This window comes from Diadema setosum, chromosome 10 (assembly GCF_964275005.1).
Source record: "Diadema setosum chromosome 10, eeDiaSeto1, whole genome shotgun sequence".
In the NCBI taxonomy this organism is placed as follows: Eukaryota; Metazoa; Echinodermata; class Echinoidea; order Diadematoida; family Diadematidae; genus Diadema; species Diadema setosum.
The window spans coordinates 26,688,448-26,797,937 of NC_092694.1; the positions used below are offsets into that span (position 1 = coordinate 26,688,448).

Genomic DNA, 109,490 nt, shown 5'->3' on the forward strand with positions numbered 1-109,490 from the left:
TGATCAGCTATTCCTATATCGGGAGGGGTGTGAATGGGGATTGAATATTGGGAGTCGGGAAGTGAAGGGAAGGAGAACATTATAACTGGCTTCTTGTAATATCGTTTTTGTTGATGAACTGATGTATCATTAGCCGGGTTCACACGTACAAATTAGCGGGATGACGATCGCGATGCAAATCTCGAGATTTGTATCCCGCTAATTGATGTACGTGTGAACCCGGCTATTGATTTCGTGGTACGGAATTTCAAATGTGATTGTTCATGTCAAACCGGACGCCTCGGAAAACCCGCATGACCACGAAGGTCGGGCTGAGCAGAGCAATCTTCAAATTTTCTATTCCAGTTGTATTTTGACAGTCTTACTCTTTGTGATTTTACGTTGAATAAACAATCAAACAAACAAGCCATCACAGTGCCAGCAATATTAAATCCTAGCTCACGGTAACGAGTTTATGGAGGCTGCTTTCACAATATTGAGCTGCCCAATTTAACAACTGGCAAAAGTTATAATGCTCATAACATACATAATCCTTACACAAAGTGTGCTACGAGGCATGTAACTTCAAAATACTTCTAGCGATCTGTCTCTCTTTGGACATAAAGAGCAGAATTATACTTTAGAAGCCTTTCAGGGTTACTCTCACGGATGAAAAGATTGAAATGCAATCAAAATATGTCTGTTTTCAGTGAAATCTTTGACGTATAGTTTTCATATCATAACCTAGCGACATGCAAATTTTCTGCAATTTATGTGCTATTTATTAGGCCCTACATAGGCACAGGAGGTCATCAATATGCTATTGCAAACATAAAGTAGAGCGATTTCCTACTTTGTGACTTTTCCACACACAAAAAAAGAAACGATCTTATTTTTTTTTCCTGGACTATCAATGATAATAATGATATCAACCTCCACTAATAATAGCACCATTCTCTGTATCTACATTCCTTCGCATGAAAAAAATTGTTTTCAGCTTAAAAGCCGCTGTTTACCATTTTGAGCAGTGATTTTAAAGAAAACAAAATGTTCAAAGGTCGATCAGCAGTATACTTTTCGCCTTGAATCCTAAAATATAAGGAGATATCACTATTTTTCTCTGTAAACCACATAGACGGTTTATTCTAGAAATAATTTGAGTAATTCTGTTGTTCACAATTTGTATAATTAACTAGTTTATGTAACATTGATTATGCTGAGTAACATTTTTGGCTTGGTTGTTTCTATCCCTAGCTCACATTTTAACACTATTTTGAAGCACTAAACTGGCTTTTTGTTTCATCCGCAAATAGTTAATAGAGCCTTTAAAGTGGAATGACGATTTTGAAGGGTTTTTTTTTTCCCATAGCGCCGCCATTATAGTAGTGGAAGAAACTCGAAATGCTAATTCAATATTACTTAGAGGAAAAAAATGAAAAAGGCTATTTTTTCACTAGTTTAATGCTGCTTCTTGTAATAGGTATCTGATTTTAAGTAATGCTTAAATCATTATCTATATAGAATGGATAGCTTAATTATTAATGAAGACGAAACATAAGTATGTGGGTCTTTTAACATTAATAAGTTACCTTATATACGCACTTTTATTTCTTTGATCATTAGCGTGATTGAAAGCTTAACACGTAAGACTCACTGCTGGTTAACTTTTTTAACATCACCATAGACTACACAATAATAACACTGGCCGCCATTTCCAGCCCTCATTCTCAGTAATGTTCAGACACTATAGGCTTTCCAACCCAGTTTTATCACATTTGCATTCGAATTAACGAGAAGGCGTTAAAATTCAAGCAATTTTCGTCAGTGTTTTTAGTTTACAGTCTACGGTCCTCACTGTGAGGAGTGTTTATCGTTCTACTATATGCAAATATCAATTAGGCTGACACATTATGCGTTAGAATTTAGCCTCGGGGTCGTTGTTACACTTACACGCCATTTTTTTTTTCTATTGGTTCAGTCCGGTCTATAAAAAAAGGGTCCAAAAGTACTAACAAAAAAGCAACAAAACAAACAAACACGTATTTGCAACCACCTAAGAAAGTCACAGGTGAGTTTTTTTTTTTCTTTCTGTCCTTTCCTGGTGTAATGATTTATTTTTTTTTTTGTGGATGCCTATTTACTAGCAATTATCAAGGATGTAGAAAACCAAGTGTCTCAACAGCTCAAGAAAGACTTGTCAGACATCAACGGAGGCACTAGAAATGCAGTACAGTCGCTGAAATTGTTCGAGGTTCCATGGGCATAAACGAGGCTCAAGAAGAAAACACGGATAAGTTGGAAAGGATCGGAAGATCTTCGCAGTAACATCACAAGATAGGAAGAAAGTTGTCATCCAATCACTGCACGACGTCGAGCTCCTTTGCTATTCCACATGTTTAAGTGATATTATGATATTTGATTATGTATGTCTTTATTACAATTGGATTTCAATGTGTTATATTTCAGCATTCAAGATATGACCTGTATGACTTTCTGGTTCCGTACATGACTTACGAAATAATTGCAATTTTTATATTAGCTCGATTTAAAAAAAAAAAAAGGGATAATAATAATTTGAGTTATCACGGGCAAAGACTATAGAATGATTTACGAAATGACCTTAAGCTGAAACCCACTTACGAAAGTTTTAAAAAATAATGTAAATCCTTGTCTTATTATACACATTTGGTGGCAATAGTGGCATTAAGTAATACATAAGTGAATAACGTTTTGTTTTGCAAACTTACTGTAACCACTATTTGAATGGATTTTTTTTAATGATTGTATTTTATATTTCGCTATTTATCTTTTGTGCCATGCAGTCTTTAATTGTTCACTTGTTTGATTTTGTTCCTGTTTTCTTGTGTTTTATTGAAATTATTTTGTTTTCTTCATTTATTGCAAATTTCATTATGTCTCTAAGAGCACATGATTTGACTAAAAGTTGCTGTCGTCCTTAAATCAATCATCGAAACAACACGAAAAAAAAAATACTTCGGTCTGAAGAAAAATAATAGAAACATCCGAGCAAAATACAGGCGCCGCGGAGAACAATAGAGATCAGTAGAGAAGGGTAGAGGCTGACGTAATAGAGCAGTCATCATAGTTGATGAATATGCAAGGCCATTAACATTGTCCTTTCTTGGTCTTATTTTATCTCTTCTGGATGCTTATTTACTCATAGTATTCATCAAGGAAACCGATTGCACAAGATTTAAACTGTCTTGCATGGCATAATTCGTTGTGCTCGGTAGTTTGGAACACTGGGAAGTATTGGTAAATGTACTAGATAATCCCCTGTCTTTACTCATTGAGTCGAGTCTTCACATGCTAGTAGTCTACTTGAGAGATTAAGTACTTTCTCGATTGAACGAAGGAAGCCGAATACATCTCACTGTGATAGTAAAAATTTGTTGATACTATTAGTTACATTGTATGTATCAAGCGTAAAGCACGTCATTCCCCGGAGGAGGCAACTGTGAATTTGGTGTAATGCCTTGCCATATAAAATACCGCATTGTCCCTTCACCCGACGAAAAAAAAATTATCAGTGACAAAATTCTTTGTTGTTGTTGCTTTTATTTGTTTTTTGTTAAAAAATATAATGTTTTACGAAATTACCTTGTAAAAATAATGTAAATACTTGTCTTATAATAGATATTCGGTGGTAATATAGTGCCATTAAGTAATATAAGTGAATAACGTTTTGTTTTGCAAAATTACTGTAACCACTATTTGAATGGATTTTTCAATGATTGTATCTAATATTTCCCTAATTATCTTTTGAGCCATACAGTCTCTATTTATTCACTCGTTTGATTTTGTTGCTGTTTTCTTGTGTTTTATTTCAAACTTCATTGTTGATGAATATGCAAGGCCACTAATTGTCCTTTCTTAGTCTTATTTTATCTCTTCTGGATGCTTATTTACTCATAGTATTCATCAAGGAAACCGATTGCACAAGATTTAAACTGTCTTGCATGGCATAATTCGTTGTGCTCGGTAGTTTGGAACACAGGGACGTTTTGGCAAATGTAATGGATAATCTCCTGTCTGTACTCATTGAGTCGAGTCTTCACATGCTAGTAGTCTACTTGAGAGATTAAGTACTTTCTCGATTGAACGAAGGAAGCCGAATACATCTTACTGTGATAGTAAACATTTGTTAATACTATTAGTTAAATTGTATGTATCAAGCGTAAAACACGTCATTCCACGGAGGAGGCAAACTTTGAATTTGGTGTAATACCTTGCCATAGAATACCGCATTGTCCCTTCACCGGACGAAAAACAAATCATCGGTGACAAAATTCTTTGTTGTTGTTGTTATTTGTTGTTGTTTTTTGCTTAAAAAAAATATAATGTTTTACGAAATGAAAAAAAAAATATCGGTGATGAAATTCTTTATTGTTGTTGTTGTTATTTGTTTGTTTGGTTTTTTTTTGTTAAAAAAACACAGTCCAGGGCAGTATATTGATGCCAGAGGTTATAACGTTGACCATGGCAAAAAAACTTATAAGGATTAGTCAAACGGTTTGATTTGGTCTTATAAGGATTAGTGAAACGGTTTGATTTGGTCTCTCTTTTTTGGATAACGTTTGGAAAACGGTTTGATTTGGTCTCTCTTTTTTGGATAACGTATATTTGTAACACAACTGTGATATTGGAAAGTACAGAAACACTTGTACGCAGCAAGATTAAGCACTTTAAGGGAGAAAAGTCCTTTGTTTTTGAAAGCGTATTCCAGGAAAGGTATGATAATAACCTAGACCATTAGACCAATTTGAAAGGAGAGCTTACATCCTTACAATTTTTATTACTTTTTTTTTATCCAGTCTATCCAAAGTTACACATCACGCCTGTTTGCGGCGATTGGTTAGAAGAAGCACGAGTGACAATTTACGGAATTTTATTAAGAAGATTAGAATATGTCTCACGCATCATTCTCTCAGCCAACCTTCATATTCATTTGTAGCAGGATAGGTAGCAGGGACACTAATAAAAGAGCAGAGAAGATACACAGGCAGAATCAAGTTACGGTATTAAATTCCGTTTTTGCAAATATCTATATTTTGTGAAAGGTAATATTAGCTATATCTCATGAAGAATCCTTATCATTCATCTATGGGACCAAAAAAAAAAGTTTTTTCCTTTTTCTCCGTGGTATTTTATCCATCAGTATCCAAAATCCCAGAATTATGTACCCGTCATCCTTGCTGTAATTTTCAAGCAAAGTTTCGTCCCTAAAAGGAAATAAAATCCATTTACGATGAATAACTTTGAATCTTAAATAATTTCCCCAACATATCAATGTTCCCACTACCAAATAAACATGGACGAAAATGAATGTGCGGTCCATAGCTGGGACTAAAATCTAGTTACATCTCAGTTTTACTTCCATTGTCGTTTGGACAATATGATTCCGTCACAGTGCGATCTCGTCAATACTTCCGGTGATCGTCAAGTCAGTTTGTTCTTCAGAAGACAGAGTAGGGAAAGGGAAAAGACATGAAAGAGGTTATTGAAACTTGGTTGCTGCTTATTCCGACGTATGTATGAAAAAAAAAATGTAATTTCAGATTACTTTCCAGAGTTGGGATTTTTACTGTACGATTGCAAGAGCCTTGTTTATGTAATCATAATCCGTCCCTTTTCTAATAACCAAACCCATTACCCAACAAACAAAAATCATATCAGAACTCAAGTGGGAGGGGGGAGAGATTGCTCCCCCCCCCCCAAAAAAAAGAAGAAAACAACAACAACAACAACAAGGTATTGATCAAATCGGCTTTTGAAGATAGAAGGTTAATGCACGCAAGCGCACGAAAGAATTAACACAATAGATGCATTATTACAATCAATATTTAGATTTCTTTCAAGGTTAAAATGCACGGTTTTAGCAGACTAGACGAGTGACCAATATCACTCATCATTGTTTGTTTCTTTTTATCAGTTCTTTAAGTTCTGCGTTTTCTTCTTTCGGAGAACATTAAAACGATTGTTGATAATACATAGCATACAAAGTACACTAGAAAATCATAAGGCAATGCCTTGATATACCCCCATCTCACTAGGCGGCGATTCCACTACGATCATCAAAAATCGACAAAGCGCCACGCGGCGGATCGTGGCTTGATCGCTTTAAATCTTCTCCATCGTATCTTGAGCGGTACACACTAAGAAAAAAAGGTTCAATAAGGGAGCTAGAAGGGTTCGAAGTCGCGAAAATGGGTGCAAACTACACGATTTGAGAAAATGGTGGAACTTTGCTTCTTATATGGTTCATTTTGGGTTCGATCTTGCCACGGTCATTGACGGTGCAATATTACGCCCCAAACTAGTCTCAAAACAAAGGCCATCCTATGGTGTTGCTCGGCACTAAAATGCAATATTACATATCCTTGTGCTGATATTACGAACATATATTTTTTGATATCAGGAAACTTAAATTTCTTTCATATTCTATAATCATTCATGGAGAGTATATTTTCAAATTAAGTTGAGTCCATGATGAAAGGGGTCTACAAAAAAAAACAAAAGTAGAATACCTGATTGCTTGTCTGGTATTGACCAATCACATTGTACACATAACCTAGGAGGTTTAACAGATGAAGTTCCAACTGGATGTAATTATTCAAATAGTCGTCAGATTTCTATTGCTGTACAAAACAATTCCACAGGTGCATTTGTGCCTTCGCTGATCGGGATTCGATGCCGCCGTCTCACTGAGCAATCTGAAGATTCATTGTGGACGTTTACGTAATTTTGGCTATATTTTGCTTCAAATGAAATCCTATACTTTAAGATAAAAACATATAAAACAAAAGTCAATTCTGAACAGAAATATTATTGTGCAAAAGTGTTAATCAAAGCTGTTTCATGTGAAAGTGTTTAAACTGTACCCTGGATAGCCGGTTTATTTTATCACTTTTCCTCATGATTCTGACAAAGCAAACTGATATGAATCTTCAAATAGAATTCTCTATCAATAGAAACATCAGATTACTGCCCAGGCATGCCTATTAGAATAATGTTCGTTTTATTTCATTTTTTTGAGCAATTTCTATTCGTGTATCTCCGTGTCTTTAACATTCTCCTAACCTATCTCTTATTGGTTGGGATGTCGAAACGTAATTACCATTACAAAGACATATCTTCCTGTTTGTGGTTCATTCTTGCTAAGGTGCAATATTGAGCCCATAACAAGTCTCAAAGAAAGACCCATATGGTGTTGATCGACACTTGAATACAATATTGCATACCGTCGTGGTGCTACTATGTACATGTTTTTTTTTTAAAGACATCATAAAACTTGATGTTCTCCCATAATTTCATAATCATTCATCGGAGCATTTTTAAATGAAGTTGAGTCTTTGATGGAAGGGTCTGCGAACAAGCTAACGAAGAATACTTGACTGCTCGTCTGGTATTGACCAATCGAAATGGAATATGTCACAGCATTCCCTGCATGCTTACTGTGCGATGATGGAATCAAACCCTACTACACGCTAAAGGTTTTCGTTGCGACTCGATCTCGGGATAGAAAAAAAAAAGTCAATATTTTTTCAAGGCCCTCAAATCTGGAATTCCATCCACTCTGATGTGAAATGTAAGAAAACGGTACAAAGTTTTAAGGAAGCTTTAAAACGTATTTTACTTGAAAGGTTTTCTGGAAGTTACCAATATCATTTTACGAATTTATAAGAGACTAGCAAGATAGGGTGTGTTTGTGAAAATGACATCTTGTGTATTGCTAATATGCGCTGGTCCATGTTTTTGTCTGTGTATGCATGTGTGTGTATGTGTGAGTGTGTGTGTGTTTGTGTGTGTGTGTGCCAATGTTTTTCTCTGTATATACAATGTATTTACTTTTCCGGGATTAGTTTTGAATAAGGCCAGTTGCCTTCTCACTCACCCCTTCACTTGATATCTTTTGCTGTTTGTTTGCTTTGTTTTTTTGTTTGTCACATTGTCATTTTATTCATACCATTGTCACATTTTATGTATGCATATTTTATTAAATGAACGTAAAGGAAATGATAAACTAAAATCATTTAGAGAGCAAACTCGCGGATATATAAGGGTGCAAACTACACGATTTATTTGTAAGGGTTGATTTTTTCCCCCTTTTTTTTCATGGATTCATGCACGGTAAAGCCTAAGGGTAAAATGCATGCACATGAAAAATGTAAGCACATGTTTCCGTGTGCTTGCAAACACCACATTTTAGAATGAATAAAGACTAGCTGTGATAGTGGAATTTCTCATGAATAAATAATAAAGCATTAAAACCCTGGCTATTGTTCAACACCATTGTCAGGGTGTTAACCACATACTCCCATACACACCCATTGACCCCTGTGCAAAGTGAAAATTTTGTACAGAGGGTTGGAAATAGAGCAAAATCTGTAACCTAACTGTGAAATTAATCATGGATTTCATGAAACTGATTTGTGTTTTAAACCGCCTCCAACGAAGTTGTACACTATACAACTATCTCCCATATCAATGATAGTGTTATCTGATATATAGTTACTGAATTATTAAGAATCAAAAGTGGATTTTTTTTTTAACGCCTATTAATCCATAGAATACATTCGATGCAAAATAATGACATGGATGTTTCCTAGAGTGTCAATTCACGGACCCAGTAGTTTGGTCACCTGGTGTGGGCATGTTCATTCTTTTCTTGAACATGATTAATGAATTCAATGAATTGTTGAGTCGTGCAAACTTATGTGCGCATAAGTTGACTCCCAGATGGCTCAATGTACAGCTCGTTCATGCGTGTTTGAGCTGAGCATCTAGCGCAAATTCCATTTCCATAGCAGATCAGCTCTTCTGAGGCTTTTCGTAGCGGCTTACTGCAACTCTGACTTCAAAATTATTTTGTCCACTTCATAATATCAAGACCCCGCAGATTCCTACCACGTGGAAAATGGTGAGTTAAAACATCATCGTGAAGCATGATTTGAAATATCCACAATGTTCTCGACCAAGGCCTTACTCTCGATATTACCCTTCATCAAATTTCTTGTATCTGTTATGTTTTTGGTTGTATAGCCATGTCTTATAATGTAGGCTTGCAGGCAGTAATATTAAAATGTTCATTTTAGAATTCTGAAAACTGGCTAGTTTTATGCGTGCTGTTTTCTGTTCTATTTTGTTTTGTTTCGTAACCATTCTGTGGAATTAGAGCAGCTTTAGCGATAAAATGTCTTGCTAAAGACGTCATGGCATTCCGATTTCAGATTTCAGATTCATTTATTGTTCATTTAGGAAATTCTTTTTGTTGGTACATGGGCGTGCACATAGGAATATCTACATACATGCATAAACTCACATATATTCATGTACATGTACACATTATAAATGGTACAATTTTCACTACATACACAATTATACAAGCATAATTTATACTCACAATACAGTGAACACATACATAATCACAATTTCAAGTAATTCTTTATATTTACCGATCAACAACAAAACAAAATAGTTAAGAAAACGTAGAATCGGATATTCCTATAGGAAGTGTATCCTTAACATAACCTTTACGCCACCTCCCCCCCCCCACACACACACAAACACACATCCCCAAGGATAATACATCGCGTCGTGCCATACCACTATTTTGATTAATAACGAATAAAAGGAAGGGAACTGAAGTTGATGAATAATTGTTGATAAACTTATGGATAAATAGACTAGTGTACTAACTAAACTTATAATGGCAAACATTGCACGCTTATCTTTATGCTGGGATAATTCTCTGTAGTCAGGTAGTGTTAGTGGTAGACTTAAGTTCACCCTGTATGCAGCAAGGCAGTGCATAAGAATTGAACTATATATTAAGCTGCCATGGAGTGAGTTATGTAGTCACATTTACATAAGTTAGCTCTTCTGCAAAATTATTACACACGCATGAACAGTGGCCTTGAACTCATGACACTTGATTTTCCTTTTCAGGTATTCAAGCAAGATACAATATGATGAAGTTGCGCGCATTCTCCTGATCACGTAAACTTATATGCAATTCTGAAGGAAAGAGTGATTCCTCAACAGAATATGTAAGTTTCATTAATGGATTAATCCGTAATACATGTATTTTCAGGTTATTGATTCATCTAGATTTTCAGCATGTGATATCCGTGAAGTATATTATATTAAAGCGTATTATTACACATGAACGCAGTTTTATCGATTACTATAACGTAGCCAACGTTTAGTGGGTTGCGGAAAATTTGATAAGACTATAGTGCAATATTTGATACCATCTATAATCGAGAGATATGTTACTCAAGTGGACCATTGCGATCATTCATTCTTGCCTTTTCCGTTCTACGTCTTCTCAGTTTTTTTTTTTGACTTTTTCCTGAAAACTCCATGATGGATTGTAACTCATACAGGCAGCATCTCTACCCCGCAAGAATCTTCATTTTTTTTTTTTTACATTTATTTATTTATATATTATTTATTCTATTTTATTTTATTTTATTTATTATTATTATTTTTTTTTTTTTGGGGGGGGTAATCTTCTTTTCTGTAACCAGTATTATCAAAGTAAATCAAATCAATGTTATGAATAAGTAGAGGGGCTATATTTTCTCTTTTTTGTGTGTGTGGTAGCAGGATTAGAGGTGTCAACCATAATGGGCATCATTACACCCATTGCCATGGCCAGCACCCGGACCATCATCTGTGGCAAGCTCAGCAACGGCTGAATGGCTGAGGTCTATAAGTCTTACTCCTTTCCTAACTGTGTAAAATATACAGCAAACTGATGTTAAATTTGCATGTAATTTGATGTTGTCTTACTTTGTTATTTTATGTTATGAAGACTTTGAGTTGGTCAGGAAAAATGTGGGAATATTTGAATATGCCCTATGTCATAAATGTATGCAGGCCTACATAAAAGGTGTGTATTTTCATCTCAGTCCAAATTCGCCAGATTTTTCTTTTCAACATGACTTTCCTCAGGCTATTCCACATTTATTCTTTTTTTTTCAGCTCTAACTTAGTGATGTCGGCATGCTGTCTCCTAATTCCCCGTCTGCCTGGAGAGGACATGCTGTATGTCTGTGACAAAGTAAGTGCTGCACTTTTATTTTTTTATGGGAGACGGGAATTCCATCTGCTTTCTGACTAGAAATATAAGAGGAATATTTCTTTGCAACATTATCATGTTTTACTTATATGACAAAGAGCTGAAATAAATCTATCCGACCGGATTTGTTTAGAAACCAATATCAAAGCTTAAAGGGATGATATAGTATTGGTGGAGGTGAGGATTTGGGCTTTTAACTTTTTGTGATATACCAAGAACCTACTTATGAAATAATAGAGAGTATGCCATTCTAAGAGGAATTCTAAAGATTATTTGATGAAAATTGGTTTTGAAATGGATGAGCCATCCAAAAACAAAATAAAACGCAGCGATCGTGATAAACAGTGAGTCCTATGTTATATCATTATTGCTCTGTTTTGGATATCGCAGCTATTTCAAAACCATTTCTCATTATTTCAGCAAAAGTCGTTAGAAACCTGAAGTAGATCTATGCAATCAATTTAATTTTCCATTTTCTGGTCAATGATCATAGTTGCAACCTGTTAGTTTATGTAAGCAACAAAACCGCCTATAGTGTAAACGACCTATTTCCTTCGAAATTTTATTCAGTCATTATTTATTCATGCCAAAATCTCTTTCAGAACCTGGCAGGACTAAATCCCACAATCTTCACTGTGAATGCTGCGCACTATTTGGCTGGATGGTTGTGAAATCTGCCCGAATTCCTGTATACAATCGTGTCTTCCTTCGCTACAATGTTTCCGGCCTTCTGTGCTCTGTGGCTTTCAGTATCCCAGACAAGGCAGAAACACCCGATGCATACTTCAGCAGTACATTGCAAGCCTTGATCTGAACAGGCAACTATCACGAAGAAAAACCTACTGCATTTCATTAACAATATTGTTCAATAATTGTCTTGATATAGTTTACCAGCCTAAAGTTTTCATGGTGTATACTTTTACAAGGAATTGTCACCAGAGAAATGATGTTGTTCAGCTTGTCCCTCCGTTCGTACATCAGTCTGTTATCGATTATGGCAACGTTGTATCACGAAGGGAAATGAAACGAAAAGTACAAGTGGACAAGTTAATGCAGGGAGATTACTTTAGCAGTTGAACACATCGTCACAAATTGAGGAATATCGGAAAATCCGTTGAAGAGCTATATATACACATATATTTAGAGTTTCAGTGCCGCCATTACGAGATGAGAAAGCTACATCTTTGACGTCAACCATGGAAAATTATATAAAGAAATGTAAAGAAAATAGGCATAGTTTCACGTTTCTAGCATTACAAAAGGAGCACTTGATTAACTTCTTCCAGAAGGGGGTGGGGGTAATATTACCCTTAACATTATGGCAACGACAAATAAGTGGAGGCAATTTGTACTTTTCATTTAGAATCAGATTTTATGGAATTCCCTTGATATTTTCTTCATAGGCCTATACGTTTCCATACATGAAAGTGACACTGAAACTTTAAAAAATGCATAACTTCCACTGGATCATACGATTTTCCATGTTCACATATGTGTTCTTATGATATTGCTCCAATCCACGGGTACATTTGGGTTTCATTCCCCTTTAAGTACTGTTTATGGTATCCAAATGAAACTTTGCATATGTATATATGATTGGATGAAGTTACTTCTACCACCTTGTGGGTGCCAGCGTTCAAGGTCAAATATTTTAGGTCATTGTCAAATTCTACAATGTCATTTCGTGCTCTTTCTTTGCATCTCACCTTGTAAGCACTGTCGACATAGTATTGTGGTGTTCTTTTAGTAACTTTCCACACTTTTGAGCTATATGACCACCAAATTCACTCCCCAGAACATCTAAAGATGGCTATCAAGCATGGGCGTAAATCCCGGGGGGGGGGGGGATGGGGGGATATATCCCCCCCTGAAATGGAGGAGGGGGGGATGGCCTGTACAATCATCCCCCCCTGAATTTTGAAAAAAAAAATGGAGGAAGCAGAAATGTGATTGTATCAATTTTGGCATATTGCATGACGTTTGTACGCCGGCCTTCAGACAGGTAACAGAGCTGAACAGTATTCTATCTTGTAGGAAAATGTATACATAATTTTCTCAAGCGCTCGCTCGCTTCACTCGCTCGCGAAGAAAGTAACATCGACATACACTGTAAGGTATGGCTCAGACGTTGACAACGTCAAATAGTATAGGCCTATGTAAACATGCTATGACGCGAGTAACTGGGGACCATCTGCAAGATTTTATGTACGAAAACAAACAATCAAACAAACAAACAATAACAAAAACTATATTGCCATAATTGAACCCCCTCCATTTCCTGAATCATTCCTGAGAAACGACAGTGACTGGTGACTCAGTCAGGATACATCTATGAGCACACCCAGGGAAGATCAGGGGCGTCGAATCTATCTCGGGGGGGGGGGGGCAAAGGGGCATTTGCCCCGCCCCTACGGAAGTGTTTAGGCAGACAAATCATATATCCCTCAAGCAATTCCCGAGATGAGGACAAATCTCGAACTTTCTTAATGGAAAATTGTCCAAATATCGCCAGAACTACGCACCAGATCGTTGTATTGCAATCATAAACATGCAAAAGCTCCGCTATACAGGATCCCTTTCGATAGACTTTGTACACTTTTGAGATTGACGTATATTTCCCTAATTTATCAAAGAGTGTGCAGCAGATCTTTCACTTAACAAAAGCACCCTCATATGCAGAGGCGTCGATGGGGGGGGGATGGTTCCCCCATAAAAGTGGGACAAACAAAAGCGAAAAATATAGCTACAAACGGCAGTGTTTGGAGTGTAAAATGTCAAAATTTTAAAGCTCGCTCGCTCCGCTCGCTCGCATTTAATCGCTATGCCATTCTCCTGATGCTGCTGCCAGTGAATGGCAGCAGTTGCGCCCGATGCGCCCCGGCCCCTTAATTTCCAAACCAAAAAAAATATAGCTACAAACGGCAGTTTTTGGACTGTAAAATGTCAAAATTTTGAAGCTCGCTCGCATTTAATAATTATGCCATTCTCCTGATGTTGCAGCTAGTAATTGCCAGCAGTTTTCGCCCGATGCGCCCCCCCCCCCCTTAATTTCCAAAGCGAAAAATATAGCTACAAACGGCAGTTTTGGGACTGTAAAATGTCAACATTTTGAAGCTCGCTCACTTCGCTCGCTCGCATTTAATCATTATGCCATTCTCCTGATGTTGCTGCTAGTAATTGCCAGTAGTTTTCGCCCGGTGCGCCTCCTTAATTTCCAAAGCGAAAAAATACAGCCACAAACGACAGTTTGGGGGACTGTAAAATGTCAAAATTTTCAAGCTCACTCGCTTCGCTCGCTCGCATTTGATCATTATGCCATTCTCCTGATGTTGCTGCCAGTAACTGCCGGCAATTTTCGCCCGGTGCGCCCCCCTTAATTTCCAAAGCGAAAAAATACAGCCACAAAGGACAGTTTTTGGGACTGTAAAATATCACAATTTTCAAGCTCACTCGCTTCGCTCGCTCGCATTTAATCGTTATGCCATTCTCCTGATGTTACTGCCAGTAATTGCCGACAGTTGCGCCCGGTGTGTCTCCCCCCCCCCCCCCCTTGATTTCCAAAGCGAAAAAATACAGCCACAAACGACAGTATGGGGACTGTAAAGTGTCAAAATTTTCAAACTCGCTCGCTTTCATTTAATCGTTATGCCATTCTCCTGATGTTGCATGCTGCCAGTAATTGCCAGCATTTGTGCCCGGTGCGCCCCCCCCCCCCATTAATTTCCAAAGCGAAAAATATAGCTACAAACGACAGTTTTGGGACTGTAAAAAGTCAAAATTTTCAAGCTCACTCGCTTCGCTCGCTCGTATTCAATCGTTATGCCATTCCCCTGATGTTGCTGCCAGTAACTGCCAGTAGTTGCGCCCGGTGCGCCCCCCTTAATTTCCAAAGCGAAGAAATACAGCCAAAAGCGGCAGTTTTGGGACTGTAAAATGTCAAAATTTTCAAGCTCACTCGCTTCACTCGCTCGCATTATGCCATTCTCCTGATGTTGCTGCCAGTAATTGCCAGCAGTTGCACCCGGTGCGCCCCCTTAATTTCCAAAGCAAAAAAATACAGCCACAAACGGCAGTTTTGGGACTGTAAAATGTCAAAATTTTCAAGCTCACTCGCTTCGCTCGCTCGCATTTAATCGCTATAACATTCTCGTGATGTTGCTGCCAGTGATTGACAACAGTTGCGCCCGGTGCGGCCCCCCTTGATTTCCAATTAAGCAAAGAAGTATAGCTACAAACGGCAGTTTTTACCATGTAAAAGCATTAGGGCCTATGTCAAAATTTTTAAAGCTCGCTCGCTCCGCTCGCTCGCATTTAATCGCTATGCCATTCTCCTGATGTTGCTGCCAGTGATTGACAGCAGTTGCGCACTGTGTGCCTCCCCCTTTAATTTCCAAGGCGAAGAATATAGCTACAAACGGCAGTTTTTGGACTGTAAAATGTCAAAATTTTCAATGTAAAAAGATTTCACCGTGGGAGGGAGAAACCCCCCTACCATACCCTCCCCCCCCCCCCCCCCTCGCTTGCTTCGCTCCCTCACGATCTCATAACCGCTCCCCCAATCCTGTCTACGCCGGTGATAGGCCCCACTTTTTAGTAGGCCTTCACAGTGATATCGCACAGCCGGAGCAAGAGCTGAAATACCACGATTTAGTCATTCAATAATACATTGTGAATATTTCATTTTCTATTGGTTTTTTAAAGAAAAAAACAAACAAAAATTTCACCAAAAGTGTGCACCAGATCGCTGAATTTCAGGTCTGAAAATGCAAAATCTTCCTCGTGTGGGAGAGGGACAACCCCCCCCCCCCCATACACACCCTCCCCCCGTTAACCCGGTCGCTCCACTCTCTATCACAGATATTTCAAAAACAAAAAATGTCTTCATACTTTTAAGGTCTGATTTTCCGCCGCAAGTCATCTGACAGGCAAAAAAAAAGCAACAACAAGAAAAAAAATTCTTCATATTTTTGCTGCCACTTTCCTCTCACTTTATATTTCATGCAAAAGAGTAGGACATCCGATCCCTGTAAAGTGTGCGTGTGTGTGTGTGGGGGGGGGGGCACCAAGCTTCTCCCCCCCCCCCCCCCCCCCCCAAGGCTGCGCCGGTCCGGTTATGGGCTTGTAATCGTGGTGATGGTGACCATCCCCCCCACTCCTCAGTACGGATTTACGCCGTTGCTATCAAGTGTTGATATTGGTGAAGTCCGACTCCGTCAACAGTCAAAAGGTCAATGAGCTTACATTTGAAAATCAGTGTAATCACAAATTCGATATGTGGGCAAGACCTCACTTCGCTTTTACCTTGTTAGATGGTGAATATTTGTGAAGCTTCCGTTTCTAATTCATACAGCATCAGCATACCTTATGTCTGAGAATAGTGGTAAAGAAGATTAGATACTTTGGCAACAGCGTGTAAAATTCGCAAAATTTTATTTTGTGCCTTATTTGCTGAACAAACGTCGTAGGAGGACTACAACCTGCCAGGCAGTATGGCGGAACAATTACTTTATTATTAGCGTCATAGAATAAATGACAATGATGTAGTTCTGAAGCATGCTATTCATTAGATACTTTTGCAATGACTCCATGTATACTTTTAATCGAACTAGGTATATAATCACCAATGTCTTGTACTTGAATAACGACAGAATGATTTCGGTGAGGAAAGTTTTCTGTCACGTCATTTAGGAATAAGGGAACGTGTCAATATTATGCTATTTGTTCCATAGTTATTTCTGAAGTGGTTAAATGTATTTTCCTTTAAAAAAAAATCATTTTATATATACCTACGTTGCATCCAGATGCCTATTCGTTGAAAAATATGGGCAATGTATTCAAAGGACAAAGATCATACACTAATGGGCCTAGGGTATACAACATTTCACTCGTTGTTGTTGTTTTGCTTTGTTTTGTTTTGTGTTTTTTTTTGGGGGGGGGAGGGGGGGAGGGGGGGGGGGACACGGTTCAAAGTGTCCTGAAACCTTGTATAATACATGCATTTAGTCATGTATGATGCCAAACTGTTCCCGCTCATAGCCGTTTCAAGGAAATGACTTAAGATTATTCTTATACTCCATGATTTGGTAATGCTTAAGTGGTTCATAAGAGTCCAGTGAAACTGTGTACAGAACAAAAAGTGGATTTGACAATGGTATACGATATCCGCAATTTACTCTTTGACGGGGTCTATCATCCGATTAATTGTATAAGCACGGTAGTCCCCTATTCGGAAACTACAAGTTAGATAAGCTGCAATCATTTTGCACGCGACCATGGCGTTATAGCCAAAGGTGATCTGCAAATCCCTGTGTGCCTACAGAGGATTGGAAAACGTAACAACTTTCTATGTATAGAACAACGAAACAGAAACTGGTGCATGTATTATTCTCAGTCACTTTGTTAGTCATTATGATGATTTGCTCATTGCAGTTCCGGAATCTCAGCTCGAGGGACTCGAATTGATCACCCAAAACAAAATCTGAATACATAACCATGATAACTGCGATTCTGCCTAGTCTCCATTGGTAGCCCATAAGGGCTGGTATCAAGTTTGATTTTCATATTATAATTATACCTTGTATTTAGATGTTTTCATCGAAATGCCCGTATACCTGAATATGGTATGCGTATGTCAGTTAAGTATCTAAACCATAATGAATTGTAGTCGTAATCTAAGTGCCAAGAATCTCATGTTTTAAATAAATGTGAACCCCAAGACATGTCGTGATAAGGACTTTAAGACAATTGGCGTCGTCATTATAAAACAAACTCCTAATTGTAAGACATGTTTTAAATTTTAGATAAATTCATGTCTATGCTGGAAACATATCTTTTTGATGATTCATGATGACGTCACTGTTACATGAATATTGTACGCATGGAAATATGTAGGCCTATTCGTTTGAATGCATACAAACAACTTGTTAAATCCTCTTACATTTTTTTTTTAGATATGGTGCATACTTTAGAAATGTACGTAGCATGCTTTTGTTTTTTGAGGCTTTGTGTACTGGCAAAAAGCATATCTTATTCTTATAGATTATGTGAATAAGTACGTATTCAAGTACGTTTTGAATAAAACGTATCCAGACAAATGTATATCATATTTTTACCTCTTCCTTCATGCAGATGTATGCTCTTGCTTAGAGGGTTTGTTTGATAGATAGTGATAGTGCTCACCTCATTGGAAAGGTAATTGGGTAAATATTTGGTTTTAGTATGTCATTCAAACACAACTCTAAGTTAACTTCTACATTAACATTTCAAAACTCACAAATTCCACGCACACATTTCATGATTCACAGGATCCAAATTACACCAATCTTATTTACTTTGCAGAGTGCAACAACAGCATAAGTTTGATATACTGAGCAAACAGGCTTGCATTAGTTCGCACTATTCAAGGTTTAAAGTAGTTAAGTAACCAAATTGTACCTTGTTATGTATATTAAGTATATTTACCTTATAGGTATAATGTTGCAAATATGTGGTGCTTATTTCATCCATAACTGCTGCAAAATTGCTTCTTTAAAGGAGCCAATCAGTGTCACTGCCTGTTCCTCTAGAGACGCAATATTGCCCAGTAATCTCAAGGTTCACTTGAGGTTATACTGGGCAACATTGCGCCTCTAAAGGCGTAGACAGTGACACTGACTGGCTCCTTTAAAGAAGCAATTTTGCTGCAGTCATGGATCAAATAAGCACCACATAGGTGCAACATTATACCTATATATATGGCACAAAATCGCACCCTCAAAAGAGGCTACAATCTTGGAACTTAGGGTGCTTCTTTGCACCCTCACGAAAGGTGTAAAGTTGCACCAAAAGTAGAGGCAAGAGAGGGTGCAAAGTTGCGTCGAAAATTAAAGGGAGAAAGATCGCACCCTCAAGAAAGGTGCATCTCAGCACCAATTAGTGTGGGTGGAAAGATGCACCCTCAAGAAAAGGGTGCAACTTAGCACCACTTAGTGTGGGTGGAAATATGCACCCAAGGGAACCACTTCGCACCCTCAATAAAGGGTGCAATTTTGCACCTTCTTTGGCGGTGCAAAGGTGCACCCACAGGTTGCAAGGTTATACCCTTGCGCAAGGTACCACTTTTGCACCCATTTCTCAAGGGTGCAAGATAACACCCATAGGGAGCCACCAGTGTGACATCACTTTGCACCCTTAAAAGGTGCAAGAATGAATCATTTTTTCTTAGTGTGTATAGAAGCGCGGAGGGTCGCCACCATCGCCATGATTCGGCTACGGAAGTTTTGAACATGTCCAAAACTTCCGTAGCGAGGTTCCCGTGGTTTTAGAGCGTATCACAATCGCCTCACGAGCGTATTAAAAGCACCACATTCGTAGCTCTGACGGGATACCAACGCGAAAACCGTAACTCATGCGCAACGAAAGCGGCCCTGTTAAACCCACAAATGTAAAAACGCCCACAAATGTAAAAACGCCCATAAATGTAAAAATACATCGCCCACAAATGTAGAAAATTGACCACAAATGTAAAAATTTAACATCGCCCACAAATGTAGAAAACGCCCACTAATGTAGAAATGATTTCAAACGTCACCCACAAATGTAAAAACGACAAGTACTACAGTACGTTGATATAAATAGACTCACTTCTCTAGGGAGGATAGCAGTGCACTTCTTGTAAAATACTTAGTAATGTGTACGTTTGTACGGAGACGGGTGCGTGTGTGTGGGTATAGTAGTGGAGAGTTCGGCGGGGGAGATGTGTGTGCGTGTGTCTGTCTGTGTGTTACGGTGTGCTGCGTGTCACACCTTTCCGGCGGGCAGCTGCGCCTCCGGGCAAGTTACGCGGGCTTGTTGCGAGTACGAGCAGTACTATTTCTGCGGGTGGACAAAGATGTTAAAGAGTTCCGTACTTGCGTTTTACCTGCTAGACGCGTGCCACTTACCTGCTATTTGCATGCCGACCTGCCATGGAGTATCATTGCATGTACTACTGTGATAACATGCTTGTCTTCTCTCTGTTTGTGTGTGTGTGTGTGTGTGCACATGTAAGGGTGAAACCATATTCTGCATATCCATGTTGGTTTGACACTGACATCTGACCGAAGAAATTCAATCTTGACATTTTATGCCCGATCGCTTGAGATCGTAGCATGAGCCCGGCGTAAACGTATCACTGTCTCTTCGATCGTATCACTGTTGCAGTGAGGTCTTGATAAGCGTACGAATATCGCAATTTATAAAATGGGTTCAAGAATGTAGCCAATAGGAAGCGCTGAAATGAGTCACGTGTGCTTTGGCTATTCTAGTCCCATTGCACTGCGTGTTAAATCCTATTGCCGATCGTCTGTGCGCGCGGCGGCTCCTTTGAATTGCATGCATACAGAACGCGCTGTCAATCCTGTAAACAACTTCTAGTTCGGGCTGCCGGCCGGCCGGCCTTTCTTCCCTTGTACATGCATAACATGTGTGGCGTGGCGTATCTAGGGGGGGGGGGGCAAGGGGGGCACGTGCCCCGGGCGCCACTCCTTGGGGGCGCAAAAAAAAACGAAAAAAACGAAGAAAAAAAAAGGAAAAAAAAAGAAAGAAAAAGAAGAAGAAGAAGAAGAAGAAGAAGGAAAAAAAAAAAACTCGCCCGGACCCCGGGGGGGGGGGGGGGGGGCGCAGAAAACCAAATCAAACAAGATAAAAACAAAACATGATGATGACGCGGACAAATAACAATGTTTATTGTGTTCACACAAGAATTAACAAAAAAGAAAGATGAGAACAAAACGTGATGATGACGCAGAAATATACAAATTTCGGCTCATCACTCGCGCATACTAATTTAGAGTATTTTTCAAGTCTTCAGTTTGTTGGTATGAATCGTTATCTATAAGGCCGCCACTATATCTTGATTAGAATTGTAAGATTTAATAAGCAAAAAAGACAAGAATTCCATGTTTTGTAAGCTAAAATGCAAAAATTTTCGGCTCGCTCGCTGCGCTCGCTCGCCAAAAATTAACCAAAAAAAAAAAAAAAAAAGAGAAGAAGATAAGAACGAAACGTGATGATGACACAGAAATATACAAATTTCGGCTCATCACTCGCGCATACTCATTTAGAGTATTTTTCAAGTCCTCAGTTTGTTGGTATGAATCGCTATCTATAATGCCGTCACTATATCTTGATTAGAACTGTAAGATTTAATAAGCCAAAAAAGACAAGAATTTCATGTTTTGTAAGCTGAAATACAAAAATTTTCAAAAAAAAAAGATAAGAACGAAACGTGATGATGACGCAGAAATACATCGTATACAAATTTCGGCTCACTCGCGCATATAGAGTATTTTTTCAAGTCCTTAGTTTGTTGGTGTAAATCGTTATCTCTAAAGCCGTCACTATTATCTTGATTAGAATTGTAAGATTTAATCAGCAAAAACGACAAGAATTCCATGTTTTGTAAGCTGAAATACAAGTTTTCGGCTCTCTCGCTGCGCTCGCTCGCCAAAATTTATCAAAAAAAGAAAGAAAGATAAGAACAGAACGTGATGATGACGCAGAAATATACAAATTTCGGCTCACTCGCGCATGTGATTATACTAATTTAGAGTATTTTTTCAAGTCCTTAGTTTGTTGGTATAAAATATCGTTATCTATAAGGCCATCACTATATCTAGATTAGAATTTTAAGATTTAATAAGAAAAAATGACATGAATTCCATGCAGTGGCGTATCTAAGGGGGGGCAAGGGGGGCACGTGCCCCGGGCGCCACTCCTTGGGGGCGCAAAAAAAAAACGAAAAAAAAACGAAGAAGAAGAAGAAAAAAAAGGAAAAAAAAGAAGAAGAAGAAGAAGAAAAAAGGAAAAAACGAAGAAGAAGAAAAAACAAAGAAAAGAAAAGGAGAAGAAGAAGAAGAAGAAAAAAAAAAACTCGCCCGGAAGGGGGGAGGGAGAATGGTGGGGGGGGGGGGCAGAAAACCAAATCAAACAAGATAAAAACAAAACATGATGATGACGCGGACAAAATGACAATGTTTATTGTGTTCACACAAAAATTCCATGTTCTGTGAGCTGAAATACAAAAATTTTCGGCTCGCTCGCTGCGCTCGCTCGCCAAAATTTATATAAAAAAGAAGGTAAGAACAAAACGTGATGATGACAAAATGACAGTGTCTATTGTGTTCACATATGTCATTTTATATTTAGCAGGCAAAATGTTTCACGGAGCAGCGGCTGCAATTTCGTTCTGAAGCGATCGCCAATTGGATCAAAAGAAGGCGCCAACGGTTTCGAACACGGGGGGGGGGGCGCAAAAAAACCCGAATCAAACAAGATAACAACAAAACGTAATGATGACGCGGAAATATACAAATTTCGGCTCACTCGCTCGCACTAATTTAGAGTATTTTTTTCACTGAAGTCCTCATTTTGTTGGTATAAATCGTTATCTATAAGGCCGTCGCTATATCTTGATTAGAATTGTAAGATTTAATAAGCAAAAAATGACAAGAGTTTCATGATTTGTAAGCTGAAATACAAAAATTTTCGGCTCGCTCGCTGCGCTCGCTCGCCAAAATTTGTATTAAAAAACAGAGAAGAAGATAAGAACAAAACGTGACGATGACGCGGACAAAATGATAATGTCTATTGTGTTCACTCATGTCATTTTATATTTAGCAGGAAAAATGTTACACGGAGCAGCGACTGCAATTTCATTAGTTCTGAAGCGATCGCCGGTTGGATCAAAAGAGGACGCCAACGGTTTCGAACATACGGGGGAAGGGGGCGCAAAAAAAAGAAGAAAAGATAAGAAAAAAAAACCGTAATGACGCAGAAATATACAAATTTCGGCTCACTCGCTCGTACTAATTTAGAGTATTTTTTCAAGTCCTCAGTTTGTTGGTATAAATCGTTATCTATAAGGTCGTCACTATAATTGTGAGATTTCATAAGCAAAAAATGACAAGAATTCCATGTTTTGTAAGCTGAAATACAACAATTTTCGGTTCGCTCGCTGCGCTCGCTCGCCAAAATTTATATAAAAAAAGATAAGAACAATACGTGATGATGACGAGGACATAATGTATATACAAATTTCAGCTCACTCGCGCGCACTAATTTAGAGTTTTTTAAAGTCCTCAGTTTTTTGGTATATATCGTTATCTATAAGGCCGTCACTATATCTTGATTAGAATTGTAAGATTTGGCAAGCAAAAAATGACAAGAATTCCATGTTTTGTAAGCTGAAATACAAAAATTTCCGGCTCGCTCGCTGCGCTCGCTCGCCAAAATCTATCAAAATTCATTACATTTAAATCACCCTCAAAAGATCCCTTGTAAGTGCTTGAAAAAGCATCATGTGGACTTTGTTTAAAGTCCCTACCGGTATGGTGTTGGGGTTGAACACTTTTTCAGAAATTAGGGGCGCAATTTTCGTGCTTGCCCCGGGCGCCGTTTTCCCTAGATACGCCACTGATTCCATGTTTTGTAAGCTGAAATACAAAAATTTTCGGCTCGCTCGCTACGCTCGCTCGCCAAAATTTATCAAAATTTATTTCATTTAAATCACCCTCAAAAGACCCCTCTTAGGTGCTTGAAAAAGCATATCATGTGGACCTGGATGGGGTTGGGGTTGAACACTTTTTTTAGAAATTAGGGGCGCAATTTTCCCGCTTGCCCCGGGCGCCGTTTTCCCTAGATACGCCACTGTGTGGCGTACGTATACTCGTACTCTTATACGTACACTTTGTACAGTACAGTAGACCAAGCGTTGTGGGACCGGACGCGTACATGGAGTCACTTTGAAGGGCAAATCCAACGATTTTAATAGCAGGTTAATTCTCACGCCGTTTTTAGAGTATGTTGTCTAGTAGGCCTATATGAGGAATCTATATCAAGTCTTTAAGGTAAAGGGTGCATATTCTATGTAAAAAAAAAGGTTAGTTTTCATGCGGGAACTTAAGTGTCCGGAAACCCCACCCCCATCATACTTACACTGTATGTGCGGGATTTCCGAGTTCGACGTGCGTAAATGTTTGGGACGAACATCTTCGGACGTCTTGACCCACAAAGGTACGTGAAAAACGCTGAAAATGCTGTTAGTTTTCGAATTTTCGACCCATTTTATAAAACAAATAATGCACAGGATTATTTCGTGGCGTTAGTGGAGGCGTATAGTGCACTCGAGGGTATTTACCATTGTGAAACATGCACGAGGCGAAGCCGAGTGCATGTTGCACTACATTTTCACTAACGCACTCTATCCTGTGCATCATTTGTATAACTGCATAACGGTCTATTCGTTCGCTGAAGTAGCGCGTCTCGTCGACCTGGAAATGCAGCAACAGCATGGCAGAGTCGTATTATCATCTCGGCATTATCGCGTACAGCGCAGGTTGAGCGTGGAGAAACCGTAGTCTAATCGCCTCGGAGGCCAAAAATGGAGCCGCACAGCGATCGCGCCACGATTTGTAATGTTTTCACAGATCCCTATGGTCGCCATGATCGTCTTCCTAGTGAGATGGGGGCCTCATATTCACCTTTTAGTGGTTACTGCATTGATTTTACACAAGATCCCATCACTGATTCTGATAATAAATTTTGACTATGCATATCTATCTAGTTCGAGTGATTCATCGTGTGCATGACAAAATATGTGCGTGTGTTTGACTGTGTGTTTGACTGTGTGTTTGTTGTTGTTGTTGATGTTGTTTCTATCTAGATAGGGTCATTTATTGCACTAAAAAAAACAGAGTAAAAAGTGCATGCCCCTTGTGTCCATCCTTCACATAAGGGTTTATATCATACTACAAACCATTTACAAACACAGTCCATAACAAACCTTTCTTATCGCTTTTTGTGATTTCCGAGAACCTCGAATCGCATGCTGACGAAGCCGTGCCAAGTTATAGGGAGAATGCGGACGTAGCGGGCGTCTACAGAGGCCGGCAGAAGATTGGTGACCTCGGTGTTCTTGTCAGTGTTTCCTTGGAATATCTGATACAGACGAAATAGTGTACAGTAACTGTTTATTGACATCTACAGTGCTGAATTTCTTTCGGATGCTAAGTAGTATGCACATTTAGTAATACTCACATAGTAATAATGTCACTAAGATTCCAAGGAATAATCAGGGATGTATAGTCGAACGTCGAAAATCAGCGAGATGTTTCTTTGTTCTTGTCGGAGCATGCCGATAATAGGGCAACTATTTATTTGACAGGTTCTTCCGGGCTTCCTGCAAAATTAGGGAGATGGGCCAGACTCTGGCTATGTGAAGACATAGTGACATCAAGTGTTTAATTCTCTCTTTCCCCTCAGAGTCTGTTTAACTTTCTATATCAGATATCCCTTATATTTCCACGTATTTTCATTGTTCTCTTCCCCGGCGCTACCAACTATCTGTCTTCGAATAGTTTGTTACGCATTTGATCATTTTGATGGAGGCGCAGAGACGGCATTATCTATGTCATGCAGCTCAACTCCTTTGTAGTCTGTATCAAGTTGAACCGAAAAGGTTTCGATTTTTTTTTCAACTCATAGTATAACGGACATTCCTATAGTAGAAATATCTAACAGCTGAAAACAAAAACATCAGAATATACAAAGTTCAGTGACTCTTGGCTTTTAAACTTGAAAAATTCATTTACCAAAGATCTCATTATTACTCTTGCAACTCAAAAAAAAAAAAAAAAATCCATTCATTTGTTTTGATGGGTTTTCTTTTTGTTATAACACGGCTTAATAAAATGCTGGACGGACGGACGTCAGACAGTTGGACAACTCAAATTGTGCATTCCTTTGAATATATTGTTACGCCCTCTTTGGTGGAGTAATAATCATTCACGTAAACCTAACATACCATGGGCTGACCGTCATCGCCAACAACGTCTTCGAAATCCGATGCACCGTCTTCCTTGTACTGGACGCTGTAAGTCGTCACCCACTGGTTGTACCTGGGGTATCGTCCCTGTGTGATAACCCCCGCAACACGATATTCGATCCCGAGATCAGCTTGTATCCAAGGCGCCGTATCGCTGGCTGCTGCGCACCATGCGCCTCTGCGTCCACCACCTTTAAAGAGGCATTCCAGACGATTTTTTTTTTTAATTTCACATCATGTTGTATTACATATACATAAATCGACAGCTCCATGTATAGATTTGTGAAATTTATTGTGGTCCTTGAAAAGAGGAACCAATACTCTGAAAAATCTTAAACAAATTACACTAAACAGTGTTGATGACATAGGAGCTTCACATAATTAGATTAACAAAGTCACCTGTGTAAAATCTGTGAATACTTTCTTCTTTTCTTCCTCTTCCTTGAGCCCAAACTCATGCATTCTTATGGCGATGCTTCCATGTCATCATCCATGTTCATTGCAATTTGTTATAAATTTTGAAAACATTCTTACTCCTCATCCAAATCAATAAAACGTCTGAAACCCTGTACTAAGTTTAACTAATTTATAGTTGTTTAAATGTAAAAGTCTGAAAATCATCCGGAGGTCTCCTTTAACAGTAAAAATTGATTGTTAGAGGTCTTTAGTAACATCTCAGTCAAGACGTTTAACTTCCCTGACTTCAAATATCATTGACGAATCCCCTGTAAAACTGAAAAAAGAACGAAATACTGAAAACAACGACCAAGGACATCGGGTATGAAAAAATGGGAATTAGTCAACTGGCGATTGGGAATTTTCCTTCTGCTTTCATATGTGACGCTATTATGAAGTAATTAGTGCAGAAGGGACAAATTTTCTGTGTACTTTCAGGAAGGGCTCTGAATAATCATCGTTTGATTACCTTCTACAAGTTTTACAAGTACAGTGCATTAAAACGCAATTTTGATATTACACATAATCTATAATATTATATGTCATACTAAACAAATGTTGTAATTCTTCACTTACTGGCTGGCTGATTCAGTCGACCTCGGGTCGCGCAGTCTGTGTACTGGTAACAGGAACTGGCGGATAATTGGTCATCTGGAATACTTCCGTCCTCCACCCCCAGTCTTCTTAGAGATTCTCCTGGCTTTTCCACTTTTTGTGGAGTGACCGTATTGCCTACAGCAGGCATTCATATAGATTGCAAAGAATCGAAACAATCACACATAACAGCGTTTCGAGAGAAATAATCATGTCCTTGATCATTCTTGCTTTTCTTCACTCTTTCTGCTCTCTCTAAACACACTGTACATTCTTTGTCTCCACCTTTTTATTCTGTTGACAGTTGTTATTTCACGGAGTCTGCAGAAAAGTTTACATAAGAAGACAGAGTAACAAAATCGTCATATGTTTAGATAGCGATTTCTGTTAAAAACTAACTATAAAACGTGGAGCGTTAGCCCATGTGCATGCAAAGCACTCTGCAAATGTTTTGTTTTGTTTTGTTTTTGTTTTTTTCATATAATTTCGTAACGAATTCTCATTTCATAATATACCGGAGCATATTTTCTTTGGTTTCTTCTTTATCAGTGGCGCTCGGAGATGCCTTGATTATAACAGAAATTTCGCTATGGCCACGTTCGTTGTAAGCGAATTTTTCACCATACAGACTTTAAGGATAATATTACATGAATATTTGGAGGGTATTTAACTAATGGATAACTACTAACCGTCTCCCAGCAACTCGAATCGCATGCTAACATGACTGTTCCATGTGAGGGGCAAAATACGCACGGCGCATGCAGTGACAGGCTTCGGGAACTTGTTGGTAACTTCGGTGTTCATGTCCGTGTTTCCCTGGAATGTCTACAAAGTACACATGAAAAAAAAAGAAGGAATAGATAACTACAACAATGAAAACTACAAACCAACAATAACGAGCGCACACGAACACACACACACACACACATAAGCATAAACACAGTGCACACACTCATACTCAAAAACTCATGTGCACTTAGTCTGTCATAATTTGTATAAAATTATTCATATCATAAGCTTAATCAAAATGTTGTCTCTCATTTCATTGAATTTGGAAGAAATAAATAGAATGCACGGGAAGAAAAATACGAGCAACGTCTTAGCAAATTCGCACCTTCTTGAAATTGAAGAATCGATTATAGAAATTCAATCACAGCAAAGTCTCTCTCTTCAGATATCAAACATTTATTCAATATAATCATATACACAATACTTTGATACCAAATGGAATATTTCTGTTGTGATAGTGTGGATGGATTCAAAATTTATTTGGATTTATATTTACATTCTGTCAAACAGAATACTTCAACGGATAGGACCGGAAAATGCTGGCTGATTGTAGTGTTTCGTTACAGTTTACTGTTGTGTGTAAAGGATGGAAGAATGAATGAAGTTATTAATTATTATAGTACCTTGCAACGGCATTCAACTCACACTTCTAACACCAGTGAGATTCTTCTCTTTGACCTCTTCTGACGCTTATACATTACTGACGGCAAGGACTATAACATGGCAGTTAACTTATTAGACATGACATATAGATTTGATTGGTTAGAATCTTTGCGGTAATGCTCTTGGGATTGGATTTGTATTGTACACATTTTTATTCCTGTAGTTGTTGTGCTTGTGTTTTTGTGTATTGTAGAAAATAACGTAGACATTGATCTTTGATCAACGAGTAACAATTATTCGTGTAAACGTCATTGTGAATTGGTTAATGCTTAAAACCGTGGGGGAGGGGGTGATACCACTGTCTTCAGAAACAAGTGCTTGATCATGTTTGAACATCCATTTGAAGCATTTGTAAGTCAGTCCATTCTCACACAGAGCAAAATTGAACATAAATACAAGGACACCTCTTCTATTGCTTAACAAGGAATATTCTTAAAGCTACGATTAAGAAAATATGTCATTTCGTTAATATTTTCTTTGTTTTGGGGAGCTTTAGTCTCAAATATCTCAGATAATCAAGAACGGAGTCAACTATTAAATCTCTTCATCTGTTACTTAAAGTATATACCTTTGCATGCCCCTTGCCATCCTCGACGTCCAGAAAGATGTCGTCACTATCGCTCTTGTACTGAACTTTATAGGTTTTCACCCACTGCCTGTAGATGTCGGCCCGGCCTTGTGTAATGACCCCTGACACCACATGCTTTCTTCCAAAGTCAACCTGTATCCATGGTGACGCATCGTTGCTTGCTGCACACCACGCCCCTCGACGCCCGTTTCCTTGGAAATGGAAGTTTTACAACAAATAAGCAGTCAAGATTAAGTTATTTTTATTCAACTGCCGGTCCAGGCGCTGTCAACTAGAACCTTCGCCTTCCCAAGCAATTACCAAAATCATAGTCAAATGTTTGGCCCTCAATTTCTATTTATACAGTTATAGGTTGACCACAGACCCCGAAGACCATAGAATATATAGACCTATGTACATGTATAATATGCATTTTTATAAAGCGACTCTTGCACAAAACAAACAAAACTTCTTCGCAATGTGTACCTCGAATATCAATCTAGCTCAATAGTTCACTTTCATATCAAAGAAACGGCATGTTCATGCTTTGCTTTTCTTAAAGTTATTAAGTCTTATAGGATAAAAGCACAAATTCTTAGGTAAAGCCATTTTTTGTACGTTACTATGACTACAGCTCAAAACTACTTAACGCTGTCACTTTACCTTAAACTTTTTACATTTCAGGTATCTCCTACTAAAATCTCCTCCCATTCCGATCATACATTTTAAGTGATAAGCTCCTTAGCCTAATGTCCTTGTTTGTATAATATTTGACATTTTATTAGTGACTCTTTTTCCGTGCGTGTGTGTGTTTGTTTATTCTCCTTCATTTAAAAAGGAAATAAAGAATAACATAGAGATTTCAGAAATAATTATGATATTAATCAGAGGCCGTTATCCCAGAGAAGCAAACGCCGTAGGCCTACACATTTTGTATGCAGGCAACTTTTTCGTGGCATAGAATTAATTTCTATCAGTCTGTAACGACGCAGTAGTGTGCTCTTTTTTTTTCTCCCGAAACATAGTTTCCCGCCCTAATCTACACACACACACACACACACCTATATCTTTCACTGTGGCCCTAAACAAGCTAAACAAACAAACCAAACAAGGTCAAAAGAAAATATTCGCACTCCAGATGACCTTACCTGCCCCATGGTTAAGCCGTCCTCTGTCGGCACAGTCCGTATACTGGTAGCAGGAGCTTGCTGAGAGCTGATCCGCAGTTATGTTCCCGCTCTCCATACCCATGTGATTATTCAGAATCAGATCAATCAACTCTGTTTATGCAGAAAATGTTAAAAAAAAAAAAAAAAACTTGTCCACATTTTCAGTTGCAACGATTACATTCATGAGAGGAAGTTTCAATTTTCAAACTCAAACAAAGAACAATGGATAGTTTCTTCTTCTTTTTTTCTTTGCTTTCTCTTGTTATCTATGGTTATTTACTATATAATTATGCGTTGTTACTATTTCATTAAGAAAGAGAAAAATAAAAACAACACCATATTTTCATCAGGCCTTTGCTTTTCTTCTGTAATTATTGTTTCCCATACAGAAATTCTAAAAGCCCCGTGATCATTATGTAACAACTGTAATTGCAAACTAGAAAATGTCGCTATGGCGACTTTGATACCTCGCCGATGTCGCACTTATTCACCCATACATTCTGCTGCACATCTTGACAGTGTGAGACGAGAGTTTTCTGCCACTAAGACACTGAAGAAGTGCAACATTACTCTACTCGGAAACCTACCGACGTTAATGATTTGTTTAATCATTGCTACTTCTGAACTTTTACTGCTTGTGAATAAACATGTTATTCCCATCCTGTAAATGCATATGGATAACACTGTAGTAAGGGTAATGGTGTTTGTTGTCACATACACTGACATAGTCTAGCTGTGGTGAGTGATATTACTTTGTTAAATGGAAGTTTTGTAATGTCAGGGTTAAAAAAAAAGAACATCGACCACGAAGTACTTACCTTGACGAACCCTCAGCAGTTCCAAGATCTTGTCCACCAGTTTTTGTACATACTCCTTGTTATATGTCTCGCCTTCAACCACCAGTTCGCGAACCAACTCATCAACAAACGTGTCAGCTGGAAACATATGGACTGAAGGAATTCGAGGTGTACAACATTTAACTTTTCTGCATTTTGATAATCCATTTCCAACTATACACGATCAATTTGATCGGATTCCGATCATCAGACTGTGGATTTAGAACATGCTGGTAATATTCTAGTAGAGAGTAATTTCCCGGGAATATTTTTGAATCATCCATGAATTCTGTTTAGTCTTTACTCTTCAGTTACACCATATGGATATATTGTATTGAGCAACATATTGGCCCACCCTTTGCGTATCTCAATTTATTCTGTATATTTTACATGAAGCTGGACTTTCACCAATCTTAATAATCAGAGATCCACTGAAAAAAAAAGTACATGTATATCAGAACTTCAGGCTGGTCGTTAATTGGCCATTACACCCATTACCGATTGGTCCAGTGACTTGTGCAGAACTTTGCGTTGATAATGAAAGTTATTGTTTTAAAAAAATAGAATACAATGATTTTGACAACAAATAGCATAAGATTTGGCATATGAATAGACTAGGACCACTTCTTCAAGGTAGGAAGCAAAAGACACATGCATACCAGATGTCAGAGAAAAGAGCAGAAGAACACCGACAATGATTCTTCTGGCCATGATGATGAGCACAGCTTGGGCAGCGAGCCGTTCTAAGGATGGAGAACTCGAAGACTGTAAGACACGAAATGACCTTCTCGTCCTATCGGTCCTAAGAACCGTAAACTCTACACTTGCCTTGGCGCCGCTTCAGACTATGTCACACAGCAACTCCTCGGAAGAAGATAAGTAGCCTATACATCCTTGATTTACCTATTATTCTAATAGTACATACGCATGCGCGTGCATCATCATGAACACACACACACATGCACACACACACATGCACACACACACACACACACACGCACACACACACACACACACACAAACACACAAACACATACAAACACACACACACAAACAAAAACAACAACAACAAACGTGTACACAGACACAACCTGACAACGTCATACACGACATTATAGACACCAGCTAAGACAAATTCACAAGGTTGAATGCACTTTTCATCGGGGTTGGGGGGGGGGGAACGGTATGATTATGTAGGCCTAAGCCCTATAGGTGAAGGTAGTTTCTGAACTATCATCACAACTTACTTGGAAATAGATTTAGGACAAGAATGTTTATATGTAAACAAGTAATTAAAAGCTTGTATATACAATATCCACTGGGTTAATAGCAATGTTTCTGTTGTTAATGTCAAGAATATTATATACATCACTGTGTGGTATACTTCTGTATATCATTTTGGTTTCGTTTTATTCCATGTTCCATCTAATCTTCTTCTTTCTACTTTTTTCGAAAGGTTTATATATTTATATAACATAAAGACCCCTATATATTCTGTTTAGACGGTTGAGAACTCATATTGCTGTAGGTTTTGAACTTAAAAAGACATGTCATTGATAAAGTTCTCATGTTTTATTAAAACAACGTGAAATTCTTTTTGTGGTCCACTGATTCCGAATGGCATTTTTATGTCCATTGCTTTAGATGAGTGGTACATTTATGTCAGTGTTCTGGGATGTACGAAGTAGTGCTGTAGAGAGCTATTCGAAGGTTCCACTTGTTGTTTTAAGAAAGAATGTGATGCTCGTCACAATCAAAAGAGCAAACTAGGTGAAATATTTTTTTCTGATTATATTTGTCGATAAGATCCTAGCATTAATCTCTCTGCATTTAGAGTCATACACGTTTTCTTATTCCACCGTAAATCGGTGGCGTGCTTGCTGCGCCAATTGATACAGATAAGTGGACCCTTTTGTCAAATAGAGATTATCTCATTCCCTCAATCCCTATTTTGTCATCACGAACTTCTTGTTGACCGGAGGTACAATGTTGCATGTCAGTGGAATGGCTTATCCACGAGTTAACATAGACCACTGGCTACTGATGAAAAAAATCCAAACAATACTGGCAAGTTAAGATTAGTGCGTGCATGCATGAGCACATAAAAACAGTTTCAGGAAATTGGAGCTACATTTGCATTGAAGCAAAACTTGTAGACATGTGTGAAAGTATTCTTGTCGCCATTGTCCTTTTCTCGAATTGATACTGGTTTGGGAGATCATCGTGACGAACATAATAGATTAATTTCTCTCTCAGGGATGAAGGTACATGCCTTTCCAACTAGAATACCTAAAGACGATCGTTCATCTTTACTGCTGTTGCACAAATTGATATCATGTTGTCGAAAAAGGTGAACCAGACCCCGAAAAAAAAAAAAAAAACCTCTGAGCAGAATAGAAAGCATTTGTGTGTGCATGTTCGTATGTAAATAATATAGTTTGACAATCATATAACACACCATGGGCTAGACACTAACCTTTTCCTCCGGTGGTCAGAAAGAGAAATGTAATTCTCTTAAAGTAATGGAAATAATAATAACAATCAATTTTGAATCACACGTGCCCGATCGGGCCACTAGAATAATAGCCTTGTGGGACATCTGATTGGTCGAAATCAATCTGTAGTGGCCGCCAAGCTCAAAACCTACAAAACGTCGCAGATTAGGATGCTCTGTAATGGACCAGGATATGTTGGTTGTTTCATAAAGCTAGTACCTCACCAATGGAGACGTCTCCGCGACGTCTCCAACTTATCAGTCGCAGCAGTCGCAGGGACGTCTCCAACATAAAAATGTCTTGCGGTCTCAACAAGGAGACGTCTCTGAGACGAGTTATGGCAGGTGCCAAAAAATTTCAAATATGAGGGTGCCGCTGCAGGATCACCTGACTTGATCTAGGCAGGATGTCAGCACGCAGATAGGTCACGTGGTTTTTAAGTAGGTCAAACAGCGTCAAGTAGAGTCGCGGAGATGTCTCCGCGACCTCTCACTAGTTTTTCTGGTCTCCAGCACGTCTCGGCGATGTCTCTGAGACGTCTCTGAGACATTGCGGAGACGTCGCGGATTGCTGATTGGCACATTTTCGCACAAGGATAAGACCTTGCCTAATGACAAGATATACCTATCCTCTACTATAACCATCCTTGTTTGCTCCGGAATAAGCTGCGAAAAAGTGAAATATTGGGATCACAAATGAAAATCATTCTGCCAAAATGTTAGCTTTCTTTTAAAAACTGCCTGCTTCTACCAAGCGAAATTGTTTGAGGCATGATTTCCTATCATACACCACACCTGCACATTCACTTTACTCGATATTTGTGAGTTATTTTCTTCTGCGCATTATAGTTTTAGATTTATCGAATCTCCGTCTTGTTCCTCTCCTGGCTTGCTGACGGTGACGATGATGGGATCAATTAAAGCAGTAAAGCATTTTAAACTGTCTTTGTGGCGCTTTTGAGATGTACAGGTGCATGAATTAATCAACAATACGATGAATGTCCTTTTATATTAGGTCCATGGTTTTACCATCTAGAGAGTTATTATGTCTTTAGCACCACTCAAAAATTTACGGCTTACAAGAAAGCAACAATCGAGATATGGGGAGTTTGTTTGTTTGTTTGTTTGTTTGTTTGTTTGTTTGTTTGTTTGTTTTTCTAGAACATATTCTTGCGGACGGGCGCTGTTTTCACCGCAAAATAAAAAATGTTTCCAATCATACACAGCACACCTGAGTGACCTTAATCTTTTAATCCTCTTTTCTCTCTTTTTAATGAGACTGTACCTCCTAACTCTCCCCCTCTCTCTCGCTCTCTCTCTCTCTCTCTCTCTCTCTCTCTCATGTCAATCACATTTTAAATGGATGGTACAGTATTGGTGGAGATGAGAATTAGGCTTTTAACTTTTTGCGAGATACCAAGCAAACGCCTATGATAATATAGGTTTTCCCGGTCAATTTCATACTTTTGTCATTCAAGTTCCTATTCCGAGCATTCGATTTCACGCATTCTACGCTCGCAGCACTGAATCAGCAATCAAATTCAAAATCCGGTCATTCGAATTCACTATCCGAGCATTCAAATTCACTATCGGAGCATTCAAATTCACTATCGGAGCATTCAAATTTAAGAGAGGAGCACGCATTTCATCAATGAGCATTCAAATTCATGTCAAGCTGGCAACGGAATCCTGTCTGTCATTCAAATTCGTGAATAGGCAACCATGTTCCAAATAACTGCATTCAATTTAAAAGAAATCCTGAATTTAGTTAGTTTGGGGCCGTGTATGCATGTGTTTCTCACTTGGCTTTGAATATATTGGGATTTCGTTTTTATTTTGCAGTAGAGGTCCACCTGTTAATTGACAATTCTGAACTCGCGCTTAGCAAATATGAATATACAGGCACATGTCCCTGGGATTGGACATAAAGTGGAGGTCGCATGTGTGAAAGAGTCACAACTCATGCAGGTAAAAGATCCTACTTCATTTATTCATCGCAAAGAGCAAAACATCTAACTGGACCCCATATGGAAGACCAGCTTTTGCAGCTGAATATGGGTTATCCAGTCATCTTCTTTGATAGAAAATGAAGCAAACAAAAATTAGACACTGTATAGGCCTATACAGACGAGCATAATACGGAGGGTTGGTTGACACTTTCGAGGAAAAAAAAACCACAATTTCGACTATTTTGAAACTGATACATGAGCATTTTATACTTGTTGTTTGTTGTGTATTGCTGTCTTATTGATTTAATTTTGCGGGACTATGTGAGATCATTGTGTGTCAGTTTGTCTTAAATTGATGAATTGTCATTATGTGGTTGGTGTTGAGGCGTTGCAGTATCATCAAGAAATATGATTACTAGTCGTTGTGTTGTTTGGATGCACTGCTGATTGGACATTGCAATTTCAAATTTATTGAGACGAATAACAAAAATGCATGAACAGAGAACAATGTAGAACATGTAAACAATCCTAATTACACTATATGCAAGCATTCATTGGTTGTTTTGGCCCTTTTTCCTTTCTTAAAAGTCTCCTCCATTTTCCTCGTTAAATTGATTGCACGAAGTAGGAACTTGATCGCCTAAAAATGAATTTGAACGCTCCAAACATGCTCATTGGGACTATCACGTGACTATCGCATGAATTTGAATGCACGAGTAGGAAAGTCGGTGCTCGCATTTTGAAAATGAATGCCCAATCGTGAATTTGATTTCACGAAAACGAAATAGAACGCTCATAAATGAAATTGATCGCTCGGATTCTGAATTTGAATGCCCCAATATTTTAGCGTACGTGCGCTTCGTGAATTTGAATGCACATTAATGAATTTGAGTGACAAAAGTATGAAATTGACCGGGAAAACCTAATAGTACAGAGCATACCATTATAAGAGGAATTCAATGTTTATTTGATGAAAATCGGGTTTGGAATGACTGAAACATCCAAAAACAAAGTAAAACAAAGTGATCGTAATAAAGTGTGGGTACCACACTTATTAGATTCGCTCTTTGGGGGGATATCTCAGCCATTTCATAACCAATTTTCATCAAATAAACGTTAAATTCCTCATAGAATTACATGCTCTTTCATATTTCATAACAGGTTTCTCATTATCTCACCCCCCAAAAAAAATGTTAGAAACCTGAAATTAGGTCTCAACCAAAACTATACAATCCCTTTAAATGGGATAGAATGGTCCAATTTTACCAAGTTATATATCACTTTCAGGCGTAGACCTTACTCTTTCAAAAAGGTAGAAAAGTGGAAACTCATTTTTGCTCACTTCTTGTGAGTTTTAAGCTGGGCGGTCGTGTATAATAATGATATGTGTAATATCTTGATTTTCATTGTCGAGGCAGGAAAGGCACGATTCTACACAATGTACATGCATAAACCTACATGAAGTTATTTCAATGAAGTAATATAAGAAAATAACGACCACTGCGACTTCACCTAATTTCCTATTTAAGGGCTTTTTACACTTGTAAATTTTTACTTAGTCCCGTATCAACGGTGGGGCTAAGGGGGGGGGGGGGGGCTTAGCCCCACCGTTGGTGCGGGACTATCCTTAGCCCACTTTCTGTTTACACTCGTTTTTGCCAAAGTGGGCTAGCCCCACCGATAATCCCGTACTATCTGGCCCTGCAAAATAGCAGGGTTAGCACCGCAATTGCGGTGCCAAACAAGGGAGTGTAAAAAGAACGAAAAAATAATCCGGGGCTAAGCGACGGAGACGAAGTCCGACCCAAACTGACCAATCAGAAACGAGGTAATCAAGTGCTGCCGGTGCGTGCGTGTACGTGTACAGTGCACAGCGTAATCATGAATATTCATGTGGTTTGGAAAGTACCGGACTAAGAAATACGAGTGTAAAAAGGTCAATTTTCTCCTTAGCCATGTTAGCCCCGGACAAGAGCTTAGTACGGGACTAATTGGCGAGTGTTAAAAGCCGAAAAAATTGGTACGGGACTAACGATAGTCCTGGGTCAGAGAAAGTACGGGGTTCAGAAACACAAGTGTAAAAAGGGTTATATGTATTATATAGATGTCCTTTAATATATTTACATCAAACCTATACCATCCCAGCAAGAAGCATGTTTTAACATAGTTGTATGTAATGGATAATATTGACATAATATAATCGACTAAGTGCATGTCATAATTTTGCTTAAGGTTACTATTTTATTTTCATTCCAGTTTGATGGACTTTTCCTTGTATTACGTGTATATTTCAATGTCCCTCTTTATCATCTTCGAATTGGTGACGAAGGATCGTAACGAGACATAGAAACAATAAGGTCTTATCTAGCCAGGGTAGCCTCTTCAATGTTGCCATAATCATGTACTGCTCTACCAGAGGGTCCCGCCATTATTATTACGCAGCGTTGTCAGGTACCCATTTATACACCTGGGTCGAAAGAGACGTAGTGGGTGAAAATATCTTGTCCAAGGATGTAAGCACTATAGGCGGGAATCGAACTCGGGGTCCTCCGATTGGGAGTCGGGAGTCTTATCCACTATGGCACAGCGCCCCCGCATCATGGGACGTTCGTCGCTCGGTGTCATGTGAGCCATAAAATATGGCCCTTGGATTTCACTGAAACGAAAGTTGTCGTTGGTGTTAAATCGCCCAGAAAGGGCTGTTGCGCTTTAAAGACCAATGACAAAGGACGTTTTGCACTGTTTAGGGTGCACATTGATGAAAGGGATATTTGGCTTGACTATCTAACGCTCTCTTTGAATACAAGATAAAAAAACATAAAAACGCTGTGTAGTCGGTCGAGCTGACACGAAGTTCCTACTGTGTGGTTGTCGTGTACCCTTTTGTGAAGCCCATGCAGCGGAAACCAAATCGGTGGTTGCTGTTCATGTTTAGGCAGGTGGTTCAATGCTATGTACAGTTTCTAAAATAGATGTATTTTTTCTCTCTGCGTCGGATGGCCATGTGGTCAGTGTGGGCATATCTATTGTCCTCACCAGCGAGTTGTTGGCGAATAGCTTTGCAGGTATTAAAAATAGTAGACATTTTGTATGTTACATACCACGATGCTTCATGAGGGGGTTTATACTTTTATACATCATCAAATGTAGGCTTACCAACCGAGGCAAGAATCGTGATTTATTTGGCATCGATTCTTGTTTAATATGCGGACACCGTTAACATATCATTGACTTGTGTGAATAATGACCTTTACTATACGCCACGCTGTCATATTTCATTTCGTTTAGATTGGTTTCTTGTCTGTTACCCAGAGTCTTTTTTGTTATATATAAGTTAGAATCGGTGACGCTGGATTAACTTTATCAATACGACGAGACACCACGAGATGCGTCTCACTTAGTGTCACATGAGCCATAAGATTAGGGCCGTTGGATTTGCTAACACTGAAACAAAAGGGTCGTTGGTGTTTAATGGCCCCTGAAAAGGGCTGCTGGGGTTAAAAAGGGGTAGGGGTAGGAAGCTGTAAAATGCTTGGTGTCTGTGTGTGTTTGTGTGTGTTTTTTTTTTTCATTTTTCATTTCATTTGTTTGTTGTTTGTTTGTGTGTTTTTTTGTTTTGTTTTTTTTTTTTTTGGGGGGGGGGTTTGCTGTCTAGGAACAACAGCATGTACATGCACACACACATCACATGCACAAACGCTCACACACACACACACACACACACACATACAAACATGTCGTCCTCTTTTAAAAAAAAAAAAAAGAAACAGACAAAGAAAACAAAAGCCGGAAACATAATTGATGTAAACACCTAAAAGCTTCCGAGGGTACCGTCCCAGGATTTTCCCCGTCGATGGGGATGGGGGATTGAGGAGATATCATATCTTTGACCCTTAACTCAACCATTAGTACTACCCTTGCCCCCCCCCCCCTTGCGTTTACTCGATGAATGGTCAGCCTTCTCGGTCAGAGCACTGGACAACAGTAAATTTCATGTAAATGTGATTGAACAGCCATCGTGATGATAAGAAAATATGACGCCTTCTGCTAAGTATGTTTGTGTGTTGACGATGCGAAAGAGATGAATCAATGATTGAATACATAAATTGGTTTGGCGTGCAGTTTATTTGATATAATACTTCTCTCTCGCTTAATATTACATAATTATAATGTTGGAAAAAAAGAAAATTGTCACTTTCAATATAGATTTGATATTCCTCATATATGGTACAAAATACAACAATAGGGTCGGTCCTTCTACAACACAGTAAGTCTCATCAATTTGCATATATTAGTTCCATCTACAAAAATACACACATAAATTTCTACCGCAACAGACCCTAGGATATCACTGGTTGGCGCCCTCCACGGCCATCCTGAAATAGGCATTGCACTGACATTCATGGTTACCTCCATCCACTATACGATAAGAGACGAGCAATTCAGAAGAAAAAAAAAAAATCATATTTACAAACATCATCATACAGTTTTTACAGCATTGAAAAATAGCACACAACTGCATACACTGTACGTGTACACAATAATAGTATATACATGTGTATTCTTGTTTGTATTTTCCTATAGGAATTCTTTCCGTTAGGAGGCACTAAGGTGTAGAGATTATCTATTACAAACGCTCCAATATCGTACATTATCAGGAACTAGCACAAATAGACTTGTCATATCCAGCCACGAGTCAGTTAACACCTTCTCTTTGTCGTGGCATAGTGAAATTTTACGCGAGTCTTGTTGTATGCTATCAGTTCTCTATCACTCGATTGCAGCGTTGAAATAGTATCTCTGACTTCACAAACTTTATTACATTAACCTATCTCTCTTTTTTTTTCTTTTATTAACCTGTTTGCGCTACGTCCGTACAACTATTTCTTGACTGGAAAAACACAAACAAGAAAAACATTTTACATTCAGCCATATCTTCTGAAACAGAAATGGTTAAACAATAAAGATTCTGTAATGAAACGACAGATATTTGTTATGAAGACTTTTGACGCACTTGCGCTACGAATGGTGATAGAGTTTGCATATTTTGTGTAAGTTCGTTCAAATTGACCCCTCAAACTGACACGTCAGCCCTTTAGATTGGCACTTTACAGCCTATAGTGTCGTATTTAGCGATTTGCTAATTAATTGAAATAATTTTAAATTGTAAAGCTTTTATAGTCAACCTTGCATAAGGAGTTACTGATATTGTGTATTGTAAGTTGCTATTATAGGTTGTACGCTCCTTCATGCGTTAAGCAATAACTCAACAATTGATCAAATGACATTTTCTCCCGAAATCTGCTAAATCAGCTTCAACCGTCAAAAGCTGCAGTTTCCTTTCAAACGAATCAAATAATCCTAATTACTGCTAACTTCTTAATACTTTTGATTGTGATTTTGATTAGATTTCAGGTTGGGCAGATGTTTAAGAGGATCAATACTACAGTAGTCACAACAAGGCAAAAATAAAAATGTAAGCCCTTTTTATATTATTTAGTCCCCTGTATGGATGTGTTTCATATCTAATTCTAAGGTTGTTGCACTAACGTCATAAATACACAGGGTTCATACTTTAATTGGAACATGATTTACTTTTAGGAAGTTATTCATGAAAAACATAATTCTCAATGATTTGTCAGTTTTTAATGTGAAAGTTTCAAGGCACTTCAAGATTACGTCAATGGATAATACTTTCAACAAATTGATGATTATCTGCTGATATTAACATAATCACACAGTAAACATACTTGTTGGTATTGCAAGACTCATTTGAGTGTACATTAAGCAAGAAAATGAGGTCGGGAAACACATTGCACTGCTGTCCTGGTAAGGTTGTTTGCAATCTCGTGGCTGGAACGTTGAACCTCAGGACATGCAAATTGTAGTACATGTAATTAGGAAATTAATCACGTTTCTTCTAGGGTCGAATCTTTAAACTGTTCGATATGCTAGGCAACTTCAGCACGGACGATGTTCCCCAAGATTTACCATGAAATATCACGGGGATTTTTTCCCCTGTATTCGTGATTTACACGGGTGATATAGAAGGTTGTACGAAATTGTCCTTCCAGTTTTTACATGAGCATAAACATCGGTTTATGTTTAAACATATTGCAACAGGCAGTATATCGTCATTACTTTTTGTGAACTGTCCTCCGAGAACCAGCACTCGCTCAGTGCTCTCCTATACCCACTGCTAGTGGAAGACGTGGTTGTTCCAAGGGGAGAAAGCCATGTTAGGAGCAAGGGCTTGGCTGGTACGCGTGGAAAAGGCCAGTGGAGAGAGCAAGGTTACGCTCATATTGCGATTGATGCGCGTCGAGAATTCACGGTAATGCGCGTCGAGAATCCATGGTATTGCGCAATCTTGATTTATCCGGCGTCGACGCTAACTTACTGGTATTGTATCTCCGATGCGTGGTAGAAGTCGTCCAGGAAAGAGTGGAGAAAGTCGAACGTCGGGCGCTTCTCCGGCTGTGCGTCCCAGCACTGCCGCATAATGTCGTAGAGCTGGTCGGGACACTCCACGGGCTTGGACATGCGGTAACCGCGGGAAACCTGGTCAAGCACCTCTCTGTTGACCATGCCTAGATGGAGACAATAGAAAGTGGACATGATAATGGTTGAATTATTGGCTTGAGATATCACAGTCCTCTTCTACGGAAAGCATTACCGAGGTTCATCCAGAGTCTTTCTACATCCGATGACGGGAAAGCTGTTTGGGTTGCCATCCCCTCTTTCTTTCGACAACTTGACCACACGTGATCGTCTAGTTTAGAAACTAAGTCTTTAGAAAAAACATTATATTCCTCCAACCCCCACCCACCCACATCTCCCATCCCCTCAAGGACAACTAGACAATTAATAAATATAAGAAATGTGAATTACTCATGTGTGGTTAACAACGGTAATAGTCGTAACGAATAACCGTAATGCCCCAGTCACACAGTTGCTCAAACAATGCTCTGCGTCTGGCGTTGCATCGCAAAAAGTGTAATTTTTAAATGGACTTTTGGGACGCAACAATGGAGGCAGAGGATTGTCTTAGCGACCGTGTGACTGGGGCTTAACGATATTCTTTTATCATACTTAAATACCAATACGTAAAGTATTTCAAAAAAGTCATTAGGCATAAGAATCATACATATTTGTCAATCAACAATTTGATGATTGCTGTTGTTTTTGTTATGGTTGTTTTTATGGAAGAGGGCATTCAATGCTGTTTCCATGACAACTACACTCCTTACCGGGGTAGGGGACACGTCCTTTAGTGATGACTTCGTAAATGAGGATACCGAAAGACCAGACGTCTGACTTGATGGTGAATTTGCCAAAGTTGATGGCTTCCGGGGCCGTCCATTTGATGGGCATTTTGGCACCTGCGTGAAGATTTGTAGAAAGAAAAGGGTATCATTTCTATCTGATTCTTTTTCTAAAGGGCTTACTTTTATTGTTAGCTGTCATATTTCATAGAAATTGGCCAGATTCGTTAAATGTGAAAGCAATTAGGCCTACATAACACGTGAAGATCTATATAGTCCTTCCTACATAACTGATCAGTTCCGTCCTCGGTCCTTCCATAATGCGAATGTTATAGTGTGAAATGCAACACAGAGGGCGCTCTTTAGAGCAGAGGAATCGACGAGTTCAGGTTACATTTTCGTTGGTATGGAATCTAAAATACCACATGACTCTCGACTCTTGATGAAGGAAACCCCCGTTGCAGCTATCCACAGCAAGCTATACGTAGGCAATGAGTGCTTTGTTAACTCGATTTCATGACAATCATGTCACATGTTTACACTGTTAGTGCTTAAAAAATCATACTTGTGATATGGTTGTTGTTGATGTTGTTGTTATGACACAAATCCCACGTGTTTCGTTGATGTGTCTCTCTGTATAGGAATAAAACTTGAACAACCTCATCTTGATAACGCTGTATCAAATCATAGGAAACAAAGTTTTTCGAAAGCATTAGTACACATAATATTTCCTACACATACGTAATCTCCTCGTGTCCTCGAAATGCCATGTTAGAGTGACACTCAAACACGGTTCACCTATCCAATGATTCAAACTCACCTTCTCTTGCAATGTATTCATCTTCGATGATACGGGACAGTCCAAAGTCGGCCACCTTGCAATTTCTGTGATCCCCGACCAAGATGTTTCTGGCGGCCAGGTCCCTGTGAACGAACCGTTGCGATTCCAGATACGCCATTCCATCCGAAACCTAATATTTGAGGGGATGGAGAGGTGGGGGAGAATAAGCGCGCTCGTATTATCATCATAGTCAGTGAGAATTTGTGGTGAAAGGACATTCAATGAGCTCGGGGTTTGTTTTTGTATTTTATAAAACTGTGAACAGCGAAAAACGCAGACGTAGTTACTTTCTGAACCCTATACATTCATAATGGTTGTATTGACAAGAGACCCTCGTGGGTTACAGGAACATAATGTATCGGAAGTGTCCAATAGAAAATATCTTTACACAACAATAATTTACATAATGCAACTGATTGACAAATTGCCCTTCATCAACGTAGATAAGCATTGACTTGATCAGTGGTGGGGAGTATCTTTCTTCTAAATAGTAGCCATGATAGATAGATAGAATCAAAGAGAAATTAGGGTTTTTGTAGAGCATGCAGGAATCCATTCCCTCCAAACTCTGTCCATTGTGTTCACACATTAATATGCAGTTCCAAGTGCATCCAAGTGCTACACCTGGAAGAATCAGACTCAAGACATGCATGCTTTACAACGATCCTTATTTCTCTGTAACCACTTAACCAAACTGAATGGGGTTTCTGCAAAATATAGCCAAGATGTTATATTTTAAGACTCTGAAATAACATTCAGATAGTTTAATTATATTGGAAGTCATCAATGCGAAAATCCATTGTATCTTTTGGAGGGGGGCTGGGGGAGACATACTGTATAATAATTCTATGTCTAGACATTGTTTCTCGCAATAACGATTCAAGATAACATTCGACAAAGATAGGAACAAAATACTGTAAGGGCACACTAATCTAGGATGCATGCTCCGTCACTCTCTTGGAGTTTTCATTATTTTTTCGTCGAAAATTTCTCGACTCTGGGTGCCTACCTGTGCGGTGATGTCGATGAGCTCTGGTTCCTTAAGATGCCTGCCCTCGCCGTCGTGCAAGTACTGCAGCAGACAGCCGTGCGTCATCAACTCCGTCACAATGTAGATCGGTTCCTGGGCCAGAGGGGGTTGGGAAAGCAACGATAGACAAACTTACATTTGGTGCTCAGAGGCGACACGACATTTGTTCCTGCGACAACTGCATCGGTCATATTTGCTCCAAGAACTTTAGGGTTGGAGTTAGGTTTGAGAGAGGGTTTTAGGTTTAGTTTGATATGAGGATGAGGAATGGGGTTAGGATTAGGACTAGGGTTATGTTTGTGGGTAGATGTCTGCCTTCCTTTAACGTGCACATTATTTCATACTGAGCAAAATGTCATTAAACCGGTGCTTACAATCTCTTTGACTTTCTACTCCTCCTATCCTTTTTTTTTCTCTTTTTTTTTTGGGGGGGGGGGAGGGGGGGGAGGGGATACTTCCAGGACAATAGTCGACACTGGAGTAGCGTAAAAAGTTCAAGCGTTGTTGTGATTATTTCTTTCACTTTTTATCAGCTTTTACTTAATTGTTTCATTTCATTCTATTTTTATCAGCTTTTGCTAAGGGAAAAGTTGAATGAATAGTTTGTTTTTCTTTTAAGCAATAGTCAGCCAAGAAATAATTCGGTCAACAGTAAAAGCACAGCAAAAGTAAATTTCGACCGTTATAACATAAAGAGATAGTGCACACTTAATAGCAAAGCAGGCCTACTGTTAAGAAGCAGTCTTTTCGCACATTATATCAATAGCTGAGAATAACTCCGGATAATGATTATCCTCTAGTTTTGTTCGCTTCGCAATTAATTTGGATTCTGCAGAGCCCAGAAGGTAACATTTAATGTTCATTATTATAGGTTTTCCCGGTCAATTTCATACTTTTGTCACTCAAATTCATTAATGTGCATTCAAATTCACGCAGCGCACGCACGCGAAAATATTGGGGCATTCAAATTCAGAATCCGAGCGATCAATTTCATTTATGAGCGTTCTATTTCGTTTTCGTGCAATCAAATTCACGATTGGGCATTCAATTTCAAAATGCGAGCACCGACTTTCCTACTCGTGCATTCAAATTCATACGATAGTCACGTGATAGTCCCAATGAGCTTGTTTGGAGCGTTCAAATTCATTTTTAGGCGATCAAGTTCCTACTTCGTGCAATCAATTTAACGAGGAAAATGGAGGAGACTTTTAAGAAAGGAAAAAGGGCCAACACAACCAATGAATGCTTGCATATAGTGTAATTAGGATTGTTTACGTGTTCTACATTGTTCTCTGTTCATGTATTCTTTGTTTTTCATCTCAATAAATTTCAAATTGCAATGTCCAATCAGCAGTGCATCCAAACAACACAACGACTAGTAATCATATTTTTTGATGATACTGCATGCTGACAAGGCCCTAACACCAACCATATAATGACAATTCATCAATTTAAGACAAATTGACACACAATGATCTCATATAGTCCCGCAAAATTTAATCAATAAGACAGCAATACACAGCAAACAACACGTATAAAATGCTCATGTATCAGTTTCAATATAGTCGAAATTGTGTTTTTTTCCTCGAAAGTGTCACTCAACCCTCCGTATTATGCTCGTCTGTAGGCCTATACAGTGCCTAATTTTTTTTTTATCAAAGAAGATGGCTGGATAACCCATATTCAGCTGCAAAAGCTGGTCCTTTATGGGGTCCAGTTATGTTTTGCTCTTTGCGATGAATAAATGAAGTGGGATCTTTTACGTGCATGAGTTGTGACTCTTTAATTTACACGTGGGACCTCCATTCCATGTCCAATCCCAGGGAAATGTGCCTGTATATTCCTATTTGCTAAGCGCGAGTTCAAAGTTGTCATTTAACAGGTGGACCTCTACTGAAAAAAAAATGAATAATCATCATAAATCCCAATATATTCAAAGCCAAGTGAAAAACACATGCATACACGGCCCCAAAGTAACTAAATTCAGGACTTCTGTTAAATTGAATGCAGTTATTTGGAACATGGTTGCCTATTCACGAATTTGAATGACCGACGACATTCTGTCGCCAGCTTGACATGAATTTGAATGCTCTTTGATGAAATGCGTGCTCCTCTCTTAAATTTGAATGCTCCGATAGTGAATTTGAATGTTCCGATAGTGAATTTGAATGCTCCGAGAGTGAATTTGAATGCTCGGATAGTGAATTCGAATGACCGGATTTTGAATTTGATTGCTGATTCAGTGCCGCGAGCGTGGAATGCGTGAAATCGAATGCTCGGAATAGGAACTTGAATGACAAAAGTATGAAATTGACCGGGAAAACCTATATTTGTATTATTACAGCAGTTTTCTTTCCTCCTCCAGACTTTCTCGAGCGATTTGCCTATTGCATCTAATCTTTTCTACGCCCAAAGTCGGTGTGTCGTGTTGTTCATAGTCACCGTTGCTATTCCTTCACCCAATCTGTAAGTTGCACCAGGGAGGTATTAGGCAAGTGCGTTTATTTCCTTGACAACACTACACGTTTAGAATGGAAATAAGACGTTAAACGAGGGGTGCTGCTGGTAACATCCTAAAACAATATGCTTCACTATGTCCCTCTTGATCAATGATAAATGTTAAATTGGGTCATACGACTTGGTTTAGAATGATAGCAAGCCCCACTCAGACAAGTCTGGCTTCCACCCATCTTCATGACTGACTATAAGGGAGTTCATGTTAGCGCATGTCTCATTTGAGCCCTACACCACAGACTTTCAAATAACATGGAAAGGACCTGTGACAGAGCATTTTTTTTTTTGAAGCATGCCACCTTTGTAATCAATGTCAATGAAATGCGTGTGCAGCTTTTGTTAAACATTATTGATGAATAATACTTTCACCTGTGCGTTCTAACAAGGTGAAACGCACAACTTAACATTCCAAATCCTCATTTCCCTGATGATTCTTTTGGTTTGAAAGTCAATGACAAATACACAAACATTCTCATTTGACCTTTATTTTGCACATGCGCAAATCGCAACCGTGAACTCCCTTATTGCTTTACAGAATATTAACGCCCTCTAACGACAAAAGCAGTAGCAGGTTGAGCTGGACGGACAAGCAGGAGCCTGCGGCAAAGGCGGCGACTTCGTTGCCGCGGAGGGAATTTTTTTTTAGAAGGGCCTTAAAGGGATCGAATAGTTTTGGTTGAGACCTAATTTCAGGTTTCTAACATTTTTTTTGTGTGTGTAAGATAATGAGAAACCTCTTATGAAATATGAAAAATCATGTAATTCTACGAGGAATTCAACGTTTATTTGATGAAAATTGGTTTTGAAATGGCTGAGATATCCAAAAAAGAGGGATTCTAATAAAGTGTGGGACCCACACTTTATTACGATCGCTTTGGTTTACTTTGTTTTTGGATGTTTCAGTCATTCCAAACCCGATTTTCATCAAATAAACTTAGAATTCCTCTTAAAATGGTATGCTCTGTACTATATGATAAGTGTTGGTATCTTGCAAAAACTTATAAAAGCCCAATTCTCATCTCCACCAACACTGTACCATCCCTTTAAGTTGGCAGAAGATAGGGAAGTTCCAAAAGTGAGTAGGCTACCCTGTTTAAATGATTTAGTTTTAGTTTTAGTCATCGTCACTAGGCATTATGCTAATCTCATCTTTAGCATCACCTGCCCTCCTCCCTCTCCGCAGCCGCATCTCCCCAATTCCATCTAGATATGCACCTCCCTCCTCCCTCACCCGTCTCCCTTACTCCAAGATCTCGACTCCTTTCCTTACCCCCCCCCCCCCCCTCCACATCATTCCCGGTTGTTCTTCTTCACAGGTCCTCTGCCTAGGAAAGGCCACGACAGTGTATTTCACATGTGTTTAAATCAGACAGATGAATACCCTTGCTCGGTTTGGCCCGCTGGTTTCCTGCTTGCCCTTGCTGCGGTGACTAAGCCATTCTTCCCGTTCACTTGAGCGTTTGCACACATCAACACATGGGGCTCATTTGCTTGCACGCTATTTTTAGGCTTGCTAGTCCACATTCGATCGGTATTACTAAACTACTATGTATAGACCGCTCAATTGGTGTCGAGCCAATTCCAATGCATGTAAGGTGTGAGAAAAAATGGGGTCCAGGCTTTTAAGGATTCGTTCGTCTTAAATCTGATACGCTGAAGTGCAGTCAACGTCGCAATATTGCAAGTTTTCTGAACAATAGTGATCCGACTTCAAAATGTAATCCCAAGGCTTTCTCAGACACAATGCATTTAGTAAGCTGTAACTTAATGATCGTCTTCTGTGATTGAAATATCTTTCAGCTATTAACAAAGATCTCGCCTTGATTAATATAAAATAGCAGACATTACATCATTGTTTCGGCTGCATAAAAAAGGGGGGCCTCTTGGCCGGCCTCTTGGTTGATCAACGTGCTCAACACACTCGGTACTTTACTGTGCCGAAATGGTGAAAATGTTTTTGACTCTAAAAGTGGAAATTTTCATCAAATTGTAATTTCGCAGTAGTCTGTTTTAAGATTAAATCTACATGTGTAATTAATTCCAATGAAGTAATAACACGCTTCTAGCTCTTTTGAAAATTTGCGTGAATATAATATGAAAGAGTTGTTGTTGTTGTTGTTGTTGTTTTATTACACCACTTGGAAATCTCTCCTGCGTTTAATAACAATCTATTGTCCGTGGGTTGATTGAAATAAAACATCTAAAAAGGATCAGTCTTTTCAGATGTTACATTTTTAGATGATGATGTTGTTGTTGTTTCCCTTTTTGCTACTGATAATACCGTTGTTGTTGTTGTTTTTGTAGAAAGTTAAATCAAACTCCACTTACTCCCTCGGAGCAGATGGCAAGAAGCGCGACGAGCTTCGGATGCCTGAGTTTCTTCATGATGTTCGCCTCCTGGAGGAAGGCCGTTGGGTCCATAGCGCCCTCTTTCAGCGTCTTCACTGCAACCATCACCGTGTCGTTCCACAGTCCTGCATACGTGAATAAGAGGTAGAGAACTCTTCTTACAGATAGCAATGTCAGTAAGGATGGCACAAAACACCCCAGCCAAATGAGAAGAGTTTGTCATTTCACCAGTTTTTGGTCGGCGTAACAGATGATAGGGTTTGATCACAACAGGAGTAACTACATTCTTGCTAAGTTGAGAAAAATTGTACGAAAATATGGGATATTTTAAATCATAACATAAAGTCTATTCCTGTTTATATCGTAAGTAAGGTATCACCAAAAAGATTCTATATTGCTCTATCAGCTATTGGATTTTACTTTAAAATGTTTTAAAATGACGTCTAGAACATTTTACGATCAAATTCTTATTCACAAAAAAATTATATTATTTTTAGTACTTGAAGGGTTTGTTCGCAAAAACCGATAAGTCCATTTTTGAAGATTTTGAAGTACGGTCTCTGTAATAAAGTACAAAATAATACCTTTTAAATGATATATTGTTTACTACATATAAAGGTACATTTTTGAAGTTATGGTAAAAAGAAGCACAAATTCTCTTATTATTCTCTTTATTTTTCTTGACCTTTAATCGCAAATATCTCCACTTGGCAAATATGGACTTATCGGTTTTTGCAAACAAACTCTTCACTTATTTGTCTACACATGTTGCAGCTTCTTATATCACGGTTCTGATAAGTTTAATACAAATAGATTTAGGGGCGTCCACAACTTTTTTTTCGTCAAGTTACATTTGTTACACTTCCGAAAATCTGTGGCCAAAAGAATTACCAAACGACACAACATACAACATTTCGACCTAGAACAATTCCTATTTGTGCTTTCTTGTTGTTGTTTCTTATCTCTTCTAACATTTTAATCAGCACCATCTCCGATCATTCAAACAAAATTAATGAAAAATGGTATGAGGACGTCCTCTATTGTTGAAGCGAGCGCTCGTTTCTTCTGGTACTCCCAAAAAGTACTTCGAGTGTACATTGTCGCTATTATGAAGAATGTTATCGTAAAGCGGGTTAATTTACATTTTTTAAATATTTTAGTAAGCTCGCACGTCAACACGCACCTTCCCACACCTCTCCAAACTGGCCGTTGCCTAGTCTTCTGACCAGCTTTATCGATCGTCGCGGAATCTCCCACACGTCCTTGCTGATCTCAAACATGTCAGGCTTCTGCCTTGGGCAGGCTGTCATGAGTCTACACACCAGTCCATCGGCTTGTGCTGCGCAGAAGTACATTATGTGAATTAAGAGAGAGGGAGAGACGGGGGGGGGGGGGGTAAGTCAGTAAGTACCCGCGACATGTACATTGAGGAGATATACATGCAGGCCTACATACTTAAACACTATGAGATCTCATGACTACTTTTTTTTTTACGCAAGTTAAGCATACTCACTTAAGTTTTACTCTTTTTTTTTTTTAGATAATGTGGAAGTCATGTCCTATTTTGCAAATATCTGATAAATGTGATTTTCCCACAATCTATTCATTCATAGCCTGCATGATGCAAATAGTGAATGTAAAAAATCATTAGTGATAATAGGGGCTCCACGGTGGTACTGCAAAATTAGTTCTGCTTATCTGACACACACTTCACCAGGACAGACCAGTGACTCATTTCCTATTCGTGTCTCTCTGTCTATCTATCTATCCATGCCTATCTTTCACTCTCTATCATATCAATGTCTGTTCTATCTCTCCCTTCATCTCTTTCTGTTCACCATTCTAACCAGCTAACTAGGCGAAATGCCTGCCATTGACTTTATTTACACTCTGTCCTGTCTAATCTGAAACTGCGTGCCATTCCTATACCGTTTATAAAACTTCTCTCTCTGTCCTTATGGAAATACACAAAGAACTCGGTTGGTGATGCATCATATCTGTACCGGAAGTACTTCACCTCTCAAACATCCGGGTGATTCCAAATGGAAGGCCATGCCCTTACATGACGCGAGTGCCGAGTCTAGCTGCGTTTGTAAACAGTGACCTCGCCGTGAAACAACACGCAACTTCCACATGATTTTTATGTCCTCCACAAAGTCTCATATTGCAATGTAGGCCTATATTATTCTAATGTCTATTATCAATCGATACACTGAATTCCCATGTGTATACCTAATGTATCTAATGGTAATTAGTTTGTCAGATAAGACAACGAATTACACTATCAAAACGGGTCTGGTCCTGAAAATCAAAGAGAGCACATTTTTCCGATAAAAGCTGGATTTTTCCGATAAAAGCTGGGAGAATATAAGTAAGAGAATACAGGGTATATAACAATGTCAGATTTATCAATACAGTTACGGAAATACCATATTCGTTATGCATCGTATTCGTTCAGCTTCCTTCATTTAATACTCACTTGACAGCCACTTGTTCTACAAGAAGCTTTCTGATGAGTATCAGTAACAATAATAATACTTATAATGGTAATAAAAAATGATTTCACGGCGCCAAAATAAGTCACTACGGCAAACCTTGTGTGATTGCACTTTGACGTTAGATTACATATTTTTTCTCATTTATTCTATGGATTGTCTAACGACCAAATTACGCTATTCCAAAAGTAGATTTTCTTTGAGTTTACACCAAGTACAATGACTGCCAGAATGAACAGGCACACATTATGTTATTAATCCATCCCTCTAGAATACCTATATTAAAGAGAGAAACAATTGAAGGTCGAATGTATAACTCTGGAAGGTTGAATGGATATGATACAAGTACAATGTATTCATCAAGTCGTTACTGAACGGAAAAGGATGTCATAAAAATGAAATAAATGAATATGGGCTAGTCATCATTGCAAAATACCTTGGCGCGTACATTGAAAGGAAAATAAGAGGAAAAGAAAGACCGAGGGTAACTGCGAACACCTTTTCTAATTTCCTGGCTACAAATTAACACAAAAACCTCACAAATTTTCTCTTTCTTTCAATAATTGCGTTCTGTTTTTTTCTCTCTCTCTTTTCTCTCCAACGCATGAATCGCATCATGCAAACTGAATGAATGCATAAACGCTTAGAGTCACTGGGAACTTCAACTATTAGCTGTTTCAAGTTAAAAAGAAATGGATATTATGATATAATAAAGTAGCAATAATCGTGTTTATTTCTCAACCGTTCTCAACAGTTATTGTTACTAGGCATTCACAAACATAAACTACAAACTTTCTTCTGTTTCTTAATACTTTTCAACTTGTAACGATATCCATCATCTGGCAAAAATGAAATAATGAAACTAAAGTGCGGCAATATATGACTTACACATGTAATGTTCGACCAGATCTCTGAGAGTCTTGAATGTGATTCGCGTGCTGATGTAGTAGCCTCCGTTGTCCAGGGTTCTGATTCGGTAGTGCTTAACGTTGTATCCTCGTGTGTCGTCATGGTCAAGCACTGAGAGCGAATAAGCGCCTGGTAAAGCAAGACAATATCCATGTTATCAGAGGACAATGATCAAGCGTCTGTTTTTCATTTACAGTGGAAATTCAATTGAAAAACACAAACAAACAAACAACTTAGCACAAACAATATGCTGTGTTTATGCTAGAATCTTGGAGATGACAAAATGTAAGACTTTTGCTCATTCCACAAGTTGGTGACCACAACGGGGAATACAACAAGTGCAAAAAGAAAATTCATGTTTGCGGCAATGAAAGCACTTCGGATGAATTCGGAAAAATTCCGCGAAGTTTTTACTGACGTAATAAAATGGACCAATCTACCAGCAGCAGACTATATACACGTGTCATAGCTAAAACAAATATCATAATGCATTCATTGCTGCTAGAGAAGAGGTTAAATAACTTCGAATTAGGCTAATTGTGATCATCACCCTCTCAAAAGTCTTTCGTTGACGTGTACAAATATCTTCACAAAATTTCCTTTCCTTGACATGAAAATAATAGGAATTAGTTGTATTATTCGTTTCATCATACCAAACACGACATATTACATTAAGAAAAAAAATGATGCCGTTTGCTAAATTACACGCTTTGAAAAAAAAAAATCACTTAATTTCATTTCAGAACAGAATGAGACAGTAATGAAATGACATTTTCACATGCGTAGTTGCTTCCAATACCACGTACTAATCCGTGAAAACACGCCAAAGTTAAAAAAAAAAAAACCGCTCTTATTTAAAGATCGATTTTGACACATTTTCTACCATTCTGTTCGTCTGACTTTACTCTATTCAAGATAGTTGATGTGAATATAAGTTTGAATTGCACCTTAATGAACTTATGAAACATAACACTTTTCGACAAGTTGTTCTTGCGTATACCGATGGGGTGAGTTACATAAAAAGTGCAGGACTTCGAGAGGAAAACAAAAATATCCTAATTTGTGAATAATGCGGATTTGTTTCTGCATTTATAAGTGGATATCTATAGAAAATGATGACAGAAAAGAATGCTCTCTATGATTCTGGGCAAATTGGAAACACTTGATGGCACTTTTAGCGCTTAGGATGAAACATGAGTATTTTACCTGGACTGGTCTCACTGCCTCGGACGAGGAAAGTCCCCCTGGAATTGCTCGTCAGCTGGAGTTGCTTCTCTGCGTCCTTCCGCGTCATCTTCTCGAAAAACCAACTGGAGAATAAATGGAAAAGTGAGTTAATCATCAATATTGCTGTTTTAGAAAAACTACTTGTCTGATTCAACCTTTACTCAAACATGGAATATGTACCAACATCTGTGGACTCCTTACTAAAAGGTTGAGTCTTTAGACTACACACGTCTGCTGGCTGCGTAGTCCTGTAAATTACGCATTTGTGCCGTTCGTTTTGATTTTTATGTAATATGTAGATATCAATGCTATTACGTCATGCATGTTGTTGTTAGGTATCACCTCCTTGATAGCGATTACTCAAAAACAAAATAGATGAATAAGTAAATGAACGGAATATACATTGCAATAATAAACAAATAATTACACAAATGATATAAATAAGAAGGCTCATATTTTGTCAACTGAACACCGCGGCTAGTCTTGTCGGCAAAATGTCTTGACGTGTGATTAAGAAACACCCCGTTTTGCCATCATATTCAACATATGCCCCTATTCCATAGTCATCAAAAGTCATTTTTTTTTTTTTTTTTTGTTCCATGTGGACATCAAGGTATGTAGTTGCTAATAACCACGTCGGCATCCCTGCAAACTATTCTAAAAATATCGTAAGCTACCATAGGAGATTCACTAGTTGATGCATCCAGACTCTGTTCCCGAATATAGAGTGATAGATTGTTCACATTATTAAGGCAAAGCCTTTTGCTAACCCTTCCTACAGGAAGGTCCGAAAGACGTGCAACAATCACTTCTCAGTTATAAGATTACATCGCGAGCTGTCCTCCAGCCACCACAGTGGCTAGTGGTACAAACATTGAGCTACAGTTGTAGTTTCATGCTGGCACACAGTTACCTCAAACAAGAGCCCTATATCTGACCTCGATCTCTGTCCGAGATAGATATCCTTAGTCCCACATGTGTCAAGTTTGATATTCGCACCTGTAGCACGCGCTTGCCACTTATTAGTCCACTAAATTAGTGTCTTAGAGTCAGACGTCTCACGAAGATTGGCGCCTGACTCTTTGAAATTGAGCTTAATTGTAACTTTAAATGTCGCACAGAAGGTTAGAGATAGTTGTTAGTAAAGAATGACTAGCAACCAAAGGAGTGCAGCTTTAAACAAAGTGGAATATAGGTGTTTTTATATGTTCTTCTGAAGCAATATATTTCAAGTTTTATCTTTTAAAAAAGAATATCATGTCGCAATTCAATATTCATGTTATGTAACCCAAGGTATAATCATGGATTATCAAAATAGTAATATTTCTACGACAACAGAGTAAATAAAACTTTCGCGTTCGTTTGCTTTATTTCGTTCAAAATGTAATTTATGTAAAAGTACAATCACTCAACTGTTCTTTCTCTTTGCTGTATAGTTTCGAGAAATTATAATCATCTGTGTTCGCAATATCACTCTTGTTGCTTTGTAATCTCTAGTCCTTGACATACACTATGTGTTTGAAGTTGTGGTGCAGAGTTCGGGAGCGAGGAGCCTGTCTTCACGATCTTACGTAAACAACTTTTTGCCTAGTTCATAAATCAAACCAGAATTAGGTCAGGTTTTCCTCTAGACGTGTTTTTAAAATAAATATCATACAAGATATTCGGCAAGTAACAAACGAAATTATCAGCATTCTCGCACAGAGGATAACCTGTCTATTTTCTGATATACCAGTCAAATTTGAAAAGGTCGTAATCTGTCAAACTTTTTACGGAAATAAACCAAACTTTCTATCTAAAACAGAATAAGGCTCTTTACATTGTCAGCTCAGTTCAAAACTTATATCTTTAATAAAGAAAAACATCCTAAAATAACGTGTAAAATGAATGCATTCTTTCTACACACACGTAACGTATCTTCTCCTTCATGAAGACTTTTCTCAATTCTTCAAGGTCAAAGTGTTCAAAGAAGGAGGATGGGAGCTAACAACGACAGGACATGGATGGCTGATGATTGCGATCGGTCTTAGCTCTTAAAGTGTCACCAGGGATGATTCTTCGAAATCCTTCGATGCCTGCCGAGACACACCCTCTCCATCCAAGAGCTTAACCTGTTGCCTCCGGAGCTCCGTGAAACACCCTCCCCCCCCCCCCCCCCCCCCAACAGATTTCATACGATAGACACACCCGGTTCTGGCAAGCCATGGGTTAAGATACACGCGCATCCCTGAAACCATTATCACTCGGCGACGCATCCCGTTAAAGCTCCATGCTCTCATCACCGGCTAAGCCACCTGCTATCTCATTCCCCACATGGTGACTGCTGAGCAGAGAGAACGATTTACGAAAATGTACGAACGAAAATATTTGATTAAAGTGCTACTTTCCTTTGATATCGCAAGCGTTCGTTATCAGCTCCTAACCATCTGCGGGTCGCCAGATTCATACTTGAAGTGATGAATAAAAAATGAATTGTATTATTTTCTTTACAAGCATGATATAAGCATGACGCAATTTTGTGGTCAATGAAATTGTTCACTGTATGCTCCATTCGTTGTTGTTGTTGTTTTTTTCTTTCAGGTTTAGAACACTTTATTAACGTTATTCGTACTTATTCTGATGGAATCACGATGAATGTTTGGTGTTGTGGTAACAGCTGCAGTGCTGCAGCATCGAACACGTAATGTAAATGTTATCATTGTCATCCGTCTACAGAACCAATTTGTTTATTGATTTCTTTTGGAATAGTCCTTGCATAATTTTGCATCCCAGAGGTGTTTAATCGCAGATACATATCTTCCTTTATTTTGTGTATTTACTACAAGAGCAAAGCAATTCATCTAAATCAGCAGTTTATTCAAACAAGGCTCTCCGAGTCTATAAAGGAACCAATTTTCACCACAAAATTTTCTTTTCGGTCATTTTTTGTCTGTCTGTTAAGATGTGACGGGAATGCTCACGTCTGCGTGTTGCAAATGTTTAGTGTACGAGTGCGTACGCAAGAACACATTAGACACTGTTAGAAAAACTCCTTGACTACTCCCATTTTGTGGCATTGAATGCCATCATTTTCTGCGTAGTTCTGTCACGCTCAGGAGAAAGACACCTGCGTGAAACGCAAGTTGATATTCCTGCTGGCAGAGAACGGAACGGACAAAAAAAAGAATAACCAACCACTTTCCCATTCGCTGCACGGGATCAACCGTTCATGACTCACATCCGTTAAGGCGGATTTTAGAAGGATTACACTACACTGCGTTACTTGCTTTTATCATAACCTCACTCTCATGCTTGCCTACCAATGCATCGAGAGTTCACTAGTTCAAACGTTGCAATCACCCACCTAGACAGCAGCAGAACTACAGACAATTCGAATGCAAGCTATCACACGGTTAAAGCGACTCATTTGATAACGAGATTTACTTCTTAGACTCGGCCTATGTACGTGATATACTTTGCACGAGCTATTTCCCCACTCAACTTGTCGATTAAACTTATAACTAAATCCAATCCATGTGAGATTTGCATGAGTGTTGTTATGCTCGTGTCTGCACGTCCACAGGACATCGAAGCCCAAGGCATGACGTGTATGGCTCTTTTTGGAGCCCTACAATGCCTCTATCAAATTCTCTGTAGACAACATGATGATAGTATTGTCAATCATTAGAAATAATGACTACCAACGGCTCTTGAAACGTTAGATAAAATTTTTTCATGATATGACTAGATACAGTATGTACTATCAAAAAAGGAAACAAAAACTTCATGCTGTCTGTTAATAAAGTCGATTGATTTGTTATCTTCTGAACCACATAAATTATGGGTCGCTGGTCAAGCATGGTAAGAGCACTGTGGCATAGTCGATAATGCTCTAGACTCTATTGTTGGGGCTCCTCTAACTCACTATGTCCCTTTTGACCCGGATGCGAAAGTGATCCGTGGTAACGCTCTAGTATGCTATAATCATCAGAGAGAGTCTTAGGAAAACAGAACCCTCATCATGAGGCTACCTGGATAGGTATGACACTTAACTCGCTCGGTGCCAAGGACTATAATAGACTGCGTGCACAGTGCTATTGGGTTTTTATCTCAATCGGCACTCAACGCACATAAAAAGTTAATGTTAGTGGCAGTAATATCATAACTCATATAGAAGTAGTACCTGTACTAGGAGTAGAGGTAGTAATAGTAGTAGTGTAGTAGTTGTAGTAGTAGCAGTAGTAGAAGTAGTAGTAGTAGTAGTAGTAGTAGGAGTAGAAGTAGTAGTAGTAGTAGTAGTAGTAGTAGTGGTAGTAGTAGTAGTAGTAGTAGTAGTAGTAGTAGTAGTGTAGTAGTAGTAGTAGTAGTAGTAGTAGTGGTAGTAGTAGTAGTAGTAGTAGTAGTAGTAGTAGTAGTGGTAGTAGTAGTAGTAGAAGTAGTAGTAGTAGTAGTAGTAGTAGTAGTAGTAGAAGTAGAAGTAGTAGTAGTAGTGGCAGTAGTAGTAGTAGTAGTAGTAATAGTGATAGTAGTAGGAGGAGGAGTAGAAGTAGAAGCAGTGGTAGAAGTAGTAACTTCATAATTGCTATTATATTTTGGATCCAAAACTCTCTCTCTATTGATTGGTTGAAAGAGCTTCACGTGATTTATATGTATTTTCAACTATTTCAGAATGTTGGCACGTTGTAATTTATGTTCTAATTTATGACGACATTTTCCAAATAGTACACTAGTTATGAAAATGATGGCGCAAAACAATAGTGACTTCCCAAAGAAATTCTGACATCGCGCGCTGCCTTGTAATGTCAATCTTGTAAATTGCCATATTATTACAAAGAAATCGTGACATAGCACCCTGCCAGGCACGGTCACCATTAGGATCCCTTCACAATATCGCATCTACCACACGATTTCTCGCCTCATTTTCCCCCTTTCTTTCGTTTAAGTTTTTATCCATTACAAAACAAACATACTCTACCTAATTTCAAGTTTCTTGTTAATAAAACTATGGGCTTCGGTGCCCCCAATAGTACATTCACTTCGGGGTTGCCCCCTCAGAGAGTGAACAGCATATTATTTTAGGCCTACTATTTTGGATTCACCTCTGTCCATGGTTTAACAACCAGAAACTCTCAAGGCAAAGTATATGTGAATACTATCATAACTATAACTACCTCTAAAACTACTATTGTTACAATCGACATAAATATTTGTATATTTCTGACTTTGTATTTTGTTTTTAGTCTGTTCTTACTCTTCTGACTGCAGGAGGTCGGCTGGCTCGATGTAGTTCCGGGGCACGTATCCTTCCCTCTTCGACACGACCGAGGATGCCAGCCACCAGTTCGGATCACTGCGCATGATCACAGGGAAAATAAAAGAAAACAAGAAAAAAGTAAGTCAGAGGTCAAGGTAAGGTAAAAAAAAAAAATATAATCATGACAATGGAAATGATATGACAAAATACGGTTATTATACAAACCATAAAGAGGAAGATAATTATGGTAATAATAAGAGAAGTTAGATTAAAAGAATTATATGTTTGTTGCCACACCAAAGAACAGAAAAAAAGCAAAAATACTGACGATGATTCGATGACAAGGTTTGTTTTTAGAAAATATTACAACTTGATGGACCCAGGGTCTCGCGCTCACCTCAGCAATCCATGTTCACCTTCCACACATTCTTGCAAACTTACCCAGTTATAGAGGAACACAACTCTTGGGGAGCTCTGAGGAACTTCCATGAGGGCAAGTTGTTCACTTGACAATGTTGTATATTCTATATCGCACTGGCAGTGACACCTTCCAAGCTTTTAGAAGATTTGACAATGCACTGTCTACAAGATCAGAAAGTGGAAAATGGCCCCCATTTTTATTTTGGTTCCGGCCCCAAGGGGCCAGCCCTGGATCTTCAATAAACTTGAAAGTACACTTACCAATGTGCATTACATTTACTCGAGAGTATTTTTGGTTGTATAGGAGATTGTTTTGAAAGATTCCTTGAATTTGGGGGTTATGGGACCCTGGCGGCCCCAACTGGGGCGTTATCCTCTTTTGAACTAATTAAGATCCTATCACTCTACTCAAGTGATGTTTTACCCGCCTGTTAAAGGGACCGTACAGTTTTGGTTGAGACCTAATTTCAGGTTTCTAACATTTTTTGGTGAGATAATGAGAAACCTCTTATGAAATATGAAAGAGCATGTAATTCTATGAGGAATTCAACGTTTATTTGATGAAAATTGGTTTTGAAATGGCTGAGATATCCAAAAAAGAGCGATTCTAATAAAGTGTGGGACCCACACTTTATTACGATCGCTTTGCTTTACTTTGTTTTTGGATGTTTCAATCATTCCAAAACCGATTTTCATCAAATAAACTTTGAATTCCTCTTAAAATGGTAAGTGTTTTCTTGGTATCTCGCAAAAAGTTAAAAGCCCAATTCTCATCTCCACCAATACTGTATACATCCCTTTAAATCTGGTGAATATTAGTCATGAAGTTTTCAAGAAGAAGCTGAAAATGTGAAATAGAGCCTCAATTTGCCCCCCCCCCCCCCCCCCGCGGGTCCTGAGGGGGCACCCCGGATCCACCATGAGCAAACTTGAAGCTATAGTCACCGATGTACTTAATCATATCACTAACTTAGCTCTATCACTTCTGGTGCTAGATAATATTTTGGGGCGCCAGGAGGGGAGGAATTGGCGCCCATTTGAACAACAACAACAACAACGACAACAACAAAGATTCCACACCCTAGGGCTACTACTAGTAGCTGCTAAGTTTGTTGAAATTCAGTCATGGGGTTTTCAAGAAGAAGCTCAAAGTGTGAAAATTGGGCCACAAATTGGACCCCCGCTCCACTCTCAGGGCTCTTTGGGGAGGGGTGGTGCACCTCTGGGTCCACCATGAACAAACTTGAAACTACACTTACCACGGACGATAATGATCGTAATATCTCATTTGAACATTTGGCTCGGGTGAGTTAAACAGAGGAAAATGATACTGCGTGTGGCGACGATAAAGAAGATGATCCAGAAGAATTACAAGAGTGAACAATGATCTATCTTCACAACCATGAATTACCTTTTGTTTGTGATGATGAGAATCTCCCCCTTTCTGAAAGTCAGATCGTCTGTTGTTCTGGCTTCGTAATCGTAAAGCGCCTTGTAACGCTCCCCGGCAGCTGTGTGGTGTGATAAGCAAAATACGCATGCTCAGATTTACAGTAAGAGATAACAATAATTATTACAAAAAAATTTATTTTAGTAACTTACAAAGCGTCCACATTCTTTGGCGTTGTGGAGTCATGCGTTAGTAAAATTCCCCACAAAAAAAAAAAGAATGACCCCAATCAAAATATTTGCACGTCCATGTGTCAATTATTTCACAGTCGTATGCGCTAACATTATTTTCTTCTGGCAAACGTTTGCAATTGATGCATGGCTCAAGTGATATAGGTCACATTGTGACAAAAACAGGGTTAAAATTTGCCACACAAGTGGTTTAATCACCGCTTTTATAAAATGATCGATGCACGAATCATTCCAAAGTTTACTCGCATTTTCACGCATCATCTCACTAAGCTGTTCTTCAAGTGTATTCCACCACATCACATTACGTTAACAGAGCAAGAAAAAAGGTTAAAGCTTTACGTGTTTTTGGACGTCTGAATAGCATTGTGATCATATCAAACCGAAAAAAATGAGCGATAAATTCCTGAATGAAATCTAAAATATCCCAATATGAGGTAAGAAGTAAGGACAGTTAAACAAGGGTTGTAATGTTAGAGTTTCGGTGTGTTTTCTTGTTTATGTTATACTAACACGACTAATATCTCAAGTACCTGAATAGGTAACTGCTGGCTGATGATTTTAGCAGATGGTGGCTCAGTACGATATGCTTGCAACAAAAAAAAAAAGAGTTAGACCACATTCCTTACCATCATTATGGTCTTCACATGGTCGAGAGTACATTTGTAAGATATAATGCTTGTATGGAAAAGGAACAATCATCTTCAATCGACATTCGACAATATTAAATTGCAAATATTACTAAAATATATTTGCAAAACGTTGGCCTAAAATGATAATGACTAATTGCCAATGTTCAACTTAAGCTTGGATTCACAAGTCAATTTAAACCTTGATTTAAGTTCCAATGAGTTGTTTTGTTTTCTTTTTATTTACTATTCTACATTTGTTGCAATAGTACATTGTGAGGTAACATGGTACAGATCCTTCGCAAAATATTATAATGAAAAATGTTTCAACGGACATTCTTTGTTTTGTGAACATGGTGAACAGTCCACTTGTGAATTTCAGCCACTCTTATACGTATTGTAGACAATGCTATTATGTTGTGGCCTGCATTCATAAAATCAAGCCAGGATTTTGTCTTCTTGTTAATTCATAAAAATGTGACGAACGAAATCGTTCAGATGCGAAATGCGAGTTCTGATATAAGTTTTCGAAACCAAGCTGGCTTTATGTGTAATTATCATGACAAAAGGGAACTGCATTTTAATAGTTTATTCAACGTTACAATTTTAAGGTGTTATCTTCTCGCTGGTCAATGCTGGTTATTAAATGCGATATATTCTCTTCTGTGGTTGAACAATAATCTTGCCATTTCATTTAAAAAGGGAAAAAGAAGAATGTTTGTCCATTAGGCCCGTATGTTTCTAAATACTGCTAGCGATGTTGTGTTATCAAATAAAATATCACTAATTCTACGACAGTACTTTCACAGTATAACTAACTTCCGACACTGTTCGAATAAAAATGTATGTAGTTTATCCTGTACAAACAAGAACTCTACTTGATGATGTAATTCACGAAAAGGTGTATCAGCTTTTTTTTTCTTTCTTTTTTATCCTTGAAATCATCATTTTGTTGCTTTTTTTTCTGTTTTGCTGTGATTTGTAGCATTTGGAAATTCATTTTGGTAGCCAGAGAATCCCCTCGTTATCTCCCAAGCTGTATGGTATCTAAACGGCTCCATAGCACAGCACCGGTGACCCTACTAAGTATGTGATTAGCCTGACGACAAGCCTCTAAGCTATTTAATCGAGACAAGTCCTCTGTTAATAATACCCTACTTCCTACGTTTGTTGTCCACTACGCGTTAGCCCGTGAAGGCACTCCAAAAGCGGGGCTTCCGAAAATATCCCGAAACGATTAAAACCGTGATGAACTGCAAATCGTAAAATCCACATCTCCCCCGCTTCTAATATTACGCCATTGCTGGGATGCATTGCGCCAATTCCAGTCAACACACGCCCTTCTATGGAGCATTATACGTTTTGTAAGAACTTGGCAAAAAGTTTTCGACTAGAATGAACACACGTCATATTTAGAGTACGTGAAATAATACATGTTGGCAGAATCCAGGAAAGCAAAGCTTGAATACATTTTATGGGTACAGGGTGTATACACCATCACAACTTGACACCGCGCAGAATCGCGACAAAAATAACAGAAGAATCTATACAGTTGAGGTCCAGTATAATAAGGAACACTAAACATTAATTTTGATCACTCGAATTTCTGACAAGACATCACTGCTGCTTCCAAGTCTTTGAGATTAATCGTTCTCTCAATTGCTTATGTCAAGTTGTGTGAGTGTGTATGGCTGTCTGTGGGTGTATTAATTGCTTTTTATCCCACTGTGTGACATCATAAAATCCACGGAGTAAAGGACTCCTTGTGATGATTTTCTCGGTGGTCTTCAAAGATAATGCGTATCAAAATGTTTCAGGGGTGCAATCTTCCAACAGGCAAGAGCTTAGTAATGTATTTAAAGAGTGAGTGAAATCCAAGATTTATAAGGAACCTGACAATAGTAGAAATTTCACGAAACCCAATATTTGTTTTTGTTAAAAGTTTGTTTCATTGAAATTGATTGATTCATTGATTCTCAGAGCAGTGCATGAGTTCGTTTAATTGCATTAAAGACGACAATTCAATCTGTAAAGGCTACTCGTGGTTTGATTCATATATAGCATTATGTTACTACACAGAAAAAAGTCTGATTGAGTAGCCAGATAATTTGATTAAGAATATCACGTCGTCTAAAACTACAACAAAACCCACCTTCTAAAGTGTTCGCTAAAAAGATGCTACTGGATACGTATATCTTTTTCATATAAATATCGTAATTTTGATGGAAATTAGGCAAGAACATGTATACACTGAGGTTCAGTTTTAAAGTCGCATAGTATCTTAAATTACATGAAAACAAAGAAAGGAAATTGTAAACTCGGTGCATGAAACTCGTCGAATTTTAAAAATTGCGCAGGAGGTGGTTCGGATATAAAATTTTCGGTTTTCGAAAAAAAAAAAGAACAATAAGATTTTCATTTTTAGCCAAATTAATTGTGTTATTTTTGTAGATTTTGTGGATGGCTTTAACTTTTTCTTTATCATGGCACTATGGTGACGAGTCACCCTTGCTCTACTTTGAAGAGAGCAACGATTCCTTTAAAACAAGATAATGTGATGCAGCTAGAGTAAAAACAAAAAGAACACTCCCCCTGCGGGGAATGCTGCACTTTGCGGTAAACTGAATCACGAACTGTTCCGTCTCATGTGACGTTGAAAGCTCCACTGCTTTTTGTCTCGATCGCTTGCAAAAAAACAAAAAAAAAATCCCTCGCAGAGAATTAATCACTATTTCCCAGGTATTTCACAAACCCGAATGATCTTCTCTAAGGCTTTGTTTTTTTAGTCATGCACTAACCCACCATCACGCGTACATCTCAGTCTTAGAGTCGAACGTTGAATGTATTCGCTCTTGTCCAGAAGAGTATTTGAAATAATGCTTTTTTTTTTTGTGGAACATAGTGGGCAGTAACAGTACTATTGTATTCTCTCTCTCTCTCTCTCTCTCTCTCTCTCTCTGTGTCTGTGTCTGTGTCTGTGTCTGTGTCTGTGTCTGTGTCTGTGTCTGTATGTATGTATCAGTATATAATTATGTATACATGTAGAGCAAGTTCTTTGACACACTGTATGGCGAGAATGTATGTCATAAGCCAATAACAGGATATGAATTACTCTCAAAAATCACGGGAACTTGCTGTTCATTTGTCTTGGGTGAGGAGGGCAGAAAGGCACAGGAATTTTCTTTCGTCATGTCAAACCTGTTCTGCGCATTACATTGTATAATCAACTAGTTTCCTCGAAACAGAAGTTTGTTTTTGTCTTTGTTTTCTTTTCATGATGATAATTACATTGGCAGGATTTATATCAACAATAGTTTGGTCCCGGACGTGAAATGTCATCCAGACAAAAAGTGGGGGAAAAAATCTCATATTCTTTACTTCGACACAGTTCTTTGCCCGCATCTTCATACCCACATATCCAAACTCACCATGTTTAAACGATATCGACGGCGATATCCCTCCTCCCGTATCGATACCCGCGGAGCCCATCGCCCCGCCACTCATCCCGTTGTCATGGAAACCGTGGTCATCCTGTATGTGATCCTTCTTCTTGGGTGTGGCCTTCTTGTTCTTCCGTTTGTCCTTCATGACCTTCGACGACGAGTTCACGGTGATCGTTGACTGACCAGCGTGATCTATTCCGTCTCCCATCTCTCCCGATTCTCGATTGCCCATGTTGGGGTGATGGTGTTTGTGTACGATTCGGGAAAAGTGGGAACTGACCTGATGTGAAAATAAATACAGGTATGAATAGACACAGTGATTTCAAGTGAGAGATTGCAAGACTGGAAAACTCTTGTACGAAGATAAAACTTCTTACTTATGACACGAAATTGCCCTAGCATCTATAGCATCTTTTTCATTCTCTTAAGTTTGTTTTTAATCAAGCTAAAGAAATGAGCATACAAAGAACGCAATGTCGCCGTGCTCTATATCAATAGTAATAGTGCTAAGAATATTGAAAAAAAAAAAGTATTTCCAGATTTCACAAGAAGAACAAAGAAAATTATAAAAACATATAGAAGACTGGTAATGATTATATTATGATTATAAGATCTTGACACTACGTATAACCGGTTCTCATGTCTCGTAATAGTGATCAACAAACAAATGTAATTCGAGAATTTGTCTAATCAGAGCATCGCACTGGCACCACTAATTATTCCGAAGGAAAAATATTTTGACATCTAAAAACAAACATAAGAACCGCCCTCGTGCTACAGCCAATCTTTCAATGCGCGGTTAAGGGCCGAAGTGGATCCCTGATGTCACGTGTTTCCTTATCGTTAAGGAACTCCCATCCCGTCCCACCGACTTGAACTCAATTTTAATCCCTGGCAAAGCCTTGCGAGTTTCAACAGAAATCTTCACACACACACAAAAAAAAAAAGAAGAAGAGAAAACCGAAGTAGGGATATTGCTAGTCTTTTGTCAAGACCTTCTCGCTGTAACGGGTGAGCGAAGAGAGCCCAGCCGAGCGCGACACCATACAGCGAGAGGGCATTGACAAAAGGCTATCACAAGGATATTGCTTGAGCCATCCCATGACAATAAATTTCTTCACAAAATATTTCATTACAATGTATAAGGACACATTCACGCATACAATACACGTAGCTAAATGCATGTTCTACTCCCAAAAGTTGATTTATGTGTGTGATTGTTGGTTATGGGATACTGCGCTGAATATATCATAGACATTCGGAATGTGTAGCTCATATCACAGGATTTAAATCGGGAACTTGTACTGGGATGAATGTCCCCGGAGGCAATCAAGCAACTTATTAGGCGGAAAATTCCATAACCAGAAACAACGCATACTCATATTTCGTCTGTAAAAAGAAAGGATATTATTTTGAATCAAATGTTGATCTTTTTCACTTGGTAATCGTATACACGAACACCCATAAATAGGCATACACACACACCTAAACACACACATACATTATAGACATGTGTGTACACAGAAATGCACACGCACACTTCTCACCATTTATTTTTTTCTCTCTCTCTTTCTTTCTCTTTATTCCCTATGTATGTGTCTCTATAATCACATGTTTACGAACAAATACTTTATTGTATAGAAATGTTAACTTCAACACGAAAAGTTTGAAACTTTGTAGCAGAACAATGACAAAAAAGAGAAACATGAAATAATGTATTGACATTATAGGACCATAATTTCTCATCGTTCTTGAGGTCACATAATACCTAATAATTCCTGTACAAATGCGAAACTGATGAGAGAAATACGCCACCTAGAATAATGTTCGAGTTTATGACTTTCCTTCTCAGACCATTGATGTCCAATAACCCGGAATGATAAAGAGGAGAACTCGGAGCACCCAACGCGCACAGCAATGGATACCTCGCACACATTCGCTAAACACTTCAGCAGACGATAGCATGAATGGCTTGGCGCGAAACACCGTGAGTGAATTCTCGGCTTACATCCAAGAGTATCGCAAGATAGGGTTTTGGAAATAGTCTGAAACAATGACTGTGAGTAATGAGTATCTCAAGCACAATCTGAAAACCCATACAGGGCTGAAACAACTGACGTGGGACTGAAATCTGTGGTATTTTTTTTTTTTACAGCATGCCTGTGCAACGATAATTTTAACTACTAAGCAAAGCGCTCTCCCTCCTCCTGTCTCTATAGCAACGTGCAATTCTGACATGAATCTGTTTTGACCCTCCCTAAATGCACTTCAATACATATTGCCGTTATCCATTGATAGAAAGAGCTAGAGCATAGAATACTGACTGAAGAGCCATGTCGTTTTCAGAAAAGGATGTCACTTACTTAATTTTCTCTATAATTATGCTAATTATGTTTATGCCTAAACGTTCTGAGAGACGAGCTCTAGACTACGGTATAATGGCTCTGTTTCCTCCAGAAATAACGCGTGTAGGTATAAACGTAACCAACAAACAACAATGCATTTTGTACACTTCTCTGTTACACTGTATGCATGGACTTGCAGAATAACAGCCACTGGCTGAGCAAGTTCCTTTTACCACCGTAATGAAATAAATGAAGAGTTTGTTCGCAAAAACCGATAAGTCCATTTTTGAAGATTTTGAAGTAGGGTCTCTATCATAATGTACAAAATAATACCTTTAAAATGATAAATTGGTCACTACATGTAAAGGTACATTTTTTAAGTTATGGTCAAAAGAAGCAAAACATTTCTTATTATTCTCTTTATTTTTCTTGACCTTTAATCGCAAATGTCTCCATTTGGCAAATATGGACTTATCGGTTTTTGCAAACAAACTCTTCAAATTGAAAATGAAAATGAAATGAAAGCACCGTCGCGCATCATTATACGGAGACACACATGCAAGTTGATGATTATAATGAAATATAATTATTATGATAATATCAACCACAGTTACAAGCACACACATGCTTGAACTATACTTAGTATATGTAATAATTATATCATAATATTATATGATATAAAAACATAAGCCTACATATCTATCTATGTATCTATATCTACATATTTGTTAATCACGCAATCATTGTGCCCATCGTTCCCTGGTGAGAGACATCATGACTTTGACATTTTACGACAATATTCCCATCTATTTCGTCGGTGAAATTTGGCCATGACGACGCAGATCTCAAGAACAGAACTCCTCGTCAAATCACCGTGAGTATGATCAAAGTAAATTTTACTGTGTGAAAAGCTGAGATGACGGAATTCCTGTCAAAGGAGTGATTCGACATTGTACTCTTGAAATACGATGTTCTACCTCAGCATGATTGAAATACAGAGTAGTAAAGGGCAACTCGGTGAAAGGGGACAGCAGTAATCTGTAGATAAGTTTTGGCCAAATTTCCTATAGCCAATGCCTTATCGTCCATCATGCACGGGGATATCACATTAGCTGCCGCAGAGCTGATGGAAGAATGCACTACAGATATTTCTATGTTTTACGATTATGTGGCGACATGACTTTCTGTATTTCCATTTGATTTCCCTTTGTGATGTTAAATGGAAATTTTGCGAACTTAATCGTTCAAAAGCAAAAACAACAACAACAACAAACCTCAAAGTTTTTTTTTTTTTTTTAAACACATGATATACATGGAGACTTGCTTGCTAAAGATGCACGGCACGGTGATGTCGGGTTGTTGTTTTTTTTTTCTCTCTCTTATTTTTCGTATAACCATAATTTATCATGGTCATGAGGTGCCTAAGACATTCATCTATCTTCCTGGGATGTGAAACTCACAAAGGAAACAGGATATTTCGGAGTGTCCCAGGGACTTCGCGGAGAGGATTAACAAAAACCCAGCATAACAAATTCTCTCTAAACCGTTATTTCATCAGAAACAGACAACCAAAATACGTTCTATATAGCCCAAGAAGTCCTTCAAAAAAGTATTTTTGATAGTTGAATCCGTGAATGATACATGTGTGAAATGGTAGAGTCTTGACGATCCCTTTAATCATTTTTTTTCTCTCTCTCTCTCTGAACTTTTTTTTTTCTTAATCTCACCGCAAAATCTTCGTCTGCACACACCAGACTCAGCTGATGCCTGCCGTTGTTATGACGCTATCATGAATAGACTTGGCCATGTCGCCGCAGACATTAGAAGGCGGGGAGTGTGGAAATATATCGCGGTTTTGCTGCAGAAGAATGAACATCCCTAGCAAAAGGAGGCATCTGACTTTATAACACGACATCTCAGTTCAGATGGGAATGATGCTCTTTTAGAAAGACGATATTCTAATGATTCTTATATTGAATTTATCTTTATGTAGTAGGCGGGATAATGGACATGGGGAAATATAATACAAATTCTAAAAATGACAGATTGAGACAGACTGAGGCTTATTTTTACATCATCTTTGGCAACTTCTCCTTTCTGTCAACATGATTACTTGACACGTCAAATCAGTGTGTTGTTTTCCCTAGACTATAATGATAAAAGAAAATCAAATACAATACACATGCATGGCACACACCCACACCCACACACACATCCCACATGATCTACTCAGTCGTACGCTGTTTATTATGATATCTGTATTGATATTCTGTTAACGAATGGGCTCGTCTGCTATTCATGGGAAGTCGTTCCGTTTCGATATTCGATCATATTACTCTGCGAAAACACAATTTGTAGACATAATGGTGTACTACTTTCGACATTGATTTCCGAACCAAGGTGAATTATTGGAGTGTTATGTGCAAAGCTAATATTTTGAAATGATTTTTTTGAGGAAAGGCATACGGAAAGGAAACGGGATGCTCTTGAAATATTGCTTTCTTCTATAACATTCTACACAGTTTACACTTTCGATAGGTAATATACCATTAGTTAGTACAAATTTATTAATAATTAAAATATGAAACGTATCTGTATAAGAGACTATACATACTATTTCCAATGATTTTGCTTGCTTATACGTAAAGTGTAATGTAAGTTGACTTTAGTAATTTCAAATTGTCTTCCCAGTAGAAATCAAGTGGCTCTAATCATGAAATGTCATCGGGTCACGCACACGCACACACACGCACACGCACAGACAGCCACACTGGGTCACACATAAACAATTACACATTATAGCACAAAATACATGATATTCAGAGCACAAACATGCACAATGTTAACACTCTCATGGCACATAAGTATTAAAAACTCGTGATAGCTCCGACTTCGATTTACCTTCCTGAACGAAAACATGATTGGTCCTTCCACAGATTTCACGAATTAATGTATTCCTCGATATTCCACACGTGCTTTTTCTCGCATAATATTGGCCCGAAAACAATCCCAGGTGTCTTGAACTCGAGTGAGAGGTGTGTGTTAGGTCCCTGACAAATTAGGCGAGTAATAGGAGGTGAAATAAAGATAGGAGCACCTCACTCCGAGGCATTGGAAACCTGGTTGCAAAAATGAACCAAAAAATAGTGCATATAGACGGCGTCGCTGTGCGAAGGAAGTGCGGAATAACGCAGATTTCAGATCGGCTGGCGGTTTTTATACGTGGACTTCGCACGACGGGCCGCGGGTATCAAGGGGGATGACGGGCTGGCGCGAGAGATGCGGAGCAGGAGAGGGAAAACCACAGGTGACAGATTACTCGTCAGAATTGGCGATACAGATTACAGGGGGAAATTATCAAAATTTGTTCCCATTTCATTTCACACTGACAAAATTACCCAGCCGGTTGGGGAGCGGGGGGGGGGGGGGGATTATACATGCAAAAAGGGGTGAGGGAAGAGTGTGTGAATTCATATTTTCAACATTTTTAAATCAACTCATAAAATTACCTCAGTTATTCCCACAAGAAAGATGTGTCTTGATTGAACGATCAGACGTGGATATCTTTTATTGTATATTTATCATCTTCTATCATCATATATTTGGTATTAGTCATTTCTTGTGATGTATTTTTTTTTTTTCAGTGGGATATGATACACGGCACACGCCCTTCCTGGCACCTTATGTACTTATAAACGTATTATGTTAAGAAGTTATAAAACTTTCAAAGACAAAGAATCAAAATATAAAAGGTATACAGTTAGTTCTACAGCCTGTTTCTTAAATACTACAGAGGACATGGCTAGAAAAAAAAAAAATCAGTCGAAGGAATAAGAATGTAGATCGCTGAACAAAAACATCTTCCAATGCGAATTACGAAAATTCCATTCTATCAGCCCAGAATAAACATCATGAATAAGACGAATTACACCAAAAAAAAAAAAAAAAAAAAATTACTAAAGAGCATCGAGTTATGTATCCTTGGTTCACCATCATTCATTATCTCTAAACTATAAAATGTGTTTGCGTGTGCCTGTTTGCGTGGAAAGCGCGTTGAATGGAACTAATTTTGGAGACGAAATAATCTGATTTTCCATGTGAGCATTGTTCGCGATAGTTTAGCAGGGATTAGCTTTCTCTCTTGTTCGCCCCTCGGCATTTGAAATTAGCAACGTGATGAGCCTCACACACACACACACACACACACACACACACACACACACACACAGTGCACATATTGACCATCAAAATAAAGAATGTGAATATCACACACAGCAAGTGTTACAAGTAATACAAGCATTATGAAAACAATGATCAAGTCTTGTCTTGTCTTGTCTAGATTCAAAGATCAGCCATTAAAATATTAAGCGATTAAAACGATGAAACTTACGTGACTGGCCTTGTCAGCACAACATTGTGTTTCTGAAGCACCTGTGGGAATATGTATTATTTTCACCACTTACTTGAGCGCGTCAGAGCATTTCAGCCAATCGTGTAACGCCAGTCATCCTGCCTGACCTACCCATAGTAAACTACCGCCAAAAGAAACAAACTAATGAATAGTCAGATACCAATGTGTTGCTACTTACTATAGACGTCATACTGCATGTACATTGACAATGAATTTCACTTCCCCTGCATGTGCTAGCTTGTTGAGTGAAATTATTGTAATCCTCATAATGAGGACTTGGCCCACTTTGGGATGAAAAGTAAAAAGAGGAATACATTCAAAGAACTGAAAAAAATACCATCCCTTATCCAGCAGTTAAAAACTAACGCTTAAAAAAAATCCAAATGACAAGATTGATAAAAACAATGCAAAATTTAACAATTTACTTACGATCAGGATTTATATTTTCGAAAAGGCTTGCGTTTTTGTTCTTTATTTTGGTTCCATCTTTTGGTTTACTTTTATAACTCTATTAATAAGACTATTTTAGTCCTTGACTCACACTTTGGTGAAGAATCACTGGCACCAAGTATTAGTATAGTGGATCGGGGTCTACTTTTTTTAATCTCAAATTACGTATTATGTTGAAGCTTTTGAATAGACGTTATAAGATGGTGCTAAACGATAACAATATCTTTAATGTTAAGACCGGATGTGGATTGCGAGCAAAAAAAACTCTCCTCAGAAACTTTTTGTAGGATTGAGATTTAAGAAGTGAATTCACTCGGTGACAAACCACTTAGTCCATGGGCCAAGAGGCGAAAAATTGGTTATTGGTACCATCTCAGGTGGCAATACCTTTTTGGTGTCATTTTGTTTGTTGGGAATAGATATGCTTATCAAGCTATGATAGCATTTCCAAATGAGTAGCTTAGTCCTAATAAATGAATTTTTAACCAATTTGGTCTCGTTTTTATATCCCTATACTTCTGAATCGAGGCTAACCGCTATAGAAACAAGAGCACGGTCTTCTGTATGTCCATGGAGCTCATGGTATGTCTACAGGTGTTCTGTTGTAAACGCGGTGCGCTTAGTATTTATTCAAGGCGGCGAAGGGAATATCCAAAGGGTGATGCTGTCCAGAGCTAAACGCGGTGCGTTTAGTCTTTATTCAAGACGGCGAAGGGAATATCCAAAGCCTATGATACAGTGTATATCACTTTATCTAAAAAACAAACAAAAAAGCAATTCTTCGTGGATTTTGCCGTATTTTTGATTATTCATCATTTTCCGGTGAAAACGCTGAGGTGAAAACACTAATGCCACGCCAATGTAGCTTTATTTCCATCAAACAATGAACCGGTACAATACAATACGTAATAACAAATACTATTGTAAATGAGCAGAGTGATTTTTGTTTAAAACTGATGTATTTGTTGAGAGGGTAGTATAAAAACAGTATAGATAATTCCTTTTATTAGTAACTTTAGATATGATAACGGTACATTGTTTTGTTTTGTTGTTGTTGTTTTTTGCAGTGTTTACCAGAAGTGATATTGTTGTTAATCAGACAAACACACACACACACACACACACACACACACAGACACGGAAACAATTGTCACACAATTAGTCCATGGGCCAAGACCCGAAAAAAAAAGGTTACTGGTACCACCTGAGGTGGCAAGTTCTAGTTGTGCATTTTGAAATGGCATATATATAAGGAATATTATGTTGCTATAAAAGTATAATAGCATTTCCAGAGTAGTAGCTTAGTCATAGATTTCAGCCATCAACCCGACCAATGCCAAATATTTTTGACGCTCTTTGACCAAAGACAGGCAGAGTGTGACCTTTGAAAATTTCCACTAGGAATTGTTTTTTGTTTTGTTGTGTTTTGTTTTTGTTTTTTTGCTTTTTAGATAAAGGGATATACACTGTATCATTAGCTTTGGATATTCCCTTCGCCGTCTTGAATAAAGACTAAGCGCTGTGGACATCATAACCCTTGGCTTATGATGTCCAGAACTTATTTGCCCCAACCGTATAACAGCAGACACATAGCTCGCATAAAAATGATTGTAAAGAGTTATTTTTTATTTTTTTATTTATTATATGTAAAATAATCATATTATAAAGATAAAGGCGTAAATATTCATATTTGAATGACGCGCCTCAAATACAAAAACAACAAAAAACAACAACATAACCCTTGGCTATTCCCTTCGCTGCCTTGAATAAAGACTAAGCGCACCGCGTTTACAACAGAACACCTGTGGACATACAGAAGACAGTGCTCTTCTTTCTATAGCGGTTAGTTTCGATTCAGAAGTAAAGGAATATAACAGCGAAACCAAACGGGTTAAAAATTCATTTATTAGGACTAAGCTACTCATTTGGAAATGCTATCATAGCTTGATAAGCATATCTATGCCCGACAAACAAAATGACACCAAAAAGGTTTTGCCACCTCAGATGGTACCAATATCTGGCCTGGCCCATGGACTAACTAGAGCTAAGATATAGTGTATGGGTAGTCTACTTTGCAGGCGTTGCTGTTTCTTTTAAACACCGTGTGCCTAACACAAAATTTTATCTCACCCACACTACGGAGGTAGAGTCCCTCTCCCACTTGCATGGCTGTAACAAACTGTGTATGATAAGTGATTACTGTGACTGACTGCCCGGACGGGCATATACAAGACTCAACTTCGTAAACTTGAACATCGCGGAGGGCGCTCTTTTAAAACAGGCATCCAAGGAACTGCGCGCTTGAAGCGGACATCCGATTCAAAATCTAGCCAGAGATGCCAGGAAATTATACAATTCATTGCTTCATATCATTATAGCGTTATAGAGTCCAATGTTATCTCATAAACAGCTATATCTATCAAAAAAATAAACAGAGTAAAATTCAAAAGATAAAGAGGAGCTGTAGGCAAATGCAGGCAATGCAGAAAAATAATTTGCCTTTGTGTCAGCTCGGCTATTTTGTTGTCGGTATTTCAATTGAATTTCCATTTCAATTTATTTCATTTCATACTTCTCGTATATATCAATATTACATCAAAAGTAATAGCACAACTTCTCATTTTCATTTTAATGGCAGTAGGACGTGATTATGCAAAAGAAGTGGAAAAAGTTTTACAAACACCCCTGCTGTTTACTGATGAGTGGAACGATCAGGATCTTGACCCTCGTAATGAAAAGGTTGCACTCAAGGGTAGATGATGTAGGCTAAGAACGATAAAAATTGACGATGCTGAAGACACTCAACGTTTAATTGCACTCCGCAGTGGTATAAGACATATTGTACTTTCAAGTGTTTGTATGTATGTAGGCCTACTATGTATGTATGTCTTGAGTTTGTATAATCCAATGAGCATATCTGTCGTTTGCATATATACGTATGTCATGTACGTGGATAACGCATGTATGTTTGTATGTATGTCGAATGCATGTAGGTTAATATGCATTATACGTATGTGTGTATGTATAGGCCCTACATAATTATGGACGAATAGACTGCAAACTGTTGAATATGTGTATCCATGCAGGTGAAATTAATTAACCTTTTCTTTAAAACAAAAAGAAAAGAAAGAAACCACTGCCGTATAATTTTCTGTGCAGTTACAAGTCCGCACACGAATGTTTGTATTGATTATCGTTCCATCTACCAAACTCTGATCTTATAGACTAAAAGTAGTGAAAGTCTTGTGGCGTGTGCCAATACCAGTTCATTAAGATTTCTTTTTCCGTCCGCCATTCATTTTCGGCATGACCTAATTTCTGTAATGGCTTAACTGCTAATGAATTCATCTTAAGTATAATCGTAGAATATGTGGAAAGACAATAAAATAAAAGATAGAAAAGTGACTCGACTATTGCAGACTTGACAGACGAAATGCATTGTCTGAGGGTGACTAACTGCAGTGACTAATCCCATTGGGGAAGACGTGAACTTTACACGACCAGAATGACTCCTTCCCTCCTAAGCCTCCGTCTGTGTGTTTTTTTCGCTGATCAGTCTTCTCAAACGACTCTATAACATAGTCCGTGTGATGAGCGAATTGCCGCCCATCTTTACTAACCTGACAGGTTGCTTTAAAGAAGCAGTCTTCATTTCAATAGCCCCCTCCTTTATTTCAAATTGTTATTAATGTAACTATCTTGATATCACTAATGCGTGTGTACATGCAATTTGTTAGCTGTAACCTCTCATGCGATTTAAACTTTAAGTTTGAAATTACAACCAGAATCTGTCTTGATTTTGTTACATCTATTTGGCCTTTAAATCATCCAAACACAAGGCGCACTGAGGACCATTCTTGTGTGATTAGAAATTGTGGCCTTCGAGATTTCAGACCTCCAGCGATGTTTGTATACCTCTGGACGGCCTTAGCCCTCATATACAAGAAACTCTAATTTACACAGTTCATATTACACTTCAAGCTGCACTGCAAAATATCATGGTTTTGCCACATCTTGAACTTTCACTGTATAGTCGTATTACCATTGATCATGTTACATCGAGTGCTCCCGTACACTATAGTATCCTTTAGTATCTGTGTCCCAACAACTGTCACCACTTTAGTACTGCTGGATTCTTTTCATGTTTTTTTTTCAGTTACTATTTGGTAAGCGTTTAATTCTGTATTGATATGCAAATCATATAAATCTGGACTTCTGAGCAGAGTCAATGCAAAAGTGACTCTCTATAATAGAAAAAGAATAAAATGAGACGTGAATAAACGTGATCGATATACAGATGGGAAAAACTGAAATGCAACGTTTTTTAAATACCACTCAAATCTGAACTCCCTCATGCACTCAGAGCACTATAGGAGACAAAAGGTGTGCATAAGGATGCTTTATCAATAGCAATCAGGATCAGCCTATTGTAAAGATCGTAATCAACCTCGTCTTTTAGTCATTTTGCGTGAATTTGATATTCTAAATATAACCATCATCACGTTTTGCTTTGGTGCAGTATGGGTTTTTACCGGTCTTATTGAATTACACGGTAATGTTCCTTAATAATCTGAATAGTCACTGATGACAATTATTAAAACACAAAGCGAACGTGTCCTACAGGACGTATGTCTTACGTGAAGAACCCAGCAGGAAATAAGGCATTTCCGAAATCGGCTTTACAAGCTCTTCCAGTTATTTCTATAAAATATGTCAATTGCGTTTACTGGACGGTCCTTGATATCCACATACAATCATTTGTCAATGACATAATACGAGAAAGACTTTTTTTTTCTTTTAGGGACAGAATTATAAGACTGGTTAGTCTATCATTTTATCTTCTCTTAATTGTTCTATTCTTTTTTCATTGATGAGTAATACAATTATTTTAGCTGATGGAGAAAATAATCTACTTTGTGAGGAAAATGAAACATTCCCAATCACCATGTTGCACTGTTACTGGTAGAGCTAACTTCTTTAATCGTAAATGGGTCACTTTTGCATTTCCGACAATAAGGAAAGCTAACGGTAAGGTAACATATTATATCTAAGTTTTGCGAATAGTAACTCACATTTTAAATATCTGAATTCATTCGCTTTTTATAAGCTTACTTCTTTTGCTTTGAGGTTTTGTTTTCATTCTCAAACGAAGTTCCTATATACATCAAAACTAACTACATACGCCAGTTCCCATTTGATAAATTTTGTGCCATAAAACTCCATAAAAAAGAGATGATATCTTCTGTTTAGCATGTAAGTGGCGTATATGAAAAGGATAGCAATGGTAGAAAGGATCTTTGCAATGCTTGTATGCATTTTATGTTACATACAGTGATCTAATCTTTTTCTGAAGTAGGACAATAGCTAGTATCACTGCAAGATGCACCAAAACGTAATTATTACAAACAAGAGTAGAGAGAGAGAAAAAAAAAATGTTGTCATTGTAATCTAACGTAATTGGTTCACTTTGACATTAGAAGCGCTATACACTTCCGGTACAGCATGTTCGGGTATAACCCTTTATTGTTGTAGCCCTTTTCAAACAATGATACCCTAAATCATGATGATTCATACTTGTACATTGAGCCTGACGAGATTCTGTAACTCTATACGAGGTCGTGCGCCTCACGTTGTTGTTCAGTATAGTCTTTACGGAAAAGTGTATGCATACGAACGGGACAAACACACAGATACACACATTATTATGGAAGTTCCAGTTGTTTTATAGGGAATAAGAGAAAAATATGTCACCGCCGCTTTCAATAAACCCTGCACATCACATGCCAACAGTATATCCACACACAAAAAAAGAGAGCGAAGAGAAGAAAATGCACGAATTAGGAACATGGTAAAGTATAACTGAACGAACAAGTAATCGTGGTTTGCAAAATTACAATATACCACACGTGATTTATTGCGTTAGCAACAGTGGAATACATCTTCCTGTCATTAGAAACAAAATCTAACGAAAGCGGAAATGAATAATGAATGGATAAGATTATAGAGGGGACAGTGCTGTGGCAATTTCAGTCCAAAATCCTCTGTACCCTATGCTGACCGGCACTGTATTATACCAGCAAACTCAATTTGTTGGCATCATGAATTAAGTTGGCAACAAACGTCATCATAATGACATCATTGGGGATTGACTTCATTCTGAAGAACGGATTAACCCTTTGTGCGCAGACAATATATAGATATGCTGCTCTACACACAATGTTTATGTATTGCTCGAACAAACGTTCCTCAATGTGCCCCCCCCCCAAAAAAAAAAAAAAAACCGACAACAAACAAACTAGGATATAGCAAGACATAATCATTTGACGGAAAAAAAAAAGATAGAAAAAATTAAGAATGTCAAACATGGTCCCATAAGATCAAACAGGCCGAAGTATAACGAGAACACACACACGTAGGCCTATAATATATGCATACATATGCACATGCAATGTGCAACATCATTGATTAGGTACATGACGTATACATGATATACGAGTATATACACATACACACACATGATAGCGTGTGATGTTTGTATGCCCAACTCAGTCAGAGAGTAAAAAATGTCGCCCAGATCACTCGTATTCGTACTTTAGAGGATGTTTGTGGTATCTGAACAAGGATGTACAGCTGTAAGGGATACCCCGAAACATATACGTAGGATAAAACAAGCACCTGCACGTTTAAACAGTCTTAGCTATAGCTCCACTGGAACACGCAGCTACAAAGCTCGTAAAAACATTCTACAATATCACAACAAAGACACCAACCGATAGGGACTGTGGAACGTACGCCAAGAGTCTATACCGCTATTGTAATTTCTCTTTCGAGTGTGAGTGTGACATATAATCACAACAATAACAGATTCACTCTGTCAAGCGCGAATAAACATAATAAGATGAATATGTTTTAATTCTTCGGGCCATAGAATTAAGGAATTCCCATGAAGTCGTGAACTTGGCATTCCATACAAGTGGCAGACTACTCTTGCAAAGATCGAGGTTTATTGGATAACTAGGATAGGCGGCAGTCGAGTGCATGTACCATTGTCCCTTAATATGTGATAATGAAATAAGAATTGTCATTTGGGAAAGATATGGTAATCGTTTCAGTAGCAGATGTTTAGGGCCTATACAAAAAAGGTTTTATCAAATCTAAGCCTTAAGTACGCCCGAAGCAATAAAAATCTAGACCTTATAACAAATAAAGGTGGGGGTCAGGGATCATCTCCTTATATATTGTTTGAAATAATGATTATTGAACAAAAGAAAATCTTTGGCATATGTTTGACGTGTCGTTACATCAGAAAGTACTTCATGCATGATAATGACTGTACTGTCTGCATGGCCGTCGAGATAAAGCACTGACGTACTTTTTACACAAATCCTGCCCTTTGTCGAGAGCACAAGACAACATTAATAAAAGACGTTGTCTGGCGATGAAGTTACCAAAACATCCTGTCCAACTGAAATTGTTATCGAATGCCATCTGATTAATCATCACATGAATGTGTGCACGATTGTCCCTCAGTCATAGCGCTTGCACTGATCAGATTGTCCGAAAATTCTTAGTCAGTTTGAGGTTCCTGCGATTGGGTTTGTTGGCATAGACTTGTATTGTCTTTTTCTTCAGAACGGTGCGAGTTTCTTTAAAATTGTACAATTGAAAGAAAAATAAAACAGAACGGTATGGATTTTTAAGTTTACTACAGTCATGTCGATTGAATGAAATGATAATCACAAAGCCTCAAAGGTTTTTCACTAGCTCCGCTGATCCGCAACCAAAGAATTAAAAAGTAAAAAATAATCTTCATTAAATTACAAAGTATTCTAAGGAGAAGTTATAATTCGTCCCTTCTGAAGTTTTGGGGAGTTGTTTAGTTGTCAAATTATTGACAACAAGAAATGTTTTATAATACATACATGTGTATTAATGTACAACCCAATGAGATTGTTATTAATAAATTCTAATTTCACATAGGACTGTAACAGATATCACTCCTTGCTCTAAGCCTGGTAATATCCAAAACTCCGTAATTTTCAATTTTAATGAGCATTTTACTGTTCTGTTTGCTGCACGTTACTCTTTTTATTACATTCAACTAGAATCTAAGGAGGCATGTTTGCTTCATAGTAGGTAGAGGAATTATTCTATCTGCATGATTATGACAAATTTGATAATTGATTAAATGATGACGATTAGCTCCAAGCATGATTTATTAAGTCCTTTGTCACTTTATCTATAGTAAGTCACTTTGTACCAATCCCACAAAAGCATGTCGGGGAAATTTTTACGGCATCTCCATGGCACGAACAAAATTAACAACCCTCTTCTAATATAATCGCTGCCTCTTACTCTCTCCGGGGGGATATTTTAGTGAACGGAAGTTGAGGTTAGGGGCAATTAGAAGGGATGGACAAGTGATTCAGCGCTGCGTATCCTTCGTCGCATTTTGTGACAGTGTTTTTGCAATGTATCACTCTCGCTAGTAGGGTGTAAAGATAATCTTCTGTAGATCGGGCACGCTCAGGTGAATTCTATGGCAGCATTTACCATTGTACTGCACGCTCGCCAAAAGGGGACTAGAGTTTCCTATGTAGATTCTATACGTGTGTAATACTCCATAGTATACGTTTTAACGCGACGAAATGCGGATATTTGTGAATGAAGTATATGGGAACAACAAAACTGTTTATCGTGTATGTAAATAACTGTCTGGATAGACGCTCTTATGAGTTCACCACCTTATGTTTCACCTCCCTGGTTTGATGGCGTGTAGCAATAGAAAACGCACGACTCCTTCCATAGAAAGCAAGTGCAAACAACGCTGCTTCAATAGAACACACAATGGAAATTAGCTGAATTTGCGAAAGCGAGAAAAGATATTCCATTCGTCTATTTTGAAAGACAATGATTCCCTCGGATGAAAACCACTTACTTTAAGTACCCTGCGTATACAAAGCACCTCTATATAATTCACTTAATTATCACAGGTCTACGTAAGTTTTGTTCCTCTTGAGTTCACACTAATAGGCAAATTATTACTTTGTTCGACATTTCTGATTCGATATAGATTGAGCTCAAATGTTGAATATATTGTGCAACTATAATCACAATGTCATATTGTTAGATGAAGCCTATAATTGCGATAGCTACGTTTTAGTATAAATGTTCAAAGATTCGTAAAATGATAAATTATTCATTATGATTTAGTTTCAGAGCAGTTTCATTTTCGATTCTACTCATTACAAGCAATTGACTTCGGTCAATGTTCCATAATTCTCTTGGAATAACACACTGTGACAAATGCACTTCAATCACACACTTGCTTCTTTACATCAAGAGGAGAAGTTTACTGCAGCACTATATTGTTTCAATTCCAGGAATGGCAAAAGGGCAAGTAGTCTCCAAAGTAGTCATGAGGTTGGCAACTTTAACACTCACCAATCCACACTGAAATATTAGAGACTTTGCCAGTGTTTGCTGCAGGGTAAATTCATTCCTGTGATTGTTGCCACTGTATGTAGCAGGTTATAAAGATACCCAGTGTTGATCATGAAGGCCAATAAGATACATGAGCCGGTCAAAGACACAGAACTCTAAGACCGTCTCTGTATCAAAGCTGGCATTAATGCACATATTGAGGGCGCCTTACAAATTGCATCCCTCCCCAGACATGGGTCATAATTCTCCTTAACCACCTCCTTGCTCCTTGCCTTAACTTCTTACACTTACCCCTACGCACTGACCCTTTCACTGCGTGTAGACAAACTCCCCCGTGGGGAGGAAGCGGCAAAAATATCCAGCTGATCAGACCTGGCAGGTACCTCGGACGGGTACTTCCTAGTCCGCGTGACTCGGCTAAAGAGAGAGGAGTGGCCCAGCTACGGGTCTCGACTTCAAGGAAGGAACAACATGCCCCCTGACACCAAAGTTTCCCCCTCTACCCCTCTCTACCCCCCCCCCCCCCACTCCTCCAGTCCCCCCCCCCCCTTTTTTTTGTCTTTGCTCTTTGCTCCATTGTCTTAAAGGCTATGATTAGCGTCTTTCAAATCTCTGTGACACTGTATATACAGTATATGAGTGATCCTCAAAATGTAAAACCTTCAGTTAGTCATTGCACACCAAGCGACAGACTGTCGGTGCTATATGAAGCTTGATCTGATCACCAGCATCTGATTCACGCATAGATTTAATCCCTCAGTGACCCTCTACAATTTCACGATACAAAAAGTATCAGAACGCAGTTATAGCCGCAGGTATCAGAGCCGGCCGAATGATATATCTCCTTTTTTATGCAGAGTTGCTATAACAAAATAATAGGGCTTACGTTGCTTCATGTGTGCCCGTGTGTTTGACGATAGTATTTTTTAAAGAGTGTATACAATCATGATAATGTATAATATACGTAGCTGAATCATAAACGCTAAACAATATCAGTGTATACCACATTTTTTCTTAGCTTTAAATTGCGTCCCTTCCTCTAAGGTCGGATCAATGATGTTGACACATCTGTATGATGTCTTTGCTTGCGTTTATACAGGTGATATACAGAGATAAAATAGATAGAGAGTGTATGTGCGTGATTTTTTGTGTTTGTGCGTTTGTGTGAATATCAAATGCCAACGAGTATCCAGTGATTGAAAACCTATTTTCAATAGCTTTTGAGATATTATGTACATCTATTTGCTTTTCTTTGTAATTACCATATTGCCTCTTTTCGTTTCAAACCAGGTGCAAATAGAAAATATTTTCACGAGCGCGTTGATTGTGGCGCTATCTATACCAAAAGAAGGAAGGAGTGGTTGCAAGGCGCAAGGGGTGTAGTAAGTAACAGGCTACAGGGAGGAAGACGAAAACGAATGGAGAAGGAGAACGATCGAAATACAGGATGAACATTAACCGACTTTTTTTTTTAATTATATCCTGGCCAAGACGAAGAGAATATATATTTATATATTTATATATTTATATATTTATATATTTATATATTTATATATTTATATATTTATATATTTATATATTTATATATTTATATATTTATATATTCATATATCTATATATTTACATATTTATATATTTATACATAAATATATTTATATAATATATATTTATATATTTATATAAATATATTTACAGTAAATATGAAAACGCATCTCATGAAAATCCCATTCAAGTTAAGTCGTATAGGCATAAGTCAGCTGGAGATCACGAGTGGTGTTCGATTCTTCCTCGCAACCTGCACATACGCTCGTTATCTTATCGTTTCAGATTTTCCCTGCAGTGTTCTGAAACCTATCCATGAGAGCACACTATCAAAGGTGGAGTAAGCGCTGCTCCAACCTCCTTTTTATTCCTACTTTCAATTCATTTCTTCTTGGTTTTTTTATTTCTGGTTTATTTCTAGAAACTTATTCAACTGATTTAGTCGGCACTATTGATGTGCTGATGTAAGAATGACAGTTTGACATTATTCAATCCATAGTCATCATGAAACATGAACCGTAATGAATAATTCGAAAGTTTCATCTGCAAAGCTGCTTCAAAAGGCTAAAATAATTCTTAATTAATTATCATAGTTACATCAGATGAAAGCGAAATGTATTATAGCTAGACGAATGGTGCAAACATTAAAAGAAAACCCCGATCCACATTCTAGTTAACTGTAAATAATATAATGTAACGTTAGGAAAAGAAAGTATAATAATAGCTTCACTACTGTAACAGCTAGTTAGAGAAATGAACAATGTTATAAAAATGACAAAAAAAGCAGAAACAGTTTCATTACAGTCGGAGCGAGTTATTAAATGTTTAAGTCTGCCATGATTCTGCAAGACAGGGATATCAGAAACATCCATAATTATAGGTATATAAGAAAGGTGACAACTTATGCCATTGTGTCAAACAGTCAAAACTGTTCAATTCGTTGGTGCCTTATAAGGTATGGCATAAATCACTCTCCTTGGCACTAAACCTCTAAACTCGGCACGCTGACGCGTTGGATCGTGATATTCAAGCAAACGTGAGTCCTAGAAGGCCATTTCATCATTACCTCAGCTAATTTTGCATTTGAAAAACACGTGAATTTTCGGAACGAATTTGTAAAACTTTCATTGCCCTATGCTGTTGGCATTAGCTGGTTTGATTAACTTTATATAATAATTTTGCACTTTAACATGGAAAAACTGTCCCTCCAGGAATAGCCTGTAATCGAAATTGTGTATATCTGTCACTGAATATGGATCAAAATGATGGTACAAATCAGTTTGAACATAGAATGGATCTGTTCATGGTAATCGTAAAAAATAAACGAATATAGGGGCCGGAATCGGAGGGAACAAAAATAATCTTAAGCAATATCCAATAAGTTCACAATCACCACACGTTGCCATCGCTGCAAAAAAAAAAAAAAAAAATGAAATAAGATAATAATAATAATAATAATAATAATAATAATAATAATAATAATAATAATAATAATAGAATGGAAAATAAGTTGATAAATAGATAAAAAAACACAGGATTATCAGATGTGAGAACTGTACTTTTTTACCCTTCTTCAGATAAACAACATTTACAATCACCCTATTTCCCGAAATATGCAAAACTTAAACAATCACGGAAATCAAGTCAATCCCAGGATATTTGGTTTTGGCTAACCGCAACCACGCTTAGGCAGTGGGCAGTACTTTCATCGGATAGAAGCGGACGGGTAGAGCATACACTCCGATGACTTCATGTCTTGAGCGTCACTGATGCCTTCTTTGGTGAGCTTTCTTTGATATCAAGAAAGCAAATTTTGCTTCTATTTTTGTTTCCAAGAAAAACTTTTTGCATCCTTGATTGCCTGACAATTGGCAAAAGCTTCTGCATGGTAATAATGCCAAGAAAACGGCAAACACGGTTTGGTTTTAAAAATATTCAACATTTTTCATATTTGTGTAGACTTGAACTATAGTATATCTCGGCTTCCTGCTTTTCTGCTGCCACTTCCGGGATTCATCAGCTCACGAGAAAAAAAAAAGAAAGAAAAAAAAGGCCTTACCAACACTTTTCTGCCTTTTCTGCTGCCACTTCCGGGCTCATTTTTTTTTCCGTGAGACAAGAGAAAGATAGATACTCACATCATTGATTGTAGTGGACAACACACACTACCCTGACAATTTGCAAAATAATCTGCATGGTACTAATGCCCGGGACTAATGCCAAGAAAACTGGAAACACGATTTGGTTTTAAAACATTAGAAATTTTTCATACTTGTGTAGATTCGTATCTGGGCTTTCTGCTTTTCTGCTGCCACTTCCAGGTCAGCTCACAAGCAAAAACAAACAAACAAACAAACAAATAAAAAAAAAAACAGAGCAAATAAGGCCTCTATCGCAATTGTCTGGTACCACCAAAAAACGTTTCTTCTGGTGCCACTTCTGGGGTTAAAAAAAAAAAAAAGTGAGGGAGTCCCGACTGGTTAGACCCTATGGCCCGAATTCACGAAGGTGGTACAATCTTTGTCCATTGTTTAAACCATGGACAAAGAGCGTAGTTTTGTATGGGGCGCAAAGTGTCGCATGGCCTATTTCATTAAGAAAACCGTCATTTCGTCACAAATTAGGCCATGCGACACTTGGCGCCTCATACGTTTGTCCATGGTTCGTGAATTCGGGCAAAAGCATTCCTACGTATTATGCAAAAAAAAAAAAAAAATAGGAGAAACAAATGGGGTTGGGCTGGAGCCACCCTCCCCCCACCCCCCCCCCCCCCCCGTTTGCGTTTTAGCAAAGTGTTGGGTTTACTGCAGAGATGATGAGAGATTAATACGTTATGTCTGTGAAAAACACAATAGAAATCACTCATAGAAGCGTTTTGTATTTCGTTTCAAAATGATCAAAGATTAAAAAAAAAAAAAACACGTTCTAGTGACGGCACTTGTTAGCAGTTGGTGAATAGTTTGACATTCACGTTATACAGTCAACACTGATTTCAAATTCGCAAAGCTACAACATCCCCCTTTATCTTTTAAGCAGACTCGTCGTGGCAAGATCATGATCCGGAAACGGAAACTAGACCTGATGTCTTCCCAATCACTGGAGGCGAAGCCGGGTCTTGCCATTTCGGTTGCTCGAACGGAACCGCGTCACCCTATACTATGTACTAGTATATCAAGGAGATTGTCAGGAAAGGGGTGGCAAGGGAGGACGGTCCGCACAACCAATAACTCGCATCAATCCGTGTAACAACTCGATCAGCTGCTATAGGACATAAGCGATACCTAAACCCAAATCATCCCCTTTGTAAGTTCGTTTTGTGTGCATTGAAGTCACGGGCACCTGTTTGAGCATACAAAATGTCAGCACGATGCTCTATAATAAGTTAAAAACTTACGCTATATACACACGCTATAATTGTACAAAACTAACGTAAATTAGATTTTAAATCGCCGCTATTTTTGAATAACACCTTTGACAATGTTTGAGTAAGGCATTGGTCATTCACCATCATACTGTAGGTATATATTCACGGAAAATAGATAAACTTTAACAACTATACAGTGTACTCTCATTACACCATATCGCATCACCAATATCGCAAATTCCGGCTGAACACAATGATGCAGTATTGGCTGTAGATTGAGAATCGCGCATGAAATCTCAGAGGAAATTTATGATGCATTTAGAAAGGCTGTCGTTTTATAAAGTGAATTTGACAACCCGATACGAAAGAGCCGATATATAAATGATAAATGAATGAATAAATTATTACATTATCTTAAATGACATCATGTTATTGAATCTATAGAAAGTGGTAAAGGAGGGTTAAAATTTGAGCCATCAATGTGACAGGTCAACCCTATTGAGTTATGTTTATAACAATAATGATAATGATAATAGTAATAATAATAATAAGAAGAAGAAGAAGAAGAATGATAATAATAATAATGATAATAATAAGAAGAAGAATGATAATAATAATAATGATAATAATAATAATAATAATAATAATAATAACAATAATGATAATAATACAATTACTATAATTACTATTATTATCATATTACTACTACTACTACTACTACTACTACTATACTACTATTAATAGCATTATTTTACATTCGAGATAACCTTCGATTAGAGACGAAAAGTATTATAAAGTATCATACATATGGGTATCTATACAGAATGCAGAAATAATCTACTGACATGATCACCATATAGCTTAAACAGAGTCCTGAGAAAGTAATCACGGATTTCAGAAAAATGCATGAGAATATGGTTGAGGTAAAAATTTTGATGTATCCCTAGATTAGAGTCCGGAACACCGTCGACATATCAACCCAAAAATGATTTACACAAATCTATAAAAAAAAAAAGAAGGAATTTATCATCTTTTTCCAAATAGCATCCAAAAGCAATGTAATTCCCTGACTATCTGACAATTAACAGAGACCAAGCAGCGTATTAAAATGAAGGAGACTTAGCAACCAACGAATTATATAATGTCATGCAATTATGACACTGTATGATGCCCTCGCAGTATATGCATTATTTTAAGATTCCGTAGGACTGGTTAAAAAAGAAAAAAAAAGAAAAAATAAAAAACCTGGTTAATGATTTGTTCTGTCTTTGCATAGGGGATTGTGTTTTGTGTGTATGTTCGTGTGAACACGCGCTGTGGAATAGTGGATAAGACTCTCGACTCCCAGTCGGAGGACACGAGTTCGATTCCCGCCCAGTGCTTACGTCCTTGGACAAGATGTTTTTACCCACAATGTCCCTCTTGACCCAGGTGTATAAATGGGTACCTGGCAACGCTGGGGTAATAATAATGGCAGGGCCCTCTGGTAGAGCAGTGGCAACACTGAAGAAGCTACCCTGGATAAATAAGACCTTATTATAAATATTATTATTATTATTATTATTATTATTATTATTATTATTATTATTATTATTATTACTATTATTGTTATTATAATGTGTCTGTGAATGTGAGTATAATGTTTATCTTATCTCACAGTCCACGCGTTCCAGACCATAACTCGACCGACAAGTTCCGCTTGACAATGATGACCACTGGTCAACACACACACATCCCCATCGGAAGTTTCGATTCCCGTAAGAAGCAACAAGCATGAATCATCCCCATCAAAGGTCTGTTTGCATAGGCATTTCCTTCAACATGTTGCAATGTTACGATGTCCTTACAGTGAACCTCTACTCACACATTCACACACACACACACACACACACACACACACACGCACACACACACACACACATACATGTTGCCGTCAGTTAGCTTTATCGTGTATTGCCCCATGAGGTACAGGTGTCCTGATGGGTAAGTATATAATGCTGCTGGAGTGTATGAAATTATACTTAATGCGCTAGATAGGACGATGGTACATGTATTTACATGAGTGGGACTAACACATAATCTAGGCAATTGTTCAGACGAAATCTCAACTATATAAACCCTTCTCTGCTAGCTCAGTAGATAGGGACTATATGTATTTGATAGCACCTCAAGAGTGGATCATTTTCACGACACAATTTGGATGTTAATGAGATATCGATGGTGACGTTCATACCAGTTTTTCTATTAGTCTTATTACTGCTTATCAACGGCAGATACCATTTTGTCCTTTCATATACAGCTGCGACATATGCATTTATATAAACAAACAAACACAAACCTCACTCTTATTTTGCTTATCTGTGGCTGTATACATATCAGTTGGAGATAATTACTATTGGGCACTCTATGCAGAGTTCGTTGCTAGTGAATTATGGCTGCCAATGTGAAATCAAACATAACAAGAATCTTGTGTGTACATCTGTATTGTGATATAAAAAATTAGCAGTAGATAGAAAGGGATATGAAACATTATTCATATTTCTGCATTTGTGTTTTTCGCAGTATTTTCGAAAGATTGGGGCAATATATGTGAGAAATGCCTAAACTGAAACTTGATATGGAAACATGGCCTACATTTCTGTCATGCTACGCCCATTATACGACACGTCTTAATAATCTCATTAATCTCTGAATAATGATGCTTGTAAAGTAATCTTTAAAAGTGTAATCTCATGAGCATCGTAACATTCGACAGTTGTTTGATAATGAGACTATCAAGCAAGATAAACCAAAAGCTTTATTTCCTTTTCTTTTTTGTTGTTGTTTCTTGCAAAATTATGTTCAAATGTTCAACAGACGTGCAATTCCATTGCAGGTTTTGTCAACAAACTGATAGCATGCTTCTCGTTTGAAAAAGAAAAGTGAAAATGAAAACTTACTGAAGTCAATCCATTGTAAATATAATTCTATTCAAATCATTTTTCATTTCAAAATCGTTCAACGCAACATATTTCTTTGCAATTGCTACGCTTTTCCTTCGATAAGCAAGTATATAAAAAATGAAAACTGAATGAAATCGATCAAAATGAGACACTTGTCAAATCATTTTTTTCTTCAATATCGTTCAATGAACAACCAGACCACTGAGGCACATGAGTCAATTCTGCACACTATACTGACTTGCACGGTATAACCTAGATATAATACGTGGAGAGTAATTACATCATACGTGTAGTGTTCCCGCTTAGATGATCAATACGGTCTGCATATTAAAACTATGTATTTTATTGGGAACTTCCGCGGACACATTTCAAGCGAACGGCAGTGGGCGAAGTGTAGGAAACCGGCCGTTAATGCGTGTTTCCGTGTAGTTATATGTCATATATGCGGAGCGCTAATTATAACAACTGTTGGGCAACAGCTAACAACGGAATAATCTCCTACATTGGTCTACGTAAAGTTTGTGGCAGCTTTTTAACGTCTCTATGAGTGCGTATGGTTCGGAATGTTTGCGGTTTCCTTTAAAATACAAAGAGAGAGACAGTTCCTTGACAATGATCAGTGATTACACACAAGAAAAAAAAATAAGAATATATAAAAGTTGTAATCAAAACAAGTTGCTTATTTTAGTCAAGGGTCGTCTTTCACTGTCCTGCCATACACGGAAGAGAATGAATAGTTCTCTCCTTGTATGACAGATATTAAATAAATGAATTTTTGGGTTTGACTGAAAAAAGGAGAAAAGTTACCGGGGCTTCCGCTACTTTTTCAGTTACATACAAAAAAAAAAAAAAAAAAAAAAAATCCCGGGGAAACAATAGTTTAGAATAGTTCAATGCATTTTCTATGAAATTCTGCCTTATTCATGGCGAAGAGATCTTTATCTTTGAAGATCTATGACATTACCATGCATTGCTACAGGCATTATTTTATTCATAAGGTATTGTACACGGAGGGTATGTTTCTCTCATAGTTGTCTTCATTAAACCTCTCACCTTTTCACGTTTTAAATTATGTTTGTTTATACAATTTTCATCTTCAAGATCATGCAGTACCCAAACCATGTTCAAAAGAGAAAGACAAAAGATTTTTTCTAAATTTCCACAACGGCATTGCTTCGCTTACAGCAATACTTGCTTGGTTAACAGTGGAGTTTGTGACATTTACCAAGTCGCAATTTACCATTATACAATTCACATCTTCTGCTTCGAGGGTTGTTGCATTTTTCTTTGTGCGTGTGTGTGTGTGTGTGTGTGTGTGTGTGTGTGTGTGTATGTGTGTGTGTTAGAAAAAGACAAGACATATTCTATAATGTTATCATGCAATTAAGAGCTTGTAATACAGAATCAATTCATTAACTAAAAGGGGGTTCAATAAGTATTGGATAAAGTATAGCATTCGTTGTGTCAAATCAAATATTTGAAAATACAACCTGACAATAATGGCCAATCACAACTAGTGACTTGGAAATTTTTGCTTCTGCTTGTTTGTTTCTATGTGTGCTTGCTTGTTCTTCCTTTTAATTTGACACCAGCAATATAGTCAATTGAGAATTGATTTTCAAACGAATGTGTCACATTCTGCCGAATCGTCGCATACGCAGTGAACAATAGATTCCGAATGTTCCGAATGTTTTCCACGTTATCATGAAATACATTCCCGCATAGATTAGGCCGGGCTTAATGTCATGTAATAGTATACTACACATCTTCATGACTCAGGATGTATCACGTCACGAAATAATGTTACAACGAAAGATGTATGTGTATCAATTAAAGAGCTAACAATGCTCCAACTATGCCTTTTCATTGATGTAAATTGAGCGTGTTGTACACTGTATAATCGGCTTTTTACAAACACACGTATGTGTAAGAGAAGCACAAGAAGAGACAAATGACGATCTCTCTGTATGATTCAATTAAAATCAAATTCTATTTCCAATATCACTTTTTGTTGTCGATGCATGTCGATCAAGGTAAGCAAAACTTTTGGATGGGTATGGGGTTGGAGAATGTAATGTTTTGTGCGTGTGTTTATGTCAGTTTCACAGGTCAGTCAACTTCACAGCAAGCATTACTTGAAAGCCGAACCCTGACGAGGATAATTCTTGCAGATGCATCCCATGGCAACCGAAAAAGAGTTTCCCTTAAGGGGGATAAAGGACGGAAATGTAAAATGTCAGGGGAAATTTTGATGGACATCTGTAACCCCATAATTTCTGACGCTATAAGTTCTAGACTGAAAATGAATTACTCGCAGATTCAATTCTCCCAAAAAGGGCTGAAAGCAACAGGACGATTATTATTCAAACATATGAATTTATTGCTTTATTTCTGTATCTATAGGCCTATAATTGACGGTTTCTTCCTTTAAGAAATAGTTGTAAATGTACTTTTTTTTTTCCTTTTGCAGAAGCCAGGCAGTTTGAGCAAAACAGGAACACAAAATGGCCTTGTATTGGTCTGCGGAGAGACATGGCATGACTTGTTGTGGGGTGGGGAAGCCGATGAAAATGCTTCGTAATGATTACTAGTCATGTTCTCTGCAACCAAACAGCCGCTCTCGACTTCCATGCAAAAATTCTGTCCTGATTTAACCTAGATGGATCATGAAGAAAAGGGGTGTGTCTCACTGTTTTCTATATCAATCTTGCTCTGAATCGATAGCGAAAGCACACACAAACTTTTCCGATTTCACATTGTTTGATAACAATCATGACAAACCAAAATGTATCATAATTACTCGTGACAATAACAGTCCACTTAAACAAATGGCATGTAGATATTTTTGTCAGTGCTAGAATCCGTGTCCGTAATTTTCCGAAGATATTTGTTAGTCAAAAGGAGAATCGTATACTCGGTTCGTGTTAGCTACTTTTTACCCATAGATATTATATTCTTTCAAGGTGTCTTGGTTATAAGGTCTTCATAACAATTTTCTTCTCAAGTAAATACACATTTATAGGTAGTGATACGATGTGTGTGTATGTATGTACTCTATGCATCTGTGTATTTGTATATGGCTGTGCGTATTCAAATTCCCCAATGTATACGTTTATCTGATAGCTACGTTTCAATGTGTATTATTATTTTCCTTGTCGATGCAGGACTGCCAAAAATTCACACTTTCAACGAAAATGTTTTTCATGTGCTTCACTGATTATGATTTAGACCAAACAAATAAACAAATTTGATAACGTAATTTCATGCTTCTAAAAGCTGTTCAATCGGACTAATATTGGAAAGTTACTTGCAAAATTAAACGTTCAGGATTTCCCCCACAGTATTTGTGTATGTTAGACAGTGTTAGAGAAAGTGCATGTAGGGGAGGTGCAGTCTGCACTGTGTCTATACCGTGTATACCCTTGTGCACGCTCTTGCCCACACACTGTGAAATGGAGCAAGTGTCTTATGTTTCGGAAATGGGGCCCATAATAGGCAAACTTCTACAGCACCAGTTCGAATCCATCGTGATCTACCGAAGCTGCATGTCATGTTGAGACACATTGGACCTACTTTCCACAAATTATGCAATTTCATCTGAGGCGCTTCACCTTCTTTAAATTTAGCGCTGTCATCCACTTTGCAGAAATGTTTGAGTGTTGTTTTTTTTACACTTTATCTTTTCGATATATTAAAAGAGAACACCATGTCATTCGCGTTCAGCTTGAACGCAAAAAGAGAGAATGTTCTGTTGATGGATATCATGTTTCATATCCGTTCTGAGTCAGACTGCAAGGATGATCTTGTTTATAATCACATAATGTGTTTCTGGGCCAAGGCGGGCATTTTCGGTCTTTTCACTCATCGATTCGGTAACATCTCTGCCCGATAACTTCAGAAACTTTAACTCGCTGACAAAGCAATACAGTTGTGTGTGTGAGTGTGTGTGTGTGTGTGTGTGTGTGTGTGTGTGTATGTTTTATCTAACTGGGACCGAAATGAGAAAACTGTTAATAACAGTAAATTTTAGTCTTCCTCGTTTGCCGTATCGAACTTCAAATTTCAGAACATTCTTCAGTAACAGGAAACCAGTGACTTTGAAAATGATAACCAAGCTATTAACTTTTAAAGTCAACGAGCCTTACATACTGAGTAATGATTGGCCATAATTATCTTTCTTTGTTGTGGCGGACTTTAATCAGGAGAGATTTTAAACATGTTCCTGTGTTGTTGTTGTTGTTGTTGTTTGCAAATCTTTGTTTTCTTGACGGTATTGTTTCAAAAGCGCAGTGATTCGGTGCATATTGATTATTCTTGTTTTACTTTGTCGACTTTAAACTCTAAACTTAGTGTCAGGCCCATTGTAAGCAATAGATGCATTCTACGCTGACATTCACAGCCAAGTAATACAATGGCCATGTCATCTGTTCTTCACGTGTACTTATCAAAAGACGACACCTGTGACTAACTTTCGAGTTATTCCCAATCCATTGTTGTCACTCGTTAATTTTGCTTGTTTATCGTGCCCTTTGTCTCTAGATCTCCGTGTTAAAGTGACAAACGGCTTGTAGAATACTCGATACACTAATCTGACTTTATAGTGACTGAGCAGCGTTACTGAAGAATGGAAGGAATTACTTTTACCCTCACTTCACTCCAGTGAACTCTTGAGAACGGTTTCAAACGTGTTCTTTTGTCTGTGAGTTTAGGATTTTGACTTTTAAAGCCGTTGACTTCCCACGGTTTCAAAACAGCGGATAGGAGCAAAGGATATAATAGAAAGGATAGCACGTTGATATATCTGCAGAAGTTAATATCAACATCATGCCCCCCAGTCTTTCAATAGACAATGATTTGGCTCTTATGAATCATTTTGTACACGGGTTTTACCTATAGCAGGCGCTAAGGTGAGCTTTCTTTTATGCTGTTGTAGTGATTTATGAGCTGCCCAGGTATTCATGTGGCTTATTTGCGATACCACAGAAGTCCCATGCCGTTGCACACACTGCCCAAAGTCCCCGGCACAGAAGGGATTAAATCGCACGATATCTGTAGGCATATCCGCCCCATATATATATATATATATATATATATATATATATATATATATAGGCTTTAATGTGGCAAATGAAGAACGACACAAAACTGTATGATGTTGGCACATTTAGGAAGCATTACAATCTCACCGTCCAACTTATGACAAATTGCACCTATCGTGTCTCGGCATTGAAATTTGTTCTTTTCCAAATGCATGTGCTATCTGTAGACCTTTATGATAATTCAGATTCATGGTTCTTGCTTTTCAAACTAGTGTGAAGATAAACAACGCAGAGGCATATAATAACAAAAGAAAATCGAAAACGCATGGCGAAGAAAAGGGGCATCGGGTTAGGTATGGCAGTTTCCGCGACTTCGGCGCGATAGCTCCTGATACGAAAGGAGAAGCTTGGGCAACAAAGACAGCTAGATTTCATCGACTGAAACAGGCCACTTACCTTCAATAAAGGTGGTGATAATGCGGTCTTAATTCACTTTCCGCCAGAGCCCGTGGGCATTCCTTCCCCCGGTTTCCACCGAGCGCCTTCCCTGTATAGATTGCGAAGTCAACGCATGGAAAGCTGGATAAAGCAAGCTGATCCAAGCGCGATGAATGGACGATGCGAAAGGGACCCGAGCAGTAATGACCACTAAATCCTCTCTGAAAGATTGCAGAAAGATCTATCAACAAATTCATGAACTTCGTATTCACATGTGCCCTCCTATAGCTCCTTGAAAACCGCGTGTCAAACACGATTTTAGAATGACGTGTAAGGATCAGGTCTGTATGGAAGTTGACAGCAAAATATCCCAATGTCTTGTTTCTTATTATTCTAAATTGCGACGGGCTCGGCGGCGGATTTTCGTCAGCAATCGGTATCGTCTGCGCTCTTTGATTCCCGTAATTGGCGCGGATTTGCCTGTGAGTCGTCCCAAACAGGTTCAAGCCGTTCTTGCGTACTCCTCAAGACCCAATACGTGCTACGGGAGGAGCTGGCTAGTAGCTGTGTATTGGGGGCCCAACCCAATAAATCCAACAAGCCCAAGTCCCTGGTTAGCTGCAGCTAGGGACACAAGAGAAGAAATAACCACTGCGCTTTAAACCTCCGTGTCGCCTGTTCTAAACGCGGTGGGGAAATTCGCAACTTCCTTCGGAGGCCTCTGACGTCTATGGGCCAGCCATGCCACATAACAGTAGGCGCAGTCAAAGGCGCAATCCAGCAATAGAGACAGGTTGAAATCCTATTCAACCTTTGCAGCTTTGAAAGATAGGCCAACGCCGTGAGCGCCGTAGATGTGTTATGTGTACACGATACGTGTGAGAGGGTAACATGGACAGGTGTATAACTTTGTTACGTACACTGTCAGCGGAAAGTTAATGAAAAGTAAAAACAACAGTTCAGTACTTAGTTACGCAGTAGTATCGATACTAACACCCCCCCCCCTCTCTCTCTCTCTCTCCCTCTCTCTCTCTCTCTGCAGTTTTTGACATCATAGGTCATTCCCAGCCAACCGGAAGAGCCAAAACGAAAGAAGAAAAGAAAAAAAAAAAGGTAATTAGGCACTTCTCAATCAACGTGACGTGCTGTATATTTTGATTAGTTGCCAATTGGGCACAAACAGTATAACGTAGGATAGAGATGACGTCACACACAACAAACACGCTCCAAATGCTGCTATCCCATATTACACTGCATAAATTTCAGTTTCGTTTGCCAGTGCTTATAGTGCCTGTCTATGTGTTTGTTCATTATTTCACCATGGTAGCTCATAACGCAGACTTAAGTTCACCTTGGACATTGCCAAAATTGAATCCAATATTGTGAAATTACATGTAATATGTTAAGTATAATAGGTCCTGATAACTGTCACTATAAGGCCCTATATTCTGCCGAAGCAAATCTGGAGTCCGATGATAAAGTAAATTGGAGTCAGAACAGATCGAAATGAAAACAGAGTGTGATGTCTGTTTCTCTCCAGGAAAACAAACAAACAAAAAATCCCTTTGACATTTCATCGTTGTTGGTCGGCTTTTTATTTGTATGTATGTATGTTTGTTTGTGTGTTTGTTTGTTTGTTTGTTTGTATGTTTGTGTTTTTTGTTGTTCGGCAAAAGCACAATCATTTTTCATAATTACATGACTTTCTAGGAACAGATTAAAAAATGTGGCCTGCAAGTGTCCGGCCCGTAAACTGTGCTGCGATAATGGATGATTGTTGCAACGATGCGGTTACCAACATTGAATCATATCCGCTCGCGTTTCTGGTAGCAGCACTGCAGGCAGCTCAAAGTCCAGTTTATTTAATTATATTTGCAACGATTGTTGGGGTTAGCATTGACATGAAAACACACCAGCTCCCCCCCCCCCCCAAAAAAAAAAAGCACGCACACACACACACACACACACACACACACTCAGGAAAATACACTCACAAAAGCATACACATAACATACAGACGGAAATCAAAAGAATATGAAACTAATAGTTTGGTAAAACCATACGCTCGGCATTTTCCTTTCAATACTAAAACACAGTTTAAAGTTTGACACTGATTTCTAGGTGGTTGTTATTGCTGTTGCTGTTCTTGTTGTTGATGTTGTTGTTGTTGCTAGTTGCTGTTTTCATATTATTCATCCTCTAAAAGCATTCTGGATATGATTGTAATACATACGTATATGTGAATCATTTTGTGCGACTTCACGAATTATGACTGTATGAGAACCACTGATGGTCAGGAAAAATGAAGACCTACTCGAGTCGTGCATTTAACTCCTCTGAAGAAAAAAAAAAATATTACTTCTCGGAATAAAAGGATATCACGAAATTACGTTGTCTACACGCAGATGCACGTATTGGAAACTTACTCTGGCATGTCTAGGGGGAAAGACATCCGTTTTCAGTCCTCTAGTCTTAGTGCAGAGACAAAGTAAATCAATTAAAAAAAAAAGAGGGAGGGAGCCCTTTTATTCTCGTGATAAAATGGGGTCGGGACACGTCTCGCGAGAAAATGGATATAAGGAGTCGCGAGGGATCACGAACTGGCGAGGAAGCATCATCTCAGAATGTTAATATGCGGCTGCTTCGGTATTCATAAAATAGCTTGATATGGTAAATTCATACATAAGAGTAACTGCTTGGAGTCGGGGGGGGGGGGATTCCTGCAGGAATCATCAGAATACCGTGTATATCATTACTACATTGGCATCACTCGACTTCAAGTGACATTTTTATTGTAAAGGATTAGAAGGGACTTATTTAAAGCATATAACTGCTCCTAGGTCAATTACCCCCTGGACAATTACCCCGGACTCTTCTCCTCCTGACACCTACCACAATCCTGAACCTAATCCTTAACCCTAGCCCAAACTATAACACTAAACCTATAACCCTAACTCTAATCTTTATACTCCAAACTTATCACTAACCAGTGTCAGGCCGGGGGAGGGGGGGTATAATTGTCCTCGGGGGGTAATTGCCCTGATACGCATATAACTGTGTAATGTAAACAGAATAAGAGAGAAATTTACGAATATTTGTACATGAGATAATAAATGAAAACATTTAACAAACAAAAAGCATTTGAAAATTCTGCAACAAAAACAAGCAGTGACATAAACAAACAAAAAGGACTCTACTTTATGAAACAATAACATTGATTAGAAAATTAGATTATAGACAGACAGCTCTAAACCACGGAAATGTGGGGTTTTGGACTTGATTGATTCAAGTGAGGTGCGGGTGTGTGTGTGCGTGTGTGTGTGTGTGCGTGTGTGCGTGTGTGCGTGTGCGCGCTTGTGCGTGTGTGTGTGTATGCCAATGTGTGCGTACAATTGTGCTTCGCAGTACCATTGCGGTTTTCTCTCTTGTACTTCAATTATCAATTTGATGACTGGAATGCCTGGAGTTAAATATCAAGTTTTAATGTCTGTTTTTATGAAAATAAGCACACACGCAGAAAAGTTATATCCACGCTCTTTTGTTATTTGTGCGATGTAAAAAAATGTGTGACTTGTGTGTTACATGTACTTTGTACAGCGGCATCAGCTTATTGTATTTGCATTGTTTGAATGTTAATGAATAAAGATTATTGATAAAAAATGTATATGTTTTCGTGTATGTGTGTTGAACGCAGGCGAAAACAATATAAATTGTTATAAATTAAATGTGTTGCAATGTCCCTTGTGTGATGACAGCTTGGAAGTGGTAGTCTAATACATAGACTGGGTTCTATGTACATGTACATCGAAACCAGAGCTTAATAGTACCAGTACTTAAATTTGGGTTTCAATAATAGGAAACCTTTCACAAGATATTATATAGAGCTGCTGTCATGTTCTTTTTTTTTCGTACTTCGTCAGCTTTTAAAACACTTTGACTGACTTATACCTCCCCCCCCCCCTCTCTCTCTCTTTCTTTACTTGTGTTCTAGGAATGTCAAACGATTTTAACTTCTTAATCAATGATAAATAAACCTTTCGAGGTGGAGCTTTGAAGAAGCCGGGCAAGTAGACCTTTATCGGTTTGGTAACGTAAATACACAACAGCAAAGGTACGAGTGTTTCTTTACTCCCTCCTTTAAAGAGGACGATAAAGACGTAATTTCAGAAAGAGATTCCGAAGGAGAGGAGGAAAGCACTGGATATCTTTGGAGCCTGAGCGGGAAGAAGTGAATCGACTCAATCGCCTTACTCAGGTTATTTATGCAACAGGCCTTGTCAACATAATTGCAAGAAGTTGTGTCAAAATGATGAGCGAACAGATTTGGGTTTGTTTGTTGTTGTTGTTCCTTTTTCTTAACAACAAAAGAACTCTAGTCTTCTTTCCTACTGTAGCACAGATGCAGACTATGTATACGGATGTGTCGAGTAATGTCACATATTCATAGCGTACTTTGGGAACGCACAATGTGCGTTGTGAATCACTGACGCACCTTTCCGTGAAAGATATTCTTTGTGCGACATTTTGGCACGAATGTCGACAAATTGTCATTTGCCCAAGTAGCTGTCAAAGGCTCCTCTAAAAAGCAAAAACAATGCCATGGTGATGTTTTTTGGTTTTTTTTTTCATTGTGCTGTTATAACGCGATACGCGTATGTGTGTGTGTCTGTGTCTGTGTATGTGTCTGTGATTGGCTGTATACAAGCACAATAGATTTTTCAGTCACTGGTTGTTCCCTGACGCCAGCGCATTTTGCCAAAAATACAGTAAATGCTTCACTAGCAACGAACACACCACACACACATACATACACACACACACACACACACACGTATATATATATATATATATATATATATATATAATTCGAACTTCAAATATGTCAAATAAAATGCATTATTCCCGAGAATTAAAGAAGGCAATAGGGTATGAACTTAGCTTTGTATGTTACCTGGAAATTGATTGAGATTACCAAATAAAGGTGTGGTAATAATATTGATTCTAATAATATCAATACACGTCAAATTGTAGATCTAAACTATTTATTTTCTAAGGTTAATATCGGACCCAATTCAGAAAACATTCTGAAAATAACGACTAATAGTTCAATAACGAACTAATAGTTCAATAATAAATTAATGAGCTCCTACATACTCTTTTACTTTTACCAAACAAACCAAGACTAAACGAGCACATTATTTTGTTAACATGTTTTACCTAAATGGATTAAGCATGGATGTTTAAAACAAAATTCATTATAATGTGTCTCCCCGAGAATACACATTTGTATTATGTTACGTGGACTTCGCAGATTTATCAAAAATTCTAATTTGTTTAAACTGTTCACTTATACTTGAAATATATTGATGATTCAAGAAAAAAAAGAATGTATGCAATACATTCTAGACTAAGTTTTCATTGCTAAATGATCTGTACACTGTATTTCAGCCTCATTTTATCAAACATTGTTCAACAGGATTTTCTATTATGTAACATCTTCGTAAAATTTCGTATTCCTTCGCCAATAATGAATATGTTACTGTCATGTTCATGGATTTCAACAAGGTTACTGACGCTGTTGTTACTTATTTTCTGGATTTCACATTATTCGATAGGGGTAAAGTGATATCATGTTTGAAAAAGTTCCTTTGGGTTTTTTTTTTTTAATCGGCAACATTTTGTTTTAACTAATAATATGAGCTCATCAATGTACCACATGCAATGCGAGGTTCATCACCTTTGGACCACTGTTATTTATATTCATGACATGATGAATTTATCCGCGCTATAGTTTCTGTTGTAATCTTTGCTGATGATATAATTATTATATAATCGCAAAGAATTTTCACAAAATTACTAACTTTTTCAATATTGAGGGAGCATCACTGAATATAGCAATGTTTTTAATGTCATTACTCGTACTTGAACGTCTCAGCAAAAATAACATAATACAATTTTGATACTTGGCACGATGACCATGAAACTCAAATGATATCTAAATTGATATATTTATACTAGTGTCACTTCAGAATAAAAAATCACATCTAATTCAAAGGTTGTTATAAAATTGACCTAAACAATTTGACAAAGAACCAACGCATTTCCAGCATGTTAACCAATGGAGCCAAAAGGGACTAGGCGTACCTATCAAAGTTAGAAATTTACTCTTGCAATCCTCTTTTTAAATATTATCGAATTCTACAGTTCTAATTTCCATATTTTATTGAATATTATCTTGGGTAATTGCAGTCAACTAACCAAATCTTTTACCAAAAAGAAAATAAGGTTTTCACGCGTTTAGCGTTTTAGCACACACATTCCATACAGATGAAAAGTCCTGATTTTTTTTTTATATTCAAGTATAGTTATATTTATGTCTCAATATTTCAAGAAAATACTTCTCCCTATATTGGAGGACTATTTCATTTAAAATTTAGAATATATATTCTTATTCAACACGTCATTGCCGTAATATACATATTTACAAATCCTAAAGTGGCAGTTCACAGGACAATATGATCCCACGCGATGTCCAGATGTAACAATTAAGTCACCCAATAATACAAACAACATTTTAGATTCAATGAAAGAGGAAATCAAAGAAAGTCAACGTGGATTCCGTAAGTCAAGTATATTAAGTTGTTTCTTACATTCCTCACATTATCTTTCGCCCCTACCTTCTGCTACCTTTTATCACTTTCTTTACCAGTATCATATATATGTATATATACATATATATATATATATATATATATATATATATATATACATGTATATATATAAGAACCCTTTTTCTGTTTCACACTTCAAGCTCTGCTTACAGTAACCTGTCAAGTCACATTCCATATGATTTTGATTTATTATACATGGGCGATTATGGTGAATTTCTCATCTTCCCCTATTCTGGTGTGTGTGTGTGTGTGTGTATGTGTGTGTGTGTGTGTGTGTGTTTGCAGGATGTGGCGTGTTTTGCAATGACATTCGTATGAGAGTCCACGCTTTAATCTTCAAACAAGAAGGTTTTCGAGCTAGACATTTCGAAAGTGCAATTGCACACTACAGAAAGATTAAGAACAATATAACGGGTGTAGTTACAAGGCATCAACACAGTCTGCTTCCTCTGAAACAAAGCAGATTTTTATTATTATTAATGCAGAGCCAAATTGTCTCGGCACCAATTCAAACACGCCATAACCTTGACAAAGGGTCAGACATACCATAAAAACGCTGATTTTTACTTTCATGCGGAATAAGACCTTTCACAAATCTAGTACTGTACGCATGCGGGGAAAAGGGTGGAAAAATATTCTGCGTCGAGTTCACAATCATAAAGACTGGAATGGCACGTTCTGTCATGATAATCGCAGAGCACTTTTTATTGAATGACATCGAATCTATGATATTCGGGTGAGATTAATACTGTTCAAAACGAAGATGTAAATTAATGGTGTACATGCACCACACAGTTTTGCGGAACCTTTTCAATACACCCGATTATGTTTAATTTGCTCCTTTAACTCAACGAAACTGAAAATTTCACAAGGCATTAAGTTTACAAAAACGGTACAGTATGTACTACTTATGATAAGGGTAACAGGAATAAAAATGTCCCCGCTAGGCTGCTCTCTGCGCACGAGTGAGCTCTAATCTCTACAGTATATAAAAGCAACGTAAAATACGTGGAAAAGGTCCTGTTTACCTTTCCGGGCAGTACACTGTGATTTAAAAATGTTCAAGATATCACTTTTGATGCATATGTGTATGTCAGTTGTATCACAAAACATCCTACCATATACATTTTTGCAATAAAGCCTAAAATATAAGGAGATATCACTATTTTTCTCATTAAACCATAACTGTAGACGGTTAGTCTAGAAACATTTTTATCGTAACTATTAATTGTTCACATTTTGTATATTCAACAATACTTAACATTGATTATACTGGTTCAAATTTTTACATTGGTTGCTTCTATCCCTAATTCACATTTTAGAACTATCTTGAAGCACTAATCTTGGGTTTTTGTTGAATCTGCAAATGGTAAATTATGCCTTTAAATGGAGTCAGGCTCAGCAAAAACTATCGGACAGCGCCAGCCGTGTTGCCATATTCTATGGCAATGAGTAACATCTCTTGGGTACTGGCAGCACCAGATCACGATCACAAGCAATCCAGGTATTCTGCAGACAGGTTTAAAGTTAGTCTGCAAAGAAAAAGTACAATTTTATAAGCACAGCAGTAACAAATTTGATTTAAAAAACGGGATAAAAATTACGAAAATTATGAAACTGTGAAGTTTCGCTTTTTCATAATAGCATAACAATAATATTCAAATGAGTGAGCTAATGATGTCATCTCCTCAGAATTTCCCATTGCTTGAGTACAAAAACGAAACTAACGAAAACTGGCTTTTTTAGCTAAAAACGTGAAAAACATAATGTTATTCATGACTGAATAACTAAAAAGAAATGATAAGCAGGATAAGTTAAGATTTGAGACTGGGGAATAATTGCGTTTGAAACAAGAGACCCGGGGGTCACGCGCTCACCTGAGTATCGTAAGTTCACCTTCTATGTATTCTTGCAGACTCTAACCTGAGGACACATTTGGAAACTTGGGGCGGGGAGGGGGGCAGCTTTGAGAGCTGGGGACATGGTGTCCATTTGCATATTCCATCACACTGGTAAAAATACCTGACAAGTACACTGTACTTTATGTTGGATTATGCAGTTTTGAAAAAACAAAAATAATTAAAGCTCTGATTCTAGAGAAGAATATTATTGAATATTCCTTAATTTAGGAGGTTTGGGTCCCCTGGGGCCCCCAAGGAAAGCATGGTTCCCATTCAAACACTTTGAGATTCTATACCCCTAGGAATGCTACTTGCCAAGTTTGGTGAAAATCCATTGGCGTTTTCAGCAAGAAAATGAAAATGTATACACTTTTGTATACCCCCCCCCCCCCCCCGACTCCAAGGGGGGGGGGGGGGGGGCATAGTGACTTTGCGTTATCACTTCTGGTTCTAGAGAAGAAGAATTGTAGATATTCCTTAATGTTGGGGGATTAGTCCCCCCCCCCCCCCCCCCCCACGCCGCCGGCGTTTTTTTTAAAGACGGCACAGATTGGGGCATGGCGCGTGTTAAACCTATGGGAAAAACGTTGGGTTAGGGTTTATGGTTAGGGTTAGGGTTAGGGTTGGGGTCAGGGTTAGGGTTAGGGTTTGATGGTTAGGGTTAGGATTAGGATTAGGGTTAGGTTTAGGGATAGGGTCCCCAATCTGTGCCGTCTAAAAAAAAACACGCCCCCCGCCGGCCCCCAAGGGAGCATGCTGCCCTGTTGAATAAATTGAGATAGTAACCCCCCGGCATGCTACGTGCCAAGTGTGGTGAATATTCATCAAGAGGTTTTCAAGAAGAATATGAACATGTACAATATATTTAAGTCCCCATTTGGACCCATCCCATCCCACTCCCCTGGGTCCAAAGGGGGGGGGGCACCCCTGATTCCGCCATGAACACTCTTGAAACAGCAATCATCAATATACTGACTCATTTTATTAACTTAGCTCAATCACTTCTGGTTCTAATAGAAAATTTTTAAAGATTCTTTACTGGGGGTGAATTGGGACCCCTCGAGGGCCCAGGTGGGACATGGACCCTGTTTACAGTGCGGGGCCGGGCTCGGCCGCGGCTCGGCCGCGGCCGAGCCCGGCCGAGCCTCGCAATTTTGTCCGTTTACACTGCTGGGCTCGGCCGCGCTTTTAATTCAAACCTTTCAATATTTTGTCGTAGTGGCGCTCTGCTTGTAAACAAATGCAATTTGGTATTGTCTGGTTTTCAGACCCTTTGCCAAATGAATTCCGTGGCGACGAAGTCGCCGTTCGGGCAGAGGCCTTTGCCGAAGGAAAGAATCCCTTGCAGGACAAAACCACCTTAAACTATACTAGTTTTCGACGTTGAGGGGGTTAATATCCTGAATTGCGAAAGATACAGGCAGAGGGTTTGGAAGCCAGACTAAAATTGGCCGCGCAATTGGCCGCGCATTTGGCCCAGTTTGCGTTTACACCAAGAAAAGGCCGGGCTCGGCCGCGGCTCGGCCGCGGCCGAGACCACCTCCAGAGCGAGGCCAAATGCGAGGCCACTATTTGCCTCGCATTTGGCCTTTTGCGCGTTTACACTGAAGCGGGACTGGGCACGGCCGCGGCCCAGCCGCGGCCGAGCCTCGCACTGTAAACGGGGTAATGGTGCCCTTTTGGTGGAATAGAGATTCTATCCCCCTAGGGATGCTACCTGCCAAAATTGGTGAAAATACAGTATGTACATCATGGGGTTTTCAAGAAGAAGATGAAAATGTACAATTTAGGCCCCATTAGGACCCCTCCCCATCCCCCCTCCCCTGGCCCCAAGAGGGGGGGGGGGGGGGCACCCCTGATTCCGCAATGAACAAACTTGAAACTATGTACAGTCATCAATGCACTAACTCACAGTATTAACTTAGCTCTATCACTCTCAGCTCTTCAGGTTCTAGAGAAGAAGATTTTGTAAGATTCCTTCATTTTGGGAGGTTGGGGCTCCCCTGGGGGCCCCCAGGGGGGGGGGGCATGGTGGCCATTTGAACAAATTGAGATCCTATCCCCTGGGGATGCTATCTGCCAAGTTTGGTGAAAATCGGTCATGGGGTTCTCAAAAAGAAGATGAAAATATGTAAAAAGTTGACGCACGACGCACGACGCACGACGCACGAGATACGCCGGACGAAGAGCGATCGCAATAGCTCACTTTGGCTCAGGTGAGCTAAAAAAGATGGATTTTGGATAGAAATTATATGGCGCGTAGAGTGGCGATGACATCAACTCACTCATTTGCAGTTTATCATTCATATCGACTGTTCAAGACCCGTTTAGTGAAAATTTGCGAAACTTCATGGTTTCAGATCTTTCTTACTTTTTTCCCCCCGATTTTGATCAGGTTTTTTTTTTCCTGTTGTGATAACAAAATCTTATTTTATCAGACTGACTTTCAAACGGTCCGAGATTGTCTCCAAAGATGATGATGATGATTATTATTATCATATTCATCATCATTATCATTTATGATAATACTATCCTGATTATCATCATTATCCTGGTTATCATCATTTCTGCGCAAATTAAAACATGTAGTTGTGTGGAAGAGAGATCCCTCTCACAAACTACGGCACATACGCTGACCGCACCTGCAGAGTACGAGACAACTCAGCTGCCGCTATAACCCATTGTCATCCTCGAATACTTGTAGTTTAGAGCTCGGTTACATTTTTATGCACGTTTTTCGTATTATGTTGAGCTGTACCCACTGAACTCTGTTAGAGTTCAGTGGCTATATACCATGCTAAGCTACAACTCTGGGCGCGTCTATTCAGTAGCTGGCGCTATAATGCAAACTTTTGTTTTGTTCCATCAGCATCCATCCGTAATGAAATCAACACCAGTATAGAAGTTAGTTAAATTTACCTTCTCAGACATCGACAGAGCACAGTCATGGCCTAGCATGCATTCATAGAAGGCAAAAGAGTGTTCTGATACACTGTAAGAAAAACATTTTAAAGGTTAAAACCTTGTAACTTTGCTCCTTTAAAGGTGCTCACTGGTCTGAAAGGTGCAAAGTTAAACGAATAAGCCAGTTCGCAGTTCCACTTTGCGCATGAGCAGAAAAAGGTCATTCGTACCAGGGGCGGATCCAGGAATTCCGTAAAGAGGGGGCGTGTTTACAAAATTAAAGGGTGGGGGGCGCGCGCACCCCATCCCCATTTTTTTCTTTTTATTTCTTTCGTTTCAACAAAAGATAAAGGGGGGGGGGGCGTGCGCCGGTTGCGGTCCTCCCTGGATCCGCCCCTGCGTACCAACAGGTATGTGGGTTTTTTTTTAATTCACTGGGATAAGCATCTGTGATGTAATGATTATTCACGTAATCCTCATAAATGTTGCTTGCCAGCACATCCACCTGACAGCAAAAGTGTTATTTGTGTTAATACATTCAATGCCAAATAATTAAGTGGATGCTTTCACAGGACCATTGACGGGTCATACTGGTCATCTGGTCGCTACGCAAGTTCATTCTTTGTTTGAACAGGATTAATGAATCCATAAATTGTTACGTAAAGCTTATGCATTATGTCGCTCTGAAAACGAATGAAGTGCCCCTAACAGACTAAGAAAATGAAAGGTCATTCGTACCAATGTGCCATGAGCTATAACTCCGAACTGGCTTATTATTCTAAAAGTGTACAGAGAAGGCGGCAAACGTTTCATATACAGCGTAATAACCAGCATTTTATAACTTCATAGCCTAAATGGGATCTCTTATTTTCCATAAACTTAAATAACTGAGTGATTTTTTTTTTTTTTTTTTTTTTTTGCATTTGTTCAATCCAAGTAATCTTTTGGGCAACCTCGCCTATACGCCATTGCTTGATAAGAAGAAAATATAGTAAAGTTCGTATATGCGGCGACATCCTCGGGAATGGAACGTGCTGCTAATTAATTATCGATGGACTCGCGAGAGAGGGAATGTTTTTCAACTCACGCGATTTTCATTTTCCAACCTGTTGACGAGCATTTAGGCATGTTTCTGTTGTATGTTGCTACAGTATCAAAGGTGCAGTTTACCTTTGGGAGCAGTGATTTCAAAACTGTTCACGATATCATATTTGATGCATATGTGTATAGGTCTGTTGTATCACAAAACATCCTACCATAAAAAAAAAAATTACAATAAAGCCTAAAATATAAGGAGATATCAGTGTTTTTCTCAATAAACCGTAACTGTAGATGGTTTAGTCTAGAAACATTTTTATCATAACTGTTGTTCACATTTTGAATATTTATCAATACTTACCATCGACTATATGGATTCAAATTTTTACAGTACTTGTTTCTATGCCTAGCTCATATTTTAGAACTATTTGAGAGCACTAATGCTGGGTTTCGTTTCGTCTGCAAATGGTAAATTGTGCCTTTAACTCTAATCTTGTAAGACAGCCGGACGCATATTGCTAATTAATTGTGCAAACTTCGATTTACGGTAATAACAGTTGGGCAGTATGTCGGGGAATGAATTTTGATAAGAATTTAAATCATATGATATGTTCACGAATCAACACTTTTTGCTTTCCAAGCTCATTCGATGTAAAGGGGGGGAAATAGCACTAATAACCTAGTATGGTAATACGTTATTCCGAAGGTTCGTTAATCCAAAAACTGCACCTTATTTCCACTTTATGGTTAATGATTATGAACCTTCCAATAACGCCACATAATGTTCAGATTGAATAATATACATGTATATACATAGTAATATAGAAATGTGTTAATCTGAATATGACGTGGGGTTCGTTAATCCGGATATTATGTGGCGTTATTCTGAAGGTTCATTAACCCGAAAGTGCAAATAAGGCGCAGTATTTGGATTAACGAACTTTCAGAATGAGATTAACGAACCTTTGGAATAATTAACCGTATTTCGTATTCAGATAAACGAACCCTCGGAATATAGCCACATAATGTTTGGATTAACGAACCCTCGGAATAACGCCACATAATGTTTGGATTAACGAACCCAATGTCATTTTCAGATTAACGAATTTCTGTATAGGTATATAGGGAATATGTAGGGGTTTTTTTTTTCGGAATAAAAAACCTAATTTTATTTCGGATTAGCAAACTTTCAAACAACACCATGTGATCAAACCAAGTTAAAGCGCAAGTCCACACCATGTTCAAGTTAACTTACTGAACTACACGAAATTGACAGAAATTGTAGCAACATCAGATCATTTTTTTTTAAAAGTCGAGAATTGAAAATATTTTTCACCAAGTTGTAATTTGGTTGCAAATTCATATGCACACTAGATGAGATGATGACGTGAACTCAAAACTTTCCCATAGTTGTTTACATATTATCATTTATACAACAGAACTCCAGAAATGTATCATACTGTCAATACACTTTACTAAACGAACACACAAATTTTCCGGCACCCTGTCCTTCGTCAAAATAATTTTATGATTTTTTTTTTTTTTTTTTTTTTTTTTATTTG

The 109,490-nt window shown here is 38.3% G+C and overlaps 3 protein-coding genes across 3 annotated transcripts; all 3 read right to left on the minus strand.

Annotated features, from left to right (window-relative positions):
• Positions 1 to 24,892: 24,892 nt before the first annotated feature.
• On the minus strand, positions 24,893 to 27,129 carry LOC140233898 (lactadherin-like). Its single transcript, XM_072313986.1, has 3 exons — positions 26,961 to 27,129; positions 25,908 to 26,119; positions 24,893 to 25,042 (listed from the first exon to the last, which is right to left on the minus strand). The coding sequence occupies exons 1-3, from the start codon at positions 27,127 to 27,129 to the stop codon at positions 24,893 to 24,895; spliced, it is 531 nt and encodes a 176-aa protein (XP_072170087.1).
• A 533-nt stretch (positions 27,130 to 27,662) lies between these two features.
• On the minus strand, positions 27,663 to 31,112 carry LOC140233900 (retinoschisin-like). The gene is made up of 4 exons (XM_072313987.1): positions 30,986 to 31,112; positions 30,147 to 30,278; positions 28,999 to 29,210; positions 27,663 to 27,803 (listed from the first exon to the last, which is right to left on the minus strand). The coding sequence occupies exons 1-4, from the start codon at positions 31,110 to 31,112 to the stop codon at positions 27,663 to 27,665; spliced, it is 612 nt and encodes a 203-aa protein (XP_072170088.1).
• Positions 31,113 to 39,593: 8,481 nt separating this feature from the next.
• LOC140234303 (proto-oncogene tyrosine-protein kinase Yrk-like) lies at positions 39,594 to 70,703 on the minus strand. Its single transcript, XM_072314367.1, has 12 exons — positions 70,686 to 70,703; positions 65,425 to 65,719; positions 61,141 to 61,240; positions 59,307 to 59,405; positions 54,056 to 54,159; positions 52,829 to 52,978; positions 50,629 to 50,784; positions 49,416 to 49,570; positions 44,562 to 44,675; positions 43,532 to 43,682; positions 42,697 to 42,828; positions 39,594 to 42,036 (listed from the first exon to the last, which is right to left on the minus strand). The coding sequence occupies exons 1-12, from the start codon at positions 70,701 to 70,703 to the stop codon at positions 41,843 to 41,845; spliced, it is 1,668 nt and encodes a 555-aa protein (XP_072170468.1). The 3' UTR covers positions 39,594 to 41,842.
• Between the last annotated feature and the right edge of the window lie 38,787 nt (positions 70,704 to 109,490).

What these genes read in the sequence shown, in the direction of transcription:
- LOC140233900 (XM_072313987.1), bottom strand. Translation starts at nt 31,112, where the DNA reads ATGTTTCCAGCTGACACGTTTGTTGATGAGTTGGTTCGCGAACTGGTG. An exon ending in ACTGCTGAGGGTTCGTCAAG is followed by an intron (nt 30,279 to 30,985) that starts GTAAGTACTTCG and finishes CTGCATAAACAG; the next exon opens with AGTTGATTGATCTGATTCTG. An exon ending in ACGGCTTAACCATGGGGCAG is followed by an intron (nt 29,211 to 30,146) that starts GTAAGGTCATCT and finishes TCCATTTCCAAG; the next exon opens with GAAACGGGCGTCGAGGGGCG.
- LOC140234303 (XM_072314367.1), bottom strand. An exon ending in GACCTCCTGCAGTCAGAAGA is followed by an intron (nt 54,160 to 59,306) that starts GTAAGAACAGAC and finishes TTTATTCTCCAG; the next exon opens with TTGGTTTTTCGAGAAGATGA. An exon ending in TCTGGTCGAACATTACATGT is followed by an intron (nt 50,785 to 52,828) that starts GTAAGTCATATA and finishes ACTTCTGCGCAG; the next exon opens with CACAAGCCGATGGACTGGTG.
- LOC140233898 (XM_072313986.1), bottom strand. Translation starts at nt 27,129, where the DNA reads ATGCCTGCTGTAGGCAATACGGTCACTCCACAAAAAGTGGAAAAGCCA. An exon ending in TCGACTGAATCAGCCAGCCA is followed by an intron (nt 26,120 to 26,960) that starts GTAAGTGAAGAA and finishes GCCTCTTTAAAG; the next exon opens with GTGGTGGACGCAGAGGCGCA. An exon ending in GCGATGACGGTCAGCCCATG is followed by an intron (nt 25,043 to 25,907) that starts GTATGTTAGGTT and finishes CGTCTGTATCAG; the next exon opens with ATATTCCAAGGAAACACTGA.